Consider the following 142,319-nt stretch of genomic DNA (forward strand, 5'->3'; position numbering starts at 1 on the left):
TTTCATATGTGGGGTGCCACCACAGCATGGCTGATGAGTGGAGTAGGTCTACACCCGAGATCCAACCCCAGGCCACTGAAGCAGAGCGCATGGAGCTTTAAACACTTGGCCATGGGGTTGGCCCCGCAAAATGGCAATTTTTAATTCTATTGTTTATCAATTAGCTCAAATATTTCTATACAAAAAAGCTTCCCCTCATCAAATATTTGGTTACCCTGAAATAAACTTTGTGCAGGAAAGGCACATAAATGCCTGATTCTTTCCTTTTACCTACCATTTTGAGTTGGTTCTCCAGTTGTATCAATATCAACTCATGGATTCTAACATAGATGATGTATCTTCATCTATTGAAATTATTCATTTTTATGATCAAATTGTCCCATCTTTGGCTAGTAGGACCCAGTTTGGCTCCTGAATCATTTTGAAATAAGCCTAGTATTCTTTGTCAGCTTCCTTGCATTTTGGTATGGCAAGATGTCCCAGACTCCCAAAAAGGTCTTTTGACTTGGCAAGGCAATTTAGGGAAGCAGTGTGCCATGTCTTGCATTTTAGGGTATATGGGTTTTAGAAGAATTTCCTTCATTTTCTAGAATTGCTATTTTACAAAATATTTAAACTGTTTGAAAGAATCCTTAGAATGACACTATCATATTAAATTTTTTTTCTTTTTGGTAAACCAAGGATATTTAAAGAAAGGTGGGTTAAAGAAGGAAAGCAAACAAAAAGGCACTAGTTTAAAGTGCTACAGCCAGTCTGAGATCTGTTCCTAGTAAACTTCTGATTCTAGGGTATCCCTTTGAGCAGACTTTACAAGTGTGAGATATCGCAAAGCATATTCCTTTTGTTTTCAAATTGTAGTTCTTCCCTGCACACAGACATTTTACCCATAGCCCTGTTTCCTGCTCTGATAAAGCATCCACTAAGCTTTTTGCTCTCTCCCCTTGGCTCCTGCCATAGCATCCCATAGCAGCTTTCCAATGAGAGCAGAAGCATTTGGATAAAGATTTGTTCTTTTCATGACATGTGACAAAATAATATTTTTGTTGTAATTTGCTGATATGAAGCTAGATATTGTTGATCTAGCCTTTGCAAAACGTTTGAACCCTGATTTTGAATAGATATATTGAGTACTGGTAAAGTGTTGTTCCAGGGCACTCACTGTCTATTTCAGTAACCTATTTGGCTCATCTTCCTAAATTGATATTTATAATATATGTTACTTTTCTTTTCTTTTTGTTTCTATGTCTGTAGCAAAACACATCAGATTTAGTGATAGACCTGGATTTGAATCCCTTCACAGTCACTCACTAGTTTATGACCTCTCTCAAGTGGTTGCTTAATCTTTCTAAGCCTCAGAAAAGGGTTTGTGGTGAGAATTAAATGAGAATAATGCATATGGGCAATTTGGCATACTGACAGAGTTTGGCTTTGGGTTCAAATTCAAGCTCTGCCATTTAATGTGGAACCTTAGGCAAATTACTTATTCTTTTATTTTCTTCATTTTTAAAATGTGTATAATATTTATGCCAGGGATATTGCAAGAATTATGTGGGCTATATAACCAAACTAAAATACTGATCCCAGCACTTGGCGTATTTTACTATGATAATTTAATTTTTGTTATCATAATTCAAAAAGGTCTTTTAACATGAAAGTATCTAATAAAATGAAAACAGATGCTGAATTTTTTTAATTTGTAAAGTTTGCCCATTGATTTGGGCATTTGGGTCTCTATATCAGCAGAACACCAGGCAATATCACAAGATATTCCTTTAAACTTCAGGTTATCTGGAGTGGGGATGGAGCAGGGAAAGAAGAGGAATGTCCATTGATGCACAGTTATTCTTCTTGGAAGGCTTGGCTGTAAGGGTTCTTCCAACACTTGAATGATTTTATCTCCCTTAAGAATTGCATGTGTTGTTTTTAAAACAAAAGATATATCCTATTGCCCTTTTTTAAAAAAATTATTTTATTGAGGTTGTATTTGTTTATAACATTGTGTAATTTCAGGTGTACATAATTATATATCAGTTTCTTTATAGACTACATTGTGCTTACCACCAATAGTCTAATTTTTATCCATCACCACACATATGTGACCCTTTACTCCTTTCACCTACCCCCCACCCCCTTCCCCTCTGGTAACCACTAATCTGTTCTCTTTATCCATGTGTTTGTTTATCTTCCACATATGAGTGAAATCGTATGGTGTTTGTCTTTCTCTGTCTGGCTTATTTCACCTAACATAATACCCTCAAGGTCCATCCATGTTGTTGCAAATGGGACAATTTTGTCTTTTTTATGACTGAGTAGTATCCCATTTTGTACATATATCACATCTTCTTTATCCACTCATGCGTTGATGGGCACTTGGGTTGCTTCCACGTCTTGGCTATTGTGAATAATGCTGCAGGGAACATAGGTGTGCATAAATCTCTTTATATTATTGATTTCATGTTCTTTGGATGAATACCCAGTAGTGGGATAGCTGGATCATATGGTATTTCTATTTTTAATTTTTTTGACAAACTCCATACTGTTTTCCATAGTGGCTGCACCAGTTTGCATTCCCACCAGCAGTGTATGAGGGTTCCCTTTTCTCCACATCCTCTCCAACATTTGTTATTTTTTGTCTTGTTAATTATAGCCATTCTGACAGGTGTAAGGTGATATCTCATTATAGTTTTGATTTGCATTTCCCTAATAATTAGTGAAATGAATTAGTGAAACATCTTTTCATGTGCCTGTTGGCCATCTGTATATCTTCTTTGAAAAAATGTCTGTTCATATCCTCTGACCATTTATTTTTTGTTTGTTTTTGTGAGGAAGATCAGCCCTGAGCTAACATCCATGCCAATCCTTCTTCTTCTTCTTCTTCTTTTTTTTTTTTTTTGCTGAGGAAGACTGGCCCTGAGCTAACATCCGAGCGGATCTTCCTCCACTTTATGTAGGACACTGCCACAGCATGGCCTGACAAGCAATGCGTCAGTGTGCGCCCGGGATCCAAACCCGGGCTGCCAGCAGTGCACGCACTTAACTGCTACGCCATGGGGCCGGCCCCCCTCTGACCATTTTTTGATCAGGTTGTGTTTTTCGTTTTGAGTTGTATGAGTTCTTTATATATTTTGGAAATTAACCCCTTGTTGGATATATGATTTGCAAATATTTTCTCCCAGTTGGTGGGTTGTCTTTTCGTTTTGTTCCTGGTTTCCTTTGCCTTAAAGAAGGTTTTTTTAGTCTGATGTAATCCCATTTGTTTACTTTTTCTTTTGTTTACCTTGCCTGAGGAGACATGGTATTCGAAAAGATGCTGCTACAACCAATGTCAAAGAGTGTACTGCCTATATTTTCTTCTAGGAGTTTTATAGTTTCAGGTCTTACCTTCAATTCTTTAATAAATTTTGAGTTAACTTTTGTGTATGGTGTAAGAGAATGGTCTACTTTCATTCCTTTGCGCGAGGCTGTCCCGTTTTCCTAACACTATTTATTGAAGAGACTTTCTTTTCTCCATGTATATTCTTGGCTCCTTTCTCGAAGATTAGCTGTCCATAGATGTGTGGTTTTATTTCTGTTGTCCTTTCTTTTTTTTTTTTTTTGAGGAAGATCGGCCCTGAGCTAACATCTGCCAATCCTCTTCTTTTTTTTTGCTGAGGAAGACTGGCCCTGGGCTAACATCCATGCCCATCTTCCTCCACTTTATATGGGATGCCACCACAGCATGGCATGACAAGTGGTGCTTCGGTGCACGCCCGGGATCCAAACAGGCGAACCCCGGGCCACTGCAGTGGAGCGCGTGCACTTAACTGCTTGTGTCACTGGGCCAGCCCCCTGTTGTCTTTTCTTTTTATAGTTACCATTTTGATGTCAGTTTTAGTATTAGAAAGTGGGATTAGTGAATTAGTATCTCCAAATGCTACTTTGGATAAACTATCAAACACAGATAAGTTGAATCGTAATTTAGGGATTTCTTTATTGCTTGAGGATTTGGCATTTCCTAAACAAAACTTCTCAAATCTGTTATAAGCTCAAGTACTTCTCAAAAAAATCAGATTCAATGAATTGAAAAGGGAAGGAAGAACATATTAGGTAAGTATGTAATTGACCATTAGGTAATGGCATGGATAGGTATTTTTTATGTTATTTTCATATTATCTATAACATCATCAGAGCCGGGCCTGTGGCTTAGCGGTTAAGTGCACACGCTCCGCTGCTGGCGGCCCAGGTTCGGATCCCGGGCGCACACCGACGCACCACTTCTCCGGCCATGCTGAGGCCGAGTCCCACATACAGCAACTAGAAGGATGTGCAGCTATGACATACAACTATGTACTGGGGCTTTGGGGGGAAAAAATAAATAAATAAAATTATAAATCTTATTACTCAATTGTAAGCCAGCCTTCATTGTGGCTCCTAATGATCCTCACCTCCTGGTGTTTATGTCCTTGTGTAGTCCCCTCCTACATTGTACATGGTCACCTGTAAAACCAACAGGATACTGCAGAAATGATTTTGTGTGATTTATGAGGCTAGGACATAAAAGACATTGCAGCTTTAGCATTGCTCTCTTGGATCACTTGCTTTGGGGAAAGACATCTGTCGTGTCACGAGAACACACAAACAGTCCTATGGAGAGATCCACATGGTTAAGAACTGAGCCCTCCTGCCAACAGTCAGGGTCAACTTGCCATCTTAGAAGCAGATCTTCCAGCCTCAGTCAAGCCTTCAAATGAGTGTAGCCCTGGCCATCACCTTGATTGCAATCTCATTAGAGATCTTGAGCCAGAACCACCCAGCTAAGCCACTCCTGAATTACTGACCCACATAAATGGTGTGAGATAATAAATGATTATTACTGTTTTAAGATACAAAGTTTTGGGGGTAATTTGTTATGCAGCAATAGATAACTAATATACTGATTATAAATGATTGTTGGGTTATACTAAGTACTCTCATACCTAAAGAATGGCCAACTCATGAAATTTCTTTTTCAAAATAGTGGTAGGACTCAACTATACTGATAAAGACATTAGCAACTATCATTATCTTCAACTAACTTGCCCCCTGATCTTTCCATCACAGAAGCCTGGCAAAACACTAACTCTAGGGTAATTTTGGCTACCATTTACTCCTGGGCTGCTAAATGCTATTGGAGAAAAATGCTTAATTGTGCCATTTGCCACTGTAAATTCTTGCTTTCCAACCACAGCTGGATCCCCAACACTATCTTTTGTATCCTTAGCTCTTATGCCATTCTTCACTTAGGTTGTTTCAGATTTCCACTCTCCACTCTCTTTGGATTCTTAGATAATACCACAGGCTCTCTCTCAGCAGACTACCTTTCTTCTTGACAGAAAAAATAGCTTATTTGCATTCATCATTTCCTCTTACTACAATGGAGGAGGTAGTCCTCTTACTGTCTCAAGTTTATCTCCCTCTGGATCCCATTCCCTACTTCCTTCTCAGGGATCCTCTCTCCTGAATCTTAAACCTCTCCCAATAGGATCCTTCTCATTAGTTTTTAAATACAATCAACTTATTTAAATCTAATATTTATTTACACAAGCTATTACAGAAGTATTGATTAACAATGTGATAGCATTTGAAATGAGTTACTGATTGTATACCATAGTATTAAAAGTCAGGAATTCGGATTGCTATTCTAGCCTTAGCTCTGTCAGAAACTCCCTATGTGATGCTGAGCTATTTTCTTTGTGCTTCAGTTTCCTAATGAGTCAAATAGGAATCATATCTTTGGGAGAAAACCATCTGAGTGAAAACATAAATGCCAAGGGCTTAGTACCCAGATTAGAAATGCAGTGGTCTCCTTCAACTATAGTTGAAGTTTCTACTTGTGATTATACCTGGTAGCATCTCATGTATATCAAAGTAAAGTATGACTTTGATTAGGAATGAAATTTAGGGTATATGCCCTGAGTAGACAAAGTTGGGAAAGAGAACCTGTGATTTTTTTTTAAGAGTTTTCTTAACTACTATACATTGCTCTGGTCTACCCTGTGCTTCAGGACACAACTCCCTTAAAGTAAATATCTTGGGAGGGTACTGAATTATTGAAAGAGCTCAGTTTAATCTCCTTTTGTTATAACTGCAAAGAATACCCAGTATTGATGAAATAATAATGAGTGCATTGGGTCAACTTAAGTTCATCAAAATGCAACATTAAAGGGCCGGCCCAGTGGCATAGTGGTTGGGTTCAGCACGCTCCACTTCGGTGGACTGGGTTCGCGGGTTTGGATCCTGAGCGTGGACCTATACCACTCCTCAAGCCATGCTGTTGCAGTGTCCCATGTACAAAATAGAGGAAGATGGGCACAGATATTAGCTCAGGGACAATCTTCCTCAGTAAAACAACAACAACAACAAAACAACATTAAAGTGGTCAAGATGGGTAAGGAGCTTGGAGGAATAACAATATGAATAAATGCCCAAAGTACTGGTTTATTAAATTAATTCAAATATTCTCTTCAGATTACAGGTATTTCATTACAAAATAAAATGATCCAGTTATCTAGTCTATAAAAAAAAATCACACAAAACTTATGACCTAGAACAACAATTTTTTACTCTGTTTCTGTGGGTCAGGAATTTGGGAAGAGCTCAAGCTGGGCATTTCTTGCTATGGTCTCTCAGGCAGTAGTAGTCTAATGGTGGCTGAAGCTGGAACAGAGTGGGGCCGGGATCAGCTGGTGATAGTGGGCATCTCTCTTCATGTAGTGTCACGGCTTCTCTATGCAGGCTAGTTTGGACTTCCTCACAGCATTGCAGCCTTAGGACAGTCCAACTACTTACTTTGTGGCTCATGGCTCCAGTGTAAATCTTCCAGCAAAAAGGATAAAGTCATGGAGCCTCAGAAGTCATATGGGATCACTTCTTACACTGCTACATTCTCTCGGTTATATGTGAATCACAGGCCCACTCAGATTCAAGGGGAGGGGAATTAGATTCTACCTATTAATGGGCAGTGGCAAAATTACTCTGTAGAACAGCATTTGGGATGAGGGATATTATTGTGGCAATCTTTGGAAGATACACCTTGCCACAGTGATCTTAACAAAAGTAAATATTTGCCTGTTGATGAGAGAGAGAGAGATGGGAGAGAGAGAGGCCCTCATGATTCATCAGATTAAAAAAAATCTTGGCAAAACAAAATCATCCCATTCGCAACAACATGGATGGACCTAGAGGGTATTATGTCAAGCAAAATAAGCCAGACAGAGAAAGACAAACACCATATGATTTCACTCATGTGGAAGATAAACTAACACACGGACAGAGAGAGCAGTGTAGTGGATACCAGGGGGGATGGGGTTGGGCGGGGGCACAAGGGGTGAAGGAGTGTATTTATATGGTGACTGACAAATAATGTACAACTGAAATTTCACAATGTTATAAAGTATTATGACCTCAATAAAAAAAATCTTGGCAAATTTATCAAGAGATACAAAAAAAAACACAAGGAGTGCAGGTGTGTAGCTGCACATAAAAATTCTAATTATTATCAGATTCTTGTATGAACAATCCCAGGCTGTACAGTGTTTGTGCACAGAATTCATTTCAGCCAAAGGAAGATGATAACTTTTTTCTCTCCCAGAAACCAAAATAAAATTAAAGCTCCAAGACAAACCTGAAGGCAATTTTCTCACTGCAAATAAATGCATGTGCCACCTGGTGGCGAGACAGTCAAATGTGCGTTCTCTCCTGTTGACTGCATTTACTGAGTGATCATTAGAGAGTGTATATATAGTATTTATCAAAAGACAACAATTCTAACCTTTGTAAGTGTATCTGTCCAAACAAACAGCAAAGCACAAAACACAGGAAGGGAAAGGACATAAAAAGGAAAGAGGGCCAGCCCCACGGCCTAGTGGTTAAGTTCAGTGCACTCTGCTTTGGTGGCCTGGGTTCGGTTCCTGGACAGGGACCTACACCATTCATTGGCGGCCATGCTGTGGCAGCAACCCACATACAAAATAGAGGAAGACTGGCACAGATGTTAGCTCAGGGTGAATCTTCCTCAGCCAAAAAAAAAGAGGAAAATTGGCAACAGATGTTAGCTCAGGGCGACTCTTCCTCAGCTAAAAAAAAAAAAAAAAAAAAAAGGAATAGTAACCATAAGGCATCCACTGTGGTGTGTCCAGATGAGTCAAATTAGCCTCCTTTTCATTAATCCTAAATCTCCTTAATCCTCTGTCCTATTGGCTTTCCATGCACCTTCAAATTGGGTATGGAGGGTATGGGAGAGAATAAGTTAAAGAAGGAAAGGTTTGCTATTACATGTTGGGGGTGAGGGAGGGAGGTAGCCAAATGATGACTGTCGTGATCAACTCTAGAAGTGCGGGCTCTTTCATCCATGTAGTCCATTATCTCAGATCCTCCTGGACCCACACACACTTGAGAATTTACTATACAGAACTATGGCAGCCTATTTGGAATATAAGAATCATCCATAGGGTCAGATTGTTGATGCACCTTTCTGGTCTAACAATCTCTCTTTGATGGGCACAAGGGGACTATGGTTACTCCACTAGAACTGTATAATTCAAATAATAATGGCTACCACTTTGAAGTGCTTGCTGTGCACCAGGCACTGTGCTCATCACTTCACATCTCATTTAATCCACGTAACTCTATAGTTTCATCCCCATTTTACACATGAAGAAACCAAACTTTACATTACATAACTTGCTGAATGATCATATACTATTATAAATGTTGGAGCCAGGATTAACTACAGGCCAAAAAGCCCAGGTTCTTGTTAACGTTGCTATATTTACCAATGGCTCTGTGTAAAGATCCTTGAAATATATTTCTGTTTTTTCAACCTCTTAAAATAAGTTTGAAAGCTGTACTCTGCACTGATTTAGCACTGGTGGCTGCTCAAAACTTGCTTTATTCGATTTCAGGAGGCCCTCTCCCTTTTCATTCTCTTCTAGAATTCTCTCTTAGACTCTCCCTCTGTGCTTTGTTCCAGACTGCAGAGTCCTGTCCCTTGGTAGCACATCTCCCTGCCTCATCCCTGCCTTTTTGATCCAAGCCCTTTCCTAGCTTTATGTTCGCGGTGGCTCCACCCCCTCCAGGACCCAGCCTAGGGCGCGGATTAGGGAGGCAGAGAGTGCCCTGCAGGAGGGAGAGCTAAAACCAACCATTACGTTCCTGCCCACAGCTTGCGTGGCCACCCGGTTCCAGACCGGGCCCTACACCACTCATCTGTCAGTGATCATGCTGTAGGGGCTCACATACAGAAAGAGGAAGAGGGGCAGCAAATGTTAGCTGAGGGTGAATCTTCCGAAGCAAAAAAAAAAAAAGAAAAAAAGAAAAGAACAAAGAAATCCTGCCCTGAGTAGACAAGTAGGGTTATTAGGGTTGCCAGATAGTAGCAAGTAAAATTACAGAACACTCAGTTAAATTTGAATTTCGGTATGTTTCTTATAGTAAAAAATTATTAGTTGCTTATGTGAAATTCAGATTTACCGGGCATCTTGTATTTTATCCGGCAACCCTACGTAGAGTAGTGCCGGTAAGGCAGGGGATTCGAAGATTTGCACCTCCATGGGGGCACTCGAGGGAGGAGGCGGCTTCTGGGCCCTTCTGGCCCGTGAATGAAGCGCCGGTGGGCGCAGTGTGTGCCGCCAGCAGCCAGGCCCCGACTGGCCCATGAAGAAAGGGGGCCACGGGCTTCTGCTGGAACCCCACCCAGGGCTTGGAATCAGGAAACTTGGAAACGACCTGAGATGAACGGCGTCCCCCAGCGCAGGCCAAGGGCCACAGGCCAGAGGCAGGCCGCCCGACTCCAAAATGGCGCCCGCGGCGGCTGCCAGCTGCCAAGATGGCGGCGCGGGGCCGCGCGCGCGCTCTCGGGCTCTCCTCCCCTACCCTTCCTCCGGCTGGAAGCGCCACTCGCGTCGCGGTGCGCCCGTTGCCCTTCGGCCTGGGTAGTGGTCCCGGCCGCCGCGGCCCGCACCATGCGGCTCCTCGGCTGGTGGCAGGTACTGCTGTGGGTGCTGGGGCCTCCCGCCCGCAGCCTGGAGGGTGAGTGCGGGCTGGGGCCGTGGCCGGGCGGCAGGCGGCGGTGCGCGGCGTGACGGGCGAGGTGGCGGTCTGCCGGGCGACGCTCTCACCTGCGCGAAGGCCCGCGACGCGCGCCTCGCCCCTTCCTGGCGCCCTCCGGTGCGCCTCTCCCCGCGTTGTCCCGACTTCTTTCCCCACCGTGGTCCCCCACTCCTGGTCCGGGGTCGGGGGACGGCGGGGCAGGGAGCCCCGGGTGTGACCAGGCCACATTCAGGCCCCCTCAGCAGGCGTCTGCCGGTCGGGAGTGACCGTGTAGTAGCGCTCACTGAGGCCTGCCCACGTATGGGAAGCACTTCATGATTAATGATGATAATCATAACGAATAGCCAACAGTTGTGGTGTCCTTATTAGGAGCCAGGAACTGTGCCTAGTGCTTTCCATCATTATCTCATTCAGTCCTCCCACCGACCTGTGAGATAGATTCCATTCGTGTCTCCATTTTACAGATGGAGATGCCAAGCTCAGAGAGGCTAAGTAATCTGCCCAAGTTTGCGCTTCTGGTAAATGGCAGCGCCTGTCTTTCTGACTGCAAAGCCCACGCTTTACTCTGCACCCTGCTGGACCACTTTCTTAAGAGGTCCCCTCTTGCTCAGATGCCTGGATATACAGATGAGAAAAACACTGGAGACTTCCAGGGTAACCTGCAGCCTGCCACGGCCTACTCTCAGGGCCCCTCAGGTGGGGAAGGCAGCCACCCTGGAGGCATCCCGAGTCCGGGGGGGTTGAGGCCCTATTCTCCTTGCTCCTTTACCCCGCTCCTCACAGTCCTATTGAAGTCCAGACTCTTTGGCCTTGCTTGTCATTTAGAACTCAACAGGAATAGGCAGGTCTTTCCTTTCCCTGCGGTGCCCTGGAAGGAGGCAGGGCAGTTGGGTGAGCAGGGAGCAGGGTGAGCAATAGTAACACAGTTATCACTAATGAAAGTACTCTCTATGTGCCAGGCGCTGTGCTTGGTGCTTTACGAGCATCAGCTTATTTAATCTTTATTTATTTTTCTTTCTTTCTTTTTTTTTTTTTTTGTGATGAAGATCAGCCCTGAGCTAACATCCATGCCAGTCCTCCTCTTTTTGCTGCGGAAGACTGGCCCTGAGCTACCATCTATTGCCAATCCTTCTCCTTTTCTTTTTCGCTTTTTCTCCCCAAAGCCCCGGGAGATAGTTGTATGTCATAGTTGCACATCCTTCCAGTTGCTGTATGTGGGACGCCGCCTCAGCATGGCCGGACAAGCGGTACCTCGGTGCGCGCCCGGGATCCAAACCTGGGCTGCCAATTGTGGAGTGTGCGCACTTAACTGCTAAGCCACAGGGCGGGCCCCCTTATTTAATCTTTAAATACTTATGAAGTAGATGTTGTTATTGTCTTTGTTTTATAGATAAGTAAACTGAGACTTAGAGTCAATAAGTCTTTTGCCAAAGTCATACAGCCAGAAGTTGAGCCGTGATTCAAGCCCATGTCTGCCTGACTCCACAGCTGAACCTCTGTACTACACTTCTCTGTCACTACACTTAACCACCAGCCTCAGAGAGGGGACGACATGTGCTGGATATCTTCTGTTTGTCTGCTGGATCATTCTCCAGCCTTCTCTACCCTGCTCTGTGCCCTGGGTGGCTGCCCTGTATGGAATAACAACTGGCTCTCCTGCCTTCTGGCTTCTGTTGGGTTGGAATGAGGAGAGAGTGAGCTCAGGGTATTGATTTTCTAAGCTCTCTCCCTCAGGGATATCACAGGTTGGCTGTGTCCCTCCATTGAATATCACGGCTTCTAGAAGGCTGTCCTCACTGTTTCAAGGTTCTGTGACTGCTTCTGCCTCTGAATTCTTAGGGTCTATGAGTGGTAACTGGCTCCCCCTCTGCTCTTACTGGCCCTGGAGTTCCTTATCATTGCTTTTCGTTTCTCTACACCCAGCCCACATGTTGGTTGTCCCTTTACTAAGTTCTCCTTGACCCAAGTTGAATGTGCCCTCTGTTTCCTGGCAGAAACCTGGCTGATTCAGGGGACTTAGTTATTGTTGCAGTCACTGTGAGCCCACCTGGCAGTCAGGGTCACATTCATGCAGCCCCGAGGATAACACTGGCCATGGGGTGGGTCCTTGGTCATCATGGTCAGGCCATGAATGGGGTGAGGACAGAGGAACCCTCACCAGCTGGTTCTTTTTCAGGATGGTTGAAAATCCAAGGGTTTTTTCTGCAGAGGACACCACTGGCAGATTAGCAGCTGGAGGTGGCAATGCTGTCCAGGTGTCAAGGAATGGGAGCCACCTTTTGGCTTCAACACCCCCATGCCATCTTCACTAGGCAGTCAGCTAGCAGATTCTTACTGAGCACCCATCATATGCCACACGCTCTGCTGGGCACTGGGGGTACAGTGGTAAGCCCGACAGAGAAACAGGTCCGCCCTCCTGTCGGCTGCAGAAGGCAGGCATTAAATGACTACAAATAATTAAGTAAATTACAAGAGTGGAAAATGCTTTAAGGAGAGTCCCAGGGCATTATTGGATGCTATAATGGGCGACCCCACTGTCTGAGGGTAAGGGAAGTTGAAGTTCACCTTACAGAGGTGAAGTTTAGGGTGAGATCTGAAGGCTGAGTTGGATTAGCCAGAAGAAGAGGGGGTGGAGGGCTTTCCCAGCAGAGAAACAGCCCTCGGGACAACTCTAAGGTTGGTGGAGGAGAGTGTGAGTGATCCAGGACCAGAAATGTCTATGGCACCAGTTGAGAGTGTGGACAGAGGCCACATCACGTGGGGCCTGGTACCCATGCAACGGAAAGCAGACTCAGTCACAGGGCAGGAGGAAGCCACTGAAAGGGTTTTAGCAGGGGAGTGACATGATCACATTTGCCTTTAACTTTCAATTCCACTTGGGTTGCTGTAAGGAGCAGAGTCCGGAGAGGGGATAGAACGCCAACCAGGGAGACCAGTAAGGTGGCTACAGCAATTGTCCAGGTGAGAGATGGCAGTGGCCTGGGCTGAGGGTGTGAGTGGGGACGGGAGAAGTGGATGGATCCAGAATGTATTTAGCAGAGGAATTACCAGGACTTAGTTATGATGCCTGTTCATCTCTTTGAACTGTAAACATCATCATCATCATCACTGCAGGCATTTATGGAGTGCTTACCATGTGCTAGGGACCACATACATCTTTTCTCATTTAATCTCAGTAGCTCTGAATTTCTGCTTTTCGCTGGTGTTTTCTTCATTTGTTAGATGAGCACACTGAGTATTTCCTGTGGAAAGTATTGGTTGCTGCCCCTCCAACCCCTGGCTGTTTTGGTCCTCCCCCATTTGGCTCCCCTGCCACAGAAGCCATTGTGAAAAAACCTGTGGCTGGTAGAGAGCCTTCTGAGAAAAACTGGAAGGGTGTGAAGGAGCTGACCTAGGCTGGGGCTCCCTGGCAGAGTTGGCATGGTGCCCCCACCTTGTTCTCTGAACATCTTCTTTGCTGCCAATAATGGAATAATTTTCATTTTATGCATGGCTCAGACTATAATCAGCTAGTTTAGGTTAAGAAGCAATCTCTTTTAAAAGGCACTTTACCATGGGAGGGTTCAATGACTTTCACAGAGTAGGTCATTTCTATCTTCCTGTGGAGTAATTCAGTGTTTCCTTTCTTCTCGATACCTAAATGAGAACAATGGTACCTGAGGGCATGAGAATTTTTTTGTTCCTAATCTGTACTGTGTACTTAAATATCTTCACAGGAGGGAAAAACAACACTCCTGAACTTAAAATGCCAGCTCTCTGCATCACTCAGACTCCTTTTTGATTTTCTATGGGAGACATCTATCCATTTTTACACAAGGGTGATCAGAGAGAACTGGATTCTAATTTGTGCCCTTATTTTTTTCTCCTGAGATGCTTTCAGGTTATTGGTATTTTCCACTTACTTATTGGACCTCGAATGTTGATTAGGTTCAGAGAGAGCAGATCTCTGTGGAGCTGGGGCATTTGGGAGCAGGGCTCGGCCTCCAAACCTGGCACCCTTTGTTCTTCTCCAGATTTTCAGCCACTCTGGCTTCATTTCCTGCTCTGTCTTGTGGACAACCCAGCAAACATGTTTTGTTTTTCTTCTGATTATATAAGCAGTATATGCTCATCAACCAAAAGCCTCCAGAAAGACCACCAGTGTGATCCCACCCTCACACTGGCAGAACTCCTTGCCCAGGCACCCCGCCCCTTCTCTAGGTCATAGTCATGGAAGTGCTTGACCCTCTTCTGTCAAGGACCTACCTTGCTGTCCAAGGCCTGTCCTCTGCCCTATCTAACCTATATTGTCACCTCTCCTCCTTACCTGCCTTCCTGTCAGCTTTATATATCCTTAAATTTCTCCTATGTCCTAAAAACCAAAATAGAAACCTCTCTTAGCCCCTTGCCTGCCCACAGCAACTACCCCATCTTTCTTGTCCTCTTCTTAGCTACACTTTCAGAAAGAATTGTGTATATTTATCCATGTAGTTACCATTTCTGGTGCTCTTCATTCTTTTGTGTGGATCCATATTTCCATCTGGTATCATTTTGCTTCTGCTTGAAGGTGTTCCTTTAAGGTTCTTATCATGTGGGTCTGTTGGTGATGAATTCTTTTGGCTTTTGTGTGTCTGCAAAAGTATTTATTTTGCTTTTGTTTTTGAAAGATATTTTTGCTGGGTTTAGAATTCTAGGTTTGTAGTTTTTTTCCTTTCAGTACTTTAAAGATGCTGCTCTTCTTGCTTGCGTTGTTTCCAACGAGAAATCTGCTGTCGTCTTATCTTTGTTCCTCTGTTCATAGTGTGTCTTTATTCTCTAGCTATGTTCAAGATTTTTTCTTGTCACTGGTTTTGATCAGTTTGATTACGATGTGTCTTGGTGTAGTTCATTGAGCTTGGGGTTTGTTGAGCTTGGATCTATGGTTTTATAGTTTTCATCAAGTTTGTAAAGTTTTCTGTTATTATTTCTTCAGATACTTTTTCTGTCTTTTCCAGTCTCTTCTTTCTTTTGAGTACTCCAATTATCTGTGCATTAGGCCACTTGAAATTGTCCCACAGCTCACTGATGTTCTTAATTTTTTTGGATTCTTTTTTTCACTTTGGATAGGTTCTATTGCTATGCTTTCAAGTTCACTACTCTTTTCTTCTGCAGTCTAATCTGCCATTAGTCCATCCAGTGCAGTTTTCATCTCAGACATTGTAGTTTTCATCGCCAGAAGTATGATTTGAGGCTTTTTTTAAATTGAGTTATAATTGACTTATAACATTATCGTAGTTTCGGGTGTACAACATAATGATTCGATATTTGTATATATTGCGAAATGATCACCACAATAAGTCTAGTTAATGTCCATCACCATACATAGTTACAAAATTTTTCTTCTTGTGGTGAGAACTTTTAAGGTTTACTCTCCTAGCAACTTTCAAATATACAATACATTATTATTAACTATAGTCACTATGCTGTACATGTCATCTCCATGACTTACTTATTTTATAACCGGAAGTTTGTACTTTTTGACCACCTTCACCCATTTTGCCCACCCCCACCCACCACCTCTGGCAACCACTAATCTGTTCTCTGTGTCTATGAACTTGCTTTTTTTTTTTTAGATTTCACATATAAGTGAGATCATATGGTATTTGTCTTTCTATGTCTGACTTATTTCACTTAGCATAATGCCCTCAAGGTCCATGCACATTGTTGCAAATGGCAAGATTTCCTTCTTCTTTATGGCTGATAATATTCCATTGTGTGTGTGTGTGTGTGTGTGTGTGTGTGTGTACATTTTATTTATCCATTGATCCATCAATGGACAGTTAGGTTGCTTCCATGTCTTGGCTATTGTAAATAATGCTGCAATGAACACAGGGTGCATATATCTTTTTGAGTTAGTGTTTTTATTTTCTTTGGATAAATATGCAGAAGTGGAAGCTGGATCATATATATGGTAGTTCTATTTTTAATTTTTTGAGGAGCTCCATGATGTTTTCTGTAGTGGCTGCACCCATTTATATTCCCACCAACAGTGCACAAGGGTGCCCTTTCCTCTGTATCCTTGTCAACACTTAGTTATTTCTTGTCTTTTTGATGATACCCATTCTAACAGGTATGAGGTGATATCTCATTGCAAATTGATTTGCATTTCGATTTGGGTCTTGTTTTATATCTTATGTCTCTATAGCTACTTAACTTTATGAACATGTGTAATATGGTTATAATTACTGTTTTAATGTCCTCATCTAATAATTCTGACATCTGTGCAAGTTCTGGGTCAGTTTTAATTGGTCGATAATTCTCTTCATTATGGATCATATTTTCTGGCTTCTTTGCATGCCTGGTAATCTTTGCTTGGATGCCAGACATAAATTTTACCTTCTTGAGTGCTAGATATTTTAGTATTCCTATAACTATTCTTGAACTTTGTTCTGGGATACAGTTAAGTTACTTGAACATGGTTTGATCCTTGCTTGTGTTTTCTGACAGTTTGTGTTTTATTGTGCCACGATGCTCAGCCCTTGACTGAGCCCTTCCCCAGTGGGTACGGCTGCTCCTCTACGTGCTGCTTCTTGGTCTTCAGGTTCTCTTCATGCTTGTTGAGCTGGCGGCGCATGGCATGTGTTTTCTTGGGTCTTAGGTCCAGGGGCTTGTACTTCTTGCCCTTGTAGAATTTCCTGGGATTCTCTTCCTACGTCTGGTTAATGGTGGTGAGACACCGGTGATGGATTTGTGAACTCAGATCTTGGAGAGCTTGGATGCTGCATCGCCCGTCACTTTGGGGATGCGCAGCTGGGACAGCTCTACCTTCAGGGCATCCAGCTGTTTCAGCAGCCCTTCCTTCTTGCCGAAAAGGTCTCGAGCCTTAATCTTGCCCATGGCTACACAAGCTGCTGCCGCCTGCTTGGAGGGAAAGAGCTTGATTCTTGCTTTTAAAGTTTGCTAGATGGGAGCAGAGCTGTATCTACTATAGGGTTAATTGTGCCCCACTACTGCAACAAGTCCCTTTTGTGTACTCTCCCTAGTGCCCTGTGAATTATGAGGTTTTCCAGTCTAGCTGGTGAGAACAGGGACTATTCCCAGCTCTGTGTGAGTGTTGGGTACTGTTGCCTCTAATCCTTCTGGGCAATTCTTTCCCTGCTTTGGGTAGTTTACTCACATGCATATGCTGACCAGTGTTCTCGAGGGGCCCCTCTGTAGATCTCCAGAGTCCTCTCTCTGCAGCTCTCCTATCTCCAGTATTCTGTTCCACAAACTCTAGCTTTCTTGATCTCCTTGGACCCTTGGCCCCATCTCCTCAGCTTGAGGAGTCTGCTGGGCTCTGCCTGGTCCCCTTCCCTGAGCCGGGTGGAAACGCCCTCAGGCGGTTAGCTAGAGCAGTTTTAGGGCTCTCCTCATTTGCTTCCTGTTTCTCAGCGATCACTGGCCTTGGGTGCCTGGTAGTTGGTCTCCTGAAACTGTTGTTTCACATATTTGGCTGTTTTGGGGGTGTTTCAGGAGGGAGGGTAAATATGGTCGCTGTTACTCCGTGTTAGCCAGGAGCATAATTCCCAGGGAATGTTTTTGAATTTCTGAATGAATCTGCACATCTCTATGGGAATATTCTTTGAGACCTTATACGAATGTGCCTACCTTAGGAGGCTCCCGGACCCTTCCCCAACTTTGAAGCCAGTTGGTCATTCAAACGCTGGTGACATGCTGTTGGCATGGCAGAGCTCACTACACAGCTGGTGGGTCCTGCCCATGGGGAGCTTGTCTGATTGCAGCTGGGCTCGTTTGTTTCCTCTAGTCCGTGCCTGGCGCAGAGTCTGGCAGCCGTTGCTGAGTTAATGAGAGTTGGAGGGCGGGAGTCATTGTTACAGAGTAGAGATTGCTGAGTGGATGTACGAGACTGCCCAGGACTCTTCCCTTACCTGACTATTTTGCCCAAGCTCTATCTGGTGGCTCCATAGTGGGAGGAAAGTCTTTTTCTCCCTGCTGCTGCCCCGGCACTGCTGGGTGCACCCCATAGCACTCCCAAGGGCAGTAGCCCAAGAGCAGCGGGCAAGAGACCAGAGTTCAGCTGGAGAGGCCACCTTAGGAAGGAGCTGCTTCGTGGCTCGAGCAGTGTTCCTCAGGTAGTGTGGCCCAGCAACCCCCGGGGTATCGTAGGGGAGGGTAAGGCCCGTTCTGGAGTAGCAGTTAGAAGACTCCGCTCTGAGACCTGGCTCTGCTGCTTACTAGCTTGTATGTCACTGGGCATTACGTTGAAGCTCTCTGTTCCTCAGCCTGGTCATCTATTAAGTGGGAATGATAACCCTTGTCTTGCCTGTCTCACAGAGCTGTTAGAATGTGTGCAAAGATGCTTTGCCCTAGTAGAATCTTCCATAAAGCCATCATTATTTTCTTGGATATTCTCATCAAACAAAATTGTTAAAGTGTGTCTGTATTATATTTTCCTAATTGGATTTGCACTGGAATGTTTTTGTTCATAATCCATATGCAAGCAGTGAGTTTCGCATGAAGCTATGTATTTGTCCACTTATTTACATGGCATTCATTAATCTAGTACCTCTTTGTGACCTTCTCCATGACCTGGAGAATGGTGGGTGGCTCTCTGATAGTTTAATGGAAAGGATAACTTTCTTCTCTGTAGGGGAAAATTTCATATTCGAAGAGAACTGTAATTCTGTAGGGTTCATTTATTTTGAAGTCAAATATGACTGTGAACATGCTGGCATGTTTAGTTGCAGAGGAAAGTGGTCACTTATGGTCAGAGGAGCAGCCTGCTCGCCCTCTCCAGGTGGGGGCTGTGTACACAAGTGAGGAGGAGCCTTCACGTGGCCCGACGGGCCAGGACGTGTCAGCTGAAGAGGCTGATGCAGTGCTGGGGCTGGACACCAATGGCGACCACATGGCGATGTTGTCTCTAATTCCCGGGGAGGCTGAGGACAAACTGAGCTCAGAGCCTGGTGGCGGAACCTGCAGGGCTGGAGGGGAGGAGGACGCGCGGTGCAATCTCGGAGAGAGCCTCTTCTCGCTGGACAGCGCTGGAGCAAGCTTCCCTGATAGAGAAGAGGAGTATTACACAGAGCCGGAGGTGGCGGAATCCGACCCAGCCCCGACAGAGGACTCCAATAACACTGAAAGTCTGAAGTCCCCAAAGGTGAACTGTGAGGAGAGAAATGTGACGGGATTAGAAAATTTCACTCTGAAAATTTTAAATATGTCACAGGTAAGAAAAAATTCTTTAGTCCTTTTCTCCTTTTCAGTACATTGATTTTACGGTTTAATACTCTATCAATTTTCAAATGGAGGGTCATAGTCTTTATCATATTGTAAGTGGGATAGCATTTAATGGCTGCATCAGTGAAAATTGACTTTGCTTTCTGTGATGTTTGCAGGGAAAGGAGGAGGTATAACTAGTGTCATTATAATTTAGGCGACTTAAACCTAGTCATCCTTGGGCTAATCTCTCCACCAAGTCTCATGATAAAATCCTGGTGGACAGATAGGTGCTTGGCATCAGAATCATAGCATTTTTCTTCTTCCAAATGAGGTATTACAGAGGCAACTTAAAAGCATCTGAATTACTAAAATTGTAATTTAGTATTGTTTACACCAGTAGTGCCCATGGGAAGTATGTTATATTGATGAAAAGTTTCTTTTGTCCAAAGAGTGTGAATCCAGTGTTTTCTCAGGAGTGACAGCTGGACAATTGTCCCAAATCCAGCCATGCTTTTCCAACTAGTTGGATAAATGGTGATTCCAAAGAGAATATTGGGATAATGACTGACAGTTTCTTGTAGGATTGTTAAGCCAGATAGCAGGATGAATTCAGGCTGCTTATGTAAGAGAAGAAATCCTAGCTCTGAAAGCTGATTGCTTATTTTAAACGAGGGTACGTATGGTACATTGAGTGCACGTAGCCCCTCCAAGTGCAGGGTCGGCGCTGGCCTCACAGCCTCCCCTCAATACCAGGTAAATGCTGTGCCTCAGCTCTGCAGGACTGTTTCACGGGTGTCACACACGTGACCAGGGCAGAGCAGTTTAAGCAGTCTGGGTTTGGTGGCAGGGATGGTACACCCTTGAATTGAACTAACCTTTGGCCAAGTACATTGATCCGACTGCTTAGTACAGACTTGGATCTGCTGAGATGATAGTTGGGGCCTGAGAGCACAGTGCTTTACTAATGCCATTAGATTGCGTGAGATGTATAGTTCAAAAGTTGGGACAGTGACCTGTACCCTGTGATTTCTTAGTATTTGAACTGATGAATTATGAAAAATATTAAAATTGCTCTATAGTAATATTAAGAAAGCTTAGAGGAAAGTTTATAACGTCATTTGATAGTACTTTTCTGCTGCTTCATGGATTGATATGGGTCTAAATCCAAAAGGTTCTTAAGGTGATAGACTACAGTCTCCTCCTATCCCTGCCCCACCTCCTCCCCCTAGAGGCAGCAGTGTCTCCTGTTTCTTGGGTATCCTTCCAGAAAAAAACGTGCATGCACATTTACTGCTGACTATAACACTTGTTTCTTTTACCACAGGACCTCATGGATTTTCTAAACCCAAATGGTAGTGACTGCACGCTGGTCCTCTTTTACACCCCTTGGTGCCGGTTTTCTGCCAGTTTGGCCCCTCATTTTAATTCTCTGCCCCGGGCATTTCCAGCTCTTCATTTTTTGGCCCTGGATGCGTCCCAGCACAGCAGGTATCGTCCCTGAGTGGGGTTTGTGTCTCCTCCTTTCGGATGATGGTTGTAGTTGTTTAGAGGTGTAATCAGTTCAGTTAGAAACGGAGGAGGTAGGCGTGAGCTTTGAAACGAGATTGAAGGAAGGGAAAGGCAGGTGTGAGGAGTGAGGATTGTCAGACTCCTGAGGGAGCTGCTGGCCTCCGTTTCTGGAGGCCGCCTTCAGAAGAAAGACTGTTCTGTGTGTGGTGGAATTTCAAAGTGGGTCTGCCTGATGGCAGAGGAGGGGCCAGAGGATTTTTTAAGTCCTGGCCAGACTGAATTAGCAAAATTAGTATCACAAGTAGGATCTTCCTTTGTGACTTTCATCTGCAGTTTAGGTCCCCACCCCTGGCAGCCTAACTCTTGGCACCCCCGGTCCATGTCTACTTAGGATTTCTTTCTTTCCTTCCTTTCCCTCCTTCTTTCTTTCCTCTTGCTTACATTTATTCTTGCATGCATGTTTCTTAGTAGACAATCAATAAATTAATTTAATAAATTAACCCTTTAAAATAACATTTGCTCTTGTTTTCTTTCTTTATATTGTTCAGTGGGCTTTTGTCTTTTTCAAATGTTCACTAAGATAAGTTACAAAGAACTTTGTTCAGATATTATGTATTTCCCCTGAGTGCTATGGCTGTGCCTGGGTTATAAACTGTGTGCCCCCCTCCTCCTCTAAATCACATGCTCCTGAGCAGGTCACAAGGAGATTGTGTGTGAATACATTTGGAAAGTCTGGAAGATGGTCAAGTTGGTGGTAAAAATGAGGTTGCGTAAAACTTTATTAACTTGTGCTCCACTGATTTTTTAGTGTGGGTAATGTAACTGCCGATGTTTACATGAAATCATTTATGAAGAAAGAAATTGCCCAACAAATTAGTAATTCTCATAAGGGCTTCAGGGAAATATCTAAGTGGCCTGGCTCAAGGGAACAGACTGATTGGAAAGACAGTCCAGGTCAATGTCCAGCTTTGACTGGGCCCTCCACTGCCCCCATGCTCACAGGGCTGGCTCCCAGCACCTGCTCAGTACTCTTTGGTTTTGGGTCTGGTACTGTCTCCCCTCCCCCGACCCCATTCCCTGCAGGCTTTTAGCATCTGCTTTATTCCTTCTTCATCTCTATGCATCCTGCTCAGTGCCTGGTATGGGGCCTTAGTTGTGGAGAATAGAGGATACTTGTTCTTATTATATGGCCTGGGACATGTGTTTACCTCGTATGTTAATATTTGTTACATCATGTTTACAAAAGAAAAATCCTGATTATCCAATATTACCGTTTTACTAATGGGGGAAACTGAGGCTTAAAGAGGTTGAATAATCTGTGCAAAAGTCACACAGCAGGCTCAGTGGCAGAACTGAGGCTCGAACTCAGAGTGTTTGGACTCTGGAGCTTATACCACTACTCTGTATTATGAAGGTACTGCTCAGGTCATGTTACTTCCGAATCGTCCTGCCCTAACTGTGAACTTCCTGGTGTGTTTCTTAAATCACAGATTCTCTTGTGCTGACATATCAAACTAATTGCTTACCGTAAGTTGAATGTTGTATGAAGGATGGAGATGGGCATTCTGGAGAGTTTGAAATTTCTTCTGTCAAGTAAACTGACATAGTGTGCTTTGTCCATGAATTAGAATTTTCTGGTCTGATCCATTTGGCAGTTAGGAACTTAAATAGTGGAATAATTGTGTCATGGGTAGTTCCATACTGTAATAGAAAGCAGCTCAGCAGAACAGGAATGCCCTCCACCATGACCCATAAGGAAAGAGGTCAGAAACAGCTACAAGCATATAGTTTGAATATCAGAAACCTCTGTAGGTCACACGAAACTGATCCTTTCTCAATTATTTCCATCCATTCTGATACGGTAATTGTGTGAGAAAGCCCGCTGTTTATTCAGGTTTTCTCACTGGCTTCTTTCTCTCGTAGCCTTTCTACCAGGTTTGGCACCGTAGCTGTTCCTAACATCTTGTTATTTCAAGGAGCTAAACCAATGGCTAGATTTAATCACACAGACCGAACACTGGAAACGCTGAAAATCTTCATTTTCAACCAGACAGGTATGTAGAAATAATACGTTGTAGAAGAAACTTTATTGCTGGGGGGTGTACGCCTTCTGTGGGTTCCAATCTGCTGCTGTTCTTAAGTGAAGGATTCAAGATGGGCTTTCAGAAGTAAAATTTCTTTTCTTTTTTTTTTGAGGAAGATTGGCCCTGCGCTAACATCTGTTGCCAATCTTCCTCTTTTTCTTTTTCTCCCCAAAGCCCCAGTACATAGTTGTGTACCATAGCTGTAGAGTGAAACTTCTTTTCTAATGAACTCTTAGGATCCTGTTAAATGTCTGACAATCAGTGGCAAGCTTCACATGAATAGGTAATTTTAATATGATTATAGATACCTTTTTAAAAAAAATAACAGCTTTATTGAGCTATAATTCACATACCATACACCTGTATACCTTTTTACATATGTTTTCAATTTAAGTATAATATTTATACAAAAATATACATTAATCATCAGTGTACTGAGTGATGAATTTTCACAAAGTAAACAGCTTGGGTAACCAGTACTCAGATCCTGAAAGAGAACATCACTAGCCCTCCTTCAGCACTACTGCTCCTGCCCTCAAGGATAACCACCATCTCGACTCAGAACACCATAGACTAGTGTTACCTGTTTTTGAACTTCATATTAATGGAGGTGTACAGTATGGATTCTTTCGTGTCTTGCTTAGTTCATTCACCATTGTTTGTGGGATTCATCTGCATTGTTGCGTGTGGTTGTGTTTTGTTCATTTTTGTTGCTGTATGGTGTTCCATTAATCCATTTGCAGATGCTATTTTAATTCCTTAATATTTGCCAAAACATATGGCCTTATTTTTTTTATTCTGTCAAAGTTTGAGCACTGTATATTGAAGAAATTTCCTTCATTGGAAAAGTTCACTCCTCAAAAGCTTCAGTGCCTCAATTATGAGCACCCCACTTCTTCCTGAAGTATATTCACTGGAAATAAATACAAATTATACCTTTCATATATTTACCTTCCATATATATTAAGTTGCATGTAATTACTTAAATCTAACACTAAAGAACCAAGAGCTGAGTTACCTCATAGGAGTTATAAGCCTTCTTACCAGGTGGTGAGCTATTCTAGAGCTATTCTATACCAGACCCCTGATTGTCATTCAGTTGATATGGAGAGAGGGAGCCATTTTGCTCAATGCCTTAAACCTAGAACACAAATGAAATCTAGGAGTCACAGCATCTTTGGTAATCACTGATCCCAGTAGTGGTTCTAACAGTTCTTTCAGTAAATTATTTTAAAGCATTTTGAATTTAGCATTACTTAACCTGTGAAAACCTTCTGTAGACTCCTAAGAGTAACTTTACTAGTTACTTGTTGAACTTTGGTCTCAAAAGAGAATAAAAGACAGCTCTTACATGCACTGACTTAAGACCCCTCTGAGGGGTTCACAGAAATTCCAGTGTTTTAGCTTTGAACTGCTGAATGGATTCTTGTTCCTTTGATGTGGTGGGGAGAAAGGCAAGTTACAAATTACACCGACAGGCAAGTAAAACCCCTCCCAGATATACTATCGGTGGTGTTTATTTTAAGACTGCATATCATTTTGCATACGATACAAAATACTTCAGAAAGATCTGTAGCTGGTGTTTTCTATCTGATTTGAAACAATTGATTTCTCTTTCAGGTATAGAAGCCAAGAAAAATGTGGTAGTAACTCAAGCTGACCAAATAGGCCCTCTCCCCAGCACTCTCATAAAAAGTGTGGACTGGTTGCTTGTATTTTCCTTATTCTTTTTAATTAGTTTTATTATGTATGCTACCATTCGAACTGAGAGTATTCGGTGGCTGATTCCAGGACAAGAACAGGAACATGCAGAGTAGTGATGGACTGAAAGGAGAAGTCAGAAAGAGGAATTCCAATCCTTCATTTCAGAAATTAATGCTGCAGTTTCATACATTTTCTCCAGTGAAGTGTTGACTTACAACTTGTCAGATTAAAAGAATCATGCGTTTGAACTGTTGAATGTGTAAAAACATTATAAACTGGTGTTTTAACTAGTATTGCAATAAGCAAATGCAAAAATATTCAATACAACTTACCATTCTTGTTTTTACTACTGGAACATAATCCAGTATTTTAAGGGAGTAATCCAGTTTGCAATGTGATGTATTCTGGTGGAATAGTGAGTAGAATGGCAATATGCTGACTTTATAGAAGGCAGAAATAGGATTTTCAGATTCTAGCTTTAGAAAATTCTTGATTCCTTATATATGTCTAAGAAGGTTGGTTTTCTGTACATTTGCAGTTTCTCTCTCTCAGTCTATAAGCAGGAAAGTGTTCTGTTATGGGAAAAATAACTAGAATTGATAAGTGTGACCTTACAAGTAGCAACTAATGGGAAAATAAAAGAGTCAAATACTTTGGTGTTTGTGACCTCCAATTTCACTGAAAGAATCTGCAGTGATTTAAGAGGTTGTTTCTGGGTAAGGCAGATGTCAGGAGAAAGTAAATGTTATCATAACAAAAGCTTGTTTATTATCAGTTTATCAGTTCTATGCTAAAGCATAACTTAAATGTTAGTCATAGTTCTCTAACCAGCATGCATTAATTGAACCTTAAAATGTCCTTAGCACTGTGCTAGGCTTAGTGAGAGCTGAAAGAAATGTAAAACACCCTTCTTGCTCACAAGTTGATTCTAGTCTAGTTTAGGACATGTGTAGAAAAGAGACAACACGTAATTTATACAAAATTTTTGAAAAGCTATTTCTAAAAGATCCCTTAAATTCAGATGTAAGACATCTTGACAACATAATGATGTTACTTTTATACTGATTGTTTCCAGTGTTTTAGACAGAATAGTTCATTTCATAAGGCACCCTAAATTCTATGGAAATAGGACCTTAGATGAATCTCCTTCTCAGAGTGTTATATTGGACAGGAGTTTACAAGTTTATGTGTTGTGTTGTGGACAGCTGTGCCTAGAGTATCACTGGCAGGAGGGGACCATGGCTCAGAGCAGTACCATTATTTCCATTTTATAGATGAGTAAACTGAGGCATAGAGAGGTTAAATAACTTGCCCAGGTTACACACATGGTAAGCTGGGATTTGAAACTTCACATGTATCTGTACTTAGAAATATAAGGAAAAAAAAACCCTCCAGTAATTCCATCTCTTATAACTAACATTTGAGTATTACTATGTGTGTGCCAAGTACTGTTTTAAGTGCTTTACATATACTTTCATTAATTGGTACAACAGCCCTGTGAAACTGACATTACTATTAAATATCCTCATTTTACAGAACAGTAAATGAGGCCCCAAATAACTTGTTCTTCGTCATACAGCTTCCAGTGGTGGGACTCAGCTTCAAACCTAAGCATTCTGACTCTGGAGCCCCTATGTGGGATGGTACCCTGCTCTGCTTCTGTGCCATGGCCTGAGTGACCATTGTATGCATTTCCCTCTAGTCTTTCTTTTGTTTCCCATAATTTTAGTCATAATATAACTATAATTAGAACCTTGGGGTTTTTTTTTTTTGCTTAACAAATGATAAATATTTCACTGTTGCTAACAGTTTTCCTAACTATGGCTACATAATAGTATGTATGAGTATATGAGTATGGCTACTCAAAGGGTCTCTGAGTAGATTCAGCATTACTTACCTGTCTTTTGCTGGATTTATGGTTGTATATAGTCTCATGTCCTTAGGGGCAGATTCTTGAGTGGGAGTTATCCTATCAAGGATACAGGAATTTTCATGCCTCTTGATGTGTAATGGGGCCCTACTCTAGTCTGGGGGATGAGGAGAGGCTTCCAGGATGACCAACAGATCCATGGCTTTGCTTCTAACACTTACCTGAGACAAGCTGCATGGGGTTCTCCTGGAGGGAAATTGGAGCAGGGTTGTTCCCTGGAGGGGAGGTTCAAGTGAGACAGTTAGCCAGGAAGCACTGGTGCTGAGGCAAAGGGAAGTAGAGGGAGAAGGAAGTGGTCCAAGACCAGCTGAACCATCCCAAGCCAAGCATGGTGTCTGTCGACCAGAACACTGAGCAGAACGTCATGCACCGGTAACCAATTCGGGGGTGGGTAGGGGACCATCAACTACATAGAGGATAGCAAAGATCATCACAATGCCAGCCACCAGGGCCCACTACTGCCCACTACTTGATATCAGAGCTGCCAAGGAAAACACAACAGTCAAGCACTGGATGGAACAGCATTTTTACTCACATAGAGATGAAACAGAGCAAGATCAGCTCCAATAGTGTGTATTGGTCCCTCATGGCTAGTGGCTGCTCCATGACAGCCAACAGCCTATGAGTGCCCCTCTAGTGCCCCAGCAGGACACCCCCCTCCCCCATGGAGTCTGAAATACTGAGAGGGAGGGCGTGCCCCAGGGCTATTGACATACATGCTTAAGCAGAACAAAGGAACACACATTGAGTCTGAAACGGAAAGATATTCCCACACAAGGTGATAAGCCTGACAGAGGCTGTGTATGCTCTTTATATCTATTGGTAAGGTAGTGTTCCAGGCCCAAGGCCCATTCTTATGTGGCTGGGCAGAGCTTGAAAGACTGTGATCAGGAGACTGCTTTTCCCAAGGGTATCCACTACAGAGGACATGCCCAGTAAATCTTTGTTAAGAGATTTAAATCCTATTAATAGGAGAGCTACATGTGAAGGCAGAGCATTCACAACCCTTATTGGTGGACATCACTTCCCCCTGGGCCCTACTAGCATCCTGCTGCTACTGCTTTCAAGACTAGAGCTGAGATACCACAGTATCATACAGTGGATTTAGGGAAGGAAAACAATGAAAGTGAACTTACTGAAAATGATGAGGGGTCTCTACTTGTTACTTAACACCTACCAGTTCCTTTTTCAGTTCTCAGTTTAATGAGCAAGTTTGTAGAGCATTTTTCATGATCATATCCATGCAATGTACATATTGGAAATACAACCTTTAATTCCACCCCTAGTCTCTGTCCACCTGAGGCATCAGGCAAAGGAAACCAGAGTGTCTTAGATAAATGCCTTGAGACCAGTGACATCTGATTAGGGTCTCTAGAGAGATTCCTTCCCTGAGTTTTTGTCAAGTGGGCAAAAGGGAAGAAGGTGTTGGGCCATAAGTCCGAATTTTAGGCTATTTTGAGGCAAAAAGATTTTATTTTTTCCAAGTCCATATGGGAAATAAAACTAATTGCTAATAACTAAGTTGAACTTAAGTTCTCATTCTTTTAAATATTCTCAAGTGTACTGCTATATCCTCTGCAACACTGGTTATATTATTAATTTGCTTAAACTATATAGTAAAAAATGTGTATCTACTAAAAATCAGTGAATTGTACACTTTAAAGGGTGAATTTTATGGTATGTGAATTACATATCAAAAAGAAACAGCGAAAAAAAAGATGAGACTAGGGGGCCAACCTGTGGCAAAGCGGTTGAGTGCACACGCTCTGCTGCAGGGCCGCAGGGTTTGCAGGTTTGGATCCCAGGTGCCTACTGACGCACCGCTTGTTAAGCCATGCTATTGGGGAAGATGGGCACGGATGTTGGCCCAGGGCCAATCTTCCTCAGCAAAAAGAGGAGGATTAGCAACAGATGTTAGCTCAGGGCTAATCTTCCTCACACAAAAAAGATGAGAATAAAATATTAATACATACACACATATAAAAGAAAGAGTACCCCTCTTTTCCAAAAAAGTGATGAGAAAACTTATAAAATCTGTTCCCATGTACCTCCAGAGTGCTTACTGTGTGCTGCGCCTGTGCTTTTTAGCACTGAGCTAGGTTTTCCAGATTCTCTTACGTAGGCAAATACAGATGAGCCAGCTTGCCCAAGGCCTTGGCAGGTAGGTGATGACACAGCAGAGCTTACATTCGAACCCAGGACTCCCTGACTTACAAGCCCCTGATCTGAATCACGACGGTTACTGCCCCCTGCGGGCAGAGAGTGGAGTGGTCTCCAAGCACCCACCCGCAGCTCAATTCCAGCCCCTGCCCGCGACAATCCTCCCGCCGGCGCAGACTGTTCGCCCCACGGCCCGGGAAGGAGCCCAGGACGGTTAGACCGTCCGCGAGCGTACGGCAACCCGAGGCCCGGACGCCAAAAAGCAGAACCGGAGGTCAAGCCTAAGCGCCGAGTGGAGCCCAGCGCCCCTCCGGCCGGCCTACCTCCCGCGCGCAGGCGGGAAACCCGCACAGGGGCGAGGATGACGCAGAACGGCCACAGAACTGGATCTGACAGCGCGGGGCCTGCGGGGGCCTGCGGCGCCGCGTCTGCCCGGTTGCCCGCAGAGTTGGCGACCATTGAAGCTCCTGCGTGCCTTCCGGGGCCGGGTCGCGCCTAGGCTTGCGCGGCGGGGCCGGGCTGTGCGGGGCAGCCTGGCCCGCGGCTGGGAGCTGGCCGCACGGCCCTGGGCTCGGGGCCGGCCCTGCATACAGGCGGCCGGGGCGGCGGGCGGGCAGGCAGCGCGCCGGGCAGCCCTCGGCCGGCAGCCATGACGGCGGCGCTGGGGGCGCGGGGGGCGACGCGGCTCTGGTTCTCGGCGCTGCGGAGCCGGGGCCCGAGCCTCGCGGCCATGGTGAGTTCCGGGGGCCCGCGGTGCGGGAGGAGGGCGGGGCTCCGTGGCGCCGGCTGAGGGGCGGGAGGGACCCGGCAGGTCCCGAAGTGAGCCCGGCCTTCGGCCTGGGACTCTGGGGAGCCACGTTTGGACATCGGGTAGTTGCCCGAGGCGCTGGCCGGAGACAAGGGTGTGCGCAGCATCTTCCGGGTTCCCTTGGCTTAAAAGTCCGGTCGTAGTCTACGAAATTGCCAACCGAAAAACAAACGAGGACGAGCTTTATTAAAAAAATAAAAAAGTAAATATGAAAAGTGATTATAAAAATATTTGATGCTTAAGGAAGGTCACTTGATGTGACTGGAGGTGCTGTTCGGTCCTCTAGATTGTACGCTCGGTGAGAGCAGGAATCGTGTCCGTCGCGGGGCGCTCGCTGTAAACTGGATGACTGAATGCTGAGTTAACTCATTTGTTTTGGTGTTAATTTTTTGGAGGAATTATTAATAAACTATCCTTTTTTGGTGACACATCTGTTCTTTCCTCTTCCGAGGGGCGTTCCGTCAGTTTTTCTGCTTTAGAAATCAATATGTTGGGGTAAAGGAACTTGAAGGAAAGTTTTAACATGCAGCGCCACCTAGTGGGGAAATGTTGTATTAAATGCACCCTTTCATTTTCTCAAGTTGCTTGTTAGAGTCCATTTGGCAGTTTGAAATTCTTTAATAGAGGAAATTTAAAATAGTTCGATGAAGGAGGAAGATAAACACACTGCTTCGTGGCCATTAAGGTCAGAACACAAGTTGAGTGCTTACTGTCACCCCGGTGTCCCTCTACCGAAGGTGCTGGTGATCAAGTAAAATTATGGGGTTTGGGGAGAAATGAATAAACAGACATGATGTGAGCGGCTGCCACGTGCCAGGCTCTATGCTGAGTGCCTTCACATTCAAGATCTCTTTAATTTAAGCCTTTCAGAAAATCTCAGCGGGTAGGTACTGTAATACCTCCACTACAGATGTGAGGAGGCTCAGTGATTTTTCAGCATCCCACGGCTAAAAGTAACAAAGCTAGGTCTTGAATCATCTTTACTCTCTCCAAATCCTATGCTTTTCCCTTTCCCAACCCCCAACTCCCACAGGAAAAAAAGCCCACCGCAAAGGGTTCTGCAGAGGGTGTGTCCCCAAGGGGACAATTTGTGTTATGTGTCCATTTCACAGTGCTGGACACAATCCCTCTTTCTGGGCAAATGTCTTTGGTGAGCACAGAGTGACTTCACTGGGGATGTGGATGGCAGAGAATGCAGGGGAAAACAGCTCAGCACGTTCCACAGACTCCAGGTGACTGCTGCATTACCCACAGCACAGTTAATAGTTTTGTTTGTAGCTGCTCAATGTGGACACAGATAATTCCATTTCTTTTCCAAAATACTATGAATTGACTTAAAATATTTGTGTTAGATGAGAATTTTAGATTATTTCCTATAGTGGGTCTTTGTGTGAAAATTTTCATAATTGTCATTGTAAAACTGATGAATAGATATTTTGTTTCTTAATAGTAAATGGTTTTTGATAACAAGCCTTTGATATTTTTATTTAATTGAGGTATTGTCATTTTTCTCTTTTCTTAGTTGTGGGGAAGGGTAGCTGACCTAGCAAGGAAGAGAAACGAGAAAATTGGTTCATTATCATCTTTTTTTCCTCTTCATAGAATAAGTTGTCTTAAAGTAAGCTTGCTTACTTTGTGCTCTTAATTACATTGATGTTAGTGATACAAAGTTTTAGGATTTCTGAAGTGGGAATGAGTTGTGGTTTCATGGCAGAGGATTCAGCTCAGCCCCCGCTGGCCCTTTGATGAGAAGCCCTCAGGTTAGTTTATTCTCTGGGTGACAGTCCCTCTCTCACCTGAGCTTACAGTATCCTGCAAGTAAGGACGGCAGCAGGTATTGGTTGGCATTTATGCTGCAATGAGAACGAAGTTGTTCTGACTTTTACTAGAGTGTCCTTCTCTCTCTGACCGTGATGTTTAGAGTTCTTTCAGGTCAAAAACAAATAGTACAGGGGGCCGGCCCAGTGCGCAAGCGGTTAAGTGCGCGCGCTCCGCTGCGGCGGCCCAGGGTTCGCTGGTTCGGATCCCGGGAGCGCACCGACTTACCGCTTGTCAAGCCACGCTGTGGCGGCGTCCCATGTAGAGTGGAGGAAGATGGGCACGGATGTTAGCCCAGGGCCAATCTTCCTCAGCAAAAGAAGAAAAGAGGAGGATTGGCAGATGTTAGCACAGGGCTGATCTTCCTCACACACACACACACAAAAAAACACAAATAGCATGGGAAGTGTGGGCCTGTTAACCAACAGAACTCTGGATTTGTGAATTTCATCACCAGAGTGAGTAGGAACAAGGTGCACAGTGCACACAAGTGCTCTGGCCACACTGTGGAGGGAGTTTGTCTTACTGGTACTCTGATAAAACTCACTCCACTAAGGCAGGGGCTTTTTACCTGTAGTCCAGCGAGTCTGTGGACCCCCCAGAAGTTATTATAAAAAATCCTACGTAAATTCCCTTCTGGGGCCTATTTTTCATCAGATCTGAAAGGAAATAGTGAACCCAGATAGTTAAGACTCTTGTGAGTAAGCAGTGAAGGCCACTAAGGTAGTGTAGGACCATCCAAAGAGCAGTACACCGGGAGTTTAGAGCCCTGAGTTCTAATCCTGGTCCTGCCAGTGGACTTGCAGGGTTTCCTTGGGTGGCTGTGTTTACCTCAGTTTCTGAAGTCCTGGAATGCTGGCCATTGGTGATGGTCATTGGTAAGATGGCCAGTGGTAATGGTTGATCTCAGTTGTATGTGTAATAAACCAGAGAAGGTGATTGTGAAGTTTGAGGCAGCAGTAAGGGTTGGTGAGACAACATACCATGGAGGCAGCTTATTTTGTACAGAGCTAGCCTTGTTTTGGTCTTTTTTTTTCCCGAGAACTTTGTATTTTGAGAACAAAGGAACCAAAGATGGTTAGAAATTGTTGCCCCTTAAGATTTTTCTCTACATCTATCTCTACATCAGGTAAAGAACTATACATTTATTTGAGTTTAACTGAATCTCTCCAGCTCACAAATATGTTCTTTTCATAGTCAGCAGATGCTCACCGGTTGACAGCAGAAGAGAGGAACCAAGTTATACTTGATCTTAAAGCAGCAGGATGGTCGGAATTAAGTGAGAGAGATGCCATCTGCAAAGAGTTCACCTTCAAAAACTTTAATCAGGTAATTATTACATATTATTGCTAATGCCGTGATCTATTTTTGTCACCTTAGGCTGTAACTCTTTCTAATACTACTGGTTGTCTGGTCACATGTGGATCCAGGATCCAAACCCTCTCTTCCTGAGGAATTCAATGATAGTTACTCCATCCTTGTTGACAGGTGCTACTGCCCAGCTGGGTGATTTCTCAGCTCGGGGGAAGGGGTGGTTTGTGTCATTTGGAAAATCAAATTCTGAAACCACTCTTGCTTTGATTTTAGTTTCCTTTCAAATTTTAAATAACATTCAAAGAGAGAGTGAGCTTTTTGTGTTTTATCAGAAGGGGGCATGAATAAAAAGGGTTGAGAAACATCCACCTGCTTGACTGATTTCCCTTACTTTTCTTAGATGGTTGTCAAGTTTTCTTTCTCCCTGTAGTTGTATTTCTATCTCCAAATCATCTCCCAAGCTGCACCCTCTTCTCTGATTGGCTCATTTCCCCAAGCCCAATAGCCAGCCCTGGAAGCTTTTCTTAAAAGCTGGCCTGCCCCTTGGAAACTCAGCCTTAGCAAGGTAGCTGATCCTTTAGAGCCCCACCCTGTTTAGAGAGTCATCTCCCATGACTTACCCTTCAGTTCTTACTCCATTGCATTTATATAAGGTCAGTGCTTTTGACTATTGCATGTTTGTTCAGTTAGTTTGGTAATCCTCTGGACAGATTTATTGTTTTTATTTATATTAGGTGTCAGCATCTAGAAGGCAGAGACCATGTTTGCTTAAATAACTCTCTATTGTACCTAACACAGTTCTGGGTACAAACAGGCATTTGATAAATGCAGACATTGATTACAGTGTTTGCTAGTTTCTGGAAGGGTGTGTGAGGACCAGATTTCCACCAGAGAAACTTTCGACATGTTTTCCTAGTAAATGCCATTGGCTCCACTGAGCGGCATGCCCTATTCTGCTCTCCATCCATCTGGCTGCCAGCCTTCTGCTGTGAGGCTCCAACTTCTGAGGAAACCTGGACCAAGCCGACTCCCTGTCCCTGCTGCCCCACATGCTTGACAGCTCTTGTCAGGGGCTTAGCACTCTGTGGCTGGTGGCAGGGAATCCCATTGGTACAGTAAGCTTGTGCATAAGCTCTAGGTAGCATTTTCCAAGCTTATTAAAATTCTTACATGTGTACAGCCTGACTTCTTTAAGCCTGGGCTAATTTATTGGGCTGGAACATGTGGCTTAAAGTACTTGAGTAGTGTTGCCTTAGGCTCTGCCCATGAGTCAGTCATTTAGCCCCACTCTAACCTTGTGCTTGGGGTGACTTGCGGAAATGGGAGGGAAAGGAAGCTGTACAGGGCACCCTTGATTAATTATAACATTATTCACTGGGACATTTAATTAACTTGACATTTTTTTTTTTTCTTTCACCCAGCTTTTAGGAGAAAGAGACAGGTGATAAGAAAATCAGCGGATATCAGGGAATGTATTCAGAGAACCAGCACTGAGATTATATCCTGGGGTCAGTTTTCCAGCCAGGCTCCTATGACTTCTGCCTGTACAATGGCCTGTGATGGCAACTGATGTCATGACAGCTGTCTGCCCATCATCCAGAGACCACCAGGAACATACCAATAGTTGAACAAGCTGGGCTTATTGTTTGTCGCAGCAAGTGAGAACGCACACCGTAGGGAACTGTGGGGCATCTCAGGAAGACAGTGTTAGAAGGATTTTTTATAGGATCTGGGCTTGTGTTAGTAATTTTGGAGAGTTTTTAAGGAATTAGGGCCTTGGTCTGGATTGGGTGCTGTCAGAAAATGAGTAATTCTATAATTCAGTATTTTAATAAATATTACCTATAGGGAGAAACAGACTAAAGTGAAGCCAAAGCTGAAATTGGTAAAGAAGCAATAATCGCCCATTAGCCAGGAGAGAAGGGTGTTTAGTATTTTATGTTTTGGACAATGTTCATGTTTTGTCTGTGTTTGGCTGTCATTACAAGTGGTCTTATTTTTATGTTAATCCATTATGGTCACAGAGTGGCCTTGTCTATTGTTTATGTCTAACACCAAGGCCCATGTGTGAGTGCCAGGCTAGCTCCTAGCAACACCAAGGCCTAGTTGGCAGTCCCAGGCCAGCTCCCAGGTGTCAGGGGCTACTTGTCTCTTTCTTACAACTGATATTTAGAGTGGTGACCCTCTGGCAGCGACAGAGCCTTACTTATCTTTCATTTAGGGCAGAAAGTCTGTTGTTTTTAATTGTAAAACAATAATATAAAACATTAAAATATGATAGTGTAAATAAAGAAAAATTTTCCCATTGTAACTACTTTCATCTTTTTGTTTCTATTCTTCTAGTCTTTCTCCATAGGTATAGTTTATTCACAATGTGGTGATTGTGCATGCAGTTAAATTTTTAAAAATTAATTTTTATTGTAAAAGTAATATTCATTAATTCAACAAATATTAAGCGTCTTTTCTGTGCCAGTTAGTATTCTAAGCTCATGTAGCTCCCCTTCTAGTGGTAAAGATAGACAATAAACAAATGAATAGATAATATAATTTCAGGTAGTGTTAAGTGCCATGAAGAAGAATAAAGTAGGATATTGGAATGGAGAGTGATGGAGGGGTGAGTGCACTGTTTAAGATGGATCGGTCTGGAAAGGCCTCACTGGGGAGGGGACTTCTGAGGCCTAAACAACGTGAAGGAGCTCAGCATGTGAAGACCCAAAGGGAGAACATTCCAGGAGGAGAGAACAGCAAGTACAAAATTCCTGGGCAGGAATGATCTTGGCATGATTGAGAAAGAGCCAGAAGGCCAATGTCCTGGAGTGGTCAGGAAGGAGATGAGACTGTAGAAGATGAGGCTGAAGAGAGGGAGGGACCAGAGCACTAGAGCTTTGTGGGCATGGTGAGGAGTTTGGATTTTGTTCTTTGAAGGAAAGCTATTGGAGGATTTCAAGCAGAGAAGTGTCATGATTTGGTTGATGTTCTAAAAAGATCACCCAGGCTGGTCTACTGTGAATCGATGGTAGGAGGGTAAGAGTGGAAGCAGGCAGATTGTGTAGGATGCTGTTGGAGTAGGCTAGTCCAGAGATTATGGGAGACTATGGAAGTAGCAGTAGAGTGGAGAGAAACGTAGGATTCCTTATATATTTTGAAGATAAAACAGTCAAGACTTGCTGTTAGATTGGGTGTGGGGGAAGGGGAAGGTCAAAGATGATCCCAAGGTTTTGGTTCAAGCTATAGGGTGAAGGGTGTTACCATTGGTGTCATTTACTGAGCTGGGGAAGATGGGGTGGAGGGTGGGGTAGGGAATTAAGAATCCTGTTTTGGACATGTCAAGTTTGAGATACTTATTAGTCACTCAAGTGGTGATACCAGGTCAGCAGTTGGATATGTGAGGTTGGAGCTCAGCTGGAGATATCAGTTTGAGAGTTGTCAGAGGGGATAATTGTGAGAGCACAGTCTGGATCGTCAAGAGAGTGCAGGATAGAATGGACAGATGGAGGCGTGGTATGTCCATTGTAATAGGAAAGAAGGTCAAGTATATGCATACAGATGCAGGGAGGTAGCTACATTTGTCCTGGGAAGAGTAGATAATTCTCTTCTGATTGCTTCTATTGTTTTAGTGAAGTCATCAATTGAGGAAGAGTGGAGATGGAGGGAGGAATGTTGGAGATCTGGAAAGAGAGGAAAAGGAGTGGAATAGTCATCTTGGAGACGGGGACTGAGACAGTGAACTAACCAGAGAACGTGGCCGGTTGCTGAGCCGTTCTCAGTGTCACTGGAGATTTATGGTCAAACATTTGAAGTGAGGATTTTGTGTGTTTTGTCCAGCTGTGTCCAGCTCCTTGGGCACAGGCTTGAAGTAGCTGCAGAGTTGGGCTTAACAAGGGCTGAACTTTTGCCAGATGAGTGCAGTGGAGGAACAGAGGGGCAAGGGAAATAAGGTGCGCAAGGGAGGGATTAAAACATTGGACCATGGAGTGTAAGCTGGTGAGGAGGGAAGTGCAGCTGTGATGTGGGAGATGGAGAATGAAGAGGTGGGAGTGTCAGTTAATATAAACTTTTGGAGAGCAATTGAGCAGTGTCTGTCAACTTTTAAAATGCACATACCCGTGGTCCTAATCTAGAAATTTATCTTCTAGATATAGTCCTGAATGTATGCAAAATGGATTTGTGAAGCTGTCCAGGATAGCCCTTTGGGGCTGCAGTTTTTATTGTGAGCAGGCATTTGCAGGTGTGCGTGCACACCTTGGTAAGACCTCGCTGCAACCCTGCCCTTAGCGGGAGTTAGGGAGACCCTCTGAGCTCCGTGTGCTCCTGGCAGTGGCAGTGCCTCTCCTGGCCTCAACTCTACAAACTGGAGGGAGCCATCGTCAGAACTGGTACCCTCTCTCCCTTAAACGAGTTCATCCCACGCTGGGTGTTAGTATATATTTTTTTCAATCTTTGATGAACATGTAGGTAAAAAATATATTCTGTTTTGTTCGCTCAACAGGTATGAACATTCTTCAATTCTTTACATAGTCTTTTCATTTTACTTAAATCATCAGGAGTAAGATTACACTTGGTTTGCTGTTACAGATTTTAAATGGTTTGCTTATGTAGAGTGTGTGAAATAGTATCACAAGTTTGCTTTAGAGTTCATTTCTTTTATTACTATAGAAAGTGAACCATACATTTTAGAAACATTTTCAGTGACCCTGGATGAAAAACCTATTTCTCAAAGCTTTGGTTATTTAGGTTTTACTATAATAATAAATAGCCAGCAAAATACATTTGAAATTTTTTTTCTCTTAGAGGTTTTATTCCAAGATATGGTTAGTTCCAAATAGTCCACATTTATTTGATAGCTCAGATGGGTGCTAATACTTAGAGATTATAAATGTGAGAATTCCCAAGGGATTCTAATAGCGCAGGTGGATGATGTGGCCATAGGTTTTGGTTGCTGTTAGTCCGCTGTCTCTCCTTGGTGGTGGATTGCACTGACCTGCAGTGCACTGTGCGTTGGTGGGCGGTGCGATGGTGACGGTGAGACACTGTGAGCAATCAGAGCAGGCGGTGCCAGGACACGAGGCAGGAAGTTTCCACACTGGGAGTGCTCGGACTCAGGCAGGGTTGGGTTGGCATTTGTAAAGGAGTTTTCCTTTTTTTCTGTTCATGTAGACATAAGGAGGGAGAGGTCTCTAAGGGACATATAAACTTAGGTGTTTGGCAGCTGCAGAGTGATTGCATTGAAAGAACAAAATGTCAGAAATGTGGGTGTGAGCGTTCTATAAAGATAAATTTTGTTATGTGTTGTCATGTATGGGGACAAGTGGGAAGCTTACAAAATCAGAGGAAAGTTTTAGCTTTGGAAGTAGGTGTAGAATCTAGGTGAAGCTTTGGAACCCAGGAAACAGCTACTCCAGATGCCAGCAGGTGGAGCCCCGCAGGGCAGGAGCCCAGACTGGCCAGGCAGCAACACATCCTCCTGGGAAGGCTGTCCTATTCTCTCACTCCTGGATATGGACCACCCTCGTTCAGCATGGAAACAAACTTAGTACCAGGAATAAGTAAGCAGTGGTAGCGGGGCACCTGCCTTGGTTTGGTACCTTTTGGGTGAATGAAGAATTCCGGGTAGAGGATGTAAGGAATTTCCAACTGGTAATGGAGAGCACTTTTGAGTCAGGAGAAAGGGACTGAGCTTTGTGAGTAATAACTATAATTCCCTGATTCCTGGAGGAGCTGCTATCCTTGTCTATGCTTTTTTAGGTGGGCCTGCCAGGCAGGGCATTCAGTTTTGTTAGATTGAATCATTCATATAAACTGGCTGATATTCAGCCAGTTTTGACCTACAGAAGTGGCAGTTTTACATGATTCAGTCTAATAGCTTGTCAAAATGTAGTATCTCTTGCAGGGCAAGGTACAAGCTTTATTTTTTCTATATCTTGCTCATCACATTTTGGTTGCTGTAACTGCTGCCATTAAAAGATTTCTGGAGTGGGAGTAGGGAGTGGGGAGGGAGCTTCTGAATGGCCTAGGCCATGCTGGTGACGGTGGTGGCGGTGGGGTTCTGTGCATCCAGCAGCAGTAGCACCATACGTGAGTGAGTTCGGGATTTGTGAAATGTTTTTCTTCCTGTGCCCGGAGCTCCTGTTGTAGAACAGTTGAAAGTTACTGTTGCTTACTTACTTTATAAAAATGTTTTATTGAGGAATTTGATAATAGGCTTGTGGTTAACATTTTGAAACACTTAGTGAAGTCAAAGTCTTGATACTAGAAGAAAGACAACTGTTAATGAAAATCTTAACAGTCCTCTGTGGGACATCGGTCTCAGCAGCTGTTATTGTGAACGAATCAGGTCGGGTTTTATTGTTCATTGCTATGCACCAAAATTTGGTGCACATCAAAGTTATGAGTCAGTAATGCAATAATATAAATGTCACATCTGACCACTCTTGCAAGCGGATACTCACTCTGCCTGTTGAGGATAGAGAAGCAGTCCCAGAGAGGATGTTCCCAAGGCTTAGGCTAATGTATGTGTGTCTGGGAACCAGGTAAAGTGAAAACTAGTTTCGTTGTCACACACAGTAGCTTGCGCTTAACACGTGCCCACTGATGGGCTTTGTAACCACAAGGCAACTAGAAACCTGAGAAAGTGTCCATAGTTGTCAATGGAATGGATAGTAGAGACACATTTTAGCCAACTGTACCTAAAATTTGAGAAGCTAATAAAAATATCTGTGTGATGTATTCATGTTGGTGTTCACCTTCGAGTTATTCTGGAGTTCCAGGGGGCCCTGGGCAGGACCCTGCTGATGTTGTCAGCTGATAGCTGGGACATCAGTGTTGGTGTACACCAGGGTAGGGAAATTAGAGCCTAAAATGTTATCATTTGGAGTCTTGCTTGTGCTGTTTATGTCATACAATACGTTTAGACCTGATGTGTATTTGTAAAAACACATGCAATAGATAGACAAGGGGAAATGTAAAACAGGTGTCAAAATGCAAATGTGACTCCACACTGCAGTGTGAAAGTGCTGTGGTCATTACACCGTCCTTTAATAAAAATGGACTTTTAACTGCACCGTTTCTTCTTAGTCGGATAGTAAATCTTCTGTTTACAGAACTTAGCCTGAGTATTTTGTAAAAGTCAAACAGCCAAGAAATATAATTTCCTCAACAGTCTTTGTCTTGCCCTTATACAGATGGCGTAAAATCAGGTGTGTAAAAAATAAAAAGCAGTTTGAGCTGACGTGAAAGGTATTTCAGATTTATGCTTTGCAGATGATATTGGTATGATTAATGCATTCATTGCTTTTTTTTATTGCTTTTCACAGATAATGTACATGATGCATGGAAACTGTTGCGGGTTTAAATCTTTGCCAGGTTTAGACTGTGAATATCAACAGATGTTATCATATAAGTACTATAATCATTATAAAATAAAAAATTTGTCATGAAATGCATTGACATAAATTTCATTTATGTAAATTGCTTTCATTAGTATAAAACCTTAGTGTAGCTGTTAGGGTTTGTGAAGCACTTTAGATGAGATTAACTTGGTATAATGTGGTCACAAATGGGTTGCTTTAAATTTGACAAGAAAATAACACTCAAAAGTTAGGAAATTACTGAGGCATTTGTTTTCGGCCTGCATTGCTGGTACCGCTTAAATAGGTTGAATATGAATTAATAGCAGTGGACTGCTGGCTCAATAATTACAGAAAATAATTTAAAAGAGACCTTAAATAATAACTTAAAAGTATTTTAGTCTTGCTCTTTTCTGTTCTATTTCTGTTTTTCTTTGGTATGCCAGCCCATTGCTTCAACACAGCCATTATCAATAGTGTTCAGGTTTGCATAGCAAGAGTTTTGTCAATAGAGTTTTGATGCATTAGGGCCGTGACCTATAAACTTGCATTCAGCCGTTTCAAAATATGGATATTGGGTGCCTGATGGAGCAGCCTTATCAGCTAGTCAACTGTTCTTAGCAGCAAATACAATGCTGCACTCATGTTTCTGTAGCCGGCTGGTGACCAGTTGCCCTCTGCCTTCAGGAGGGACTCGGCCCACCAGTGTGGAAAGGTGGGTGAGGGTCTTCTTCCCTGGCTCTGAGCTCTTTGTGTTCTGTTCTTTTTTCTACATTCTTTTAAACAAAACAAAGCAGTACTTCCTCTCCCCTGTTTTGCAGATGACCATCATATTGCCCTTCTGATCTAGGCTGGAATGAACCATTTTAACTAGTTCACTGAATTTTATAGAAGGACACTGAACCAGACTGAGATCATGGGATTGCTTGTGGTCACATGGGGTTATGTAACAGTTTGTGGGTGCCAGACTCATATCTCTGGTTCCTACAGCAACATTTTTAGATCCTAGTGTGATACAGAAAGGTGTTTTGTTTTTATTTTTGTTTTTTTCTAGGAGCTATCTTGTTTTCCAAGGACTACCTGTTGGATTACTTTTCTACCTTAAATGGATTTGACAATACTTCCCTGAGAAAGGGACTATGAACCAGCTAAAACAAACAAAGCTGTACTTGTTTAGTAGTAGCCCAGGTATCACTGTTGAGCAATCAGAGGTCATTTAATTGTATCATTAAAATCAATCATATCAAAACAGCAGACGCTGCTAATGAATCTGTTTGCACCTGTGCTCTCAGCCAGCAAGGTAGAATTTTGGCCTTCTACCATATCATTCATCAAACTGACTTCAAATGCCCTGTCCTCGCCTTGCAGCCCTGGCTGTGGACATGCCCCAGGCACCTGGAGCAGACCCATTTGGGGCTGGGCTGGGAGCCACATGGTCTCCCCAGTGAAAGCCAGAGAGCCTAGCTCTTTTGGGGTCGGTGAGCACAGTGAAGTCCTTGGGCTGGCAACTCCTGAGAGGCTAGCACTGCTCTGGGCCCAAGGAAGAAGAAAGATGCAAAAGCAGTACATGATTCTGTTTCTGCCCAGAAGAGTGCCCAGTTTTGTTGGGGGGTTGGGGGTGCACATCTGAATTGTACAAGATAGTTGATTTTTAATTTTTTTGGTGAGGAAGATCAGCCCTGAGCTAACATCCAATGCCAATCCTCCTCTTTTTGCCAAGGAAGACTGGCCCTGGGCTAACATCCGTGCCCATCTTCCTCTACTTTATATGGGATGCCACCACAGCATGGCTTGACAAATGGTGCGTCGGTGTGCGCCTGGGATCCGAACCTGCAAACCCTGGGCTGCTGAAGTGGAGCGCGTGCTTAACCCCTGCGCCACCGGGCCGGCCCCAATAGTTGATTTTTTAAATTGCCATGTTAATTAGGCACTAAAATGTGAACTACTAATAAACCAAAGGAGGTGTACTCCAGGATGGCTGCCTGGAGAAGGGGGTTTTGAGTTGATCTTCAAAGATCTGATAGGTGTTTTTGAGGGAAGAAGCTAAGGTAGGGGTCAGCAGGTGGCATAGGTCAAGGACAAGGTGAAAGAGGGCACATCTTATTTGTAATGTGTTGGGGAAATGAGGGCCCTAAGGTGGTTTCAGTGAGCTGGGCTAAAGATTGGCAGGGAGGGTCCTTGTGGTGCTCTCTCCCCTGAGTTTAGCATTGCCAAAGGTTTAGAGGATCTGAAAGCAAACTCTTGTCTGTCTCCTCCAACTTGCTTGTTTCTCTCAGCAGTACCACCATCCTCTCAAGCACTCAGATCTGAAACTGAAGAATTATTTTGGTGATCAGTCACCAAGAGCTGGTCAGTCTTCCTTTAGGGTCTTTCACCAAGACTGTGCTTCTGGGCTGGATGCACCTTCCCTCCCCCTGGAGTTCCTGTAGGAGCTTCCTGCAGCCTTTTACCTCTAGGCCCTCTCTGCCTTCATTGGCCTGTGTGCGCTTTGTTGGGACCGAGTTGGTCTCTGCTCAGAAAATCCCAGTTCCTTCCTATTATATCTTACAAGACATCATCTTCTTAGAGGTTTTCAAAGCTGCCCACAGTCCGGCCCTAATCCTACCTCTCATTACTTCTCTGTAAGAGACCTCTTTGCTCTATTAGAGATTAGAACTGTAAGATACCCAAGAAGTCACCTAGTCACCCCCCTCACTGAAGAAGTGGGGAAACCGAGGCTCAGGGGGAGCACAAAATATTAGTGGCAATGCTGGAACTGGAGCCAAGACTCCTAGCATCTCGTTTCAGTGCTTTCCTACCTTTATTCAAGCTGTTCTTCCCCCTCCTATGCTCCATCCCGCCTATCCTACCCCCATTTGGTCCATATCCCACTCACTTCTGGAAAGTTTTTCCTGACTCTTATACACTCAACACTAATAAACAATTGCTGCGTACTTACTGTAGGCTAGGCATGGTGCTAGACGCTGGGGGTGCAGTGGCGAGCAAAGCAGATATTTTCATGGAGCTTACAGTATAGTAGGGGAGGGAGTGCATAAACAAAACAATGAATATGTAATTGCAAATTGTGATAAGTGCCATGAAGGAAAATCCTAATAGCTAATGCTTAATGAACACTGAAACTTAGGGCCAGGCACTATATTGTAAGGACTTTACATGTATGTATTCATTTAATCCTCACAAAACTCTGTGAAGTAGAGAATATTTTCCTCATTTTACAGATGAGCAAACTGGGGTTTAGATGAAGTGACTTGCCCAAGGCCCCACAGTTAGTACGCAGTGGAGTCAGGTTTCCCCAGGTAATCCCTGCCATTTGCCAGCATGGGTACTGCCTCTCCAACAGAATAGAGTGTTGTGAGAGAGAATAATGGGAAGACCAAATTCAGTTTGAGGACAGCCATCAGGGAAGGCCTCTCTAAGGAACCCATAAGCTGATGCATTTTCTTTGTCCACTGAGGCATTTTATTTGGACATATTTATTACATACCTAGGAAAAGAATCCCAGGGTTTTCCCCTCTGTGTTTTCATCCTGCTTGTGATCCATGATGCCAGCTGAGGTTGTCAGTACAATGAAACCAAGGAAATGCGGGGCGTGGGTTATTCTGCTATTTTTCTAGATCTTTGAGTTGCACATCAAATCTGGGGCTGATCGCCCCAGCTTGTTTAACCTACCCATGAAGTTCACAACAATTTTCCCAGCTCTGTGATCATCAATGATTTCAAATTCGTCAATGTAACCATGCTTCATCATCACAGTTGGAAACTGGACGATGACTTTGGAGCACAATCTAATAAGAATCTGGCATTTGCCTCTCTTTTCCCCATTGCTGATGCTTTTGAGAATACCAGCCAGGACATGCATGTGCGCTATTACAGCGGCACAAAAAGATGGCGAGAAGGGGACAGCAGAGGAGAGCACACGGTGTTACGGGAAGCGAGGGGCTATCGCGAGACTTTCTAAGGCTCAACCAGGGGCCAAAAAAAAAAAAAAAAAGACTGCCCCGTGGAAGGAGGTGGGTGAAGAGCCAATGCGTTTTCTTAAAAAGACCAATCAGAGGACTTAGAGGATGGAGTGGAAGCTGGAGGGGGGCAAAAGTCAGAGGGGGAGAATAGTAAGGAGGCTGTTGTGTTCATCCGGGTGAGACATCATCACTAGGGTGGACACAGCAGGAGATTATGGACTGGGGCAGTGATAGGGGGTAAGCAGAGAGGTAGACAGGTTAGAGCTGTATTTAGGAGTTTGCATGAGCAGAAACCTGTGGTACCACACATAACACTTATAGAAAATGCAAATATAAAGAAAAAAACCCAGTTTCTGTAACTAAGGAGGAGTGGTGATGGGTGGTGAGGAAGAAGAACAGGGGTTGTTTAAGATTGACTCTCAGATTTAGGACCTGAGGACCTGGGTGGTGGAAAGTGACATTTACTGAGCTGGGGAAGTGTGAGAGAGGAACAGGACTGGGATGCAGGGATCAGGATTTCTGGTTTGGACATTAAGTGTGAGTTGCTGTGAGACATCCAAATGTCAACTTCAAGAAGGTAGTTTTATGTCCAACTTAGGAACTCGGAGTAGAGGTCTGGGTTGTAGATAAAAGGAGAGTCATAGGTGTGTATGGAAAAAAGCCAAGGTAATAGATGAGATTAGTCAGGCAGGAATTGTAGTGTGAGAAGAGAAGAGGGCTTAGAACTCAGTCTACTTTGGGATTGGATGGAAGACTGAGAAAGACTTGTTAGTGAAATAGGAAGAAAATCAGGCCAGTGTTGTATCACAGAATCCAAAAGAAGATGGGGTTTTAAAAAGGAGGGACGAATCAATTCTGCTGAGACTCCAAGTAAGATGAGTACCAAAAGATGACCACTGGATTAAGCAGCATGGAGGTCATCAATGATCATAGCAAGGATGGTTTGAGTGAGGTGAGGGTGCAGGCCAGCCTGGAGAGGCAGTGGAGCTCATGTGCCTTATACAGATCCTTGTAGCCACAGACATTAGTCTCTTGTCTGTTCTTTCTGTTTAGAATTCAGCCCTTGGGTTATCTTATTTGCAGTGTTCTTTCAGCCTAGTTTTGATATTTAACCTGTGAACATTAGAGCTAGAAGGGCTGTGGCACCCGAGCCCTAGGGATGAAGTGGTTTGCCCAAGTTAACAATGAACCAGTGACAGAATTAGGATGTGACTAAGTGCAGCTTAGATCATGCAACAGAGAAATACAACTACCTTTGTCTCTCTCCATCTAAGATATAAGCACCTTGAGGGCAGAGACTGGATTTGTGCTTGTGTACATCTCCCATAGTACCCAGCCCAGTGTTACGTGGGTATATTTTGTATACATTAAGTCCCTTGATTGAGTTCACCATAGGTGATCGTAGTCAGTGCCGTTAGCCCCAGGGGAACATAATGTTTTTCATCTTCTTGTCTCCTACAGGTTATTACCTAAAACCCTTTCTCACCAGGGACTTTTCTTCTCCCTCATTTCCTTATTCTTAGACACGGATGGTTCCTAAGGGTGACCTGCTTATTTGGCTGCTAAGTTGTGATGTGTGATGGAATGATCTGAGTGCCATGGTGCACTTCCCAGAAGAACAGCATTGATGATGCCTTTGTTCTGCAGGCAGTTTTGGAGTACCAGAGAAGGAGATGGGCCACTTGTGGCACCTCTAGTAAATTGCCCCCAATAACGCGAGACTGAGGTTGGCACTTACTCAGTATTTTGGCTGCACAGCTTCAGCCACCCACAGCCAGTCTTTTGTGAATTTTGGTGTTCTGAGGGCCCATGGTAGAGTCTTCCAAAACTCCACAAAGTATCACACTGGGAGACTGCTACGGGACTGTTTACCTGCTATTGATTAGGCACTCATTTCTGTTTTAAGACAGTTCTAATAATTGCAGATCCTTTTTTTTCCTTTCCTTTTCTGGGACCACTGGTTCAGCACTCTTTGCTGATTTTTTTTGTAATCATTACATTCTAGATAGAGAGGTTTAACAATCTATTGGATACATGTTGTAGGAATTATTTTTAGAAATTTTGATGTAAAAATGTTGCTTTAAGATCATTCTGTATACAGGTAACTCTTAAAGTTGCATTATTTACCTGAAATGCAGCCAAATCAGTTTTTTTTTTTTTTAAGATCCTGATGTAATTGGCATTGGGATTTTTTTTTTTTTTTTTTTGTGAGGAAGATCAGCACTGAGCTAACATCCATGCCAATCCTCCTCTTTTTTTGCTGAGGAAGACCGGCTCTGAGCTAACATCCATTGCCCATCCTCCTCCTTTTTTTTCCCCTTTTTCTCCTCAAAGCCCCAGCAGATAGTTGTATGCCACAGTTGCACATCCTGCCAGTTGCTGTATGTGGGACGCGGCCTCAGCATGGCCAGAGAAGCGGTGCGTCAGCGCGCGCCTGGATCCGAACCCGGGCCGCCAGTAGCGGAGCGCGCGCACTTAACCGCCAAGCCATGGGGCAGGCCCCGGCATTGGGATTTTTAAAAACTTTTTAAAATTTTATTTATTTTTTTTGGTGAGGAAGTTTGGCCCTGAGTAACAGCTGTGCCCATCTTCCTCTATTTTTTGTATGTGGGATGCTGCCACAGCATGGCTTGGTGAGCAGTGTGTAGGTCTGTGCCCAGGATCTGAACCCATGAACCCCAGGCTGCTGAAGCAGAGCGTGCAAACTTAACCACTATGCCACTGGGCCGGCCCCCAAATCAGTTTTCTTTGTCATGGTTTGGAGAGTCACAAAGTATTTTATGAACTAATGAGTGTAATAGTGTCTACTAGGCGTTAGTAGCTCATTGTTAGGTGACCTGTGAAATAACATAGGTTGTTTCATTGAAGCTTCCCAGCAGCCTTGCAAGGTTAGGTGTTAGTAACCCAGTTTGCTAATGGTGGAAACAGGGAAGTTAAGGGACCTGCTCAAACTTACAGAGGAAGCAGGAGGCTGGCTGTCCTCCCAAGGCCAGGCTTCCTACCCTAGGGCTAAGCTCCTCTTCTTGAACCCAAGCCTATATTTTGAAGGGTTGTGGGATAATTCAGGATGCAGATTACAGTTCTGTTTAGGAATGTCCTAGACCTTTGAATGAACAACTCTGTTTAAAATTGAGTCTGTTTCTTTGTTCTGTTTAGGAAAAAATGTTTATTTTGGAGGGCTTAAAGGAGTCTACATGTTCTTTGCATATTTTGAAGAAAAGGGTAGCCAGCTACTGATAGGAATTTGACCTGTAAATTGCCAAATGGTTCCCCATGCCCTGCCCTGAAAGCATTAGTTTATAATACTTGATTGATCAGTTATTTGTCCTAGGTTGATTACAGATTGGAGGTCAACTTCTATTTGGAGGGGGAAGTTGCTTCCAGATAGAAGGTCTGCAAAGAGCAGCTAAAATCTTTACTTGGCAAATCAGAACTCTGCATAGAGAAGATCAACTTGTCCTGCGTTGAGAGACCCCAGGTTTCTGAGCCACTGACTATACAGCTGGAGATACGGATGTGTAGAAGAGAGGGCCATTGTAGTTCTGAATGTCTTCAAGTATGATTCTGTTATGTAAGCTTGGGAATGAGTCTCTTCCATCTTCCTATTTGTTTAAAACTGCAAGCTTTAAATAGAAGGGTTTAACGTTTAAGGATTACTCATACCCCACAGAGATCAGCCAGGCCTCTCACTCTTACGGGAATGATAGCACCATGTTAAATTTGTGTGGTAAGTTTAGGTTGTTAATAAATACAACATTTTTTTTCCTGATTGCATAATATATTTTATAATTTGGAAAACACAGAAAAGTACAAAGAAGAAAAATATACCTATAATCCTTCTCCCATTTAAAAAACAATATGTGCAAACGTGTATTTTGTATGTATGTACGTATGTATGTATGTATATATATTTGGAGTCATATTGTAGATGTTTTTTGCTCAGTTGCTTTTTTCACTTCATGTATGGTGAACATTTTTCCCTGTCAGTAGAATATTTTACTTCATGATTTTTAATGGTGGGATATATGTAGTACTGCATTGAACGGAAAGGCCATATTTAATTTGACTGATAACCTTTCTACAGTAACTAACCATCTCCACAGATGAGGCTTTGTGAGCCTACCTTTTCTCCATGTAAATGCTGTCGGTTGATCATAAAAGTATCAGGGAGTCATACAAGGTTCTTCTTGCTAAAGATACTTAGGATCTTGATGCCCACTGAGATCAGGCATAGATCCAGTTACTTTGTTTAAAAAAAGTAAATAGAAATCATCGCCTAGATTGAATTGATCTGTTGAAGCTAAAAAAGCAAGCCCTTCAAGTTACTTGAGAAGGCCAGAAGGAAAATGTTATGCCATAGGGCTTTGTAGCTACCATTCTCACAGCTTAGTGCAATGGTGAGGGAATATTTTCATAGAACTGTTTCTCTTTTGGAGATTTTTTCAGATAAAAAAAGCTTGTTTAATTCGGGAAGAGTTATTTCATAGGAAATTAAATCTTTGTAAATCCTCTATCACATTTCCACACTTGCCAGTTCTCTGGCAAATGACGGCTTTCAAATGGTTCAGGAAGGGTTTCTTAAAAGGAAACAATTTTATGTTTTATACATATCCATCTTTTTATTTTTGAATTGGGTAGGTAACAGAAACTTATGTTTTCTCTTTGTATTTGCCTGTGGGTGATAGTGCCAGTTCTCAGACTCAGAATGGTAATTACTTGTAGTGATTTTTTAAAAATTTCACCTGATGAGAATGTTTTCTTGGGCGTGATGAATGACTCCAAAGAACTTGAAAAACACAACCAGTGATGCTGGCCAGGCGCTGGAGGGTTGTTGCTGCTTAGAGATCAGTAATTGTTACATCTTGGTTTGGTATGCTTGGTGGTGTGTAATCATGTCATGTGCTTGGGAACCATGAAAGAATTTTCTTTTCAAGTCTTAGTGCATCATTTTTTCCGACATTGATCAAAGGTTGGAAAACTAGTATTATATACGTAGCCAGGGTATTCATAACTGTCTTACATTCTTAATCTTTTGGCTATTTGGTTGAAATATATCTACGCCTCTTAAATATTGAAAGCATAATATCCTTTAACCTACAACTGCAGAGTTAAAATGAATTTTATGTGAAATATTTAGTTGTGGACCACATCTTCAGCTTTTTATATGCCACAGTGGTCTTGTTTTTTTCCCTTCCATTGTCTGATAGTGAGGTCATTTTCAGTCCTCTGAGAAATTCTATTCCCAGCCAGATGCGGCTCATATATTAAAAGTAGCACCTGTGGCTAATATCACAGCAGCTTACCATAAATTTACATGGTAACTAGGATTATATCTGTCAAGACTGTTAAAAAACATCTAGATTTAATTTGATTTCCAGTATTGTAGAAGCTATCCAACATTTTGCTTCATAACTATATTTTAAAAGTTAAAAATCACTCCATTGTTAAGTTTTATAGCACTCCTAGTGCCCATTAAGTTGATTTGTTCAATGGAGGTCAGAGTAAAGCAACTTGCCTACATTAAGATCGGAAACCAACCCATTTGTGACAAATTTAGTCCTTTTGTGTGAATCTTCTCAACGTCTCTGCACTGATTGGATTCAGGTGTAGCTTATGTCAGTAGCATTTAACCTCAAAAGAATGAGCAATGTGATTGGGTTGTTGTAAATTATGGAGCATTTTGCCTTTGCTTGTTTAAACGTAGCTGTTGACTCTGCTGCCCGTGTCTGACTGCTTCACTGGATCTGCCTATAAATGAGTAGTTTGGTTTTAAAGACATCTTGGAAAATTGGGGAACGTGCCCTCGCCCCTTTCCCTCCTTTATGTGACCCTTCCTAAACTGTTTTATTCCCCTTTATCCTTTGAGTCATCTCCCACATGTTATGATTTGCACACCTGCAGTTATAAAATTATTTTTGAGTGTCATTATATCATATTGTTCACCAACTTTCCAGCATTTATGAATACAATAATGATTCATCGTAAATCAAAATAATTTACAAGTTACAGAGAATCTGCTCCTACAAATAAGAACTGAATGATTAACTTCTTTGATGTCCTCCCATTTGAACATGGGTCCTTAAAAAGAAACTGGTAACATATTTCTTTGTGTGTGAAAAATAACTCATGGTCCAGAACTGAATTAAAGTATAAGTTCAACCTTCTGGACATTTAGTATTTTAAGACATGTAAGCAAATATAAGCCAATTAAGAAATAAGCAGCATTTCTTTTGTAATCAGTAGATGTAATTGCCTTAGCAATAATCTTGCTCCTGAGTGAGAGAATCATAAGTGTGAGCACTGAGGGTGGGGCAGCATGCAGCGCCTCAGCACAGGATCCGTAACCCTGAGTGTGCATGTCCACTTTAAGTTGGAACTCAGTGTGGAGGTGCTTTCTGCTCTGTTCATCACCTTCTGGAGAGAAGTTCATAAGCTTCTTTGAGCCTGAGCCTCGCCAAGGAAGTGGAATGGTAGCCAAGAATTAATATGTTGAAAAGGTTGTGGTGATGGAAGAACTGATTAGGAGTGAGGCTAAAATTATATACATTTAGTGTGTTACCAGATGGAATTAATCACACAACAGTATAAGGAAATACTTTAATGACCAATATGGAGACTTAGAAATATTTTTTGTGAATTATGATGACATCAAGATCTTCTTTATTTGTGTACCTAGGATAAATGTAGCTCCTAGGGTAACTTAGGTGCGCTACTTGTGCATAGTGATTGCTGTTGCAGTTTCTACTCATACATCTGTGGGGAGGAGGGGTGAGAATATAAGATGGCTGTGGCCAGCACCAATCTCACACGGCTTTTCTTGATTGCTTCCTCCTCTATCTTCTTTACTTCTTACCAGGTCTTCATGGTTGACCTTTCTGCCCTCTCCCACCACACTCTACGCTCCTTGAGGGGCAGGGACTGTGTCCCAGCGCCTAGAGCCCTGGAGGGTGCTTGGTACAGAGCAGCAGATTGGTATAAATGTTTATATCTCATACTTTCAGGGGGCAGACTGTTGGGAAGATTCCAAATCTTCCAAATCTTTAAAGATTTCAGATCCTGTATGGAAAGCAAAAACATAAATTGGTAACTTGTTTTGCTGACCGCGATTCTTTTTCTCCTTAGTCTTCCATTGCGTGGTTAGTAGCACATGTGTGATTTTGTTTCTAAAGGTGTCAGTTGACCTGAAGGGGGTAGGGATCATGAGATTGCTGGCAGTGAGGCTGCCTTTGCCATCTAGCCACCTTCAGGATCTCTGGATTTAGCCTACAAAGGGCCCAGGAGCTGCATCTGTCCAATGGCTGAAGATACAACCTTCGTAGGCCGATTTTGAGAATAGAAATAAAACTTATTTTAGAAGACCTGCTTATTTTCAGAGAGAAGTATTATTTTCCCTCAACTCAGAAATGAGTTAAATCCTAAAATAATCATTGAGGTGCACAGTGCCAGCTTTTATCACTCATTAATGCCATATTACTTTAAGTGGTACAGATACGGGAGAAATGGCTAATTTAAAGCCAAATGGACCAATTTTATAGCACTAAATATGTATAAAGCACTTTTGCATGCATTGCTTATAGGGCAATATTTAGCTTGGTTCTTTCATAAGTAACATCTCATGTTGAAAAATGAAAACTGGTATTAACTGCATTTTTATTTATAATTTTGTTTTAAGCCATAAAAATAGTATTGTATAACTGATTTTTCAGATTATAGTATATGAGTGAAATATATATTTCTTCTAATGAAATCTTTATTTGGCAAATTTTGGCTGTTATAATATAGTTGCTATTGGATGAGCAAACATTCATTTTTCGTGAAAAGTGTTTTCATTCATTATACCAACATTTATTTTTTAAATACATGTAACTTTCCCTTTACTAAATTATTAAAAATAAGTTTTATTTTAAAAATAAGAAACTTGGTTATAATGAGACTGTATTATAAATCTAATATTGTAATATTCTGGGGCTATAATTAAGAATGAGTTCTGCTAGTAAATGTTGGGAAGAGGCGACGAAGAAAGTTACAATACATTGCCTATTTACAAATTAACCATTACCTGCCAAAAGCACATCAGACCCACACAGCGGACATCCGCTAATCCAGTGGTTAGCCGTTCCGGGCTCTAATGCACACTGTTTTACACGTTAACGGTTTTGAAGTTCCAGGCCAAAGCTGACCTTTCACATGTGCTCCGTTCACAGTAGGAATCTCCACTCACTGCTTCCTGTCAGAATGGATTATGGTGACACAGCCCAGGGCTCACTTTGGCTGCAATTAAGTTTTTGATCAGAATTATTTCGTTCACAAACAATCACATTTGTTAAAATGTTACATCTGCCCTGAAAACCACTGGCAGCCTCTCAGTTTATCAGTGCGATGTGAATGTAGTTCTTCATTTGTTTTTAATAAAATGGCAAACCATCTTATATATGTTATTTAATTTTTTTTCTTTTGCTGGTTTCTGCCTTTCATTTTATTGGGTTTGGAAGGAAACTATGTCTTGAAATTAGTATGAATCTGCTCGTAGACTTTGGGAATTTGAATGGAATTGTCTTTGGTGCAGAACAAAATTACCCATTTGAGCCAAGACTCTAATATTATTCCCCAAAATTGTTAGTGGTGGTTCTGTTTCTCACACGAGGAAATGTTTTAGCTTTGTGAGTGTAGGGGTTCGAGGTTTTGATTCTTAGTCTGTAGTTCCCGTGGTCTCCATGCCTGCAATGCTGCTGCCTTTCAGTATTTATCATAGAGCACATCTCCGGATCCATCACTATTGCCATAGACTTTGGGTGCCAGAAGTGAAACTAGCAGTGGTGTTATTAGCCTTGCCTCTCATGGTTCTTTGACCAGCTTTTAAAAGTCATTTTCTCACTAAGAAGTGGCAGCAGCGATGTACTGAAGTTGCTTTGTCTCTCACTAACCATTCTGTGTCTGTAATGTGATGTGGGTATCAGAGGAACTTTTGAGTTTTATAGCTGATTTATACTCTCTGTTGAGTGTCATCACCCTTTTGTGAACCCTCCCACTTTGGAGAAAAGACTGTTTATGTGGTAGTTTTGTGTTTTGGGGGGGTACTTTGGGAGCACAGGATTAGAGGTTGGATTAGAGTTTGACTTAGAATGGAAATTAACCTTTGACTTAATTTTGTGTGAGTAGAGGCTGGGAATCTGGTGCTGAGGTAGTGCTGGGGAGAGGGGGAAGGAATAGAGTTAGGAGGTTGTGAAATTAGGAATACTTGAATGCTGTCTGAAATTCAAGATTAGGTTGAGAAATTTTAATTACTTTTTAAATATATATATTTAGAATGCTATTAAAGGAATTTATTACCAGCTTTTAAAAAATTGCATTAAAACCCAAACCATTTCCCATTTGTTTTGACGTAACTAAAGTCATTTATTACTACCTCATAAAATTACAAGTGGCAAAAGAGAGGTGTTGCACCAAAAAAATCTCTTTATTTAGCTATAATTTTTTAAGCTTTTTAATAAAGTAGGGCCTCCCTATCCTTCTAAAATCCAAAGGATTTATTTAAATGGAATGATATAAATACTGGCTATATTAATTTAACCTTCATTTTCTCTATTGTGAGGTTTGTGAGCAGATTTTTTTGAATTAAATTCATTATTATGAGTGTGTCTTTAGTCTTTTAAAAATATCATATTTGGAATATACCTGACCATATTTACTGTTTAAAGGAAATATATTGAAAGAAAACGCTGAATAGTATTAAATGTCTAGAGAAAACACCAATCTGGAACCTTCCAAAAATAGGCATACATAAATTTCTTTTAGCTGTCATTATTCAGTATTGCCCTGCCCTTGTAGAAAGTGGTACACAAACAGAAGGTGGCTAGATAGAATTTGTCACTTTATTGCAAGCTTATGTTAATGTAGTCATTGATTTTCTTATATTCAGATTTTGTTTTTTTGCGATTCTGTATCTGTAACCTGTTATGCCCGTGTAGTAAATGTGGGGCGTCTGCTGGGTTATAGGAGCCTTCATGATATTTGAAGGGGTTTTACTGAAATTTGAGGCAGTTAGGAGAAAGAGTGATGCAGAGTGCCCCAGTCTATGCAAAAAAACAGAGACCGCTAAAATCCTGTGCAACAACCACTGTCACAATCTCCAGGCCTAAAACCTTCAATGCATCTAAGGAAGGCAAAAGATGAAACACATGAGAAGGTTCAAAAGTGCTCTTTCTGAAAGGCTGAGACAGACATTTGTGACTTGGGGTCTGCTCTCACAATGTATGAAACTGAAAGATAAATTGGACACTTAACTACCTTAAAGTTTTACTGGAGCTTGTAAAAACACTTCTGAGGCCCCAAATAGGTCATTTATGCCAGACAGAGAACTCTAGATTTTTTTCCTAACTACCATGAAAAAAACAAACCTTCACTTCCTAAACAATATGATTGCTGGCTTAGGGAGACCCCAGTCTGTGCTATGAGAAGAATCTTTTTGTTTTTAATCACCAGGAAACATAGCACTTATCTCCTCATGCTGGTCATCAAGTCACATGGTGGGAGGAACCTGCCATCACTGGTCCACCCTCTTCCTCCACGTGAGGAAGCCAAGGCAGAGGCGGGGGGGTAGCTATCCAAGGTAAGAGTGGTAGGCTTGGACCCCAAGCACACTTTCCCTTCTCAGTCTTTCTGCATCACAGGAGTATTCAGACACTTTTCCATAACATTTTGCATGGGCCCGGAGAAACTTAAAGTGGAAGTAGAACACCTCTTTTGTAAAGAGAATGAATTCAGACTGAAAATTGTCAGGCATGCTTTTCTGAGCCTGGGGGATTTGGGCCGGGTAACTGCCGCAGTCCCTCCCAGTTCCAGCCCTGATGGTCTCATCAAGCATGGCTCTCTGGATTGTGCGTTTCATTCAGAACCATCCTCAGTTTATTTTGACCACTCCCCATGTCCAATCCCCATATTCACAGCTCATCATATTTTTTGTTTTATTATAACCCTGGATTTGCAACTAACTGGTCGTAATTCTCAAGGTTTCAATAAAGAATACATCTCAGAACACCAGGGTAGGCACGGCCCCCAAGTTTGCTCTGGGTGCTTGAGGGAGATTAGGCAGACCAGGAGGGTGATGGAGACTTTGACCTCATTATGAAACTACCAATATCATAATTTTGAAAACTTAAGATGCAGATCATTTCAGAGCAGTTCTCTGTTTTCTAAGCACTAAAGACAGAAATACATAAAGCTCTTTTATATCCTGACTCGTTGGCCTTCTCACAGCCCCTCAGGGGGACAAATAGGGGAGCGTATTGTCCAGCCCCTCCTGGACAAAGAGGAGAGCTGAGTGTGAAAGCTGGGTGGGGTGTCCACAGTCACACATGTGGCTGGAAGAGGTACTTGAGGATAGGAACTCAACTCCCAGAGAAGTCTACTCTGGGATCTTTCCACAGGACACACTGCCTGCCGTTGGAGGATTTGAGGACAACGTCCTTGCTGTTTCAAGTTTAGTGGGTGGAGTATTTGTTCTAACAGGTTCAATTGTCGTGGTTTTGGCACAGCAGACTGTTAATACCTGAACTAGTTGGTTGCTTTAATAGGTGCTCAGCTAAAGAGGACTTGATCATATTATCTCATGTTTTCACTGGGCGTTACAAAAAGGATTTAAGAAAAACACTTCTCATTTATCCCATAAACCCCTAATTATACAGTTGCTCTTCTAATTTTGCCCTTGAAACTCTGCAATGTGTATTGATAGAGAATTCAAAGAATCTTTTTGTTCAGAAAGTCTGGCTTAAAAAGATGTATTTGGTATACCTGTCTCTCTTCTACATGATTGAACCATTTACATGAAATAGTTTCTAAAAGAGAAAATTACCTATTCTCTGTGAGATTGTGCAGCTTCTAAAAATAGGTAAAGAAGACCAGGAGCCACATGGAAAATGAGTAGGATGTTTTATAAGAAGGTTCAGAATACACAATAAATGAGTATTATCATGACAGTTGTGGATAAAAGGGAACAGGGAAAAAATAAAAACAAAATATGTAATAGTTTTTTTCTTCTGTAATGCTTTATTTTTCTCTTGTAATTAAATTTTTAAAATAAAAACTACAGAAAACTTATTTTTGCTATAATTAGCTTTTAGGTAAAAGAAATAAATGGAAAAAGTTTAATGTGACATCAGGGATTTGTCCTAAACACACACATGGAGACTTTGGAGTTGGACATAACTGAATTCGAATCCCAGCCTCACTTTTCAGGAGGTGCGTGACTCTGGGCACGTGCCCTACCCTCTCGGAGCCTCAGTTCTCTCCTCTGAAATAGGAATGATCAACCTGTTCCTGGGGTTGTGTGAGTGCCTGGCCTGGAGTTATTTTGTAATGCCCGTTGTGTTCTCCCCTTTCTTTCTTTGTCAACAGAACTGAACAATGAGAATCAGTGGTATCTCAGGCCCTGAGATACACTAAGATCCATAGTCAGCAAGAATCAGTTATGTTCAGAAGGTATTACTTGATCAGAAAAGAGTCTACTCAGGTGTTTCCATGTAAATGATAAAATAATTTACAGTTGATGCTGAAATAATCAGAAAGTAATCAGAGATATCCTGTTCCTTGTGCCTGCTAGATGATGATGCTATTATTAGATAATATTCTTTTTTATCGAACATTGTTGTGTGTGTGAGAGCACTGTGCTATGCGATTGCTACACATCATCTCCTTGTACCCAGATGGGATTCTCAACCCAGCCAGGTCATGTAGCTTGCTCAAGGTCTGGGTCTAGAGCCCAGGTTTTGAATTCCTAGACTGATTCTCTTCCCATCTCATTGTACTGCTTCTGATATGGTAAATGTATTTCAAAAATGTTCTGTTCTTCTGCACTCAAAGTTTAAATAAATTAACTACAGTTTATCCATTCCTCTATTGATGGACATTTAGATTCTTTCTGATGTTATTACCGTCAGTTCTGTAACAAGCATTCTTGTGTCTCCTTGTGTACAGGTATGAGAGTTTCCTTAGGGTATGGATTTAAAAATAGAATTGCTGGGATAACCTTCTGGTATACAGATTAATAAAAAATGAAGATTCAGAAGTACGGCAAAGTCAGGGCTTGAGGATAGTCACGTTGTAACCCAGTGACAAGGCTCTTTGTCATCAGAGAATCTCTACGCATGCATGAGGCCATAGTAACCCATGGTGACCTAAGCCCCCGTGACTTCAGAGCTACGTGAGCTGATTTTGAAGTAGTTCTGGAAATCTGGGAAGGTGTACATAAAGTGCCAAGATCATGGAAACATGAATTAGCAAGTGGGGCCTCATTCCAGGCTGTGAGTGCTTTAGGTCAAAAAAGACCCACTTTTTACCAAAATTCACTGTTGATAGCACTAACTTGGAGTGTCCAATAATTCTGCAGATTTGTGATCTATTACCTGAAATTTTTACAAATGTGCGTAGTGTTAAGTTCAAACCCAAGTTACTGAATGCATTGCCTGAAAAAAGATACTCCAAAATATTTTCCCTTTAATTTCCCAAATCAAAAGATTTCTAGGTTGTGACAAAAATGTAACTACTTTCTGTCTTCATTCCTGTACAGATACCCGTGAGACTGAAAAGTGGTGCTGGTCAAGTTGACTTAGGTTCTGCCCATTCTCGGACTGGTAGACTTGATTTAGGACGTTGAGTGTGGACTTCAGTGGAGCTGGGGTTGGGATGCATATGCCCAATATCTGCTAGTCCTGCCTCATCCAGTTATGTCTTGTTAATTTCATTGCTTTCAGTGGAGGAATCTTATTTTACACTGGTCTTTATGGGCAAAGATAATTATATATATTTGCCTGGGTAAGCAAATCGATAAACTTGTAATAAAGTGTATCAGACCATTTCTTTGGCACGACCAACCAGAATAGCTTGTGAGGCAGAGCCGTTTCCAATGGAGCATGAAAAGCTTTGAAAATTTTCAGTAATAGCAGAAAGCAGTATTTGAAACCACCCTTAAACAATTGTTTGTTTTCCTCTTCCCCAACCAAGTTTATAAAAATTTGGTCAGACAGGCGTTTTGTTTTGATTTAAAATATTTTCAGTGAATTGTTATCTGCTGAATGCACATGTGTTCCTGCACTTTTTCTTTCACGATTGAAACTTTAAACCCTTCCCTTAGGTCCCCCTAAAAACCTCCCTCTGCCCAGTAAGGTTTGCATATGTGAAGAGGGTGAAGGGATTTGGACCCTGGAGAAACCTCACAATTTGAAATCTGCCTGTGCAGTTGTGTACTAGAAATGGCCATGGTTAGTGCCATATGGGCTCTTTGTCTTTCTCTTCTACCAAGATTCCTTGCCCCCAAAAGACATTGCTTAATTTGGGCGTTTCAGTTTGGTTAATCAGATCATGAGTGCCTGTGAGCATGGCAAGAGGCATGATTGAAGCATTTATAAAAATTTGGCTCATAGTAAGCCCCATAATTTGTTTTAAAGAATTACCTCTTCAGTGACATTAAAAAAACCCCCAAAAGGTTGTGGTTTATAACGCCACACCTGGTCCAGATTGTACTGGATGAATCCATATTTGCTTTGCTGTAAATGATTTTGAGGGTGGAATTCTTGGATTGTTTTCTGTCTTGTAAGCCCTTGACATTGTACTGGTACCTGTGCGCGCGCAAACCTCCTGACATGGGAAAGGCCAGCTCAGCCTCCCACTGAAATGCAGGTTGGCTGCGTTTATTCTGCATGTTCCTAGAATGAGGAAATGATATGACAATAAACAGAAATGCCCTTGCTGAAGAGAGAAGGGAAGCTGGTGTTTATCTGGTCAGGTGGTTTAGATTAGCCGTGATGCGGCTCTGTATTATGTTACTTTAAATCATTGTGTCCCAACAGGACATAAATTATGAAGATTGTTACAGTATGTTTCATCCTATGTAAGATCAACAAATTGGAATAATTTTTTTATAGGAAAATCATAGTGCTTTTGGCAAGGCTATTGAAGCCTTTAATTTGACTTGAGTATTTCTCAAATATTATTGCCTAATATATAAAGTATGATTTGCATAAGGTATGAAATAATAAACTTTTAAAAACAAAAGGGAAGAATTTTTCTTTAGCAATTGCATCAAATGGCAGCATACTCCCACTCCATCAATATCTGCATGCTTTCTTTGTCCCGTGTTTTAGAGCCAGTTGCATTCTTTTCCTCTGATGGGATTGTAAACGAGCTGTGCAGGTCTTGGAGCAGAGATGGAACTTTGCTGCGTGCTGCCTGCCCATCAGCCCTCACCTGCGCAGAGAAGGCGACTGCTCTGGTGGAACTGAATGGGAGCCTGCTCTAAGGAGGAGAAAACAAACTTTCCTGTTTATATATGTTCACAAAAACAAACCATTTTTTTTCTTTCAGGACTTTGTGAATTGTTAAAAAAATAAAAACCAACCCAAATCAAAAAACCCTACTTGATCAACAGCTGAAGTTAAGGTAATTTATATAGGAATATTTTGAAAAGAATGGACTTAAGTAAGCATTTATTCTTTTTAATGTTTCCTCTATTTGTTACTGTTTTCTGAGTTATTAGCCTTAATTGTGAATTTTTAACACAGAGACTTATAATTTTTCATTCATATTCAGGATGCAACTAAGTTTCTTTGGCCACACAGAGCCACTTTTCTAGATTTAAAAAAATGGCCTAAAATTACTTTGTGTAGGATTCAAGCAAATTGGAAACTTTTCAGCTTTCCACAGTAGCACATTTTCTGTGCAAAGCCCTCTGCATGTTTTTATGAGACCTCCTCAGACTCACGGTGATTTACAGAGACTGGGAGAGGTGAGAGAGGTTCAGGATTTGTTCAAGGCCACAGAATGAGACAGAGCTGGGATTAGAACTTTTCAGGATGTGATGACACCCTCACCAGACCTTGTGAGTCTTTTGATACCAAAAACAGGGTAAGTGCCAAGCTTATTTTACTCTTTATGTGCCTCAAGCCCTGAGATTTTTCTTTAATTCTTTAGTAATACCGTTTAAAACACAAAAACAAGAAAGTCCCTACTTTCAATCTATAAGAGTAAGAATAGATCTCTCTTTAAGCATCAACATAACAGGTTGAGGATAAATTCTGAATGTATTTGTGGTTTGCGTCAGTTCAGTGTCTGAAAACTGACAGGTTCAGGGACCTTTCCAAGTTCACAACCCGTGTGTGCACTCTGAAACAAATAAATACAGACGACTTATGAGATGGTCTCTTTCCGCACTGGGCTTCTTCTGGATTGGCACCATTTTCTGAGAAGTGGGTCTGGCAGGCTGTTTTCTTGCAGTGATGCATTGCAGCCGTCTATCACTGGAGGTCCTCTGTGGAATTATCAGGATGTCCGATCAGGCTTGAATATTTGGGTGATGTATTTTTCTTATAGAAAATATTGGCAAATGTTGCTGAAACTGTACTTAAAAACTCTTAAAAGGAGAATTGATTCCTTTTAAAAGTAAGTAACAGAAAGGATAAGCATGTATTTGTTGATGTTATGCAGACCTTTTTATACCATTAGATATTTTGTGATGTGAAGTGGGACAAGACTCTGTTTTATAGAATGTGTACTGCTTGCAGAAAATGTATTTACTGTACCATTAAGCCAAATGAGGTATTGCTTTGTTTCTTTAAAATATTTTTTGAGTGCCCCCCTTCCATGGTGCGGGAGTGGGCGTTCTTTCTGTGCTGAGCCCTCGTCCTCTTCCTCCACCCTTTTGGTTATTGGTATACGGGATTTTGACTTTCAGTTTAATTTAACATGTCCCAATTTGAACAGAAGCCTTTTTGCTTTTTCTTTCTTTCTCTTTTTAAAATTAAGTGCATATAGATTCTTTTTATTACAATAATAGGGCAAGAGAGTTTCATGTCAGATATAAACTGGAATTATATAGTGTAAGTAGTTGTTGCATCTCTTAAAAGGAGCCAGTTGACTATAAAGAAGAAAACGTGGGGAGGAGACCGCCATTTTGCATATTATTCGATTTTTAAAAATGTATTTGGAAAAAAATGTGTTTAGCCAGATAGTCCATATGTCTCAGTGATTTGAATGCATGAAGTTGAAACCTAGGGATATTTTTCTATGTAAATTTGAATTTTTATAAATTTTATAACGATGACAATACCAAGGAGTGTAAATTCTAATTTTTAAAGGGTGGCTAAACAAAACAAACAGAAAACTTCCATAGTCTTTGCCATACCTCTCACCTCATAAGACTCTGGAAAGCTAATGAATATGGATTATCAGCAGATTAGGAAAGAAAACCCCCAACAAGAGTTTTCTGAGACAACTGATTGGCAATAATCAACAACCCCAGTGACCAGTGAGGCATCAGAAGTTATTTTGACATTAGGGAACTCCAGGTAAATGGCTTTTCTGGTGGATTCCTCGCAAAGTGATTTTGAAACCAGTGTTTCAGTCTGCTTTAGGGGGAAAAGATGGATAGAAAACTGGTGAAATGTGCTGATTCCAAGAGAGCAAAACTGAAGGGTTGTGAGGAATTCTAGAAGGAGCTAGTAAGATTGAGCTGTTGGTCTGCCCAATAGTAGCTGATGATGATGTGGGTAAATGTAATTTAAAGTTACGTGCAGAGGAATTTGAAAATGAGTAGCGTCTTTTCAGGGAAAAGATAGTCTCAGCTTGTGATCATCTCGGCCAGAATGTCTTTTTGGCACACATAAGCTTTGTGAAATCTATCTAGTCAGGGAACTTGCACTAAAAATGCAACAGAAAGGAAGTGCTCTTAGGTAGGAAAGGAAAGGAAGGAAAATTGTGGGTAGAGGTGTTTATGTTGGTTAAACTCTGCTGCCTAGAGAAGAGTGGGTTTATACCAGTAGATCTCTAGGAAAGAGTGGTCTTCCTAGCCTGGGAATTCGGGAGGTATTTACTAATGTAATGATAAATCCTAATTCTACAAAGGAAAACTGTTTTGCATCTTGCTTTTTCATTTAACCATATATATTGAGGGTGGTAGCCAGCCCTGGAGGTCTAGTGGTTAAGTTTCAGTGCTCTTGTTGCTACAGCACCGGTTCTTTTCCCGGTCAGGGAAGCACCATCCGTCTGTCAATTGTCATACTGTGGTGGCTGCGTGTTGCTGTGATGCTGAAAGCTATGCCACCAGTATTTCAAATACCAGCAGGATCACCTGTGGTGGACAGGTTTCAGTGGAGCTTCTAGACTCAGACAGACTAGGAAGAAGGACCTGGCCACCCACTCCCAAAAAATTGGCCATGAAAACCCTCTGAATAGCAGCAGAGCATTGTCTGATATAGCGCTGGAAGATGAGAGGATGGCGCAAAAAGACCGGGCAGTGTTCCGGTACAAAGGGTCACTGGAAGTCGGAATCGACTCCATGGCTCTAACAACAAATTGAAGGTGGCACCGTGTAATTAGCTAAAAGAGCTGCCTTATTTTTCCAAGTGGCTGTTTAGGATATTATGGTAATTGCCAAAAATGGTGACTTAAGAACTTTTTCTTTTTTTAAAGGCTCTAAAATGTTATGGTTCTGTGAATACAGCCTTTGAAGGCACTGTTTAGAAGTGAGCATGCTATCTCACAGGTGTACTTACTACCACTAACTTGAAGGGGCACTCATTCAGCCTAGGGCACAGGAGAGCAGGCTGCTCTTTCAGTAGCTTGTGGACGTGGTCTCCAGTGCCTGGGGAAGCCAGTCTTAATTTCAGAGTTGGATACTCTTGGCCCGAGTTATTGGAAATGTTGTGCTCTGCAGTGGATCAAGTAGAAGGCAGGTAGACTAGTGGCCCAGGGTTGGTGGGGGTTGTGTCTGCCCCCAGACACACACATTGGACTGCCTAGGGAATGGTCCTCAGGTAAGGCCTTTAGTCTGGCTTCTTAGGGAGACATGAGTCACCTGCTTGGTTAAGATGCTCACCAACGGACTGCCAGTTTCACCGGAAATCTTTTTATGAGGATACTCACTTAGAGAAACAGATTTAAATATGTTTTTGGGTTTCTTAGCCTTGCAGAGGTGAATTTCTTTGGCCTTCTGAAAGGTTTAGTAAGGAATTCTTCCTCTCCAGGCCATAGACGCTATAACGTTAAAGTGCTGATGATGAGAATAATCACTAGTATTAACTGAGTGCCTAATAGAATGCCTGGCATACTGTAAAGGATGTTACATGAATTATCCCCTTTTTACATATGAGGAAACTGAGGCTAATTTAAATGTTAAGTAATTTCTCTGAGGTCACATAGCTAGTGAATAGCAGAGCTAGGACTGGAACCTAGGTCTCTGACCCTAAGGTCTCTGCAATTGACCACTGTGCTCAAAATACAAGTGGCAGTTTGGAGAAAAAAAATGTGGATCAAATACATCTTTGGTTGGGTTTGTTCCTCATATTTCTCATGTTGCTAGTTTGAGAATATTCTTCTGCTGCATGCAGATCAAGATCTGATATTCCCTTTGCAGTGGCTAAAATAGTTAACAGTGTTTTCCGCGAGAACGTCATGGTGAGAAACATAATCATATTCTGGGGCAAAGAACGCCTTTCCTTGGTGCACCAAGCAATGTTCATGTGATTGATCAGTCACCAACACCAAGACAAGGTCCTGTCCTGTGACATGTGCGTGCTTGGCAATGATCTTGCCATGCATTTTGCTTAATAATTTTCATTATTTTTAATTAAAGTTGAAGAAGTGCAGACTCTAGCCGAAATTAAGGTAGGTTGTGTTGCCGGAATCTGGTAATTACTTTAATTGATCACAAGATAGTTTCCTTGATCACCAATTAGACTAAATTGCCGATCATGTTTCAAGACGTGAAGAAATGCCCAAACTGATTTATGTAATAGTGTTTTCATTTCTAATCAGACATAAATATCATTTCCTTCCATAGCAATTGTGTTTTATAAAAGAAGGGTTATGGGCCTACAAACATAAAGGTGATTCATAAACAATAGAGTTCTAATTCATTGAATTAGTAAAGGAAGTATTTAGAGGCTTAATGGAGATTGTACTGGGGAAATTACTTTGGAGTCGCTGGTGCTCATTTTCTTAGTGGGAGATATGTTCTTTTTTAGTGCATAATTAAAATAGTCTATAATCAAAATATAAAAGGCAGCCAGTTTAAAGAACACATATCAAAGACAATTGCTCTGAGTAATGAAAGATTCGTACTGTAAATATGTGCTAGAAGTTAAGTCTTAGGACTTTAATAAATCATACATGTTATTTGGACTGAAGCTGCATTTTAAATTCAGGGTGCTGTTAAACATTTCACAGATTGATACAAGATTTTTGTTTTGGTTTCATGCATCTGATAGTCTTTCATATTTTCATGGAATAAAATGAAACAAAAGGAACTTTAAGAAAAATTGCAGTTCCCAAAGAATACTTGATTTGGGGTTCATGGAAAAATCTTTTAATTGCTGATGGTTTGGAGATTTCCAAATGACAAACTTCATTGGCCCAATTTGCTGTGATTGTAATGCTTACATTCCTTAAAATGGCAGAGTGACTTAAAAAGTCATACTTCATCATGCATTCATTGACTTGTTCATAAAATGTTTGTAATTTGCAATAGAGGAAAGACTGAAACTATTATCAGCCATTATATGTTATTTGTTGGCCATATGTTTGTTTGAAATGGCCGTGGCTCAGCAGAACATGGCTCATAGACAAACTATGCTGTAAATTGGCACTAAAAATCCACCTAAACAGGTAGGCATATGTTAAGAAGTTAACATGAGCCAAAATATTTTAATATGAACCAGGTTACATGCATTGCAGGATCCTAGCTCCCTTTACAGGGAGACCTTAATTTGCATAGCTTCTTCATTTTTTCCCAAACTAATTTTTAAAAATAGAACAGGTATATACGTGGTATAAAATTCAAAAGAGTATGGTAAGTCTCTTCTTGTTACTAATTCTTGACCACCCAGTTCCCCCTTTCACCCTCCATTATGCACTATTACCAGTTCCTATGTATCGTTCCAAAGATATTAATGTTTCCTTTATTTCCTTTTTATGAAGTTCATAGACTATTATTATGCATTTGTTTTTTCATTTAGTAATGTATCTTGGAAGTATTTCTATGTCAGAGGACAGATAGTTTCCTCATCCTTTTAATAGCTGCATAGTATTCCAGTGTATAAACGTACCACAATCTATTTGATGGACATTTGGCTGTTTCAGTATATGGCTATTACAAGCCATGCTGCAGTGACCGATCTTGTAATTTATGTATGAGTATGTCTGCAGGACAGATTCCTAGAAGTGGAATTGTTTGGGCTAAAAGCATGGGCATTGTTTTCCTAAGGGCATAGACATTTTAAATTTGGATAGATATTGTCAAATTGCCTTCCATAGTGATTATATCAATTTATATTCACCAGCAACGTTGAGAGTGCCTTTTCTCCTATATCTTCACCAACTTCTTGATCTTTGCCAAACTGATAGGTTTAACTTAGTTTTTTCCCCTCAGCTTTATTGAGATATAATTGACATATAACTTAGTTTTAATTGGTGCTTCTCTTATCATGTGTGAGATTGAGCAGTTTTTATGTTTAAGAACCATTTGATTTCTTTTCTGTTTGTCCTTTGCACATTTAAAAAAATTGAGTGGTTAGTCTTTTTCTTATTAATTTGTAAGAGTTCTTTTAAGCTAAGGAAATATGTACTGCAAATACAATTTGTTGTTTGTCTTTTAATTTTGTTTGTTGGTTTTTATTGCCATGCAGAAAAAAAATTTAATGTATTAAGATTTATCTATTTTTCAGTAGTGGCTTAAAGTTTTCTGCATATAAAATTTGTATGTTTCTTGTTAAGTTTACTCCTAGATAATTTTTGGTGCCATTTTAGATGGAATCTTCTCTTCCAATATATTTTCTAATTAGTTGTTGTTTGTATAGGAAGGCTATTGAAGTTTTTTTGGCTTGTTTGTTTTATTCTTGACTTTAATGGGAATTCTAGTGTTTTTCTGTTAAAAATGATGTTGCCTTTTGGACTGGAGTATATTCTGTCATATTAAGGAGGGGTTCGTATATTCCTATTTCATTAGGAGTTTTAATAGATAATAAATATTGAATTTATAAAATTTTTTTTAGAATTTATGTAAGTCATTATATGATTTTTCTCTTTTGATTTATTAATATGGTAAATTATATTAATATATTCCCTAATATTGAACCATCCTTGCATTTTTAGAATAAATCCTATTTGTTCATGGTCTTTTGTTCTTTCAGTGTGTTGCTAGGTTTTGTTTATTAAGATTTCAGTTAATATGAGATCAGTCTACAGTTTCATTATTATGTGCTATCTCTGTGGGAATTTGGAAGCAATCTTATGATAGTTTATAAAAATGATTTGGAAATGTCCTTTTTTTTTTTTTTTTTTCCTATGCTCTGGAACTGTTTAATTAGTATTAGAATTAGCTGTTCCTTAACGGTTTGGTAGAATTCTTCTGTGAAATGACTGGGAACTGTTATTTTTTTGGTGTCACTCTTAGACACATTTCTCTTTTATAGTTGTTTAATTGTTTAGGTGTTTTTCTCTTCTTGGGTCAGTTTTGATAATTTTTATTTCTCAGAGAACTATTTTACCTATGTTTTAAAATTTATTTGTATAAGCTTTGTGTTTGTTAAAAATTTTTTTTGTATGTTTGTATGTTTTTTGTATATTTTATATGTATTTGCAGTTACTTCATCATTCTCATTTCCTGTTTTGTTTATCTGTACTTTCTCTCTCTGTCTTTTTGTATGTTTGTTTTTAGGTGAAATAACCGATTTTCTATTATATTCTTTTTTCATATAACCTGCTTTTAATTCTACCATTTTTCTCTTTCCTAATTTATTTACATCTGCTTTTCTCTTTATTTATATTCATTCCTGCTCTCCTAAGTTTATTTTATTATTTATCTACCTTCTTGATTGGATGTGTAATTTATTTATTTTTATTCTTTCGAGTTTATTAATTTAAGGTAACTTATTTAAAGATTCTGTTACTCTGATTATTGCTTTAGGTGTATCCTATATATAGTCTTACGTTATTAATATCTATTCAATTTCAGTTTTGATTTTTTCTTAGACCTGAGTTTTAAAAGAAGGATTTAAAAAAATTTCGAGGTAGTACTTCTTGTTACTTTTGTGTCTTGGTTTGTTTTAAATTTTATCAGAGAATGTTGTCAATACTGTTTCTACTTTTTGGAATTTATTGAGATTTTCTTTGTGGGCTATTACATGTTCAATTTCTATGAATGTTTGATAGATATTTTAAAAGCTATATTCTCAGTTTTTATAATTTAAACTATGTCAGTTAGATCTACCTTTTAAATTATGTATTTAAGTAGTCCATATTGTTACTTTTGTTTGCTGTCATGGGTTAAAAGATGTGAATTAATGTTTCCAACTAGAAATATTTCTGTTTGTCCTATATTTCCTGTCATTTCTGCCTATTGATTTTGACACTGTTATTTGTAGTATAGATAGTCACAGTTATTCAGTCTTCACTATGGATATACTTTATAATTGTAAATTGCCCTTATGATTTCTTTTTAAAAATGTTTTACATTTGTCTGTGTCCTTTTATTTCTGGTGGTTGAGTTTTGCTTTGTGATCCATTGGAAAGTTTACTCTTCTTTTAATTGGTTGGATTTAGGCTCTTTGCATTTATTGATTGGAAAGATATAGTTGGTCTTAAAAACCATGACAGAACCAATATATTTTTTCTCCCTTAATTTAAATCATGATGTGGATTGTGTTTTCTTTGCTTCATTTTGATTGTGTTTTCACTTACTTAATTGTGACAGTTTCTATTTTTATTTTGGTTCTTTCTGTGGATACCATTATACCTATAATTTCACAGTAAACTTAACCCTCTCTTTCTTTACATAGTATTTGTGGCCTCCCCACTATGCAATATCAAAATTATACTTTTACTTTTTCCTACTTTCCCTTCACCATGCAGTTTTAGTTTATATTATTTTTTCTAGTGCTTATGTTTTATACCTTTAAAGTATACTTATATCTCTAACATTTGATCTTTCCGCTTTCAAAAAAATTTTTTTTTACTTTCATCTATTTTCATCCATTTACTTCCCTTTCTCTTTCAACCCATTTAATAGTTTATAACATTTACATTCCATCCTGTAACTATAATCCCCACAATTGTTTTAAATGTATTCCCAGAGCTGAGTGAATTTATCACTCCTTGCCAGTATCTTTGGTATAGTTTCTCCATTCATTTCTTAGTTACTTATATTTCATCTTTTAATAGTTTCCTCAGGAAGGATGAATAGAAATTATTCCCTGAGTTATTACATTAAAAAATTATATCTGTTGCATTGATTTTGAACGGTAGTTTAGCTGGGTATAAAATTGTTTCCGCTTTCATTTCTAAAGTCTTTATAGGCATTGCTCATCTGACTTCTATGTTGAATGTTGGTATGTGGAAGTTTGAAGTCAGCCAGATTCCTTTTATCCTTATAGGTGAATTGATCTTTTTTGACTAGATGCCAAAAGGATTTTTTTATCTTCAGAGTTCACTAACTTTACTAGGATGTGTACACATGGTTGAATTCTTACAATCTATAGATTTAAATATTTTATTTCTGAAAATTTTTCTTGAATTACATCTCAAATTTTTTTCTGTTCTGTTTTTTTTTTTTTGGTTCTCTTATTGACAACAATTATCTGTATGTTGGATCTACTTTGTCTTCTATATTTATTATTTTCTAATTCTTATAAACTCTTGTTGATTTCTACTTAATTTTGCCCATTTTCTCAACGTTGTCCTCTAAGCTTCTTACTGGGTTGTTAGTGGTGTCTATTCTCCCTTGGGCTGTTTCCAGCTTTCTTTGATGGAATGGTTTTAGAAAGCCTGTACTTTTAGCTAGTTTAAGGCCTTTATTTATTTATTTATTTTGTGAGGATGATTAGCCCTGAGCTAACATCCACACCAATCCTCCTCTTTTTTTGCTGAGGAAGACTGGCCCTGGGCTAACATCCATGCCCATCTTCCTCCACTTTATATGGGACACTGCCACAGCATGGCTTGACAAGTGGTGCATTGGTGTGCACCCGGGATCCGAACCCGGGCCGCCAGCAGCAGAGCGTGTGCACTTAACCACTACGCCACGGGGCTCGCCTCTTAAGGCGTTTAGATTCCAACTGCCATCGTGGTAACAAGTAGGTAGGGCTGCAAAAAGAAATCTTTGAAAGAAGAGAGAAATGCTTTTCACCATCTGCCAAATTTGCTGTTTAGTCATATTTCTTCTTTTTTATATTCCAGATAATCAAAATTCCCCTTTGAAGTTTTTCTTTTTTCCTCTCCTATCCACTCATTTAACTTCCTTGCAGAAAGTCTTTTGCTTTAATTTGAATGTATATTGTTATGGATATTTTTAATTTGTGGATTTAAAAATAAATATTTGGGGGATTATTTGGCTCTGCTATATGGAAAAAGGATTATGGAATTGTTGCTTTGCTCCTAGAGAAGATTGAATATTCTTTCCCTAAGGAAGAATTAGGAGTAAATCCTATGTAAGTGGTTTTCAGACTTTGTGATATTTTATTAAATGCAAATATTAGGTGACAGTTGAAGAGAAATATATAAAGCTTAGGAAAATACAGATTTGGAGGGTCTTTGGATGTGTTCTTTTTTTTCATGTTCTATGTAGATATGATAGATGCTTTTTCTTTGATCAATATACCTCTTAGGATGTGGGTATTCTCTTTTAAGTCTTATCTGTGGTGGAATAGATTTTGCTACTATGCTGATAGAATGCTAGTAGTCAGAGATTTGAGGAGCACTTCTACACATGTTCAAATCGTCCGCTTGATCCATTTGGCTCTTTGGAAATGGTAAGGGGTTGTAAGCATCACTTTAAACCTTTTAGGATAATATGGTTCAAAGAAATTGTGGCCACAAGGCTTAAGAACTTGGGCCGTAACTGACTGTGCACACCTAATTTCTTGTCATTAAGCTGTTTTCTCCAGTGTGCATCAGGGTATTACCCGACAGCATATTATCTGTTTGTTTGATATATGTGTGTGAGTCTCTATTCATTGCACACGGGAAAAGGAAAAGGCCATTCTTCTGGAAGACAGCAACCGGAATCTTAGATTCTTGAGGTTATGGGAGGGCTTTTCACCTTTTGTTAGGTTTTGTAAGGTTTATCCAGAAGCAGTAGTGATGGCAGGATATGCCATTATTGATCTCTGACTTTGTGCCAAGTGCTGTGCTTAGTGCTTTTTTTGTTTTTTGTTTTTGTAAGGAAGATTAGCCCTGAGCTAACATCTATTGCCGATCCTCCTCTTTTTGCTGAGGAAGATTGGCTGTGGGGCTAACATCCATGCCCATCTTCCTCTACTTTATATGGGATGCTGCCACAGCGTGGCTTGACGAGTGGTGTGCCAGTCTGCACCCAGGATCTGAACCCATGAACCCTGGGCTCAGAGCGTGCGAACTTAACCGCTATGCCACCAGGCCGGCCCCATGTGCTCAGTGCTTTTATATCCTCTATCTCATTTTTGTTTTAGAATGATTACATGAGCTCTTTATTATTATCCCCATTTTACTGATAAGAAAACTGAGGCTCGGAGTTAAATCACATGACAGTTAACTGGTAGAGTTGAGATTTGAGTCCAGGCCTCAAAAGCCCATGCCCTTAATGACTGTATTACTATCTCTCAGGGGTGATGATTAGTCTTGTAACTCTTCTACAGGTAAACAAGAATAGGGCATCATAGGCAAATAGAGTAAAAATTCTCATTAGAAATCATTTAATACAGGTTAACTCTGTGTTTGAATAATTAAAACAGACTCTCACATTTGACTTGTCCCTTCCCCTCACATAATCTAGAGAATCAGATTATGAAATACAAAGGGTAGGGGAGTGAATATTGTTTTCCCACTGATAATTCCATACATGATTAAATGGATTTTGCTTGAACTTCCTTCTTTTCCTAACTGGGAAAAGCTTCAGGCCTTAAACGTCAAAATGGAAATCTTTATCCTGAATAAAATTGGTTCTGAGATAGGAACCATTATGAATGACATAAGGTTGTTTAACATGGCATCTTCTGTATTTCTCACTGTTAACTTGGAAATGCGCTCGTATGCCATTTAGTGATCCAAAAAGTATAGTGCAACTAACGTCAGATTGATCTTTCTGGATAGGGGTAATGAAGTTAAATCTTCATTTACATGCTGAAATGGGTACTGCCCTGTGAATTCCACTGTAACTTTGTAATTAATGTACCATTACCTTAGAGTTTTACCAAATATTTCTGCTTTCTGGACATGATAGAGACAGACTCTCCTATTGTTTGCAATTACCCCCATAAAAATTTGAAAGCAAGCAAAAAAAAATGCTTTTTCTCTCTCAGGACAAGTTTGCCTTCTGCTTAACAAAATTAGATTTTCCTTTCCCTGTGGTGTGAAGATAGAGCCCTGCAGGGCCACCATCAGTCCTGTGGCTGGGTCTGCAGCCCTCTGCCCTGTGGCGGGGCGCTTTCTCCTTGGAATGACAGTGCTGGGCAGTAGCAAGAAAATCCCGAGCAGGCGAGCCAGTCTTTCCTGTTTCACTCTAGATGTCAATGAAATAGTCTTTCATCCCCTTCTGTCCTGCCTGGGAGATGGGATGGGGAAGGTGTTCATTTCTGCCAGTTGTTTTGCTTAAGATACACTCAGAAGACATTTTTCCATAGTCTCGTGGTTGATGCCTTAGTTAGCAACCCAATCACTAAAAACAAAAGGAGCAGCGCTACGAGAAAAGTGGCTCCTAAGATCTGGAGCCAGGTAGTGAGACCCAGGGCGCTGGGTTGAAGGGAAATTATTCCCGGGCTATTTTGGAGAGTCTCGTCCTGAGGACAATTAAAGAGTCCAGACAGGTCACTGGGTGAGACCAATTTCCTGGTTTGTTTATTTGAGCCTGATTGTTTTTCACCATCGAGGAGCAGGTCACAGTCCTGCTACGCTATTACCCCAGCTCTGCAGAGAGCAATCCCATTCGTATTTGGTTTCTCCAGGCTTCCCTAAGGATCCTCGCCCAGTCTTTCTCTGTTTGGATTGCTCTGTCTCTCGCAGGTCCAGGGCAGAGGGCAGTGTCAGTAATCACTTTCGACTTCATCTCATACAGGCATTTGGCTTTATGTCCCGAGTTGCCCTACAAGCAGAGAAGATGAATCATCACCCCGAATGGTTCAATGTGTACAACAAGGTAATAAATTGTCTTATTTTGGGATCATCTTAATTATGGAGTTTAAGAAACGTCTTTTTTCCTTTCTTCTTTGTCATCCTGTGCAGCTAAGTGTCATTGTGCTTAGGAAAGTATTCTCTGATATTTTTTCTCAGAATCCCTGTGTATTACTGCAAATTAGTAACAAATTTTCAGATCTGCTCAAGAGAACAGTGACCAAGTTCTTTCCTTTCGTGCTTGTCTTCTGCTGAAACGAATATGAGAAATTTGGGCCTAATTAGCCTCCTGAATTAAACTTGAATATCAGCCATGCAGATAAGTTTTTAAGCTCTCTTAAGGTAAATTATTGAAAGAAATGGTAACAAATAAGAAAGATATGGCCTAATTTATCGCATTGAAATAAATTTGCTCAAGAACTGTGCTTTAAATAATAACTATTCAATTCTGTATCCTCAGTGGGAACTGACCACCTTCTTTAAGACAAAGAGCAGACTAAAAAGACTTCATCAAGTAGTTTTAATGGGGCACAGTGAGAGGAATCATGCCCTCCCCAAAAAGTGTCCTTGCCTTTATAGTCATGCCATTTGGAATGTCTTATCATCTAGTTTTCTGTGGGGTTTTATTTTCTCTTTGAAAGTCTTCTTTGAAAGAAGAAAATCGCATGATATTCTTGTCATTTATTGGAATAATTCAGAGCATGCAGGTACCAGGTTAAACGTTTTTTTTCCTAGTTGCCTCTCTTTGCCTATAATTTTGCTTTTGCTTTTTAATCGATTTGTCAAGAAGCAACAACAGTCTGTTACTCCGCCCTACCCCCACCCCACTTCCCTCATTTGGAAATGGGCTTTTTTAACATGGTTGCTAAGATATTACATTTGATAGCTTAGTTTTTCTCAGTGGCCTGAAAATAGTCACTGTAATTAAAGTAATGGGACTTAAGGTGGAACCTCTGTCTCTCTCTCTCTCTTTTTTTTTTTTTTCAAGAGACAAGGTTTGAGATTCTGGCAGCTGAATTGCCCTTCGTATGAGAGAACCCTTTTATCCCTGGGCGGCTGCTGGGCCCAGCCTGAAGCAGACTTTGCCCCTGGAGTTTATTGGGTTTGGGAAATGCTGTGCTTACTCCTAATGTAGTATTTTCTAAATCATTTAGTCTCCCCATTTCTCAAATATGAATGTTGAATAATAGATTTATTTCTGAACCACCAAAGGAGAATACCATGAATTATAGCTCAGGGTTTTAAAAACTTCTTCTCTCTTTCTTAGGTCCAGATAACTCTCACCTCGCATGACTGTGGTGGACTGACCAAAAGAGATGTGAAACTGGCCAAGTTTATTGAAAAAGCAGCTGCTTCTGTGTGATTTCTTCCAAAATGCATGTAAATCTTATATACATCTTAACTGCAATGTATTTTGAAGGCAATTTACATGAACAAATTAAGTTGTAAATTTAGTTCACCTTTTGAACTCCTTTATAAAATCTGTGCTTAAATACAAAATGATTTAAACTTGAGCCTGAGGTATTTTTCATTGTATCTAATCACATACATAAGGTAAACCAACCTAGGTAATTATATTAATAGTATTTGGAAAGAGAAATAGCATTCTTAAAAACCAGAAATTGGGATGGAGGAGTATTCACACATTTTATAACCTAGAAATTCAAGTGATTATGGTGACTTTACAAACGCATTGTGTTGGAGAATAGTTATAAGGTAGAAAAAGAATGATGAACTTGGTGGGTAGAGGGTCTTAACCATGTATAACATATATCCATATATTCTTATGAAGGTAAAGTTGATTTGGATTTTAGCTGCTGTTATTACTTAAGCAGTTAATTAGATTACAAAGGTCACAAAAATTGGATGAGCTATCTTGCTTTTTATCCTTACTTTTCAGACAGGGATTTGAAGGAGAGGACAAGTGTCTTGTCTATGGCTTCCAGCAAGGTGGGGCAGTATAAGGATTCACTGTCACAGTCACCAACTTGCCAGGTCATCATTTGACTTACTGAGTTGAGGAGCAACCAAGGGTTCTTTTTTTTCATCATTTGCATGTTGTGACCCCTGAACTGAGAGTCTCTAGCCACTGAGCTAGAGGCTACTTGGGTATTATCCAGTAATGAGCTCTATTTACTTCGTGTGTCACTGACAGGGGTAAAATGAAATATAAGGGAATCTATTATTTAAAAATTGCAATATCAATGTTCTTTGAAGGAACTCAGGAATGTACTTATTAATGAGATTAGAATGTAGATTAAAAGAACGTCTGTATATCCATCCAAGGAACATGTGTTAATCCCTTGAAGCATTGCTGTGGAAGGATTTAACAGGATCATCTTTGTAACCCACTTTACTTCAGAGGCAAGAAAGATCACTCTATGTTACAACAAGCAAACCTTTCCCTCCTCACCCCAGCCTGGCTCCGCCTGCAGTCTGAGCGCTCTGAAGCCAGTTCTTGGCTGGTTCTGTTGGCCTGGGAGAGGCAGGTATGGTCAGTTTGCCCTGTGGGTATGGAGTGTGCAGGGAGGGAAGAGAGAGAAGAGCCACCCAAGCTCTGATGGCTGCAGACAGATCCAAAGCCCGGTGACACTAGAACTTTTGCTTCTTAGAATTTTTTTAGAGAAAAAGGCAAAGTTATGTGTTTTTATAAACTTTTTCTTATATTATAGATTTCGAAACTTTTATACATTTTGTTACCAAAAATTTTTAGTTCAGTGCTTCAATTTTTCTTACATGAATTTTTTTTTTTATAATTTTATTTATTTATTTAGTTTTTTCCCCCAAAGCCCCAGTAGATAGTTGCATGTCATAGCTGCACATCCTTCCAGCTGCTGTATGTGGGACACGGCCTCAGCCTGGCCGGAGAAGCGGTGCGTCGGTGCGCGCCTGGGATCCGAACCCGGGCCACCAGCAGCGGAGCGCACGCACCTAACCGCCAAGCCATGGGGCCGGCCCTCTTACATGAATTTTTAAATATGAAAAAATTTAAACATTAAAAAATAGAATGAATGGTACATTGAACCCTTGTGTACTGATCACCCAGATTTAACAATTACCAAGATTTTCCCTCAGTTACTTCATGTAATCCCGTTTCCTTTTTTTTTTTGGCTAAAGTATTTAAGAGAAAATCCAAGATAGCATGTCATTTTAGCCCTATATCCTTTGGTAAACATCTCTAGAAAATATGGTCATTTTCTTTCTTTTTTTTTTTTTGTGAGGAGATCAGCCCTGTGCTAACATCTGCCAATCCTCCTCTTTTTTTGCTGAGGAAGACTGGCCCTGGGCTAACATCCGTGCCCATCTTCCTCCACTTTATATGGGACGCTGCCACAGCATGGCTTGCCAAGCGGTGCCTCGGTGTGCGCCTGGGATCTGAACCGGCGAACCCCGGGCTGCTGCAGCGGAGCGCGCACGCACTTAACCGCTTGCACCACCGGGCTAGCCCTGGTCATTTTCTTGTATAAACCAGAATACCATTATCACACCTAACAAAATAAACCATGATTCCTTGGTATCACCTAATACTCGGGCAAAATCAGATTGCCCTGAAGGTCAAGAATGTCTCTGGACAGTAATTTTGTTCTAATCAGCATCTACATGAAGTCCACCCATCACATCTGGTTGCCATGTCTCTTTAATCTTTCAATCTAGAGCAAGCAAGCTCCCCTCACCTCCCCCCTTTTCCCCATGTCATTGAATTATTGTAATAACTGGGTCAAGTGTCTTGTAGAGTATTCCACCTTCAGGATCTGTTTGTTTGCTCCCTTGTGGTGTCATTTAACTTGTTTCACTGTATCTTGAATGGAACCTTTCCCCCTACTTTGAATGTAAGGCTGAGAGGCTAAACTTGTTGGCTGTTCACATGTACCACATGTAGCACAGAGGAGAAAGCAGAACATGGCTTGTAATTGCAGTGGTGAAGACCTGAGAATGCCGCTACTAATTAGCATCTACATGAGGGTTTGACATAAGGTCCATGTGAAGGGGTGTTGCATCTGCTGGAACTCACAGACTTTACTATAGAGAATCAGAGATCCCATATCAGAAGTCTACGGAAGTACTCATTGTGGTAAATTCCAACAGAATGAATTCCCAAACTTGTTTCAAGCAACTGACATTTCAACTTAAAAGAGGCATTGTCAAAGTTGGAGGCCCCCAAATTCCCTGCTGTTCTAAATCTTTGCGTGATGAAAGTGGTTGCTCTGATGTGGTAAGCTTTGGTTTCCCTCCATTTTCTTTCTAAGTGATCACTGGAGTAGAGAGGAGTTAAATGTACATGACCTATGACCCCTTGCATGATGTCTGTAGATAACAAACCAGGGCCACACATTTCAGTGTCTTTTTCTAAAATGAAGTTAATGAAAGTTCTGAAAATGATGGTTACTTTCTGACATTGATAGGATTTAGGAAATATTTAGATAAATACAATAAGCATGGTTCTTTAAGTTTTTGCTCTAGACAAAAAGCAGCAGCATATATGTTGTATTTGGACACGAACCTGACCTCCATTAGTGTATGAAGTATTGGACTACTTGTGTTAGTATGGAGCAGTCTATATACTTTCTAATCCAGCATTCAAAAAGTGCTAGTTGAACTCTATAACTTTCAGTTTTGTAAAATTTCCTGCAAAAAAGCAAGAGCTGTAATAGGGTTTGGCTATAATATATGAGTTTTGTGTTTCAGTGCCAGTTACTTGGGACTAGTAAGGGAATGACACTTGGCCAGAAGACCTGAGCCACCAAGCTGCCGTGCTGCTGACTGCTGACTTTCCCTGGCTGTGTGCGGCTGAGGTAGTGCTGCCCAAGTTGGGCAGTGTGAGTTGCTGCTGAAAGGGCAGAAGAGGTGGCGCTTTGGCTTCTCATCCCAGGATGCCTGTTCTGCCCACCTGTCCACGAGAAGATATGGATGATTTCAGTAGGTCCTGGATAAGCTCGTCACCTCTGATTCCACTCACCAGATGGACTTCCATTCCCAGTCTAGATGTCTTCATCAGTGACTTCAGAAACCACATTACCTGTGGTTGGCTGTGCTGATATAGTACACTGAGAACAACTGGGCTCTTCTCTGCTGCTTCCAACTGGCCATCTTTCCTCACCCTTTATGCATCAGGAAAGAATTCTTTGCATTCTTAATCTCCTCTCCATTTCTCCCCGAAAGCATACTTCGGTGCTTAAAAAGGGAAGGCATAGATGTGTACTGCTTGGTTTCCTGGAGGTGGAATCCCACTATGCTTGCTACTTGAGTGAGCATAAGGATCCCTAATGCCATTCATTTATATATTCATATAGCACTTCTATATGCCCCAACGGGATTAGGCACATTGGTCTATTGGGGCAGGTGGAAACAGAGATGTAGAACTGATTCAGACTCTCTCTGAGCAGCTCCTTCAGGAGGCCACTGTGGAGATGTTGGGCGGGAACTCAGAAGGCATTGGGGGGCATATGACCAGAGGAGGCAGTAGGAGGTATAGGAGAGGCTGATCCCTGAAGGGGAGAATGTAGAGTGAGAAGATGAGGCTAAAGTTTGAATCTTGGGGACATTAATCAAAGTGATGCTTAAAGCTTTGCTGTTGATGATTTTAAATGGAGAAATTGAGTAAATAAGATATTTCCCGGGTCGGTATATTGGTTGCCTAAAGAGTATTTTCTCACCAGGAATGGTCATATACACTTGTTTTAGAATACCAGGGACTGCGGAGGTGGTGGGATGGTTACCTCTTTTTCTTAGGGCCTAAGAACTTAAGTTTCCAGGAATTGGACCAATTTAGCTACTAAACGAAATTCAACACGGGGCTACCGAGATCCTTCTGTTGTGATTTGCCTTGAAAGCTAAAGAGTTTAGGAAAAGGAGAGTGAGGAGAATATATTAATCCCAGGAATTGAACAGAGCAAAAATCTCTGTTGCTCTTGTACTTAAAACATCTCTACCACATGGGCTTATCCTTTACACTCTATTTAGGTGTTCATATGTGCAAACATTCCCTGCCCCCAGTTAGCCAGTGCTGGGGTGGGTAACCTTCTCTGCTCCTCCTGTTTCTTGTATTCTAGCACCACACTCCTCAAAATCATTCCTTGTTGGGGGCTGGCCCAGTGGCGCAGTGGTTAAGTTCGCGTGCTCCACTCCGGTGGCCCCGGGTTTGCAGGTTCCGATCCTGGGTGTAGGTGTGTGCACCACTTATCAAACCATACTGTGGCGGCGTCCCATATAAAGTAGAGGAATATGAGCACGGATGTTAGCCCAAGGCCAGTCTTCCTCAGCAAAAAAAAGAGAATAATTAGCAACAGATGTTAGCTCAGGGCTGATCTTCCTCCCCCCGCTCCCCGCCCCCAAAAAATCTTTCCTTGTCCTTCCGGGTGTTTCCAGCGCTGTGCCCTGGATGTGCGCTCTTGCTCTTAGAACCCCAGGGAACTTTGCTTTCCCCTCTTCTATGACCCTTAGCTTATTCTAACACATTATTATGGGCCTTTATCTGTCAGATGGGGATACTTCTTGAAGAAGGCTTTTGTCTGGCCTGTCGCTGGTGTCTCCCAGCTTTACCTGGAGCTTCATAATTGCTGGTGCTCCTAGCACTTGCGGAACTGGGGTGCTCAGTCTCCTTGGAGAGAAAGGATCTTCGGATAGACTAGCTGAGGAACTCTCCCCTCAGGGGCCTAAAGGCCAGTACCGTACTGGAATGTCCAGGAGTGACCTCATAAAGCAAGGATTCTCTTCGTGGACACTGCTCTGCAGCCTCTTGGAATCTAGTTGCCCAAGAAATCCCTAAGCAGAGATTTTCTGTTGGATGATAAAAGCAAGGAATAAAAGTTGAACATTTGGAAAATGTCTCAACACTTTCATCACCAGAACCAAACGAGAGTCATTTCTAGTTCGCTGTTAGATAATGCATCGGAGATGTTCTGTGCAAGATTCAGGAAACTTCAGTAAATATTCTCTATTTCTATTGCTTGTTAAGAAATGTGAAAGTGGCAGTTTGGGGGCAGGGTGCCCGTGTTCTCTTAGCCTCCTCCCACAAGTTCTCATCCACTTCCCAGAACAGGGTGCACATCCTTGATAATCTAGTTTCTCTGACTAATGAGGTTGGTGAAGCCTTAGCCGAACATTTTGCTTCTTCAGCTTTAATGTCATGACTGGCTGGTTAAATCAGACATTCAGACATGCTGCTATGTGACCTGTAGACTGAGTGACTAGATTGACTCCATTTTGTCCTTTTTGATTAGCCACTGTGTGAGATCATTTGAAGGCTTTTTTTTTTTGATAATAGATCCCATCTCAAATCAGATAATGAAAATTACACATCTTGTTTTTATGGATTATAAAAGTATATACATTCTGTATTTTTTTACTGTTATGAGAATATGTTCATTTGTTACATATAATGGAAAAAAAGTTATACATACTCTGAGAAACATTGCAAAACATAAATATAAATAAACAGGAAAAAGAATCACCTATAACCTCACCATCCATAGGGAGACACTTATCAGCAGTTTGGCATATTTTCTGCCGAGTTTTTTCCTACCCGTTTTTGCACAGTTGAGATAATTTTGAGTTGAGAATTTTGTATCTTGTTTTGTTTTTATGTTTTGCTCTCCGGTGGATCATAAACATTTTTCTAAATCATGAAAGATGCATAGACATATTTTAGTATCTATATAATATTCCATAAGATGGATATACCGTAATTTATTTAACCAGTACTTTTTGTTAGATTTTTAAATTGTTTCCAAGTTCTCACTCTGTAAATAGTCTGGATAAACATGTTTGGCCAAAGTCACATTTCAGATTGTATTCTCTTGGGGTAGATTCCTTGGGTCAGAGGATATGAACAGTTTTAAGGCTTTTCAGAAAAGTTGGTCAATTTACATTCTCCAGGCAGTTTATGAGAATGCCCTGTCATACTACACTTTTGCCAGCATTAAATATTGTAATGTGTAAGTCTTTGCTAATTATATAAGCAAAAATAATGGTTTTACTTAATTTGCATCTTCCTGATTCATACTGCTACTGAACATTTTGGGGGAAGTTCATTGCTGTTTGTGTTTCTTTCATGAGTTGACTGTGTGTTTGCCCATTTTTTCTTAGGGTGTTCAGTTTTTTATCATTCATTTGTAAGAACGTGTATGGGTGATTACTTGATTATTATCAGTTTTCCTTACTAGGGTGACAATATAGTCATGTGCTACATAATGATGTTTTGGTCAGTATGGACCGCATATATGATGGTGGTCCCGTAAGATTAGTACCATATAGCCTAGGTGTGTAGTAGGCTATGCCACCTAGATTTGTGTAAGTACTGTAGGGGAGGAAGAAATTTTCCTCTACCCTTCTAGTTTCTTCTTGCTGGTCTAAGAATTAAATTGACATGAGACAGATTAAAAGGAGAAAAACAAAAGTCTAATAATGTGTATACATGGGAGAAACCCAGAAAACCAAGTAACTTGACAACATGGCCGAAGCCCTCACCTTAAATACCATCCTCAGCTAAAGACGAAAGAAGATGGTTGGGGTGGGGAGAGTCAGGAACTTCAAAGGGAAGGTAGGCAATTCACAGGTGGGTGAAAAGGAGCAAACGTTTGGAAAACAAATGTTTGGCCACACAGAGGCAGAAGAACACAGAAGGGAGCCCAACAAACAGGCTTTTCTAGGTTCCTCCCTGTCTACCACCTAGTTCATGTTATGCTAAAGTGATAGCTCACTTCCTGAGGCAGGTTTCTTTTTAATCTGAATTCATTTAGGCAGTCAAGGGGGACATAAAACAAACTTTCTCAGTCTTTGTTTCTTAAAAATAATCGGCCTAAAATAATTCTTATGTTAAAGAGATACATTTTAGGGTGGCAAATTTTGTTCCTTTTCAGTACACTCTGTGATGTTTGCACAACAACGAAATTGCTTAAGGCTGCATTTCTTAGAACATATCCCTGTCCTTAAGTGACACATGACTATATTTAGTTTTGCTCACATTATATCCCCAGTGCTTACTGTATTGCCCTGCATGTAGTAGACGCTCAGTAAAAACTTGTTGAATGAGTATATGAGTTGACTAGTAGTCACTTAAAAATTTGTTGAATGAGTAACTGAAGATGATGCTTTGTTTTGCTTATGAAAACAAAGTGACTATTTTTCAGAGGCCTAGGGAGAAGGACCAGTAACTGAGTGGGGACAGACCATCAGTGATCACCATAAATATTTCAGTGGTCATTTAGTTAGCATTTCATTGCAATTTTAAAGTATATGTACATTCACAGGAGGGGGAAAGCAGACCTTAGTCCCTACAAAAAAATACACATTGTTTTGGGATCTATCTGTGTTGTAAGATAATCATACCTCTTATTCAACTTTTCGACAGGAGGAAAGATACTCAGTGTCAGGCATTTGTGAAGAGAATCGTAATGAGCCGTCTCTTTAAGATAATTATGATTAGCACTATTTCAATGAATGCGTTTTCTCTGGTCTTGTGGACTGATTATAAAACAAGATACAAATTGTTCACACTTTATGAGGTAAGTAGACAAAACAGGTCCATTTTCTTCTGTTTCATCTGTTTTGTTTCTGAAAATGTGATAAGATTTTCAAGGCATTTTGTTCAAGAAAGTTTTCTGTAGAAAAATTCTAAAGACTTTTAAAATATACTCTTAAAATCTGAGAAGATGGCGACAGCAGTAGCAGTGGTGACTTGGGTTTTCTTTTTTTTTGTGACATGTTTTTCTTTTCTTTTTTTGGGGAAGATCAGCCCTGAGCTAACATCTGCCAATCCTCCTCTTTTTGCTGAGGAAGACTGGCCCTGGGCTAACATCTGTGCCCATCTTCCTCTACTTTACATGGGACACCGCCACAGCATGGCTTGACAAGTGGTGCATCGGTGCGCGCCCGGGATCCGAACTGGTGAACCTGGGCCGCCGCAGTGGAGCGAGCGCACTTAACCACTTGCGCCACCGGGCCAGCCCCGTGTGACATGTTTTTTTAATCTCCCTGAATCCCTTCTTAAAAAAAGACAGAGCAACCAGATAGCAAAACCAAAAACCTGTGGGCAGCATTCATGTCAAAACTAGTTAACAAGGTATCCTTACTGACAGCCACAACTGCGTAGTATTAGCCTCTGTGGGAGAGGAAGCAAAGGGAAGTCAACAGGTATTCACTGGAAAGTATGATGGGCTGATGTGAGAACAGCAGTTGATACCGGGAAGGGTGTTGCCTAATACTGGGTTAGTGCAAGAGGGTCCTGGTAGTTTCTGAAGAGGCTAGAATAGTCCAGACCCTATGAACTTTCAGAACTGGTCAGCTAGGGCTCCCTTCAAGGACGAGCCCTCACACTTAGGAGAAGTACTAGAAGTGGAATAAAAATTGAGCAGGTTTGAGACCCAGGGATGAAGAAAGAGAAAGTCCAGATAAAATTAGAGAAGGGAAACAGAGCCAAGAAACCTCAAAAATCAAGCTACTGGATTTTAAAACACAACACAGAAACAGAAGAGGGAGTTATGTGAAGTTAGAACCACACTTTCTATAAGTTCAGGAAAACTAATTTCAAATAAAAAAAAAGTACAATAGAAAAAGAGTATAAGAAAAAAAGAGAATAACGTGGAGAATAATATCCCTGGTAGATAATGAAAGCCCACCACAAAGAGATGTCCAATAAACAGATAAAAACTGTAGCATATTATTTCAATACAAAGTGAATGTTTAAGAGAATGATACAAGATAGGAAAGAACAGAAGTGAGATGACAAAATTCAGGAAAGAATTAAAAGAAAAATCATTTGAAAAATGGAGACTAAACTAGACTAAGAGCAATTAAATAGAACAGATAATAGCTTATGAGAAATATAGGATTAAATGAGGAAATTTTAAAACATTAATAAGAAATGAAGAGATAAAAAGGATTCAAGAGAAAATTATGAATATTGAAGATGAGGAAAAAAGATCCAACGTAAGGATAACAGGAGTCCCTGAACTGGAAACAAAAACAAAGTAAAGGAACAGAACAAAACTCTAAAATATATAATCTAAGAAAAGTTACCTGAAATAAAAGTATTGAAATGATATATTGAAAGAGCACACGTTACATACCTGAAAATATGGACTTAGAGCAACAAACACCAAAACATATTCTGGTCAAATTATTAGACTTAAAAGGAAAGAGGGATGGATGAAACTGTAAGCATCTAGGCAAAGTGGCTTATAAGGAAAAGAAAATTAGTTATTATCAGACTTTTCTATGGAAATGCTTTATGCTAAAAGAAAATGGGGTAACATTTTTAAGATACTTCAGGAAAGAAAATGTGAACCAAAAATTCTAGATCCAGCAAAACTGACTTTCAAGTATAAAGGGCAAAGGCAAACTGTCATCAACACTAAAAAACTTGGGTAATATTGTTCCCATGAGCCCTTTTTAGGAATCTAGTGAAGACTAAGTTTCAGCCAACCAAAATGACTAGAGAAGCATCAACATTAGGACTGATGGTGAGCATTAAAAATGTAATTATTTGTAGAACTAATACTAATTTTGGGTTAACAAGGAGAGAATATAGCATATAAAGAATATATCCTCTGAAAAAGAAGATAGAGTATGACTAAAAAATGGAGAATGAGGAAAGTCAAGGAAAAAAGTTTTTAAACCATTTTCAGAAATCAGTGTAGTAATGATACTATTAGTAGTGTAATTCTGAGACTGTTGTGTGTGTAGTACAGGATAAAGCAGATATGGGTACTATGGGACAGTTTAATTCTGTTCTCTTCTGTGTTCTTGAGAACCAGGATACTCATGGAAGAAAGGAGATATAGAGGTAATATAGACAAAGTTAAGTAAAAAACCCTGTAGTTCTGCATTTAAATTGCAAGTATCAGTAAACTACTAAGATATTTTATCTTTATCCATTGAAAGACCTAGAACATTGACCAACTTAGCAATTATTCATTCTTAATGCCCATAATGTTGAAATACCATTTCTCACTAAAAGAAAACTAGAGATTCTTAGAGAAATGGCTTATTGCAGGTCTAGGGCAGAAAATATACCAGATGAGCCAGGAATATCTTCTCATACACATAGCAAGGAAGCTACCAAAGACTGGGGTCATGTGAAAAAGACATAGGAGACAACTTGAAGAGGCTCCTACTGGCCAAAGATTGGACAGTTTCAGCTTCAATAAGGATAATAATTACAGTGGATTGAAACTCATCAAGTAATCCATAAATTTATAATGATACCAAAAAATGACACTAATTGATCACTTTTGGAAGGCGATAAGAAACTAATCCTTTATCTCAAAACCTGCTGAATTAAAGGAAAGAATCAAGCATTACTGACCTTTCTTATATGAACTGTATTACTGAGTAACCACATAGTAGGTAAGGGGAAACATCTCTATTGAAGTGTCCCAGTTAATAAATGAAAAAGAAATGATAGAATTAGAATATCACCATTTTTTAATCCCCAGTGAATTACTGGATCTAGGCTTTGAGCATCAATGGCTGCTACCATCATAAAAAGAGAGACAACCAGACATTGTGTGCCTCCCATGAAAGAACAGAACCTGTAATCTTGCCAAGGAGATCAAACCTGAATCTGATCAAGTCTTTAGATCCAGCTGCCTATTTCTAGGAAATAGAAGACAGAGGAACATGCTGAGCTGCACCATGAGTTTGCAGTCAACAGAATTCAGACTGGGAAATTCTACAAGTCAAACTGCCTGAATTCATCAACAAATAAATTGTAAGGAAAGAATAAAAGGCATGGGAGATTTAAAAGACGTATCAAAAAATATATTATAAAAGTTCAAGACTAAAATATTAGTTCTAGGGATGCATACATGGGTTTCTGTCTTTAGAGAAATGAAAGGAAGTGATTATTACAAAAGTCAAGATAGGGGTTAATTTTGGAGAAAGGGAGGGAGTTGTGATTGGGATAGGGCACATGGACGGGCTTCTAGAATAGCTGATAAAGTTCTTCTTGACCTAGGTGGGAATTACAGGGATGTTGGCCTTATAACAATTCATTAGGCTATATATTTGTTTGTGTGGCTGTATAAGTGTATTTTATTGTACAATAAAAGGGTTTAAAATGTACTCTGTCTTCATTCAAAAAATTTCCTTCTGGGTGGTGAAAAGGTTTGACATCAACAAAATGTGTGTCAGAGGTGGTGGAGGTGGTGAATATCCTAATCAATGCCTGAAATGTGCAAAGTCCAATTGGCATCACTGCTGTAAACATGGTGGTATAGCAGTGCATTCCACACCAGCATTCTGCAGAGTTTGGTCATGGACTGTAAAACATCATGTTAGGTATAGAACTTGCTAGGAATCAGGGAAAGAGACAGGTTGAGAAATCTGAATCTTCTGATTGCCCTCCAGAGGCTAAGTGGGTCCCTAAACATGCCTCCTGTAAGGACACTGGTTTGCAAGCCTGGGGGAAGTTCTGTGCTATGGAAAGACTTTAGTGTCATGCAGTTCAAGCTCCAGTTCTCCTACCTTCTTACTAGCTGTGAGAGTTTGGGCAAGTTGCTTAACCTCTATGTGGTTCAGCTGCAACATTGTAAAATGATGTTATTAATATACACCTTACAGGGTGGCTGTGAGGTCATCGAAAATATACATATGAGAGCCCCTGGTTGACTATGAAACTCTGAGAAATTATTAACACTTGTGGGGATCCCAGTGAAGGTACCAGGAAAGACTGGAGAAGGCCCTGATCTCTCACCTCCTTTTAACCTTGAGGCTCTGTGAAAGCAGGAAGTGAAGGCTAAGGCAGACTTGTAAAGTGCTGAAGCATTAAACACATGCCTCAACACACACAGCCCCTTGGCAAAGGCTGGGAGGCTTATTGGTTTCAGGCATTTAAGGAAATATCTGTCTAATCATTAACAGACCATTAAGCTACCTGAGCAGAAACTTTGGTGGCCACACTTGAGAAAGAATACAGACTTTACTGAATTCATTCAGGAAAATCACTTAAAAAAAAAAAAAGAATGGCAACAACAACAAAACCCTGGGCAGTGTGTGTGTGTGTGTGTGTCAGGATCTGACTTCCAGAGTTCCAATGTTGCATAATTAAAAAAAAAATTTTTTATTTGTTTATTTTTCCCCCAAAGCCCCAGTAGATAGTTGTATGTCATAGTTGCACACCCTTCTAGTTGCTGTATGTGGGACGCGGCCTCAGCATGGCCGGAGAAGCGATGCGTCGGTGCACGCCCGGGATCCGAACCTGGGCCGCCAGTAGCGGAGCGCGTGCACTTACCCGCTAAGCCACGGGGCCGGCCCTTATATAATTTTAAATGTCTAGTTTTCAACAACAAAAAAAATTCATGAGATGTGCAAAGAAACAAGAACTTATGGCTCCTACACAAGAAAAAAAGCCATCAATAAGAACTGGCTCTGAGGAAGCCTATCTGTTGGACTTAATAGACAAAGATTTTAAACCAGCTATTATAAATATGTTCAAAGAACTAAAGAAAATCATATCTAAACAACTAAAAGAAAGTATGAGAACAATGTCTCACCACATAGAGAATATGAAAAAAGAGAAATTATTTAAAAGAGCCAAATAGAGATTCTGTAGTTGAAAAGTAAAATAATTGGAATGAAAAAAATCTACTAGAGGAATTCAACAGCAGATTTGAGCTAGTGGAAGAAAGAATCAATGAACAGGAAGATAGGTCAATTGAGATTCTCCAGTGTGAGGAACAGAAAGAAAAAAGAATAAATAAAAATGAACAGAGACTTGTGGGACATCATCAAACATACAAACATGCATGTAAGAGGTATCCCAGAAGGAGAGAAGAGAAAGGGCAGAAAGAATATGTGGAGATATAATGGCCAAAATCTCCTCAAATTTGATGAAAAACATTAATCTGCACATCCAAGGAGATCAATGAACTCTAAGTAGGATAAACTCAGAGATCTGCACCTAGAAACATCATAACAAAACTATTGAAAGACAAAGAGAGAATTTGAGAGTACCAATAGGGAAGCAATTCATCACATACAAGGGACCCTCAATAAAATTAACAGCTGATTTCTCACCAGAAACCACAGGGGCCAGAAGGCAGTGGGATGTCATATTCCAAGTGCTGAAAGAAAAAGACTGTCAACCAAGAATTTTATGTCCAGAAAATTTATCCTTAATAAATGAAGGAGAGGAGTGAAGTCAGTGAAAATGGCAGAGTAGGTAGCTACAAGTGATCATCCATCCACAGAAACACCCAAAAAAGGGGCAAAAACAGTCAGAACTCTGGAAAATAGCCAAAGGTTTATAGTAACTGAGTGAACACTGGATCAAGAAAGAGACAACTTTAAAAAGATAGGAAAGTTTTGCAGCAATTTTACTTGCCCTTGACCCACCTGCCTCCCCAGCATGGTGATGGTCCTGAAGACAGCAGCCCACATTCCCAGTGTGGGACCCTGGTCCCTGGGTCCAGAAGCAGCAGAGCAGACCTTGTTCTTAAAGAATTGTGTTTATCTGTTTTGACCTGTCTGAGGGCTGCTTGAAGGACTGATTTAAGGCTATTGTCTTTGTCTTGCCTACTTGGAACTTTCTCAGGGCAGAAAGATGGCTACACAGAGGGCATTTCTCAAAAACATTGAAAGGCAAATGAATAACCCATTGCCACCTGGGGCAAAAAAAAAAAAAAAAAAAAAAGTTGAGGCAAACAATAGGAATGCTGAAAGACTGGGAGGAAAAGCCAGGGAGAGAGATGCTTTGGAAAATGAGGGCACTTAAGAGCTCCCATGTATATGGGAGGATTTAGAAAGCAGTACATTCCCACGGCAGGACACATGCTTAGAAAAGACCTGAGAAGATCCCAAGCTTTCATCTCTGGCTGATCTTTAGGCTCAGTGCAAGCAGGAAGTAAAGGCTAAGGTAGAGTTGTAAACGGCCTGGCTAAGCATTGAAAGACTGCCCCAACACAAAGCCAATCTCCAAAGACTAGGAGAGTTTTTCTTCCCCCCCGCCTCCACTTACTCCCTCTCTCCTTTCTTTTTGCTTGAGGCATTTAGGAAAATGTCAAAACACTAGCTGACCAAAAACTAAAAGAAAAGAGACTTCAGAGACCACACTTGACAAAGAATACAGTCTTTACAAAAATAATTCTGAGAAGTCACTAAACAAATAAACAAACTACTACTACCCACAGAAAGCAACAAAAACAAATCCTGAGGAGAGGGAAGAATCTGATTTCCAGAGTTACCACATTATAGTATTTAAAATGTCCAGTTTTCAAAAAAATATTATGAAGCATGCAAAGAAATAAGAGAGTATGGCTTTTACACAGGAGAAATGAACAGAAACTGTCTCTGAGGAAGCACAGACATTGGAATTACTAGACAAGGACTTTAAGTCAGCTGTCTTAAAATACTTAGACAGCTAAAGGAAACCATGGGCAAAGAGCTAAAGGAAACCAGAAGAACAATGTCTTAACAAACAATAAAGTGATAAAAATTATAAAAAGGAACCAAACAGAAATTCTGGAGCTGAAAATGCAATAACTGAAATGAAAAATTCACTAGAGGCTTCAAGAGCAGATTTGAGCAGGCAGAAGAAATAATCAGTAACTTGAGGATAGATCAACTGAATCCGTTTAGTCTGAGGAGCAGAAATGAAAAAGAATGAAGAAAAATAAAGAGTCTGAGAGACCTGTGAGACACCATTAAGTGTATCAACATACACATAATAGGACTTCTAGAAGGAGAGGAGAGAGAGAGAAAGAGGCAAAAAGATATTTGAAGAAATAATGGCCCCAAACTTCCTAAATTTGATAAAGAATATACACATCCAAGAATCTCAGTGAACTCTAAGAAGGAGAAACATAAAGAGATCCACACTGAGACACACTATAATCAAGCTGTCAAAAGCCAAAGGTAAAGAGAGAATCTTGAAAGCAGCAAGAAAGAAGCAACTTGTCACATACAAGGAATCCGCAATAAGATTAGCAGCTGATTTCTCCTCAGAAACTGTGGGGAATAGAAGGCAGTGAAATGACATATTTAAAGTACTGAAAGAAAAATACCATCAACTAAGAATTCTATATCCAGCAAAAGTACCCTTCAAAAATGAAGGAGAAATTAACATATTCCCAGATAAACAAAAGCTGAAAGAGTCTGCAGCTAGTAGACCTGCCTTACCGGAAATGCTAAAGATAGTCTTTTAAGTGGAAATGAAACTAGATGGTAACTTGAAGCCATATGAAGAAATAAAGAACCCTAATAAGAGTAACTACATAGGTAAATATAAAAGCCAATACTATCGTATTTTTCTTGTGTAACTCCTTTTTTTCTATATGGTTTAAAATACAAATGCATGAAACAATAATTAGAGATAGTTAATGGGCATTCAATGTATAAAGATGTATTTTGTGAAAACAAAAACATAAAGGGGGAGGGATGGAGCTATTTAGGGGCAGAATTGTTATATACTGTTGAAGCTAAAGTTGTATTAATTAAAAATAGATTACTGTAAATTTAAGAGGTTAATTGTAATCCCAAGGGTAACTACCAAGAAAATAACTAGAAAATATACAGAAAAAGAAATACGAAAGAAATCAAAATGGTACACTACAAAAAAGTCAAACACAAAAGAAAGCAGTAATGGAGGAATTAAGGAATGAAAAAAATGTGACATGTAAAAAACAGTTAGTGGGGCTGGACCAGTGACGTAGTGGTTAAATGCGCGTGCTCCACTTTGGCAGCCCGGGGTTCTCAGGTTCGGATCCTGGGCGCACACCAACACACTGCTTGTCAAGCCATGCTGTGGTGGTGTCCCATATAAAGTAGAGGAAGATGAAGATGGGCACAGATGTTAGCCAAGGGCCAATCTTCCTCAGCAAAAAAAAAAAAAAAAAAGATTATTGACATCAGATGTTAGCTCAGGGCTAATCTTTCTCACCAAAAAAACAAACAAAAAAAACCCCCAAAACAAATAGCAAAATGGCAGAAGTATTTTCTTCCTTATCATTAATTACTTTAAAGGTAAATGGATTAAACTCTCCAATTAAGATAGAAAGGATTATTAAAAAAATCCAAATATATGCTGTCTATAAGAGATTTGCTTTAGATCCAAAAATACAAATAAGTTGAAAGTGAAAGAATGGAAAAAGATATTCCATGCAAATAGAAACCAAAGGAGAGCTGGAGTGGCTATACTAATATCAGACAAAATAGACATTAAGGCTAAAACTGTTACAAGGACAAAGAAGGACGTTATATGTTGACACAAGAGTCATCAAGAAGAAATAATAGTTTTTATCAAGTGCATATAGAGCTTTCTCCAGGATAGACCATATGTTAGGCCACAAAACAAGTCTCAACAAATTAAGAAATATTGGAATCATACAAAGTATCTTTGACAATAATGGAATGAAACTAGAAATCAATAACAGCAGGAAAATTGGAAAAATTTCAAATATATGGAAATTAAACAACACACTCTTAAACAATAAAAGAAGAAATCACAAGGGAGATTAGAAAATACTTTAAGACAAATGAAAATGAAAATACAACATAATAAAACATAGGACGCAGCAGAAGCAGTGCTCAGAGGGAAATTTATACCTATAAATGCCTGCATTAGAAAAAAAGAAAGATCTCAAATTAATAATCTAACTTGACACCTTAAGGAACTAGAAAAAGCAGATAAAACTAAACCTAAAGTTAGCAGAAGAAAGGAAATAAAAAAGATTAGAATGAGATAAACCAAATATATAATAGAGAAACAATGGAGAAAATCAACAAAATCAAAATTTTGTTCTTCGAAAAGATCAACAAAATTGACAAGTCTTTAGCTAGATTGATTAAGAAAAATAAGAGAAGACTCAAATGATTAATACCAGAAATGAAAGTTGGGACATTACTACAGACCTTATAAAATAAAACGGGTTATAGGAGAATACTATAAACAATTGTAGGCCAACAAATTAGATAACCTAGATGAAATGGACAAATTCGTAGAAACACACCAACTACCAAACTGACTCAGGAAGAAGTAGAAAACAGACCTATTGGAACAGACCTATAACAAGTAAAGAGATTGAATCACTAATCAAAAACCTCCCAACAAAGAAATGCCAGGGACCAGATGGCTTCACTGGTTAATTCTACCTTGAATTTAAAGAAGAATGAACAACAATCCTTCTCAAACTCTTCCGAAAAATGGAAGAGGAGGCAATATTTAGAACTCATTCCATGAGGCCAGCATTACCCTGAAACCAAAGCCAGACAAAGACATCGCAAGAAAACAAAACCACAAATAATCCTTATGAGTATAGATGCAAAAATCCTCATTGAGATACTAACAAACCGAATCCAGCAGCATACTTAAAAGGATTATCCACCATGACCAAGTGGGATTTATCCCAGGAATGCAAGGGTGGTTCAACATATGAAAATCAATCAATGTAACACACCGATAGAATGAAGGAAAAAATCTACACAATTGCCTCGGTTGATGCTGAAAAAGCATTTGACAAAATCCAACACTCTTTCATGATTAAAAAAATAAAACAAACTAGAAATAGAAGGGAAATTCTTTAGCCTGATAAAGGGTATTTATGAAAAAATCCACAGCTAACATCATACTCAATGGTGAAAGACTAAAAGTCTTTCCCCTAAGATCAGGAACAAGACAAAGATGCCTGCTTTCACCATTATTCAACATTGTACTGGAAGTTCTAGCCAGAGCAATTAGTCAAGAAAAAGAAATAAAAACTATGCAAATTAGAATGGAAGAAGTGAAATGATCTTTATTTGCAGATGACTTGATCTTATATACACACAAAATCCTAAAGAATACACACACACACACACACACACACACAAAACTATTATAGCTATTAAACAAATTCAGCAAAGTTGCAGGATACAAGATCAACAACAAAAATCAGTTGTATTTTTATACACTAACAATGAACAACCTGAAATGGAAACTAAGAAAATTCTGTTTACAATAGCATCCAAAGTAATATTATACCTAGGAATAAAATTAACTAAGGAGATGAAAGATGTGTATGCTGAAAATTATAAAACATTGCTGAAAGAAATTAAGTAAGACCTAAATAAATGGACAGACATCCTGTATTCCTGGATTAGAAGACTTGTTAAGAAGACTTTCCGAAGAGATCTACAAATTCAATGGAATCCCTATCAAAATTTCAACAGGGCTGGCCCCATGGCTTAGCGGTTAAGTGCGCACGCTCTGCTGCTGGCGGCCCGGGTTCAGATCCTGGGCACGCACTGACGCACCGCTTCTCTGGTCATGCTGAGGCCGTGTCCCACATACAGCAACTAGAAGGATGTGCAGCTATGACTACAACTATCTACTGGGGCTTTGGGGAAAAAATAAATAAATAAAATTATAAAAATAAAATTTCAACAGCCTTTTTTTTTTTTTTTCCCCAAGAAATTGAAAAGCAGAGCCTCAAATTCATTTAGGTGTGCAAAGGGCTGTGACTAGCCAAAACAATATTGAAAATGAAGAACAAAGTTGGAGAACTTGCACTTTCTGACTTACAAGTTACTGCAAAGATACAGTAATCAAAACTGTGGTACTAGCATAAGGATAGACATAGACCTATGGAATAGAATTGAAACTCTAGAGATAAATCCAAATGTCTATAGCCAATTGATTTTTGACAAGGGTGCAAAGACAATTCAGTAGGGGAAATAATAATCTCTTCATCAAATAGTGCTGGGGCAACTTTATATCCACATGCAAAAGAGTTCAAGTTGGACCCCTACCTCACACCATATACAAAAATTAACTCAAAATGGATCAACATCCTAAATATAGAAGCTAGAACTGTTAGAAGAATACATAGGGGTAAATCTTCATGACTTTGGGTTTGGCAATAGATTCTTAGATATGATACCAAAAGCACAAGCAACAAAAGAAAAATAGATAAATTGGACTTCATCAAAATTAAAAACATTTGTGAATAAGGACACTATAAAGAGAGTGAAAAGATCACCCACACAATGGGAGAAAATATTTGCAAATCATTTATCTGATAAGGGATAAATATCTGGACTACACAAAGAACTTCTACAACTCAACAACAAAACAAACAACCCAATTTGAACATGGGAAAAGGACTTGAATAGACATTTCTGCAAAGAAGATATACAAATAACTAATAAGCACATGAAAATTTGTTCAACATCACTAGTTATTAGAATGAGAAATACAAATCAAAACCACAATGAGATACAATTTCACACCCATTAGGATAGCTACTATAAAAACAAAAAAACCATAAAATGGAAAATAACAAGTGTGGGTGAAGATGTGGAGAAATTAGAACACTTGTGTATTGCTGGTGGGAATGTAAAATCATGCAGCTACTGTAGAAAACAGTTTGGCAGCTCCTCAAAAAGTTAAACATAGAATTACCATACGATCCAGCAGTTCCACTTCCAGGTGTATACCCAAAAGAATTGAAAGCAGGGACTCAGATACTTGTATATCCATGTTCATAGCAGCATTATTCACAATAGCCAAAAGGTGGAAGCAACCCAAGTGTCCCTTGACAGATGAATGGATAAAGAAAATGTGGTATATATACATAAAATAGAATATTATTTGGCCTTAAAAAAGAAAGAAATTCTGGGGCTGGCCGGTGGCGTAGCAGTTAAGTGTGCATGCTCTGCTTCAGCGGCCCAGGGTTCGTGGGTTCAGATCCCGGGCACACACTGATGCACTGCTTGTCAAGCCATGCTGTGGCAGTGTCCCATATAAAGTAGAGGGAGATGGGCACAGATTTTAGCCCAGGGCCAGTCTTCCTCAGAAAGAAGAGGAGGATTGGCATCGGATGTTGGCTCAGGGCTAAACTTCCACACCAAAAAAAAAAAAAAAAAAAGAATGAAATTCTGATACATGCTATAATGTGGAGGAACCTTGAAAACATTAGGCTAAGTGAAATAAACCAGACACAAAGGGCAAATATTGTATATTTTCACTTATATGAAGTACCTAGAATAGGCAAATTCATACAGACAGAAAGTAGAATAGAGTTTACTAGGAGCTGGGGGGAGAGGAGAATGGGAAGTTATTGTTTGTTGAGTAGAGTTTCCGTTAGGGATGATGCAATAGTTCTGGAAATGGATAGTGGTGATGGGTGCGCAATATTGTGAATGTACTTAATTCCACTGAATTAATTGTACACCTAAAAATGATTAAAATGATAAATTTTATGTTATGTATATTTTACCACAATAAAAAAAACAAAGGTAATAAATACTAAAAACTAAAAAATCCACTATGGAATTCTGTAATTTAAAATGATGAATTTTATGGTATGTGAATTATATTTCAATTTAAAAAATTGACCTTTTGGAAAAGAGCAATAGAATAAAATCAAAAAGAGGGAAAAAGGAAGGAAAAGAAGGAAAATACAAAGAAGGAAATAGTAAAGATAAGAGCAAAAATTAATGAAATAGAAAACAAAGATTCAATAGAAAGAATCGAAAAGCCCAGAGTTAGATCTTAGAAAATAATTATAAAATAACTTTCTTCATGAGACAATCAGGATAAATAGAAGCCCTGAATCATGTTAGGACTTAAAAAGAGAAATTACAGATACAGTAGATATCAGAAATCTAATATTTTTATGCCAATAAATTTGAAAACCTAGCTGAAATAAGACAATTTTCTAGGAAAAAAATTCACAAAACTGACTCTTAATAAAAAAGCAAAAACCTGAAATAATCTTTGTATGTCCATATATAATGGCTATGAAGGCCATATATAATGGCTATTGTGAAAATGGCGTTAATGGCTACAAAGTGTTGATCTAGTAGTTAAAAATTTCCATCTCCCCAAACAAAGAAGCCTGGACTAGATGGTTTTATATTTGTGGAAGATATATTTCTAGACATATAAAATGCTTCCAGTGATTAGATAAATGTGTATATCTGCCCTGCCCGCAGACAGTTCATTTTGTGAAGCTAGTATAACTTTTCTGCCAAAACTAGACAAGGACAGTATGAAAAAGCAAAATTACACCCAACTTTATGAACTTGGACACAAAAATCCCAAAGAGAATATTAGGAAACCAAATTTAAAAACATATGAAAAAGATAATATACCATTGCCAAGTTGGATTTTTCTAGGAATGCAAGTATTTGAAAAGTCTGCACATTTTATTAACCAGCTTAAAATATTAAAGAAGAAAAAACCCCACAAGATCATTTCAAGAGATGCAGGAAAAAAAAGTTTATCATGAATACGCTTCATGTTAAAAACTTAGCAAACTAGGAATAGAAGGATTTATTTTTAACCTGATTAAGGGTATCTATGAAAAACCTATATCAAAATTCACGCTCGGTAGTGAAACTTGAGCAGTATTCACTTTATAGTAGTATTCCAATTATTATTGATAAGATTTGTATTTGTGTCTTAGCCAAGGTATAATAGCAGAAAAAGAAATAAAAAGCATTAAGAATTAGAAAGAAAGTTTTAAAAAACTGTCATTATTCACAAGTAATATAATTTCTGCATAGAAATCTCAAAAGAATCTGAAAAAATTATTAATAAAGTTAATACTAATTAATAAAGTTAACAAAAATAATTAAGTCCAGCAAGTTTGCTGGATATTTGATTAATAAATGAAATTAATTGTATTTACTATATCAGCAACAAAAATGATAGCACTTCTTGGGGCCGGCCCTGTGGCTTAGCGGTTAAATGCGTGCGCTCCACTGCTGGCAGACCAGGTTTGGATCCCAGGCGCGCACAGACGCACTGCTTGTCCGGCCATGCTGAGGTGGCGTCCCACATAAGCAACTAGCAGGATGTGCAACTATGACATACAACTATCTGCTGGGGCTTTGGGGAGAAAAAGGGGAAAAACAAAGGAGGAGGATTGGCAATAGATGTTAGCTCAGGGCCGGTCTTCCTCAGCAAAAGCGGAGGATTGGCATGGATGTTAGCTCAGGGCTGATCTTCCTCACACACACACAAAAAAGCACTTCTAATAACAAAATATAAAAAGTACTTAAAGGCAAATCTAATAAAAGATTTGTTTGATCTTTAAGGAGAAAAAAAGATGTGTAAAAGTCATTAAAGAGGACATAAAGAAATGGAAAGATATATCAGATCATGAATAGAAAGGCTCAGTGTCTTAAAGATGCAATCTCCCCCAATTAATCTATAAAATCAATGCAATTCCAATAAGAAGTTTGGCAGGATTTTTTATGGGTTGTCAAAAGCTGATGCTAAAACTTAGATAAAAGAATGAAAGACAGGGGGCCGGCCCGGTGGCATAGTGGTTGGGTGCGCGCGCTCTGCTGCGGGGGCCCGAGGGTTCACAGGTTCAGATCCTGGGCGTGCACCGACTCACCGCTTGTCAAGCCATGCTGTGGCGGCGTCCCATATAAAGTAGAGGAAGATGGGCACGGGTGTTGGCTGGCAGCCGGTCTTCCTCAGCAGAAAGAGGAGGATTGGCATCTGATGTTAGCTCAGGGCTGATCTTCCTCACAAAAAAAAAAAAAAGAGAATGAAAGAGAAAAATCAAGATAAGTTTGAAAGTTAAAAGGGGAGAAGACTTGATTTACCAGATAATAAGACTTTCCATGAAGCTCTAATGATTAAGGCAGGATGATGATGCATGGATAGACAGACAGACCAATGGAACAGGATAGAGTGCTCAGACACAGACCCTGGCTTGTATGGAAACCTGGTGCATGTCAGATGAGTGGTGAAAGGGTAGATTCTTTATTAAATGCTACTAGGACGATTGGTTGTGCAACTGAGAAAAAATACAGTTGGATCTCTACCTCACAGTGCACACAGCTGGATTAACGACCTAACTGAAAAGGTGAAACTTTAAAATGTTTAGAAGAAAATATAGAATATATGAGCTCAGGAGGGAAAGGTTTCTTAAGATACAAAAATACATAAACTATGAGGAAAAAGTTTGGTTAATTTGATTCCATTAAAATTTTTAACTTCTATTCATCAAAAGATCATTAAAGGGGCCGGCCTGGTGGCACAGGGGTTGAGTACGCGTGCTCTGCTGTGGCGGCCCGGGGTTCGCAGGTTCGGATCCCTGGCGTGCACTGACTCACCGCTTGTTAAGCCATGCTGTGGCGGCATCCCATATAAAGTAGAGGAAGATGGGCCCAGATGTTAGCCCAGGGGCAGTCTTCCTCAAGAAAAAAGGAGAGGATTGGCATCGGATGTTAGCTCAGGGCTAGTCCTCCTCACAAAAAAATTTAAAAAAAAGGTCATTAAAGAGATGAAAAGATAAATCAGTGTAGGAGAAGATATTTGCAACACATATCGCAGGTAAAGGATTAAGGTTCAAAATATTTGAAATATCGATTGCCTTCCAAATCAATAAGAAAAACACAAACAATTCAGCAGAAAATTTGGCAATTTACAATTTAAACATAAGATGCCCAACTTCATTAATAATTCAAGAAATGACAATTAAAATTAAAAATAAGATACCATTTCATATTCATCAGACTGACAAAAATTAAGCCCGACAGTAGGAAGTGTTGGTAAGGATGTAACACAATAGGAACAGGACTGATCTTAAAGTAAACTGGTACAATAGCTTCAGAAAACAATTTGGCAATATCCAATGAAGTTGAAGATGCTCATATCTCACAACCCAGTAATTCCACTCCTACGTATATAATAGAGAAACTTTACACATGTGTACAAGAAAACACAAGAATTGTTCAAACGTTTTGTATTATTATACTGTTTGCAGTAGTAAAAAATTATAAACAAACTAAATATCACTCAACAGGTAACTGAATAAACTGTAGTATTTTCATAAGTGGAATTGCTCAATAGTGGTGAAAACAATAGACTAAGTTTGCACATATCAACGTGGATGAATATCATAGACATAATTTTAAATGAAAAACAAATTGCTGAAGAATACTTTAGTGTATATACTATTTATGTAATGTGTAAAAAATGTAAACCAATACCATGTATTTTTAGGGATCCATATGTGATAAAAATATAAAATACACGAGAGTGACATACTCTAGATTTATAATAGGATTACCTTTGTGGCAAGGGAAGGAGATTCAATCAATGAGGGATCCATAAGAGACTCTGCCTGTCATGGTAATATTTTATTTCTTAAACTGGGTAGTAGTATATGATTGTTTATTTTATTATTCTTTGTGCCTTTTTGTGTATCTTAGATGTTACATAGTAGTTAAAAAAATAAAAGTGTATGTAAATGATTGCCTTGTGGAGAACACAAATATAAAAATATACAGGACAAATAAAAACACCAGCTGCCCTAACGTTATCTAAAAGGATAATTGTGGCTTGAGTTACAATTTCTAGTGACAGCATCTGACATATATTTAAAAGGTGGTGTATGTATCTCAAAAGCCTTTCTATTTCCCTCCAGAAACTCTCTCTAGCCCTCCTTCAACCCAGCCCAAACTCATCTCAGTTAAAGGCACCATGGTTTACCCACTTGCTCTGCCTGAAACACTAGAGTCTTCTTTGCCTTCTCTCTTCCCTATGCATCCTGAGTCTATCAGCAAGTCCTGTCATCACTGCCTACAAAATACATCCGGAATCTGGCCTCTTCTCTTCAACTCCACACTACTCTCCAATCCAATCCAATCTAACCTCATCTCTTGCCTGGATGACTGCTAGAAATAATTCTACTACTATTGCCTTCTCCTCTGTAACCAGCCTCCAGGTTGCTATTCTTACTAGCTTCCTCACAGTCTCTTTTTCACCAAGATCTCTTAAAAATGTAAATCAGTTCATATCACTCCCTGGCTCAGAATCCTCCAACACTGAGGTTAAAATTCAAAGCTCTCACCAGGCTGCAAGCCCCTCCCTACAAGGCCCACCTCTCTAGCTACATCTCCTGCCCTGCTCTCCCCTGCTGTCTAGCCATGCTGACTTTGCGGTTCTTTGAGCAACCCCTTTCTTGCTGTAGGGCCATTGGACTTGCCATTGGGAAGCATTCTCCCAGTTTATTATGGCTCCATTCACCACCTTTCCTAAAATAGCTGCCATGACTGCCCCTCCCCCACCAGACCAGTCCCTATGGCCCCTTTAACTGTTTCATTTTCCTTCCTATTAGATGTTATGTTATATATGTATTTGTTTAAGCATGTATTTCTGTCTCCTCTACTAGATTGTAAGCTTCCTGGGAGCCGAGCATTTTCTGTCTTATTCATTGTTGCATTTCCCAGGGCTTAAAATGGTGCTTGCTTGGCGCTTGGTAGATGGTGAATCAAAGCTTCTTCAATGAATGAATGCATTGATGATAAGGAAAACTTAGATGACTCAAAAGTACCTTTTGGTAAAAACAAAGCCACTGGAGTTGTAGATGCATGAGAAGAATTTGAATAAGATTGTTTCATAAGGTATAAAAATGGAAAAACAGCAGAATATTCTTCAGAAACAGATTAGTTAACGGATTTTAAGTGTATGTGATTAATAGAGTAAATATAGGTAGTTATTTGAGTATTTCATCTATATTCCTAAAAGTGTGGATATTCAGGTTGGCCAGAAAACTCTTGGGATCTTCTATTGGGAAAACATATGTTGAGTTGCCTTATACTGGGGCCTAGATAGTCATTCTGTCAGTCAGTCAGTCAGTCATTCCCAAGCACTCTGGGTCAAACCTAGCCCCAGGCTTAGGGCCACAGGGTAGGGAAGACACAGAAGGAGAAGGGAATCAGGCACGCTGTGTGTCCGCTGTGTGCCAGGGACTCTGCCTGAGTTGTCTCTCAGGTGGGTGACTTAGGAACACTCTCCCCCCAATAATACGCACACCTGATTGAGTGGCCCAGGCAGGGAGAGGGCCAGGACTACAGGGCTCTGCAGCTTGATCTGACCCTCCAAACCTTGCCACCCCTGCAGGTCTCAGAGCTCATTTTTGTGTCCATCTATAGCTCCGAGTTCTGCATGAAGCTCTACGTGGACCCCATCAACTACTGGAAGGATGGCTACAACCTGCTAGATGTGATCATTATCATCACTGTCTTCATTCCCTACAGTCTCCACAAGATCAAGGGCAAGCACTACCCCTACCTCCACATTGCTGATGGCATACAGTCCCTGCGCATTCTCAAGCTCATCACCTATAGCCGTGGCATCCGGGTGAGGAACCTGGGGGTGTTCTGGTGCTGGTGCAGGCGATAGGGCCCATCTGCCCACCAGCCCCTGATGAAATAATAATTCTCCTACTATCATCCAGTTATTGAGTTCTACTGTGTAGCAGGTTGATCTTTACCAATATTATCTCATTTAATCTTAAAACAGTCGTAGGAAAGTATTATTAGCTCCATTTTATGGATGAAGAAATTGAGACCCAAGGTCACTTGGCAGTTAGATGCCAGAGCTGAGATTTGAAAGGTGTGTCCGACTCCAGGGGCCATCTGAAATTTTCCTCTGTTCTGTGCTGCAAAGTGACTGATTTTCTTATGGCACAGACTCTTTGAAATACATGCCCAGGAGTCTCCAGCTTTTTGGTGGCCCTGGCCACTCACTGCTTTCCCTAAACAGCTAAATATCTGCTGCTCCTCTGGATGGAAATAGTCTCATTACTTTGTTCAGGCAGCTCTGGGAATACTGCTCCTGCTGAGAAGTCTTCCTGGGTTGCTGGAATTCATGGGGTTACGAACCTCAGAGCTGACCCAACTGTGCCCTGAGCATTCATCCTGGACACAGTATGTTTGCCCTGGCTCTGCACCCAGTATCCATGCTTCTCCAGGAAGGGGTTGGTTTGGATTTATTTGACCAGTCAGGGTGTGTCAGCCTGTTCTGTTGAGAGACTGCCCTTAGCCCGCCTACGTATCTGTCTGTCTAGGGCCTAGGCCTGACACTCAGGGAGCCCCAGTCCTGGGTGGAGAAGATAAGGAGAATGTTAGAGAGCTCCCCCTGCCACAGACCCCATTCATTTATTTCTTGCTGTCATGTAGTCACATACCTGTGTGTGTGTCCCCCTCCCAGTAGTCCAGCCTTCGTTCTCCTTTTCTTCATGACGAGGCTCCTGGAAAGAGATGTCTGTACTCTCGGTCCCCCTTCCTTATCTGTCATGTGTACCCTGGCTTCTTCTCTCTATTCCAAAGTAATTAGCCTCTCTGAGGTTGCCAACAGCCCCCTTGTCACCAAGTCCACTGGCCATTTCCCTCGGTACCCTTGTCACTGCTTTCTCCTGGTTTTCCTCCGGCCTCTTGTGCATGCTTTCTCTGGTGCGTGTTTTCTATGCCTGGCCCATAAGTGTTGTTTTCTCAGGACTATGTCCTGAGTTCTCTTCTCTTCTCGCTCTGCATATTTTCGTTGGGTGATCTTTCTACTTTTCAGGGGTCTTTACCGGCCACGTCTCTCTCTTTCACCTTCAGACCCAACTGCCTCCTGGACATCTCATGTGCTCCTCAAACTCAACATATCTCAACTGGAAGTCATCACTCTCCCCACCCCCACCCTCAAATCCCCAAACCTGACTCCTCCTCCTATATTTTGTCTTTGGTGAAGACCCCCACCCCCATTCAACTGCCAAGTGATAAATTGGAGTGTCAGCTTTGACTCCTCTTTCTCAAAGTCCTATTGCATGGCCTCCTAAATAGTTATTGACTTGTCCACATGTTTTCACCCCCCACAGCTATCATCTTTTCTCCATCACCATCCACCTGTATGTGGATTCCCACAATGGCTTCCCACACTACTGAGAGCCCTGGAGCAGAAATACCTCAGCAGCTGGGAGGAATCTCTAAAGTGTCCATCAAATCATGGCACCCTTCATTTTAAAGTTGAAAGTGGCTCCCCTTGTTTGTAGGCTAGAGACAGACCCTATAATGTTTCTAGAAGGGAGGAAGGGGAGTGTCTGAGGTACTGGGCATTGGAGTTGATGTTAGAGAGGGATGAGAGGAAGGCAGGTGGACAGGAAAGAAGACTGGAGGTCCCTGGGAGGTACGTGCCAGGTGGTGGGTACCTCAGAGTGAGAGAGTGATCAGATGGTGGAAAGTGTAGCTTAGTTTTTCCAGGTGTTTGGCACCAAGGGAACAGGGGCCTAAAGTGGTGTAAGGGTCACTGGAGATGAGGAAGTCAAGGGATGAAGAGGCCTAGGGGACGGTCAGTATTCCATAGAGATACTGAAGGCCCCCAGGATAATAGCAGGATGGGGTGGAGCCCAGAAGCAGAGATTCCAAGATGTGAGGAGGAGTGGGAAGCTGGAAGGTTAGCCCTGCCCAGAAACAGGGGCTTTTGCCCATAGAGGCAGGGACTTCGAGGATAAGGCAGAGAGTGGCCTCCTGAATCAGGTCAAGGGGATAGACAGCCTCCCTTGAGACGGCTGCTGAGGAGTGATATCCTCAGTCAAGATACGATGTTCAGGTGAGGCCAGGAGAGGGATCACCATGGAATGAACCTGCACGAAACCTGTGGAAGTCATGCAAGGAAGGAGGTGATGGCAGTGGGCTGAAGGAAAGGAAGCCCAGGGCTGTGCAGGGAGGAGGGAAGCAGGAAGGATTGGTGGCAGGAGGGTCTTCCATCTTGGGAGTAAGGGGAAGGGTGGTGACCTGGAATGGCGCCTTGTGAGGCTGAGGGCACTAGTTGCCTGCTGAGTGCTCATCTTGGCGTGTCGTGGCAGCCTGGTCAAAGGCTAAGGCCTGAAGGTGCCTGAGGCTTAGGGCTTGACAGGGAGAGCCCATCCTTCCAGCCCAGGGATCCAGTGAAGGGAGCACAGCCCTCCCCACTGGCCAAGGTCTATCCCAGAGCTCAGCCTGGCTTTGCTTAGTGACTGCAGGCCTCTGCCCAGCCTTTGGTCCTTGTAGACATGCACAGGGACCCATGGGCATGCAGACACAATGTGCGTCTAGACATGTGTCCTATGTTTGACCTCAGTTTTCTGTCATTAAGCAGACTCTTGTATCCAAAAGTTGTTCCCTGGGGACCACCAGGCCCTCTGGTTGTGGCTCTTCTGTAGCCTTTGAGATGTCATTGGACCCCAGATCCCTAGGGGCACAAAAGTGACTCTGGGGTACACGCCCTCTGGATACTGGCCTGCCCAGCTGGCCAGGGAGGGCTGGAGGTGCCAAAGGTGGGCACCTGCACCTCTGTACTAATTTATACTTGTTGAGTCTAAATGAGGTTTAACAGAGCAAGCAGCCTCAGTGCCCAGAGCTGGGACTCTGGCACATTCTTGGCTCCCACCTCCTGATGAATTAAAATGACACTCTGTCTTCAACCTCGTGGCAATAAACCTGCACCTCAATGAGGAAATCATCCCTTGTTGTTTTGCACACAGAGAAGTTCTATTAGCTGGGCACCTGAGGGCCACACTGCCCCTGTTCATCTGCCTTTCAGCCTGAAGAACGACCTTCAGATGCTAGGCTGTGGTGGGAGCACCAGCCTCGCCCTTCTCTCTGCCTCCCCCTCCTTGGGGCTCATTACTTTCTCACATCAGAGCAGCCAAGCTTGGCACCTGCCCTGCCTGGAGGTCCTCTCTATACCCAGAATGCCCCAGGGCCAAGAGGACAGCTGTGGTTTGACCCAGAGCCCAGGAGAGCTGAACTGGGGTTAGGAATTGCTTTCCCAAGGAATTTGGGAGTTCAAAGTCAGGCACCTACTTGGGGCCAGGCTGTAGACCTGGAAAGCCCAGGAATTCCTCAGGAAAGGAGCTACCGGCCTATGGGGATCTGGGCAACCACCCTGGGGACTGGATTGCTGCACCTTCCAGACTCTAGACTAATGGGGCCTGCCTGGCTTGTGCTTGAAGAATGTGGCCAAGGCCAGCGGTTGGGAGTCAGGCCCACATGGGCTTTTGGAGAGTGTGACCTCTTCTCCACTGCTGTTCTCAAGGCTGCTCAGCTTTGACCGTAGGTAGCGCTGGGCCTGCAGGCTGGCCTGGAAGTGGGAGACCCAGCCTGGGCTGCTCCCCCACTCTTCTGCAGTGCCTCAGGTTCCAGCACTCGGCGCTTCCCCCTTCCCCACCTCACCTGCAGACTGCATCCCATTGCAGCATTTCTCGTGAGGACTTACCTCTTCAGTCTCAGTAGTTCTTGAGAAAGAAGTTCTGTCCCTGTCTCACAGGGAGGGGGGGCAGTTTTTTACATTTTAGCCCTTTTGGAATTAATTTCAAAACACTGATTTTCTTCCCCCATGGAGAGGAGGGAGGCATCTGGCATGCAGTCACGCCTGCACGCAGCTGCCCAACCAGTCCACATGCAGGGCAGCCCCAGTGCTCTTGGGTTGTCTCTCTGCTCCCCAAATTACCCCAAACTGCCAAAACCTCGCTGTCCTCTGTCCCAGCTCTTTCCTAGTGTTAAGCCAATAAATGGTTTCTTGGCTTAGAAACAGGGACTTCAGTGGTTGAGGGTGGTGGCACAAGGGAAAGGACTTGGGAGTTGGTCCCAGCTCTGCCATTGTACTAGAGTGTGAACCTGCCAAGCCATTCTGCTTCTCTGAGCCTCTGATCCCTCATCTTGAAATGGGAAGAATGATCACACTTACCTACCTTGAAGTTACGTCTATGACAGCATCGAGGTAGGCGAACAGGTATTGAGCACCTACTACATGCAAGACTCCAGGGCATGAAGAATGAACAATGAGGAGCCATTCACTGTGCTCCCCAGGAGTGGGCAATGCAATGGGAGATAAGACAAAAGCCCATTTCACAGGGCGGAGACTGAGGTCTCAAAATGGAGACTTGCCTGTGAAACAGGGCCCAGAAACAATGGGAAGCCACATTCCTCTCAGCCCTCTTCATTTCCACTCCCAGGGTGGCTCCCCTTCTCCTCCTGGGCCTAGAAGAGCATTCAGGGCTGGCCCTCAGCTGAGAAGCAGGAGCAGGGGCACCTTGGGATGATTACAAAGCCAGGCTGGGATTCAAGTGGAGTGCTTAGTGGTGCTGATGGGGAGACTGCCCCAGACCTAAGGCAGCATGCACCATCTGACCATAGGTGACTGAGAGTGGAGGCCAGGCATTGGTAATTATGAAACTTGTCCAGCCCTCAATCTGGGCCAGATCTCCTCCTCTCATCTCCCCTCCTTCCTTTCCCCAACTATTTATTGAGTATCCACCATGTGCCAGGCATGGCACTGGATGCTGGGGACAGCTGTGGTCTGGGTAGACTGGACTCTGTCCTTTGAGCCCCACCGGTCTGGCAGGCTTGCGTAGCCCCAGTGCCTCTGCCTTGCAGACGCTCATCACTGCTGTGGGGCAGACAGCCTACACCGTGGCCTCCGTACTCATCCTGCTCTTCGTCCTGATGTACATCTTCGCTATCTTGGGCTTCTGCCTATTTGGAGCTCCAGACAGGGGTGACCTGAACAACTGGGGGAACCTGGCTGTGGCCTTCTTTACTCTCTTCAGCTTGGCCACGGTACTGTGTTTGGGAACAGTGGTGGGGGAAGGGGCCTTAAGAAGGGACTGCCAGCTGGAGTGAGTGTGTGGACATGCTGGGCCTCACATGGGGCCTTCCCCGTGTTCATTTACTTAGCTGTGCCAGGGAAGCTGAGGGCTGGCCTCCCAGGACTAAGCAGAGGCCAGTGCCCTGGCCAGGGGTCTGTCTCTGCCTTTAATTTTGTGACTCCCTAGAGCATTTCCATTTGTCCAACAGGGTTATAAAAATTTCAAGAGTTCTCAAAAGATAATTCATTTGGATTAAGTTTAATTCAGAAGTGAAACCCGTGTCACAAAGCCTTTTTGGGAACAGGCTGTCACAAATCCACCCAGAATAAGTCAGCAAAGCCCAAGTCTAGAAATATAGACTCTGTTGGACGCTAGAAAGACTGGGGTCTTTCCAAAGGAGGGCCTAGCAGAGAGGCAGTGTCTTGTTGGGGAGGATGGGAAGCCTTTTGGAGAAGAGTCCCCAGGGCACCTTGGCCAGAAGTACCCCCACCCAGTGGTGCCCTTCATCCCCAGGCCCCCACGTATGGACTGGAGTCAGTGGATTGGGGAGTGTTGGGGGGCTGATGTGAAGGCAGAGCCAGCTTTCTCCTCAGTGAGATTGGGGCTCCCCTAGGGTAGGTGAGAAGGAGACCTATCCCACAGGGCCTTGGCACTTGCCTTACCCTCCCCTGCCCAAGCAGGTTGATGGCTGGACAGATCTGCAGCAGCAGCTGGACGACCGGAATTTTGCTCTGAGCCGGACATTCACCATCATCTTCATCTTGCTTGCCTCCTTCGTCTTCCTCAGCATGTTCGTGGGTGTGATGATCATCCACACTGAGGTGAAGCTGCGCTTGTAAGGATCGGGGTCGGGTTAGGTGTGGTAGGTGGAGCTGTGGGCCAAGTCTCCAGGGAGGACCCTGAGCTCTGCCTCTCCTAAAGTGGAGGGGAGGTGGCCAGATGGGACCCTCCCTACCCCAGACCAACTCTTCTCTCTGAGCCGGTGCATTTCCCTGCCTCATGATGGTGGCGAGCATGACGGCCTTGGGATGTCACTGTAGCTTCAGTTGGCAGCTTGAGTTGGGGGCTGGCCCTGTGTGTGGGGTGTGGTCCTCCTGCTAAGGGGCTTGAGCAGCAGTGCAAGGCTAGCGAAGATGGATGTGCAGTGAGAGCCCACACCTTACCTCCATCCTCCCACCCTCTAGGACTCCATCAAAAAGTTTAAGCGGGAGCTGATGGTGGAGAGGCACGTGACACTCATGGAAGAGAAGCAGGTGATTCTGAAGCGGCAACAGGAGGAGGTCAGCAGGCTGATGCAGACACGGGTAGGTGATCTCGGCAGGCAGGTGGACCAGCAGATAGATGGACAGTCAGGGCTGAAGGAATGGCCGGGAAGAAGAGCCTTGGGGCCCATGTAGAGGGCAGGTGCCTCAGGCATCTGTGGCCTTAGGTAAGGTAGGTACCTACCCCCTGTATTTTCCAGGCAGGCTTTATTCTGTGCATTTTTGTGTTTCTCCAGACCTCTTAGAGTATTGAGTGCTGTGATTATAATATGTGCCTCCTTCATGGGCAAAACTCCACTGCCGGGCCCTTTGCCTGGAGCACTCTTGTTACTGAGCCCTCACTGGGTGCCAGGCAGGCACGGCCCCCATCCACTGCATGGGTGAGGCCAGAGAGGCCCTGACAGGTGTTGCTAACCTCAGGTTTCCTAAACTGGAACAAGAATGAGCACAACAGGCTGGAGATTTTCTGTCAAGTATGATACAACGTGACGGCCTTGGGGAGAGTCTGCTCTTTTTCGTCTAAGTGCTCTGAGCTCCCCGGGCCAAATCCTGAACCGCTGCCCCTCTCTCCCCATGCGGTCGATACATCCTTCCTCAGCCTCTTCTCTGAGGTGGAGACATCTGTCTGTCTTGACTGTGCCCCAGGTTTGTCCAAGGCAGGGTGAGGCTACGCTGAGCCATGCTCAGGCTCTCACCAGATCCTTCCTGTGTCACCTGTCCTCATGTGAGTGATGGTGGCTCACAAGGCTGCCTCAGTCAGGGGGTTCCAGGCTCAGCAAGGGTCAGGGTGAACCTGTGATTAGGCTCAGGACTCATCCTGGGGCCAAGGTCAGCCTCTGCCTGGGCCCCTTGTGGAGGGTCCCCAGGCATCTGTGCATCTTGGGTGTCACCTTCTCCTCATCCTTTCTCTCTTTATGCTTCCCTCTCTAGAAAAATGTTGACTACAAAAGTTTCAGTGAGCTGGTGGAGATTTTCAAGAAGACCCTGCGGCACACTGACCCCATGGTCTTGGATGATTTTGGCACTAGCCTACCCTTCATCGACGTCTACTTGTCCACTCTAGACAACCAAGACACTACGATCTACAAGTCAGTCCCAGCCCCGCCAACCCTGGCCCAAAATAGACCAGGCCCTTCCTAGTCCCTGGGCTTCCTCGAGGGTGGGACCATGTCCGGTGCTCTGGGAGAGTAAGGGGGGCGACGGGCGATGTGCAGAGTGGGTAGAGCAAGGCCCTTCTTGGGGGTGCAGGATTCCACATATGCACAGAGGCTGGGCTGCTGTGTGGACATGCCTGTGGCTGGGGAGACTCTGCTCCCCTGTCCCTCCCCAGCCCACCCTGACTCGTATTTAAATGCTGACTCTTTCGACTCACCAGGCCCCTCCACACTGACGCCTTTTCAGAGGGCAGAGGAAAGAGCACTGGCTGGCGAGTCAGGAGCTGAGGCTCCTGGTCTGATTCTGCCACTACCTTCCTCTGTGACTCTGGGCAAATCTCTGCTCCTTTCCCCTCTGACACCTGAGGGGCTGCTGAGCTGATTCTGTGAAAATAATGTATGTGAAGCTTTGAGCTTGGCCTGGGCCAGGGCTGTGCTCAGTGTAAGTTCGCTGGGTTATAACTGGCCATTACCGAGCAGGAAGGGGAGGCGCGTGGGCACTAAGGAGCCACAGTGGTCTCTTGAACAAGGAAGGATATGATCAGCCTGGCTTCTCGACAGAACCCCCCTGGAGGGCTTCATGGACTGGAGGAACTAAAAGGAGGGGATCACAGAAAGCCCACTTTTGGCCTAAGAGTGGGCCAGGCAGTGTCTGGGCCCCTCCACACAGTCACCCACTCAGAGCCCGGAAGTTTGTTGTCTCCAACCTGACACATGCGGTGAAATAACTGACTCCAGGGGCCACAGGTAGAGTGGCAGACCTGGATTCTAGCCCAGCCTGATCTGGCTCTGAAGCCCTTCCTCTTCCTTGACCCCACACCTGCCAGATGTGGTGAATGCGCAGGTGCCAGTGTGCAGTGGGCAGGGCCAGAGTGGCTCGGAGCCCAGTCCTGAGCTCAGGCCCCTCTGCTCCACTTCCAGGCTTCAAGAGCTGTACTATGAGATCGTGCATGTGCTGAGCCTGATGCTCGAAGTCTTGCCCCAGAAGGAGCAGTCCCAGTCCTCAGAAAAGGTCGATGAGAAGTAGCTGGACATGGGTATCCAGGCATTGAGAGCCTTGCAGACTGTGACAGGCCCCCCCAATAAACGCAGGCTTTCTGAGTTGGCTTTACATGGTCACTGTGATTGTGGCGTTTTCCCACCTTTGGGGGTTGGGCCTAGGTGGGTGCCTGTGAAGTCTGATTCCCCTGACACCCTCCCCACTCCACCATATGACACAGCCAGACCTGGGGAGTGGGGAGAGGGAGGCTCAAGACTCACCCTGGCCAGAGGCCACATCCAGGGGCCACACTGTCTCTCTCCTCCCTTGATCCCAGTGGCAAGGACCCACTGGGCTCCTGGGGAAGCCACATGAGGACTCCAGACCATCAGGCCTCCAGCATTCCCATCAGAGTGTATGGCTCCTTTGAGCTGGTGTGGCCTACTTCCCTCTTGGAGCCTCTGGTGGGCTCATCTATGGGGGTGTCCCCACGCCTGGCAGAGCCACATCTGTCTCTGTGGGCCCACTGCTGTGGGGATCCCACTTTGGAAGTCTACTCTGCTTTCCCCTGGGCTCACAGTGGTCATGGTGCCCCAAGAGGTGCAGCAAGGATTCTGGTGGGCTGGTCTGGAGGAGTGGCCTCCTGGCAATGCCCGGGCACCTCATATGGGGGCCAGAGGAGGGGCAGCATCAGGTGCTTGGGGCTGCTTCCCCACCCTTACAGTTAGTCAGCACTCTTCACTTAAAAGGTGGCATTTTCTGTGTCGTTTCTGGCCAGATGACTGCCAGAGGTGCCAACGTCCTGGCACCACCCGGGTCTAGCCATGATGGAGCCATCTGAAGGCCTAGGTAGGGTAGGGTGGCTGACACCCCTTGCTCCCAATTGTCCAGGCCAGAGGCCCTGCAGTGCCCCTCGGCTCCCATTGCTGGGAAGTATTCTTGAGGCCTGTCACCTTGGTGGCGCCGTCTCAGAGAGAGAGGGGAGGTCTGGGTTGAGCTGGGATGGGAGACAGCACCTATAGCTGAGTGCAGAAAGGCCCCAGACCCGCACTGGGAGTCAGGCCAGCAGAGTACACACGAGGTAGAGTTGAGAGTGGCTGGACAGAAGGGTCCCATGGGTGGGCCCATTGGCTCCAGGCCTGGGTGACGGCACCCCTGAGGCCACAGGACAAGGGCAGGTGGAAGCCTTTACTCATGGTTTCATTCATAAATTCAACTATTTACTGAGCTCTGCTGTGCACTAGGGGTTCTGTGATGAGAAACCCACAGTCCAGTCCTGGCCCTCTGGGTGCTCATGGTTGTGTAGGCAAGAGAGTAATCCAGCCAGACTGGATGAGAGAAAATTTCCTTAAGGAAGTGACAATAATTGAATGCAGAGAGCACGTGTCTTCTAAGATACTCAAATCATTTCCATTTGCAAATGTTCACACTCTCAGGACCAAATTGAGAATTATGTAGACAATGCCAAGAAGGATTGCTCTGGAGAGTAGACCCATTGCCATGCTGTGGGGGAGCCCTCTGAGGGCAGGGCATGTAGCCTAGCTGCTTTGTGGAGTGAGTGGAGAGAACTTTGTGCTGATGCCCTCGGAGGTGGGACTGAAGTAAGCAGGGTGTCTGTGCCCTTTATAGCAGGGGGAGAAGCTCAGGGCCTTGTGTATCCAGTGCCTATCCATGAAGGTTGGGGGCTTCCAGGGTTGCTCTGGTGGGTGCAGCCCAGTCAGCAGGGCAGGCAGGCTGGCCTTAGGCAACGGCTCCAATTCAAGGTTGGTGCAAAGCAGACGTTGCCATCTGCTCACACCACGCATGCCAGCATTGCTCAGGGGAATATGGAAACACATTTGCTTCTTGCACCAGGAGTCTTGGGAATTGCTCTAGGCATTTAGGAGTGAACAAAAGATTTTAAAATTTGCCTCAGGGAGGCAAGTTAGAAAGTACCATGGTTTTGGAGTGAGGAGACCTGAATTCCTTTATCAGGTGACTGTGGGCAAGGTGTCCATCTTTCAAAAACCTCGGTTATTTCCTCTGAGAAATAGGCTGATAAAACTGACCAGCTATAAGGATCAAATAAAATACACAATGAGAGTGTGAAAAAAGATGTAGTCAACTTATGGTTTGTGCTTCCTGGCTGTCAGCTCTACCTCTGCTGGGCGGCCAGCTGCAGTGGCCTGTGTCACTGTCTCACCCGTCGGCAGGTCAGGGGTGAGAGGGACTGAACCAACGTCAAGGTAGTGGGGAGGATGGTATGGAGCTGAGGACAGGAAGCAGAGATCCGGAACCTGCAAGGAAGTGGGCGGTGAAGGGGTCTCCAGGTGAAGCTGGTGTAGGATGGGCAGACAGCGTGTTGGACCTGGAAGGCCTGAGTCCCAGGCCCAGCAGGGAAGCCCCTGGTGTGGGCCACTGGGCTGTGGTGTGAGAGGGCAAGCTGCCTTTAAAGGTATAAGCAGAAGGCTGTCACAGAGCAGAGTACTGGGAGAGGGTGACGTGTAGAGGGCTGGCCCGGCACCGCTGGCAGAACAAGCCGATGGATATTTGGCTCAAAGTCCCAGAGCAGCGTTTCTATTTGGCTCTATTTGCCTGCAGAGCAAACACTGGCAGATTGGAATTCCCACTTGGGCTCTCACCAAGTCAAACAGGCTTGGCCAAGACTTTCAATTGATTTGCTTGGGACAGAAGTGGCTCTGCTTGCCCAGGCCTGGCTGTGGACAGCAGGACCCTTCTCCTGACGCCCCAACCCTGGGATCCTGCAGAACTGTCCCCAGATGGCTCACTCATCTCCATGCTGCCAGCCTGGTAGTTTGAGGGCTGCAGTGGGATGCAGGGGACCTGGGCCTAAGTCTTCTGGTCACACCCAGCCCCCCCCAGCTCTTGTGGGAAGGATCTGGAATGGGAGGCTGAAGGTGTTTGGAAGGTGGTGGATTTTTTTTAACTGCTTGTTGATTCCTCCAGCAGGAAGCTGTCCCTGTATTATGGCGATCCAGGCAGCAACTGAGACCATCAGCTCTCCTATTTACTCCAACAGCCCCTGGAAGTCCAGTACTGAGACGCTGGATACTGCACACTTTGATTTTTCTTCAAATGTGGGTGAGATAGGACACCTCCTGAAACAAACTGCCCTTCACAGGTCAGGGTCTGCTCTCAGCGGTGTCTCTACCTGTTTTAGTCTCTGTCCCTGGCCCCCAACTGCCTGGGCCTGCTCCCACAGACTCTCAAGAGAGAAGATGGCTTTGAGTTCCTCGCGAGGCTCCTCAGGAAGGAGAGGGGATTGTTGCTAAGTCTAGTCACAGGGGTTGGGAAATGGGGAGAAAGGAGTTAAATGTGATGGAGCAGGATGTACCAACACATGAGTGCCCCCCTCTTCCCCATTCTCTGCCACCACGAGTTTTGTCTGTGTGTGATCGGCCACACGCCTCCCCTTCCCCGAGTTCTAACTTTGGTTTGACTTTAGGCTTCATGGGATGCGGCACCGGGAGACGGGGGAAAGCCAGGACTAGAGAGCTGGAAGGAAGGGGAGCATTCGTGCTCTCTTGGCAGGGTGGAAAATTAGGGTAATGGGCACACAGAGAGAAAACTGCGAGACCAGCAAGGCCTGCTGATCCCCACAGCAAGGAGTCGGACGGGGGCTGAGGGAGTGAAAGCTGAGGGCCGGAATCAGAGGCTTCTGGACTGAGGCTCTGACACAGCCAGAGTGTGAGGCCTGGAAGAGGGAGAGATGGGGACGACCAGTGTGCCTATGGGGGAGAACTGGATCCTCGCTGACGTTCTTCAAGAGAGGCAACCAATGACGGGAATTATTTAAAGATGATTTTCTTTTTTTTTTTATTGCTGAACCTTGCCTTTTAAAGATGGAACCCCATGAATAGATTCAACCACGTGGTGTCTGGATTATATTTGGGTGACATAAAGATCACCCTGTGTAACAGACACCTCTCAGGCTAAAATTGGGAAATGTTAAGAGGGCCTTACAAACCACTGACCGAGCCCCCAGCTGGGATTGGAGGCCTCTAGGTGAAGGACTAGAGGGTCGTGGCACCAAGTGTGACTGGCTTTTTGTAAAATGACACTGAAGTCTCAAAAGGAGGTGTGGCAGAGGCCGGGGAGATGAAGAGTCTGTTCTAAAACTCTTGGGCAACTGGGGATTGACCCCAACCTGCCCCACAGTTCAGCACAACTGGCTCTTGACTCCCGCCTTCCCGGGTGGGGCCTTGATGCCTGGGACTGGGGCCTGAGATAAAAAGCCCTCTCCAAAACTTGCTGCTGGATCAGACAAGGAGGAGTCCAAGCAGAAGTCAGGCTCAGGCTCCAAAGGGATAGATTGCTCTCTTTCTTGACTGTGGAAATACCGCTTTCTGTTTCATCAGTATTTCTGTTTACAAGGTTCTTGCACATACATGATTTGAATCTCATAACAGCACTCAGGTATTTTCATTATTCCCATTAAACAGGTGGTAAAACTGAGGTTCAAAGAGGTGATGTAACCTACCCCAGGCTGTACAACTAAGGGGGAGGGACCAGGATTCACCACCAAGAGTATCTGGCACTTTAACTGCTCTGCTATAATGTTGTGCAACAATCTTCTAAGGAATTGTTATCCCCATTTTATAGGTGGGCAAGCCGGCACTCAGAGAGACTGTCACTTGGCCAAGATTGTCATTAAAGAGCAGAGTCAGTATTTGAATGCAGGCCACACACGTACTCCTCTGCTCTACTGCCTCACAGCAACCTTGTTGTTTCTTAGCAAAGCTATTTTTTTAACGTTAAAAATCAAGCCATGATTCTTTTCTGAGTAGGGCCTGACTCTGGGCGGAGGAAGGGTGGTCCTGCAGACAGGCCTCGGTTTCCCGGTTCCCTGGCACTTGCTTGCTGCCTGGTTGAGGCTCTGAAGTCTGCTGGCCCAGAGTCTCCTGGCTTGGCCCTGGGAGCCCTGGGAGCTCCAGAAATGGAGAGGATGGCAGGAAGCAATCAGTGTGTGTGATGGGGTGGTGCCTGTGGTGCCTAATTAGGAAATTACAGCCTGGGCAGAAGAGGGGTTTGGCTTAGAGGTCACCCTTCCCTGGGTTTCAGTAAAGCAGGCCCACAGAGAGGCTTGGCCGGCAGAGGGGATGTGCTGTGCAGGCGTGAGCTCAGCAGGCAGGATGAGCCAGCCTTGTCAGTGCTGTGCAGAGCTGTCCTTGCACCCAGAAGGTTGGCCTCTTGGGTGGTGATGTTGTAGTCCATCATTTCTGGCCCTCTGCCTGCTCCTGCACCCACTGACAACTCAGCAGCGAGGGTGGAGGCTGTGGGCATCCCGAGGGGGCACTTGGGATGCTCTTGGCTCAGGTAGGTGGCTTTTTACCTGACTCTTGAATGAGCAGGTGGAAAAGGAGTGAAAGGCTTGTCAGGTGGAAAAAGCCAGCTGCAGAACTGTGCAGACATGACAACATCTGTATTAAAAGAAAAAAGGAGAAATAAATAAAACCACACACACAAAGTGGCAGTGAGATATTTTTTCTGTTTCAGGTGGCAAAGATGATAGACAAAACCTAGTATTGGCCAGGGTATGGAGAATGGCACCCTTGTCCACTTCTGGCAGTGCAAAGAGGTGTGGCCTTCTCATACGGCAATGTGGAGTAAGTTTCATGTACCTGTTCCTCTGGCCCAGCGGTTCTGCTTCTTGAAATTATCCTAAGGAGCCAAAGGACAAATGCACCCAGATGCATGGATAAGGATGTGGCCTCTTATAATAGAAACTGTGGCCTCTTATAGTAGAAACACAACAAAAGAAAACAGGGAATTACCTAAATGCCTGTGGGTGAGGAAACTGGTGAAATTATTATGAATCCATACATGTGGTGCTTAAAAATAGTGATTTGTTGATAAGAATAGATGTTCTTGATATTATATTGAGTGAAAAAAGCGGCTTCTAGGGCAACGTGTGATGTGATGCTCATTATGTACTAGTGAATGAGCATGTATAAGGTATGTGCACATACACACGTGTGTGCTGAGAGATGCTTGCAAGGATAATCATAGGAACAGTGTTTGGTCGTCTTGACTTTCGTCCTCACACTTTTCTGAACTTTTTGATTTTTAAGAATGAATATGTATTTTATAATCAGGAAAAACAACACAATTTTCACCATGAAGAAAACGTTAAGCAGTGTGTGTATGCGCGCACCTGCACCTGTGGTGGGTGGAAGGGCATTGCAGGCAGAAGGAACCACATGCACCAAGGAAAGAGGGCAGGAGCTTGCAGAGGGTTTAGGGAGCGCTGAGAAGTTGCTGTGGCTCCAGCTTGCAGTGTGGGGTGGGCCGTGGGGGGATTGGGGAAGTAGATTGGGGCCAGATCCCGAGGACCTGGAGTGCTCAGATTGGCAGTTTGGAAGCAGGGCAGTGACCTAGCCAGGTTTGATTCCTGCTGCCTCTCTGAGAGTGGCTGTATCCCCCTCACCTGGCATTTAAGTCCCCCCAATCTATCTCACCCTATATCTCCCAGGGCTCCCCTTTGCCTGGCTCAGTCTCATCTCTACTCCTGCACACCCATTCCAAACCTGCTTGTTCTTCAAGGCTCAGTGCCAGGCCCCCTCTAACAGGAAGCCTTCCCAGATTGCTCCGGTTAGCTTTGATTTCTCCTTTCTCCTCCTCTCATCTTTGACTTTTCATACCTGACTTTAAATCAGACCTTAATTCCTCTACCCATAGATATTTCTTCTCCCAGCATCATCTGGGGAGGGCCGTGGACTGAGAAGTCATGCTCTAACGCCTGGATGCCAGTGCTGGACTGCCTGAGACATGCCAGCTTTAGAGTCCTGGTGGGGGAGGGAGCAAGTGGGCAGCAGAGACCCAGGAGTTATTTTGAGCCTATTATGTCACAGGCACAGGGCCAAACACTGTATCTATCTCTTCACGTTTCTCCCTGTTTTACAGATGTGGAAATGGAAGCTCAGAGGGGTTATGTGGCACTCAGTGGGGGTGGCGCTGTGAGTTGACCCAGGTTCTGTCTAACTCCAAAGCCCATGCCCTTAACCTCTGTGATCTACTCATCTTGGGCCCTCATCCTTCTGAACGTTGGCTGGGCTGGGCCTGCGGTGGGAACTTCCTGTGCTTTGCTGCCCCAGGCCCAGTGGAAATGGACTTCAGGGTGGGCAGGCGATACCATCTCACTCACCCAGTGGTAGCTCCTGGCCCAGTGGAGGGTGTGGGGCAGTGTAGCATCTCTGCTGAGGCCTGGGAGTGCCATTATCCCCAGTGAAGTAAAGTGAGATATTTCCCTGTGGGGCCAGCTGGAAGGGGGACTGTGGGGGAACCTGGAGGGAAGGGAGGCTGGGCAGGTTGACCAAGAAAGAGCTTCCCCACTCAGAGATTCTCCAGCGATAGGAGGTCAGTGAGAGGATAAAGGGCAATTTTGCACCTCTGAAGCACCAGCTCACCTGAAAACCTTACACACTGGTCACATCCAGGATCTCTTCAAACCCTGACAGCAAACCCTGAGGGGCAAGCTGGCAGGTCCAGTGTCTATCTGACAGAGGGGAAACTCGGGATCCGTGAAGAAAAGGCCAGGCCCCAGGGAGGAGCCCAGCCCAGCGGTGAGAATCCAGAGGGGCCCTGGCCTCCCCCAGGCACCTCCGCCAGCCTAACTCCATGGGTGTCACTGCCTTGATGGGCTGGGCGAGTCTCTGTGAGCCTGGGGGCTGCTGGGGGTGGCCTCAGTGGCCCCACGCTGGGCCCTGGACTGTGGGAGAGTCAAGAAGCTTTGGAGGAGTGGGCACCAAGCTTGGGAGAAGCCAAGAGTTCCCCATGAATTGTGTGTCCCATACTCAGTACCAGCCTTAGTGACTCAATAGGAGTGCCAGCTTGGGGGATGGAGGAGGGGTCCTTGACCACACTGTGTGTGTGTTTGTATCTTTTGTGTAAATGTATGCTTTATTAGATCAGGTTTACCCAAAGTGGGAGAGAGGTGTGTGCATGAAAAGGCTGGAGTAAGGGTGGGGATGAGCATCCATCCCAGTGTGTCCTGGAAAGTTCCCAGATAGGCCACAGGCGGGAACAGTTTGGGGAAACCCTTGTCGGGCCCGCCACAGTCTGGCAAGCAGCAAAGTGGCCAGCCGCTTTGTGGCTGCAATGTCTTGGAGGCTTTGCCAAGCACTTTCCGTGAAGTCACTGGGACATTAAGCCCTTGGTTCAATTAAATGGGTTAATATGCTTTGTCTGATTCTGATGAATAATAATAGTATAATGTGATAATAGCAATAATGGTGCTATTAGCTGTGATTATCACACGTGCCTGCACTGTTCCAGGCACGGAGGGGAGGTGCCGCACACATTCCCGCACACTCGGGCCTCATTTTCCACTCATAAAACCCCATTCTTCAAAGCCTTTCCAGCCCAACTCCCTATATCCATTTTCAGGACAAATTACTAACACTTAAAAAAATTGGTCCATTTTGCGTGAAGGCCAAGTCCAAATTACTGTTACTTTCTCCTTTATGTTCTGAAATTTGATAAAGGGTAGGGGTGGAGAGCTGAGGGGGACACGGGGGATGGAGAGAAGAGGAGAGAAGGGACGGGGGAAGGGAGAAAACAGTGTGAATGAAGAAGAAAAAACAAGCCTTGTTTCAGTAAAAATGTATTTCTGGAATGATGTTTCAGTTTACTCAAGCAGAAAAATTAGAAATGGTGTGCTTATTAAACAGGCTAAGTAAGCATGGTTATTTTTAGTAGTGTAGTAAAACCTCGGTAATTTGGACCTCTTTAATAAAGATTCCATGATCACGCTGGCTGCCAGGCACACTGAGTGCATGTGTGTGTGCGTGTGCGCGTGTGTGTGAAGGCAAGGTAGGAGTGCAAATGGGTTGCTGAGTTGGAGGACTGGGAGGGCGGGGAGGGGGTGGCACAGCGAAGGGACTAGGGGAAGAGGGATGGACTCCCTGCTCATGACAGCTGTTTTTAAACTCTGAGCTCTCTTTGCTCAGCAATAAAAGATTATTACCAATTATTCTTCTCTCTGAACATTCCTCTTGGCTACTAATTTGACATTCGATTAAAGAAGAATGTATTTGAAAACAAAAATTTCATTTCTGTAAAAGTTTACTTGACACCTGTCACACTGGCCTGCCCCTCAATGAGGCTGAATCCGGAGGGCTGACCCATCATCCCAGGCAGGTGGTGACTGACACCTCTGGGGTGAGGACAGGGACCTGGGCGAAGGCCACTCTCTGTCCTGCAGATCACAGGTCTTTGTAGTTTTAAAATAATATTTATTGTTTCATTTCATCATTACTAAAGTAATACACGCTCAGTGCAAAAAACTTGGAAAAGATATGAAAAAAATCCCTCATTTCCACCCTACAAAGGTAGCTGGTGTTAACACTTTGTGCACATCCAGAAATTTATCTGTGCGTATATAAGATCAGAAATGGCACTGCGCTTATATACTGCTTTGTAGCCTGCCTCATTTAGTTTTTTGACAGAGAAGCTCAGTTAAAGAAAAAAAAAAAGGCAGTGGCCAACCTGTTATTTAATTTTATGCTAACCGCTCAGTCGCTCTGCCTTGGCCACAGAGTCGACACTCAGTAGGGGAAGTATCCTTAATGGGGTCCCACTGCTATGCTTCACTGAGAGGTGGAGAATGGGGTGAGGGCCACGTAGGGGTCAGCTGTCCCTGAGGCCTCAAAGGGGCTGTCAGTTGAAGAAGGCTGCAGGGAAAGGTTTTCCAACAAGCAGCAGACCAGCTCTGGTCGTGGGCTCAGCACTGGGCCCTGGGCACCAGGCTCTGAATGCCTCTCTGGATAAGGTAGGGGCTTAAACACAGGTACACTTTTTAAAAAAAGTTGTGGCAAAATACATATAACACGAAAGCTACCATTTTACCCTTTTTAAAGCATATAGTTCAGTGACGTTAAGTATATTCACATTGTTGTGCAACCATCACCACCATCCATCTCCAGAACTTTTTCGTCATCCCAAAATAAAGCTCTGTACCCGTTAAAGAATAACTCCCTATTTCCCTCTCCCCCCTGCTGCTGGCAACCACCATCCTATTTTCTGTCTATATGAATTTGCCTATTCTAGGTATTTCATGTAAGTGGAATCACAATAGTTGTCCTTTTGTGTCTGGCTTATTTCATTTAGTATAATGTCTTCAAGGTTCATCCAAGTTGTAGCCTGTGTCAGAATCTCCTTCCGTTTTAAGGCTGAATAGTATTCCATTGGACACGTGCCACATTTTGTTTATTCATCTGTTGGTGGACACTTGAGTTGCTCCCACCTTCTGGCTATTGTGAATAATGCTGCTATGAACATGGGTGTACAAATATCTGTTCAAGTCCCTGCTTTTGTTTCTTTTGGGTATATACCCAGAAATGGAATTTCTGGATCATATAGTAATTCTAAGTTTAATTTTTTAGGAATTACCATACTGTTTTCCACAGCGCTGCACCATTTTACATTCCTACCAGCAATGCACAAGTGTTCCAATTTCTCCACATCTTCACCAACATTGCTATTTTCTGTTTTTTTGGTAACAGCCATCCTAGTGGGTGTGTAGTGGTATCTCATTGTGGTTTTGATTTGCATTCCCTAATGACTAGCGATGCTGAGCATCTTTTCATGTGCTTATTGGCCATTTGTGTCTCTTCTTTGGAGAAATGTCTGTTCAAGTCCTTTGCCCATTTTTGAATGGGTTTTGTTGTTGTTGTTGTTCCGATACACTTTTAAAAGCAGTGCCAAGAGCTGCCTGTGCTGAGAGGGAGGAGTGAGTGAGTAAAGAAGGAAGAGAGAGGAGAGAAAGGAGTGGGGAGAGGGAGGAAGGGCCAAGACATGTTTCGTGGAGTGAGGGGTAAGGGAAGGCAGCCCCTCAATTCTTTTATTCAGCAAATATTTATAGAGCACCAACTGTGTGCAGATACTTCTCCAGGTGTTGCTGTCTACACCTGTTTGCCTCTACGTTCTGGCTCTCTGTCACCGCAGCGACCCTGCCCAGCTGCCAGTGCCAGGCCCTCTCACAGTAGTTAAGCCGCCAGCTCTGCAGTCAGACAGGCTAGGATCTGAGTCCCTAAAGCTGTGTGCCTTTGGACAGGTTGCACGATGTCCCTGAGCCTTAGCATCCTCATCTATAAAATGAGGCTAATAAGAGAAATAAAACATGCGTGGTGCACAGCAGTGGATGGCACAGAGTGGGACATGTGACCACGTGACCAAGATAGCCAGAGCGGCTGTCATCCTCCACGAAGGCTGTCCTGCCCTCTGCCTCCACCTCACTCCCAATACAGCTTCCTGCCCCTTGACCTGCTCCTCTGCAGTGTCCTGATTCATGGGAATGCAGGCCCTCCAACCTGGCTGGGCTCTGGTGGCTGCATCTCCTGGGTGCCCTATAGTCACTCGACAGGTGGACACCTACTCTGGGCAACACCAGCCAGTTGGGAGACAAGGTCCAGGGCTCTGCAAAGCCCATACAGGATTGTGAAGAATGGGGTTCCCGTGGTGAGGGGGCCAAGAAGGCAGGGCAGCAAGGGCTGGGAGGAGGCCTGGGAGGGTTTCTGGAGGGAGGCAGGCTGGAAGCACCTATCTAGGAAATGAGAAGCTTGTAACACTGAATGAGACAGGAGTTCGGCTTTAATGGTTGATATTCTAGGGCCCTGCCTTTACCAGAAAGCTTCTCTGTGCCCCTGCCTGCCCACCCCATTCTGCTGCACCCACCCCAGGGCTTGGGCTTCCTCCATCCCCGCTGTCACCCCTGCCCTCTGCTGCTCTCCCACACAGCCGAGTGAGCTCGGTGAGACATATCCCGGGGCCTGGGGCCTCTTCTTTCTCTCTCCCAGAGCACAGCTGAGCCCAGCCACTTGATACGATTAAAATTGTTTATTTTCTCGCTCCCACTTCCCCACCCCCACCCAAATCAAATGTGATTGACATCAGGAGAATGTATAGTGCAGTGGATGGAAGCGTGGGCCCTGGTCAGAGGACCTGAGTGCAGTGTGCCATCTCGGGCGAGCTGCGATTCTCTCTTCTCTCTGAGCTTCAGTTTCTTCCAGAGTAAGAATAACAAGCCCCTCCCTTCTGTGAGGAGCAAAAGCCGTAATTCTTATAAAATGCTTGCGTGGGGCCTAGCGCTCAGTAAGGACCTGATATTAGCTATTGATAAGAAGATATAAAAAAAAGAAGGGTTCAGGCTTCTTCATCCCATGTTTCAGGGAGCCCTCAGAGGAGAATTCTGGGATGAGTGCCCCCTCTGCTCCCGCCGCTCATCTCTCAGAATACTGACAGCCCTTCTGCCTCTCCCCAGGCCCAGCGGACAGCAGGGATTGGGCCCGATTCCTCTGGGTCTCCCAGGATCTGGACCACAGAACAACCGTTTGGGTTACTGAGGGCCCCTGGTTCCCGGGGTGGGATGGACTGGGGAAGGTTGGGCGCGGTGGGGAAGTCAGCAGGACTGTCAATCACGACACATTCATGACACCCAGCAAAGCTGGAGGGAAAACCAAGTTGAGTCCCAAATGACATTTTCAGAAATACCTGTTGGGAAACTTAGAGAAGCCCTATTAATGCAGAATGTGGGAAACAGGGCCCTCAAGAGGAGAGGCAGGACATCCCACTTTGATAATAATACCGTCAATAATAACCATTCATCGAGCACTTACTATATGCCAGCACCGCCACTAACACTTTATGTGCATGATCTCATTTAATCCTTTAAACAACTGTGTGAGGTGATTCTTGTTATTTCCTTTTTCAGAAGAGGAAACAGAGGCTCAGAGATGCTAATTAAGTCTCTTGCCCAAGGCAACTCAGAGATGGAGCCAGAACTCAAACCCTTGCTCTCAAAGACCACAGCAGAAGGTTCCGGTGGATGCCAGAGCCACATAACTGGCCCAGGAGATGGGGAGGTCTTTGGGCATAAAATGCTCACTCTCATTTCCCAGACTGGCCCTCTCGGTGACTGAGGCCCCGCTGCTATCTCAAGAGGGAGCAGCAGGCTGAAGCCTGTGGAGCTGAAGGGCCACACACCGCTACCTCCAGGGCCTAGACTCCCTGGGCAGCACCCCTGCGGAGGCAGATCTTCCAGCTGTGACTCCCCCTCCCCCTCCAGATGACTCTGGTAGCCGGGCTCAGGGATGCTGTGGCCCAGAGGGAGGCCTGAGCTGGGCTGGGGCCATAAAGCTAGGAGAGGTGACTCAGTTCCTCCCCCTCGATGACCAGACCCCCCAGGGGTTGTGCACAGTGGCTCATCTCACTTTCCCCTCGTGCCCCACAGTGCCTGTAAAGTGCTGGGCACCAGCCTCTTGCCCACCTGTCCCTAATTCATGGCCTCTCTAAACACAGAGCAGCCCATTAGGGTTCACTTCGTCAGGACCAGGTAAGAACAAATCTGCTCTTTTATTTCCTGGGGGCTAGTCCTGTCTTATTCCACAGAAATTATGATCTCTTCAAGGTCAAAACCACCCCCCTCCCGTTGTCCATGGTGCTTGGCATGGGGCAGGCAGGTGCATAAGGTAGAGAGTGGGCACTGACTGGGTTTGAATCCCCTCCGTCACTTGTACTGTGTGACCTTGGGCAAGTGCTCTGACCTCTTTAAGCCTCAGGGGCCTCATCAGGGAAAGAGGATAATGAGGACCCTTCCTCATAGGGTCATTGTGCAAGTAAAGGGACTCATCAATGAGGAGTATACACTGAATGCAGGCCCCTGGACCCGGAACGGGCTCAGTAAATGAGAACACTCGCCACCTCCTTAGAACAGCCTTGCCTGACCACCCTGTTCATCGCAGGACTCTTCAGTTTTTCTTACTCATAGCACCCTGTTCTTCTTCAAAAGCACTCAACCCAGTCTGTAATCGCACACGTGTTTGTTTACTTGTCCATGAGAGCAGGGACTGTGTCTGGTTTCCACTGCTCTGTCCCTAGCAGCAGGGCAGGAACACAGTAAATGTTGACTGAATGAATGACACCCCCTCCCCAGTCTTCTTCAGGCAGAGCAGGGCTAGGACTTTCTGCCTTTTCTCAGAGGACTTGGCTTTCAGAGCCCCATATATCCCTCAGCCCTCCTCCAGAGATGATCCTGCAGCTGATGCAGCTGGAAGGGGCTGGGGACTATCTGCAGCCACAGAATAGCAGGGTGGGGTCCAAGGCTGGGTCTTCCACTCACCTTGTTGGCCATGGTACTTGACGGATGACGGGGTCATTCTGGGACTGCTTCTGTCCTTCCATTCATCTGCAGATGTTTGGCCTGCAGCCCCACAGTCACACTGAGTCTCCACCAGAGATCCTCGTCAGCCCCCCTCTCACCTGAGGCCGGGCCTGACTCTCAGGAGAGGCCTCTCTGCCGTCCTCTTCCCTCCAGTCCCACCTCCTTCTAGGTCTCCCCTGCCTCCTGCCCTCAACTGAGACCAGGGCCCCCTGGCCTTGGCAGATGTGTGAGGCTGGTGGAGGCACTCTGAGTCCAGATGTGATTGTGTTTATGTTTCCAGAGACTGAGGGGTCGGAGCTCTGGACTGGAGCCGTTGGGGGAGGGGTGGTCTGGCTCCAGCCCCCTGCCCCAGCCTTCCCTCCCCCACACCTCCCTCCTCCAGCCTGTGTATCTGGCCCTGTCCTTCTTAGAACCCCACACTCCAAGTCCTACAGCATCAGGCTGGGCCATCCTCCAGGAAGGACCCTTCCTCACTCCTCATCTGAAGGTGAGAAGACCAGTGGAAAGATGCTTGGCTTTGGACTCTAAAGACGATTGATTCAGTGTGAGCTTGGCCCAGCTGCATAGTGTAGTGGAGCCTTGGTTCCATCTTCTGTGTAATAGGGACAACACTCCTGACCTCAGAGGCAGTGTTGACCTGGTTTGAGAATGTGTGCACGGGGCTCTCCAGCTATTAGTTCATGACTAAGCCCATGGCTGTGCCCTACTCCCAGCTAGGGCTTGCCTGGGTCCATCTCCAGGGCACTGCCAATCCCCATCACAAGGTGATGCTAACGCAGAATACCAACCCCTCCTAACTCCCCCGCTGCAGCTGCAAACATTTTGTTTTGCCATTAGAATGAGGGAAGCAGAATTTTACAGGCAGTTTACAGGCTGGTCTTGTTCAGTAGTTTCCAAAAGCTGGGGGAGGGTGGGGCCAGCCCGGGCCCCTGATAAGTTAGGATGGAAGAGAAGTGAGAAGTGAGTTCTGTGTGATGGACACTTTCTCCAGCACAGCCGTATGCCCCTGGGTGGGATTTGGGCTTCTAAAAGCGCAGGGAGGCCCTGGCTAGACTGGGCAGATCCAGCCCCCTCAGTCCTCCTGGAATAGCTACGGCAGGGTTCCAAGGTAGGGGTACCGGGCCAACAGGAAAAAAGGCAACCCCAGGCCTAAAGAGTCTCTCGGCGGACCCCACCCCAACGCTCCGGGCGGACAAGGGCCGCGCAGTACGCCGAGGGCCTGGAGGGTCACCGCAGACCCAGCCTGGGGAGAGCCTGCAGAATGCAGCAGCCGGGAAGGAGAGGGGTCCCGGCTAGGGCGGTCCGCGCAGCGCCAAGAGCATGTGGCTCAGCGGATGAGCCCCAGGCGGGCGCAGATCCGGAGCTCGCAGCGCCTCGCGGCGCCTTCACGAGAGCCGAGCTGAACAGATCAGGAATGGTGGCGGGGAAGTGGGGGCAGGGGTCCCCGGCAGGGACGGCCCCGGCTCTTCTCTCCTACCCACAGGGCCCGTGGTGGCGCAGTTCCCTTTCTACCCGCCTCCCTTCTGGGCCGAAGGAAGCAGTCAGGGCTCGGCAGTGGTTAGCACGCTCGTACTATGGTTTTAATAGACGTACATGGACAAGTCTATATAGACAGATTTATAATTCTATACAGTCAGTCCGACATACACAGGGACGCTGTAAACAGGGGCGCGGGCCGGAGAGCGGGTGTGCAAAGTGGGCGCGGCGCGGGGCCCTGGCCGCGCCCCGACCTCTCCCGGCTCGAATCTTGCACGGCAGGCGGTGAGGGGGGTGCTCTTGGCCGGGACAAGGGGCCATCTCCTAGGCCGGGAGCGGAGCAGAGGGCCCGCGCCTGCGGCGAGGCTCGGGTTCTGGGGTGCTCGGAGACGAGCCCTCCGCATCCTCCCGCCTCGTCCGCACCGCCAGCTGCAGCTCCGTGGCCTTAAAATAGGACTTCGGGGCGCGGGGTGGGCGAGGGCTCTTCGCGGCGCGCCGGGACCTCAGTGCGGCTCCGCGGCGAGTCCCCGATCCCAGGCAGGGCGCCGTCATCCCCGGCCCAACGCCCCCTCCAACCTGGCTCCGAATCAAGCTAAGGTACGCTCGGCCGGGCCCAGCTCGGAGGGGGCATCCTGGTTCGCACCGGGCCGGGCCAGGCTGGCCCGGGCTCCACGCTCCAGTTCGCAGGTGCGGCCCCTCAGTCCGGGTCCGGCGCGGCGGGACGCGGGCTACGAGGGCGTCCTCTGCGGGCTGCCGGCCTCGGCGCTCGCCTCCCGCGTCGCGTTCCCCCCGCGGAGTGGCCCGCGGCGCCCGACGGAGCGAACACACACCACCCGCGCCATCCCGAGGGAAATTGCAACTCATCCGTTTTTTCGCGGCACTTTTCTCCGACGTTTTTTTGTTTTGTTTTGTCTCGTTTTGGAGGGCAGAGTAAGGTCCAGAAAAGCAAACAGAAAACCAACCCGGAGGGGGGGAGGTGAGGAGGAGGGGGCTGCGCAGGCGCGAGGTCCGCGGCGCGGCGAGCCCAGGCCCTGCGTGCGTCCTCCACGCCCGCCCCGCCCCGGCCGTGCCGGCCGCCGGCCCGCGTGGCCCGGCCAGGCGGTCAGCTGTTGTACTGGCACGCATTGAGGCCCGAGGCCGGGCCCTGCAGGCCGCCGTAGCCGAACGACGAGTGTTGCTTCGACTTAAGCCGCAGGCTGGCTAGGCTCGAGTTGCACGTGTCCCGGTAGACGCTGTAGGGCGAGGCGGGGGTGCCGTACGGGCAGGCGCCCGGGGACATGGCCGAGTTAAGCGAGGAGCCGGTGAGGTTGTTGATGTTGTTGAGGCCCGAGTTGGGCATGCCGGGCACGGCGCCCGGGCCCATGCTCGACGGCATGGTCATGGAGGAGATGGAGCTGGGGGCCGAGAACATGGACTGCGACGACAGCGGGCTCATGGAGTTGAAGAAGGTGAAGCTCTTGGTGGAGAGCGGCGCTGGCGCCAGGCTCTTGGCGGCCCAGTTGTTGTAGGAGTAGCCGGCGGCGTACACGTCCTCGTAGGGCTGCACCAAGCCGCTGAACTGCGGCACGTAGCCGCCCTTGCACAGGTCCAGCTGCTGGTTACGCTCGCGCTTCCGCCACTTGGCTCGCCGGTTCTTGAACCAGACCTGGGGGAGGGGACAGGAGAAGGGTCAGCGCTGCCGACGGCGGGAAAGCCTCTCCACCTCGACCCCTAGCCCTCCGCCCGCGTCCTTCTCTCCGAATATCGTTTATTTTTTTCGGTATTTCCGCTCCTGCCTTCTCTCCTTAATGGTTCCTTTCCTGTCCCCAGAATATATTAGTCTTTTCCTTTTTCTGATCTTTATCCTCTTCCCCAAGTTAAATCCGTTTTCTTCTCCTAATACGGATCCTCTTTTAACAAATATTCGTTTTCTTTCTTCCTTTCTCAAGCAGTCCATCCTCTGCCTTCTCCCCCAAACGGGTCCCCATCTAAGTATTCCGTCCTTTTTCTTCTCCCTCGAATACAAAAGGTATTTTTCTTCCCTGAAACATAGGATCCTGACTCCCCTCATTGTTGAGTCTATTTTTCATTCCTCAAATACTCTATTTCCATCTTTATTGGCAATATTTGACATTCTCATTTCTACCCCAAATGTTTATTTTCGTTGGGTCTACCCCGCTATCTGAACAGCTTGCTTCTTCCTTAAACAGTCCATTTTCTTCCTTATCCCCCATTTTTGATCCTTTTGATTCTTCCCCCCAAGATTTAGTTTTTTCCTTCTTTCCAAATATCTGACCTTCACTATTTCTTTTAAATAGTTGATTCTTTATTTTTCCCAAATACCTGATCCTTTTGCTTCTCCCTTATTTAATTTCTTTCCTGCCACCTAAATATATGCCAAATATGTTTCTCTGCAAATATTCAATTTCCTTTCACTTCTTACTAGTTTCTCTCTAATCTCCCCCTCTACTTTCTCCCAAAAAATTTAGTAAGAACTTCTTTTCCAACTCCGGGTCCTTGCCGATCCTCACCTATCCTGGCACTGCATGCCCTCTGCCCTCCTCAGCCCTCCTCCAGCCCTGGGCTGGGTTTCCCGAGCTAGCTTGCCGGACCACTGCGTCTCAGCCTTTTCCAGTTCCCAGCACTGACAAGGCCTGATTCCACCCTCACCCCACCCCTACCACCATAAAACCGGGCAGGATTAGTGAGTTCAGGATTACTGAGTGCTGTCTTCACTCTATGTCCCACCGGGCGGACTAGCCGGACTGGGGAGGGGTGAGGGCCGGGGTTATAGCAGGGAGTCTGTGGGCCAGGTGGGACTTTGGTTTGGCTTGGGACATGCTTCCAATATCTGATTAAATATTTGTGCACCCAGAGAAAAAATGATTCTCTTGCTGCTCTGGCAGGAAAGCCTTGCTTTTACAGGGAACCAAAGGGTTTGAGGAGAGGGAGGGTGCTGTCTGGTCTTGGGTTGGAGACCTTACATCTCCAAAGGGACTGTGCCTGAGGGTCACTAGTCCACCAGATCTGCCCTCCCTGCAACCCCCCACATGACCCCAGCCCTACAGGAAAGGGCATTAGGGAAAGGGTCCAGCTACTGACTGGCTGAATGACTGGGGACCAATCAGGTGGAGAATATCCTGAGATTTTGGAGAAGCCAGCTGTGGATGGGACCACTGCCCCGGAAAGTTTTGAGACCCCCAAACCCGAGGCACCTTTCAGGCCTCTCCCAGGCTGCCAGGCAGGACCTGCCTTTCCCTTTCGTTTTCAGGGGAAGGCGCCAGCAGCTCCGAGGTCCCCAGCGTCGGGGAATCCTCTGTGCAGTCTAAGGTGGTAACATCGAGTGGGCCCTGGGTCCTACAGGGCACAGGAAAGCCCTGTGGGGCCACAGGTCTTTGAGCTGGGGCTGCAGTAGAGCCTGACAATCAGGTAGGATGCGGGTCAGAGGGATCCGAGGTGGCAGCAGCCGAGGGACGCTAGCGGCCAAAGGGTTTAGCCGCAGCCGAGTGGCCCGGGACCTAAGGTGGAATCTCCTCCGGTGGAGGGAGGGAGAAGGTCTGAGTGGTGACAAAGTGTGAAAGTCTGAGCTCAGGTCTAAGCTTTGGAGGGCTGCGGCAGAGGCAGCCGGTAGCCCTGTGCGCGGCTCCCCTTAGGCGCGCGCCCCGCGCTCACCCTCACGCGAGGCTCGGTGAGGTTGGTCCACACGGCGATCTCCTCCCTCATGCTCATGTCGGGGTAGCGGTTCCTCTGGAACGTGGCCTCCAGCTCTTGCAACTGCTGGCTTGTGAAGTGCGTGCGTTGCCGCCGCTGCTTCTTCTTCTTGGCAGGGTCCTCCGCACCACCGCAGCCCGCGCCGCCCGCACCGCTGTCCTCGGGCCCCTTGGGTTCCCCGCTGCGCTCCTTCTCTGAAGCAGGCAGGACGGGGAGCCGGTCACGTCGGGCTTATGCCCTTTTGCACCCCGTCCCGGCTCCACCGAAGCGCCGGCCATCGGCGCTGGCGGCCCTCCCGCCAGGGGCCCTGGAATTGTCCCCACTGGAAAGAGCCTGCCGAGTGCCTGGTCGTCAGTGGTCACCTTTGGTCAGGGGTGCTCCAGAGACGAGCCCAGCAGCCGGAGCCGCGGGCCTAGGTTCCCGGCTGGGCAGGGCCTGCTCTCGCAGCTCCGCTCAGGCCCGAGCCCTACTGCTGAGGTCACCCGCAAATGTACGATTTTTTGCGGGCTCTTGGGGGTCTAAATCTAAGGCGATCTCTGCTTTTCTGAACTAGGATTAGCTCTTTCTAGCCTGAAGCTAGCAGGTCGGTGGAGCAAGAGCCAGGCAGTGACCTGCAGCCCCTCCTCTCTCTACTCCCCAGGGCTGTGTGGGAGCCCCACTGGGCTGCCATGGCGCAGCCGGCTTCTCTGCCTTTGCTCCAGGCCTCAAGTCCCAAGGCCTAGAAAATCCCTCCGGCGGCAGCCCAGACCTACAGACTCTGTCTAGGTGACCTGGGATTCTAGCCTCTCTCTCTTTGAAGCTACACAAAGCATACCCAGTCATAGAAACATTGAAACATAAAGAAAAAGAATTTAAAATCAAAACACAGAAGCCCAGAGAAGCCCAGAGCTCTATGCCTAAAAGCACAGGAATGGTCACAAACTCTTAAAAATAGGCAGGTAGGAACACAGAGCAAATGCAAATTAAGAAGCCAGAAACCGTACAAACACACAGCTAACTACGGTGCTGTACTACGGTGCTGTACGTGCATAAACTTCAGGCAGACACAGGCATTTATTTCTCTGGGATTAAAAAAAAATCAATGTACTGTTGTGGATAGATTTTTTTAACCCTTTCCCAATAACGCCCTTTTAGAGATAATTTTTAAATATAGGGAAATACAACACTATAGTTAGATAAACTCCCAAAATAACACGGCTATAAATGGATTTTGAGAAAATCCCGGAGAAACGCGCCATTTTGGATTGACTTGTAAAAATCTCCCGAAGAATAATGTTGCACGTAGATATTTTAAATTCCAGAGAAATATACCTGGTATAGTAATTCTTTCTATATCGAAAAATACAGTTAAAATTTTAAATTTATCCTCATAGGTTTGGTTTTAAGAAGAAATCTCGATATATTTCTCTAGGTTTTAAAAATAAAAACCAACCAAAGGCCTCGCTTAAAACTTATGAAAACAAAAGTACAGTCCAGCGTCGATTGTTTTTTAACCAAGCAAACAGAACCTCTTAGAGAAAGTCACTTAGGGATGCAAAACAGAAACAAATAGAGATTAAAAACGCGTAGAGAAGCACTCAGTGGTGGATTAAGAAATGAAGGCAGAAGAGGCGCCCACGGCCCGGGGAGTGGGGAGGTCGGCGGCTACGCCGAGTTAGGACGGCGAGCGCGGGAGCGGTTCGGAGACCGGGGAGGCCGGGCCGGGGATTAGCGGCCCCACTGCCCGCGCCGCCCACCCGCTGGCCCAGCTCGCGACCGGGGGAAAAAGCTCGCATAAAAAGGCAGCGCGGAGGGAGACGTGCCCGACCCGAGTCGGGGCCCTGGCTGGGCGGCCTGGAGGCTCCGGGCTTCGGCGGCGCACGTGGGGCCGGGAGCCCTCGGTTAGGGGGTCCTGCCCAGAGCAGGGCCGCGCCCCTTGGTCCTGTCTCAGGCTTCCTTATACTTGAGGTGGTTTTTCTTCCCCCCAGTTTGCTTTTCTGACTTTTCCAGCCACCCCTGCTCTTCGGTCTCTCCCCTCAATCTGTCGCCCACTATCTGTCGGGGTGTCTGTCCCCTCTCTGTCTCTCTGGGCACTTTCTCTCGCCTGCCATTCCATTACCTTCTCGAACTTCTCCTATCCTTCGGTCTGAGCGGCCCCTCGGCACCCAATTGCGCAAACCTAACTTTTTTTTTCCCTGTTCTATTTGCTCCTGATCAAGAGGGACTGTCAGTCCGACCCTCTGGTTGTAGGTTCGTGCCTCTGCCGGTCTCGGTGCGTGGGGACCAAGTGGAAGTGCCTTCGTAAAGCACTAAATTTCCGCTTCTTAAAGCGTGTAAATTTCCGCGTTTAGCGTCGGATCGAAAATGAGAAAAGGAAAGGTCCTGAGGCTCCTGGGGCGTAGGGGGAGCCTGATTGTGCGGCGCGGGGAGCCAGGCCTTGCTCCCGGCTCCCCGCGCCCTGCGCCCGGGCAGGCTCTGTGCGCGCCTCGCGGGGAGCCTCGCTTACCTGGCAGCTCCGTGTCCGACGACTCGCTGGCGGAGTTCTCGAGTGGCTCGCGGGGGTCGGTGGCGCGGGCCAGGTGGAAGGCCGGCCCCATGTCGTGCGGCGGTGGCGGCGGCGGCGGCGGCCGGAGCCCCTCCGGCAGCCGCTCCAGGCTCATGCCCCCCTTGAAGGCGTCCATGGAGGCGCGGACCGCGGCGGGCGCTCCAGGGGCCGGGGCTGGGCGCACCCGGCCGCCCTGGCTGCGACCTGCGGACACAAGAGCGCAGCGCCTAAGCGGCTGCCCCCCAGGGCTGCCCGCGGCCGCAAAGACGCCGCGCCGGCCCCATGGACCGCCCGGGGCTGCGGGGCCAGGCGGGCGGCAGCGGCAGCGGTTTCTCGCGACCGGGCGCCCGGCTTCGCGCTCCGCGCTGCGCTGCGCCGCTCGGGCCTCAGCCGCCCGCCCGGCCCCGGCTCCGGCTCCGGTTCCCGATTCGGGGCCGGTTTCTAAGGCTCCGGACGGCGCCAGCAGAGTCTGTCTTAAAGCGACAGCGCGCACCGCCAGGTTCCAGCAATCCCCGCGCCAGGGGTGGTGAGTGGGGTGGGCCTGGGTGGGAGGGGGCTGGGGAGGAGGGAGCGAGCGAGCGAGGGAGCGCGGGCGGAATCCAGTCCCGAGCCGCCCGCGCCGCCGCGCCCTCTTTGCCGCCCTCCCTCCCTCATTGCCTCGCCCGCGCCCTCCCCCTCCGCAGCCACCTTCCCGCCGCCTCCCCGCCCCCCCGCGGCCTCGCCGCGCCTCTCCCTCCTTTCCCGGTGACACACCGAGTTCTCCCTCCACGGCACAAAAGAAACGCATCTGGCCTGCAAGTCCCGCGCGGCTCGTGCCCACCTCAAGCCCCAAATGACTTGTTTCGCTCAGAATCAACTCCTGTCTGGGCCGCCTCGAAGTCCCCAGTCCCCGGTGAGAACAGCCCAGGATGAGTGAACGTTCACCGAGCAGGATCGCACCGAGCGGGCGCCTCCGAGCCAGCGCCAGGGCGGGGGCAGAGCCCGGGGCCCGTTCTGGCGGCTCCCAGCCGAGTCCTCGTCGAGGGGCCGCAGGCCCCTCCTTCCTCGGCCTCTTCTCCCGGGACCTGAGCCCGGCTGAGTGACAGCAGCCTGCGCTCTAATGGGCCCCCGGATGCTGCCTCCTAATTAGCTTGGACCCTCTCCCCCAAGGCTGCTTCTCAGGCCTCCCCTCAGCACCACAGTCAATTTTCCGGGATTGGGATAGAACTGATGGCTTCTAATCAGACGAAACGTTTCTGTTGGCTCCAGGCCGCTGGCGAGTGCAGCAGGAGACCCCAAGAGCCCAGCCAGGCCCCACAGCCTCTTTTGTAGGGCTCTCTCCCCTTGTTTTGCACCTTCAGTGGTCAGGCCCAATCTCAGGCAGGCCCTGGCAGCCACAGGGTGGGCCTCTGCCCCCTTCAGGGCAGGTTTGCAGCCGCTGGGGACTCTGTTTGGCTTCCCAAGCTGTAGGCATAGGCCTGGCAGGCCAGGTGACTGCAGTTTCCCAACCGTGGGCCTGCAGCCCAGGAAGCCTATGGTCTTGGAGCTTCTCTCTCATACAGTGGTAGCTAAGCTGCAGCACAGTGGGCCCTCCACCGGCACAGGCAATGACGGTCCCCTCCCCACCACTAAGAATGATCCCCTCCTTGAATCCTCCTACTTCAGTGAAGTTTGTTGAAGGATTTTGCTCAACAATTGTTAACTGGCCCTGAGACCTCAGAGTCTCGAGCAAATAGGTGACAGCTGGGGTAGTAGGGTGCGGCCCTGACCTGTTCCTCTGACCATAGCTGGACCCCAGGCTGCCCTCTGCTCCTCACCTGCTGACCAGCTCCACCAGACAGGAGCAGTGCTGGGCAGGACAACAGTCTCGGGTGGAAGCACTGCCCTACTCTCTAGGCCCAGTGCCTCAGCCAGGGCCCAGTGCATCCTCATCCCTCCTGGAGATCTCTGCTCTGGACTAACCCTGCCGGCGGCTGTCAGCATCTGCGATGCTCTGCAGGCACTGCCTTTGAGCCCTCACCCTGGCTCCCCATCAGAGGGAGGGACCCAGGCCCCAGGCTCAGCTTCTTGCTGGGGATCGCAGGGGCAGGGGCGGGCGCAAGGTGGAACCAGGCCTGCTTCCCAGTCCCTTGGCTCAGCACAAGGTCCCCAGCTCTAGGCCATGGAGAGAAGGCACAATTCCTTAGGGTCTCGCCCACTCTCAAGAGTGCCTGTGACCACGGGCAGGGTCTGAGGCTGAGGCCAGAGGGAGGATGCATCCCAGGAGTTTGGGGAGGCTCAGCAACTCCTGCCCTTTCCTCCCAAAGGGAAGTTTCTCTAAATTGAGACCCCCAGGATGAAAATAGTCTTGTGTGTGGAGATGGCGGGAGGGGTACACGGGGCAGTAGGGTTGCCCAGCATTTGCCCTCAGCCTCATCTTTGACCACATTTCTTGGCTGTCTCCTGGAGCGGCTCCTTTCAAGGAGATATGCAGGTGCTGCAGCATGCCAGGGAGCGCCCCTTCACACACCGCCTCTGTGTAGCTGCCTTACCCTGACAGGACAGCATGCCGCCCAGCCTGCCTGCAGACAGACAGGGCACCACGGGAGCATGCACGCACACATACGTACTGCATACCCACACAGGTGTGCTGTGTACACACACACACGTACTCACTGTACCCACACATGGGAGTGCTGAGTACAGTCACATATGTATACACACAGCCAGGCCTCTGGGTCCCAGAACGCTGATGCTGTTTGGCACAAAATCTGGCTGGTAGGGAATAGGAGGTGTGTTCCAAATCTACCAAGTGCCAGGCCGAGGTAGGAAGCACAGTGCCCCTCTGGGTGGGGACACAGAATGAATGGTCTGCCCTGGGCATCCAGAGGCTGAGGGTCACAGCCCTCCACTCTTTAGAGGGACTAAAGAGTCAGACCTTCCATGGATGGGGACTGTTTTGTGACTCTGTAGCTCTAGCTATTCATTCTGAGGGGCTTGCATCCCTCACTGTTGATACATTTAATGCAGTTATTGAGCACCTGCTGTGTGCTCCTCTGGACCCAAGTCTCTGGCAGTGCTCCAGGCAGTCACAATAGTCCCTATATTTGGAAATCTTGATGCCAGATGTGTGGATGGAAAGGCCCTCAGACTATTGCGGGTGAAGCTCCGTATCCCCAGGGGCTCTGAGCCCCAGAGAAGGGCTGAGACTAGTGGGGACTGCCCAGGGGAGCCTGTTCTACTGGCCCTGGGCACCGCTGAATGAGCAGGGGGCGAGGAAGGATTGATCGAGAGGAGGCCCTGGCCTGATCCTGGGCGTTGGCTGGAGAAGGGACCTGGTGCCCTCTTTCTTCTCCCCCAGCCACACCTCTGTTGGCTGTTATCCCAGACAGGGTAGGGGTTTCTTGCACACTCACAGATACGTCACACACAAACACACACAGGATGGAGGCAGCTGTCTTTCAGGAGTAAGAGTAGGGGTTCAGGGTTGCCCCAGCTTTGCTGTGTGACCTTGGGCAGGGCTTGACCTGCACTGGTCCTCAGTTCCCATGTCTGACATGGGACACAGCAATCTCTGCTCGCTGCTTCAGCCTCCTGCTCCCTTGACAATGGGACGTGAGGAGAGGAGGGAAGGTGGCTTACTGGAGCTGGAATCATGTGCCCTAGTTCCCATCCCGCCAGGCCACACAAAGCCAGCAATGAGTCTGTGGTTTTCAGGAAATTTGGGGCTTAGAGTCCTGGCTGGGCTGAATAGAGGAGCCTGGGCTGTTGTGGGGTTGAAGTAGTCACCGTAGGGACCCTTCCTGAGGCTGGGCTCCCTCAAAACAGACTCTGTACCCAAGAATGGTTTAGTAATTTTATTTGGGAACGGTGGTTAGAGGGTCCTCATGGGGGGCATCCTTCTACTTACTCTTGGGGGTACGCTGTCCTAATCTTTGCACCAGAATCAAGGGATTTTAGGGAAAGGGAAGGAATGTGCCATGGCTTGCCCCGGGGGCCATCCATGACTCTCTGGGACATTCCAGCCCTAAGCCTCTTAGGCCGTGGAGAAGTTCAAACTAGAAAACCCAGTTTTGGGAGTATGGCTGGGACCACCTACCTCCTTCTGCCCGATCTACACCCCCTCCCCAATAAAAACTCTTGTTTCTTTGAATACAAGCAATTACTGGGTGACGGGAAAAGAGGTGTTCAGGTAGGGGCTGGGAACAATCTCACTGGATTCTTCACGTGTCTGAGGACCTCAGCCTGAGGCTTCCTGACAATGGGGCTTCCCCAGGCTGTCCTGGTGGGGAAAGCTGGGATGTGTTCAGGCAGGATGGCTGAGTGGGGCAACGGTGGGAGCATGGGACTCTGAACTCTGTCAGCAGCTGGTAGGCCCATCGCTTTCCAGGTTCGTCGTGGCTCATCTGAGTCCACTGGTCGCTATCTGGTTCCTGAGAGTGGCTGAGCCGAGGCGAAGAGAAGGCGAGGAAAGTGGCAGCGACTAGTCACACAATGGGGGAGCAGGGAGTCAGCTTCTGCTCCTCCACAGCCGCCTCTTCCCAGCAGCTGCTTTCCTGAGAAAAGGGCGCTCTTAGCCTGGCTCGAAGGTCAACAAAAGCGGCCTCTATATCCTAGAGTCCAGGCGGCCTGGTCTCCACGCCCCAGTCCACCTCTTCTCTTTTTCGACCAGAGATGAGGAGTCCCAAAGCAGTCTGAAGAAAGGGTAGGGGGCCAGCAGGGTCCCCCTCCTGTGTGCCCCTGCTGCCTGTAGCTTTTGCTACCCTAGACCCGTATCTTTGGCCAAGTGGACAGCAACCTGGGGTTGCTTCCCTCTGACCCTGGTGGCTGTCAGAGGCCACTGAGGTGCCAAGAGGATACCCGAGCCTTAGTTTCGCAGAAAAGTGGACTCAAATATTTTCGGATTAAGAGAATTCCTAAATCGGAAAACCTTGGAATCAGGATTCCAGCCTGGGGTTCCCATTGCCGCGATCTTGGCCTCAGGGCCCTCGCTTTACCACCGCCGAATCGGCTCAGGTATAGGAGGCTGGTCAATTTCAGAATTCCGAGTCCCGGTTCTAGAGAAGCGGCTGTGCGCTCAGGAACCCTGAGTCAACAACCAAACCCTGGAGAAGCCGCGGTAATGTCTTTATTGGATTTTACGAAGAGTATTTAGGGTTTCTTTCAGGGTAAGGAAAATCCCCACCCGTGCTGGCGAGAGCAGGCCGCCGTGGGCTAGGGGCGCTTCCGAGCGCTGCGGCGGGACGTCGGGGTCCGCGGCGAAGGGAGCCGGGGCTCTGGCGGATCTCTGCTGCTTTTCTGCGGCATAGCTGCCCGAACGAACGAACGAACGAACGAATGAAGCGGTTTCGTTTAGGAAAAATACCCTCTTGACGCGAAGCTAAGGCCGAAGTCCCCGGACGTGCAGAGGGGCCAGCGCTTCCGCTCGTGCTGGGGCCACCATTCCTGGGCGCAGCGGGGAGCGGCGGGCGGCCCTCTCACCTGCCCTTTCTCTCCCAGAGGTCCCCAGCGGCCCGCGCCGCCACGAGCGGCTGCGAAGGGTGTCCAGGGCTGTGCCCTTCGCAGGTGTGGGGTCCGCGCCCCCGAGGCTGCTGCTCTCTTAGGGTGCCCGGGGTCGAAGCGTAGGGCAGACCCACCGGTTAGGTGAGGTAGCGCCCGGCGATGGCAGCTGTGACCGTGCGCTGGGCACAGGAACGAGCTCTTCGCTCTGCCTCGATGGCGCCTGGAATTCCGCGCGGTGCGCTCAGTCCCGCGCCACCGGCTGGACCCCACATACACCCGGAGCAAACAGCGCGGAACTCGGCCACCACCTCCCTGCGCCCCAGCACCGCGGAGACCCAGAGCCCCTAGCCCAACAACTCTTACCCCACCCGGGCTGCGCTGCGTGTGAGGCTCGTCGGCTCCGGGCTTGCTCACCACGGACTCTGGCTTAGGTTTCGACTCCGGCTGGGGTCCGGGAGTCAGCTACGTCTCCGGCTCTGCGCGCAGCTTCGGCCCTTGCTGGTTCGCTACATCCCAGCGTGCAAGGTCCGGGCTGCCTCCGCTTGGCCCGCTCCTCCTGGCGCCGCCGCCGCCGCCCGTCGCCCGCGGGGAAGGCGGGGACACGGGCCGGGGAGGCGGGAAGGGGGGAGGAGAAGCGAGGCGCTCGCCTGGACCAGCGGGGAGGGGGCGGCGCGCAGTCCTGCCGGCTAGGGGTCCGGGCCTCTCTCGGGGCGCAGTCAGGGGTCGGCGCGGCTCGTGGCCCGGGCCCGAGGCCGGGGAGTGCGCCCTGGGACTGCGCGCGCGGAGGAGGGGCCTGGCCGCGTGCGGACCAAGCCGCTGCGGGTCCTGGCCTGGCCCCGGCGCACTTTCTCTCCCTGAGCTCAGTTTCCTACCTGGACGTGAGGGGCCGAGCCCGACCTCCGTTTAGTCGGGGTCTGGTCGGAGTTTCCCCGGTCCTGCCAGGTGACAGTCAAGCCGGGTTTTGAGATTCGACCTTTTCCCCTTTCTGCTCAGCCTGCGGGAGGGAGCTGGGCTTGCATGTTGGCAGGGAGAGTCCGCTCCGCAGAGCTTGGCAGCCAAGGAGGTTTGAGGACAGACCCCAGGGTTTCTCTGTGTATGGGGAGAGAGGGTGTCTGGGGAGGGGCAACCTCCCGACTTGCCCTGCTTGGAGGACCCCCCCACCCAGCCAATCCTCCTCCTCAGGGGCTGGGCTGATGAGGAAAGGGGAGACCGACCCCAGGAAGACAGACACTTCTGCGGCCCCTTGTCCAGCCCCTCGCCTGCACACCCTCCAGCGGTCGCCCTGGTTGGCCTTAGCACGGGGCGGGGGAGGGCTCGATCCATGTGGGCCCGTTGGCCTGTCCCTGGCTAGCGGCCACTGGGAGATGAGCAGGACTGAAGGAAACTGGGTTCCACCCGCAGGTGACCGGGTTCTCCAATATCGCCCTGGGCCAGATAACCCCGCGTGAAGCCTTGTGGGGGAAACCAATTGGCTGAACAGGCTCTTGCTTCTCCCAAGTGCCCGGTCTGAGCCTGCTGCTTCTGGGGCCGTGTGATGGGATGGCGGGTCAGGCGGGTCTGTCTGCTAGGGGACCACCCTGAGGGACAGGAGCGGCCGAACCTGCCCGCCGACGGCCGCGGGGCTCTGGGGCTGCCGCTTTGGCTCAAGGTGCCGGGAGATGGCAGTGCGGCCGGGCATCAATGTTTCATGAAGCGCCGTCACCGGAGGCGCCTCCCTGCCAGGTTCTCGCCGACAGCTGTTGCAGGAGAGGCCATGGCCCCGGGCCCGCCCTGGCGCCCTGCTCGCCCGCGCCTCCAGGGCCGCTTGGCCCGGGAAAGCCGAGACCGGGACCCCCTCCCAACACGCAAAGCCAGAGGCCGGCCCCACTCAAGCTCGCAGAGGCGAGGGTGCCCAGGGCCCCAGGGGTGGCCCTTGCAGTCTGCCCTGCCGTCCGGGGACTCCGCAGCCTCCCCTTAACCCTCAGCAGCGGGAACACCTCTCTGTGGGTGTGTGGAGCTCGGTGCATACAGGATCTTAGGGGTCAAGAGCCGAGTCCCCCATGCCCGCGATTTCAGACCTGGACCTGCGGGCGGCCTGGCAGAAACGCAGTCTCCTGCATGGGATTCTGCCCTTCGGGACTTCTAGCCTCTGCTTCTCCCGCTGCCACAATATTGGCTGTTTTATGGGTGAAATTAGGCTGTTGGCAGGTCTGGCCCCGCGGGCTAAGCTGAGACACTTCCGACCTGTCTCAAGCAGCCTTCCCCCACACCCTGGGCGCCAGGGGATCTTCGGGCATAAATGCAACCGCTGGGCCCTTACTATGTATGGAGGGTGCAACAGGCATATAGCTGGCGTGGCTTTCATGCGGGAGTCTACGCCGGAAAATTGCACCTTCTCACTCCTGCACACCAGCGGTTCTCCGGGTTTTGTTCCCAGCAGTGACTGGGCGTGTGTCTGTGATTCTCCTCATGCCCTTGTTCCCAGGCAGAGCCTGTGGTTTCATAAAGCTGCTTCTGAGACCCGATGGCCAGAGTTGGAATCTTGTCTGTGTCTTTTACTAGTTGTGTGGCCTTGGGCAAATCACATAACCTCTCCCAGCCTCAGTTTCCCAACCTGTGAAATGGGAGAATAGTAAGAGTTTCTACCTCATTGGGAAATCTATGAGATGATGGAGGTGAGGAGTGTGGCCCTGTGGGGCAGTGGGCAGCCAGGCTGAATGTTAATTGTGATGCCTGCCAGGTCGCTTTGCTCTTTAAAATAGTTTGCTCTCATTTTTGTTTCCTTTTGTCCCCAGGGTGGTCATGTTGTTGGAGTCAGGCAGGAGCAGGCCCCTTCTCTCATTTAGCGGACCTGCCCCTCATCCCCTGCATAGCTACTAAGAAGTTTTGGACCAGGGAATCTGGGTAGGTTGGTGGGGTGGGACCAGAGCCTGAAGGCCCGGAAGTTCTTGGTGAACTGGGTCAAAACACACTTTTTATGATCTTATTTTCACTTCTTCCAAAAAGAATTTTCCACAATTTCCCTTTAGGTTTTGACATCTTGGGGCACATGCATTTCCATTTTGAACGCAGAGGGATCAGGCATCAGAGAGAGGAATTTTGGAGCTGGACCCACCAGGAACGGGAGTAACACAGTCCTTGTACATGACATCGCTTTAGCTCTGAGCTTCCAGGTACCTAATCAAAAAAGGTTAACAGAATTGGCTGACATTTGCTTTGTCTTTCCTTCCAAACTGACATGCTTTCTCTAATGGGAAGTTTTTCTCCCTGGTACAAAACTCTGAGATGAATTCGTCACATGGGTTCACACTAAACATAATGGGCAAATGTCTTCAGCCACAGTTATGCACAAAGACATAATTCTTCAAGTGGCATTTCTTATCTCAATATCCAGTAAAAGGAGGAAGAGTGTCCTAGCTCTTTTGCAACAGTATTGAAATCAATATTTGTGTAATGATTGATTAGAACCTGTTTGTCCCCCTACCTCTGGTAAGCTCCTTGAGAGCAGGGCTGAACCTCTCTTGCCAACCACAGGATCTTCCCTAGGATGGGCAAAGGGATTTGGTTATACTGATTGGCTGGGTACAGCTGACATGCCCACAGCTGGACCAATCATGTTGTGGGGAAGAGTGGCTCAGGGCTGTGATTGGCCAGCCTAGGGTCACAGGCTTCACCTCAGAAGGGTGGGAGGGGGAGCTCCACTATCTTTAGGAATACTCACCACACTCCCTCAAGAATATGGCTGCTGGCCTGTAACAAGTTCTCCAAGCTGCTGGTTGTAGGGAATGGGTTGGTTTCCAAAGAAGTCCCTGCCCTGTGAAGGTTCACAGAGGGCTGCTGATGGTGTTGGCAGGGAGTCCACTCCAACGTGATGGGGCGGCAGTGGCTCTGTTGGGAAAGACTTAAGTCTGTCAGGATTGTTCCTGCACTCGTCTGTGGGGAGAGGGGGAGGGCTACCAGAAAGTCTGAGGGGAGGCTCAGCGTCTATTGACTCACATATAGGGATGGATCCACAGAGCAAGAGAAGGCATCTGTACTCCGTTTTTCATCTGTGAGGAGAGAATTAAAGACTCTGAAGATAGAGAGGTACCCTTAGGATCAGGTAAGATATTAATTTACTTGAGTGTTATGCTTGCACTCTGAGCTCCCTGGCAGCCAAAGCAAAAATAGAAACCATTTGGGCATCTCAAGTGTTTTTTCATTGCAGACCTATCAGCATTGGCACAGAATAGGAGAAAGAGCCCTGGTTTGGGACCTTCCTGGACTGGCCTCTGTCAGGTCAGCAGAAGTTTAGAGAGCACGTATTCTGTGCCTGTGATTGCAGAGATACAAAGACGGGTGGCTCCTGCTCATTTATTTGGGTTGAGCCAAGGAGGCAGACACACCAACACATAACTATATTTGGAGCACAGTGCTGGAGAGGACATCTGCAACCTGGTGTTGAAGGGCCTTGAGTGACACACAGGCCTTAAGTTTGCCTGGAACAGTCCCCCCCCGCCCCCCACATCCTCCTTCCCTGGGAATAGCACTGGGACATGTGGGAAGGCAGAGAATGGGGGAAGAGGAAGTTGGAGAATTAAGTGGGAACCAGATACGCAGGGCTTCATAATCCTTGTTAGGAGGGTGAGATGTTTATCTTGAAGACAAAGAGGAGCAGATGCAGGGTTTAAATAGTGAGCAATCTTGTCAGATTTCTATTTTAGAAATATCACTCTGCCTGCATAGTGGAGGATGGATTTGAGGAGGTGAGAAGGGAGCAGATTATTGCAACATCATTCACACAGCCACTCCATCATCCTTTTCTTCGTCCATCAGTCCATCCATCCACCGTGAGCACAGGAGGCCACAGCTTAGCATGGGAAATACGAAGGTGAGAAGTTATGGTCCCTGCCTTTCTGGAGCTTCCCCTTAGAGGGCCTCGGTTTACCCTTCTGTAGGCCTGGTAGGTCCCTCCCATCCTCGCAGGCTCTGTGGCCGGTGCCTCAGCAGCCTTCCAGATGTCTGTTTGCTGCGTGGGGAACAGAGTGCTCAGGGCTGAAGGGGCACAGCCACCACCGCAGACAGACAATTTGGGGAGCCAGCGCAGTGAACAACCCTGTCAGAAGCTTTTAAAATAATTACCCCCGCCTGCTCTGGCTGACTGGCTGACGGCAGCCTATTAGCCCTGAGTTGGAAATTCTGAATTGTTTCATGACAATTAGAAACACGATTGGAGGCCAGGAGGGAGCTACCCATGAAATATTGATGCTTCCTTGGTGTGGGCTGCTCCCCCTCAGCCGAGGAACTCTGGGTACAACAGGGCTGGTGGCTGCAAAGTGACTGCCATTTTTCCTGGGGCTCCGTGGGCTGACTGCCCTGTGGGGAGATGGGAGTGTGTTTCTGTGCAGAGCTGTGAGGGTGGTTTGGGGATGTGCACGTGCCTCACTTCATGCTGTGCCCCCAGCACTCCAGCCCCACTACCAGGGCTGAGTGGGGTAGAACTTGGGGACTTGAGATGTTCTATGTGTTCACATTTGGTCTAGATTCTCCCTGTCATTCAAGGCTCACCTGGAGTCAGGCTGAGTGGGAATCCCAGTTCTGCCCCCTTATTGTGAGCCTCACTTTCTCAGCTGTTCAGTGGGAGATGCTGAGTTCCTGCCTAGCAGGGCTGGGAGGCATGGGGATGCTCATATGTAGGGCCTGGCCTCAGGCACAGCCTCACGAGCTCATCAGGAGCAGCCCTTGGCAGGTCCTGGGGTCAGCTCAGGGCTGGCTATGGGAGCCCCTGCTGGATCCCTAGGGCTTCAGGGTCCCTTCTGCTCTGCAGAGTGCTTTGAAGTACTTTGTGTTTTTCCCTTCTCTGCAAATCCTAAATAAATATTAGAGCTGGGAAGGTGTGTGCTGTCCTGGCAGGCCCCTCTGATGGGTGAGGTGCCCTGGGGTCTTGTAAGGGACTCCTCCTGGCCATCCCAGGCCTCTGCTCTTTTAGGTGAGGCTCTGCCATGGTGGAGGAAACTGGTGGGTAACGGCTGCCTGGCTGCCTTCCCGCAGAACCTGCCCCAGCGCAGCTGAGAAGGAACCCTGCTGTTTGACTTGCCAGCCACAATGAGTGGCTCACTTGTCTCATCCTGGGAGGTAGTATATACCCATTTTACAGATGAGGACAATGGAGGCTGTACTTCATTCCTTCTTTCAAAGGGCAATTATTAGGCACCCGCTCTGTGTGCTGGCACTGGGTGGGGTGCCGGGGACTCAGGGTGATGGACAGTCCTGGTACAATTCTTCATGAGGGACTGGATCTAAAGATGAATGCAT

The 142,319-nt window shown here is 44.9% G+C and overlaps 4 protein-coding genes and 2 pseudogenes across 6 annotated transcripts; 3 read left to right on the forward strand and 3 right to left on the reverse strand.

Moving 5' to 3' along the window:
• The first annotated feature begins 9,602 nt into the window (after nucleotides 1-9,602).
• On the forward strand, nucleotides 9,603-25,201 carry TXNDC15 (thioredoxin domain containing 15). 2 transcript variants are annotated; one of them, XM_058540540.1, is made up of 5 exons: nucleotides 9,603-10,047; nucleotides 18,771-19,258; nucleotides 20,576-20,739; nucleotides 22,684-22,814; nucleotides 24,465-25,201. In XM_058540540.1, exons 1-5 carry the CDS (start codon nucleotides 9,618-9,620, stop codon nucleotides 24,659-24,661), a joined length of 1,410 nt encoding a protein of 469 aa, XP_058396523.1. In that variant the 5' UTR covers nucleotides 9,603-9,617; the 3' UTR covers nucleotides 24,662-25,201. The 2 variants fall into 2 exon arrangements, with proteins under 2 accessions (XP_058396523.1, XP_058396528.1); XM_058540545.1 differs by having other exon boundaries at nucleotides 9,812-10,004.
• Nucleotides 16,559-16,923, reverse strand: LOC131392772 (large ribosomal subunit protein uL29-like; annotated as a pseudogene).
• Nucleotides 25,202-29,004: 3,803 nt separating the features above from the next.
• Nucleotides 29,005-73,522, forward strand: PCBD2 (pterin-4 alpha-carbinolamine dehydratase 2). 2 transcript variants are annotated; one of them, XM_058540629.1, is made up of 4 exons: nucleotides 29,005-29,371; nucleotides 32,462-32,593; nucleotides 71,953-72,033; nucleotides 73,276-73,522. In XM_058540629.1, the coding sequence occupies exons 1-4, from the start codon at nucleotides 29,288-29,290 to the stop codon at nucleotides 73,369-73,371; spliced, it is 393 nt and encodes a 130-aa protein (XP_058396612.1). In that variant the 5' UTR covers nucleotides 29,005-29,287; the 3' UTR covers nucleotides 73,372-73,522. The 2 variants fall into 2 exon arrangements, with proteins under 2 accessions (XP_058396612.1, XP_058396620.1); XM_058540637.1 differs by lacking the exon at nucleotides 29,005-29,371 and adding an exon at nucleotides 59,241-59,315 and having other exon boundaries at nucleotides 32,517-32,593.
• On the reverse strand, nucleotides 43,394-43,786 carry LOC131405637 (small ribosomal subunit protein uS8-like; annotated as a pseudogene).
• Nucleotides 73,523-78,600: 5,078 nt separating the features above from the next.
• Nucleotides 78,601-108,843, forward strand: CATSPER3 (cation channel sperm associated 3). The gene is made up of 8 exons (XM_058541121.1): nucleotides 78,601-78,931; nucleotides 81,358-81,511; nucleotides 99,850-100,089; nucleotides 105,132-105,314; nucleotides 106,024-106,164; nucleotides 106,528-106,647; nucleotides 107,536-107,693; nucleotides 108,681-108,843. Exons 1-8 carry the CDS (start codon nucleotides 78,831-78,833, stop codon nucleotides 108,784-108,786), a joined length of 1,203 nt encoding a protein of 400 aa, XP_058397104.1. The 5' UTR covers nucleotides 78,601-78,830; the 3' UTR covers nucleotides 108,787-108,843.
• Nucleotides 108,844-125,460: 16,617 nt separating this feature from the next.
• Nucleotides 125,461-130,772, reverse strand: PITX1 (paired like homeodomain 1). The gene is made up of 3 exons (XM_058541231.1): nucleotides 130,548-130,772; nucleotides 128,024-128,256; nucleotides 125,461-126,017 (listed from the first exon to the last, which is right to left on the reverse strand). Exons 1-3 carry the CDS (start codon nucleotides 130,720-130,722, stop codon nucleotides 125,475-125,477), a joined length of 951 nt encoding a protein of 316 aa, XP_058397214.1. The 5' UTR covers nucleotides 130,723-130,772; the 3' UTR covers nucleotides 125,461-125,474.
• Between the last annotated feature and the right edge of the window lie 11,547 nt (nucleotides 130,773-142,319).

This window comes from Diceros bicornis, chromosome 1, assembly GCF_020826845.1.
Source record: "Diceros bicornis minor isolate mBicDic1 chromosome 1, mDicBic1.mat.cur, whole genome shotgun sequence".
Lineage (NCBI taxonomy): Eukaryota > Metazoa > Chordata > Mammalia > Perissodactyla > Rhinocerotidae > Diceros > Diceros bicornis.

Coding starts and splice junctions, on each gene's coding strand:
- TXNDC15 (XM_058540540.1), top strand. CDS start 9,618: ATGAAGCGCCGGTGGGCGCAGTGTGTGCCGCCAGCAGCCAGGCCCCGA. Junction 19,259..20,575: donor AAATTTTAAATATGTCACAG/GTAAGAAAAAAT, acceptor CTTTTACCACAG/GACCTCATGGATTTTCTAAA. Junction 20,740..22,683: donor GATGCGTCCCAGCACAGCAG/GTATCGTCCCTG, acceptor TTTCTCTCGTAG/CCTTTCTACCAGGTTTGGCA.
- PCBD2 (XM_058540629.1), top strand. CDS start 29,288: ATGACGGCGGCGCTGGGGGCGCGGGGGGCGACGCGGCTCTGGTTCTCG. Junction 29,372..32,461: donor GCCCGAGCCTCGCGGCCATG/GTGAGTTCCGGG, acceptor TTCTTTTCATAG/TCAGCAGATGCTCACCGGTT. Junction 72,034..73,275: donor GGTTCAATGTGTACAACAAG/GTAATAAATTGT, acceptor TCTCTTTCTTAG/GTCCAGATAACTCTCACCTC.
- CATSPER3 (XM_058541121.1), top strand. CDS start 78,831: ATGTCTCAACACTTTCATCACCAGAACCAAACGAGAGTCATTTCTAGT. Junction 105,315..106,023: donor CTCTCTTCAGCTTGGCCACG/GTACTGTGTTTG, acceptor CTGCCCAAGCAG/GTTGATGGCTGGACAGATCT. Junction 106,648..107,535: donor GCAGGCTGATGCAGACACGG/GTAGGTGATCTC, acceptor TTCCCTCTCTAG/AAAAATGTTGACTACAAAAG.
- PITX1 (XM_058541231.1), bottom strand. CDS start 130,722: ATGGACGCCTTCAAGGGGGGCATGAGCCTGGAGCGGCTGCCGGAGGGG. Junction 128,257..130,547: donor GTCGGACACGGAGCTGCCAG/GTAAGCGAGGCT, acceptor TGCCTGCTTCAG/AGAAGGAGCGCAGCGGGGAA. Junction 126,018..128,023: donor TCACCGAGCCTCGCGTGAGG/GTGAGCGCGGGG, acceptor CCCCTCCCCCAG/GTCTGGTTCAAGAACCGGCG.